The 144179-nt window shown below is 46.2% G+C and overlaps 1 long non-coding RNA gene across 1 annotated transcript; it reads right to left on the bottom strand.

Annotated features, from left to right (window-relative positions):
• Window positions 1–51895: 51895 nt before the first annotated feature.
• On the bottom strand, window positions 51896–139665 carry LOC140493383 (uncharacterized). The gene is made up of 3 exons (XR_011963660.1): window positions 139578–139665; window positions 127218–127306; window positions 51896–51972 (listed from the first exon to the last, which is right to left on the bottom strand). It is a non-coding gene; the product is annotated as an uncharacterized lncRNA (long non-coding RNA).
• Between the last annotated feature and the right edge of the window lie 4514 nt (window positions 139666–144179).

The following is a 144179-nucleotide window of genomic DNA, read 5'->3' as shown; positions in this document are numbered from 1 at the left end:
ATCTATAGAATTTTGGAAGATAATCACCAATGAATTGACTGTCCATGGAGCCACCTCCTTCAACACACTAGGCGATGCAGGATCTGGTCTGAGGGAATTGTATACTTTCAATTCTATTAATGTTCTCCGGTACAATCTTCTGACTAATGATAACTGCCTTCAGCTCTTCATTCTCCCTAATCACTTACATTTCCATTTTTGGGAGATATATCTAACTCGGTGAAAACAGACGCAAACTAGAGCAAACTTTGTTTTAACCTGTATCTTATGAATTGGCACTCTTGATAAACCAGCAAACGTTATATACCTCAAATAGACCACAAAGTTTACTGGATTATCAGTCCAATTATTATAGTTTTTAATTTATTTTACTCAATGTAAACATATGTTGTTCAATCACATGGACACATGAAATATCAACAGTTGATTCAATTTCAAATCAATTTCTTCTCAAATACTGTGACGTGCTGCGATGTCTGAGTAGTCAGTTGAGGGTGCGAGTGAGAACACTCTCTGCCAGTAAGTTTTATTTAAGGCAAGATTAGGAGATGCTGGTTTTGGACTGCGGTGTACAAAGTTAAAAATCACACAACACCAGGTTATTGTCCAACAGATTTATTTGGAAGTACTAGCTTTTGGAGCACCTCTCCTTCACCTGATGAAGGAGCAGCACTCCAAAACCTAGTGCTTCCAAATAAACCTGTTGGACTATAACCTGGTGTTGTGTGATTTTTAATTTTATTTAAGGCAAAGTTGTATTGTTATTCAAGTTACTTATCCTGTAGATAAATATTAAGTGATGTGTATACCAGCTGCATGAACAGCAGAGGTGGAATAAGTGGAGAATGTCAAGCTCCTGGGAGTGGTCATCCACAACAAGCTTTCTTGAACTCTTCATGTGGACACACTGGTTACAAAGGCCTAACAACGTCTCTTCTTCCTCAGGCAGCTGAGGACATTTGCCATGACAGCGAATACACTTGCCAACTTTTATAGATGCACCATCAAGAGCATTCTGTCTGGATGTATCACTACCTGGTATGGCAACTGTACCATTCAAGATCAGAGACGGTTACAGAGAGTGGTGAACTCAGCCTGGACAATCACAAAGGCCAACCTCCCATCTATAGAATCCATCTACCAGGCCTGCTCTCAAGGAAAGGCCGCCAGCATTCTCAAAGATCCATCCCACCCTGGCAATGTTTTTCTACAACCTCTACCATCGGGGAGAAGGTACAGAAACCTGAACACACACACCAGCCGGTTTCGAAATAGTTTCTACCCTACTGTTGTTAGAATATTGAATGGACTCACAAACTCTTAATATTCGTCTGTACCTGTGTTTTTGTTTTTGCCGCTGTTTACTTATTATTTACTGTCTATGCTACTTAACTCTGTGATCTGCCTGTATTGCTCGCCAGACAAAGCTTTTCACTGTGCCTCAGTACATGTGACAATAAATTCAATTCAGTTCATTACATTTCAAATACTTATTGTGTATTTTTACATTTTACAGATGACATAGGAGCAGAAATTAGGCCATTCAGCCCATTGAGTCTGCTCCTCCATTCAATCATGGCTGATAAGTTTCTCAGGAAAAAGTGAGGACTGCAGATGCTGGAGATCAGAGCTGAAAATGTGTTGCTGGAAAAGCGCAGCAGGTCAGGCAGCATCCAAGGACTCAGATTTCTCCAGTTTCCTCATTTCCCCTCCCCCCACCTTGTCTCAGTCAAATCCCTTGAACTCAGCACCACCTTCCTAACCTGCAATCTTCTTCCTGACCTCTACACCCCCACCCCTTTACTCTAAGGTTATGCCCTTGGGTCTTAGTCTCTCCTACCATTGGAAAAATCTTCCCAACATCTACTCAGTCCAGATCATTCAGTATTCTGTAAGTTTCATCCCTGCCATCCTTCTAAACTCCATTGAATACAGACCAAGGTCCTTAGCCATTTCACATATGTTAAACTTTTCATTCCTGGGACCATTCACATGAACCTCCTCTGAACATGCTCCAAGGCCTGTAATCCTTCCTGAGATATGGGGCCCAAAACTGCGCACAATACTCCAAATGTGTGCCCACCAGAGCTTTATGTAGTCTCAGAAGTACATCCCTTTTTTTTATTCTAGTCCTCTCAAAATAAATGCCATTGTTGCATTTGTCTTCCTAACTACTGACTCAACCTGAAAGTTTACCTTGAGAGAATCCTGAACTAGAACTCTCAAGTCTCTTTGCACTTCAGACTTCTGAATTTTCTCCCCATTTAGAAAATAGTCCATGTCTCTATTCTTCACACGAAAGTGCATGACCTCAAGCTTTCCCACGTTGTATTCCATCTGATACTTCTTTGCACACTCTCCTAACCTGTCCAAATCCTTCTGCAGCCTCCCCACCTCCTCAATAATAGTTTCAAATGCTTGTGATTATGTGGACCTTTAATCAACCAGTAAACTCTTGGTTCCAAAGGTGTCAGATCAGAATAACTTTACTGCAATCATTCAGCTTCTCTGCCTTTCCTTTATCCCTGGTCAGAGATTCTCCCAGCTCTGCCTGAAATGAACCCAAAAACAAACAAAAACAGAAATTGCTAGAGAAACTCAGTAGACTTGGCAGCATCTTTGGACAGAGAAACTAAGTTAACGCTTTGACTCCAGTGATTCTTTTGCACAGTCTTCATTCTGAAGAAGAGTCTCTGGACCGGAAATGTTAACTCTGCTTTCTCTCTTCGCAGATGCTGCCAGGCCTGCTAAGTTTCTCCAGCTATTTCTATTCTTTCTAGTTTCAGATCTCCAACATTATTTTAGAATAACGAACCCATGTAAAAATTTCATAAAGAATTATTTTTGAATGCGTTTCCCAAGTGGCTATGCTGGTAAAGAAAAATAATAAATTCCACTGATACGGTGAACCTTTCAATGACATAACATGCGCCAAGCTACAAGAGTGTAATCAAGAAAGATTCAGTGAAGCAAATAATCAAAAATGCAGAAAAAGAGGTGGAGCTTAAGAAGTGTTTCAAAAGAAGAGTCTCAAAAGAAGAAAGGGCTATAGAAAAGTAGAAAGATATAGACTGGATATTCCAGACTTCAAGAGCTAGGCCTTCATAACAAGAGGGATTGAGTATAGAAGCAAAGAGGTGCTTCTGCAGCTGTACAGGGCCCTGGTGAGACCACACCTGGAGTACTGTGTACAGTTCTGGTCTCCAAATTTGAGGAAAGACATTCTGGCTATTGAGGGAGTGCAGCGTAGGTTCACGAGGTCAATTCCTGGAATGGCAGGATTGCCTTACACGGAAAGACTGAAGCGACTGGGCTTGTATACCCTTGAGTTTAGAAGACTGAGAGGGGATCTGATTGAAACGTATAGGCTTATGAAAGGACTGGACACTCTGGCAGGAGGGAACATATTTCCGTTGATGGGGGAGTGCCGAACCAGAGGACACAACTTAAAAATACGGGGTAGACCATTTAGGACAGAGATGAGGAGAAACTACTTCACACAGAGAGTGGTGGCTGTGTGGAATGCTCTGCCCCAGAGGGCAGTGGAGGCCCAGTCTCTGGATTCTTTTAAGAAAGAATTGGATAGAGCTCTTAAAGATAGTGGAGTCAAGGGGTATGGAGATAAGGCTGGAACAGGATACTAATTAGGAATGATCAGCCATGATCATATTGAATGGCGGTGCAGGCTCGAAGGGCAGAATGGCCTACTCCTGCATCTATTGTCTATTGTCTATTGATGCTGAGTCATTGACCGTGGAGATATTAAAATCCAGAAATCTCAAGAGGTTGGAATTATTGCAGCATTGATATCTCAGAAGGGTGGTTGGAGGCTGTTGCAGACTACAAGGGAGAAGATGGAAGAAAATTTGAGGAATTTGAAAATGAGGGTGAGAATCTAAAAGTTTTGCAGTTGCTTAATTTCGAGCCAATGCTTGTCAATGAGCAGCGGAATGTTGAGTGAACGGCATTTTATGAAGTTAAGACACAAGTGAGGTATAGTTAGTAAGTTTGCAGATGACACCAAAATTGGAGGTATTGTGGACAGTGAAGAAAGTTACCTCAGATTACAACGGGATCTGGACCAGATGGGTCAATGGGCTGAGAAGTGGCAGATGGAGTTTAATTCAGATAAATGCGAGGTGCTGCATTTTGGGAAAGCAAATCTTAGCAGGACTTATACACTTAATGGTAAGGTCCTAGGGAGTGTTGCTGAACAAAGAGACCTTGGAGTTCATAGCTCCTTGAAAGTGAGGTCGCAGGTAGATAGGATAGTGAAGAAGGCATTTGGTATGCTTTCCTTTATTGGTCAGAGTATTGAGTACAGGAGTTGGGAGGTCATGTTGCAGCTGTACAGGACATTGGTTAGGCCACTGTTAGAATATTGCGTGCAATTCTGGTCTCCTTCCTATCGGAAAGATGTTGTGAAACTTGAAAGGTTTCAGATAAGACTTACCAAGATGTTGCCATGGTTGGAGAATTTGAGCTACAGGGAGAGGCTGAAGAGGCTGGGGCTGTTTTCCCTGGAGCATCGGAGGCTGAGGGGTGACCTTATAGAGGTTTACAAAATCATGAGGGGCATGGATAGGATAAATAGACAAAGTCTTTTTCCCAGGATGGGGGAGTCCAGAACCAGAGGGTCTAGGTTTAAGGTGAGAGGGGAAAGATTTATAAGGGACACCAGGGGTAACTTTTTCACATGGAGGAAGGTGCATGCATGGAATGAGCTGCCAGAGGAAGTGGTGGAGGCTGGTACAATTACAACATTTCAAAGGCATCTGGATGGGTATATGAATAGGAAGGGTTTGGAGGGATATGGGCCGGGTGCTGGTAGGTGGGACTAGGTTGGGTTGGGATATTTGGTCGGCATGGACGGGTTGGACCAAAGGTCTGTTTCCATGCTGTACATCACTGACTCTATGACTCTATGCCAGAGTTTTAGATAACCTCAATATCTATAGGAGGATGGACATCAACACAGACCAAATGTGGGAGGCCAGCCTGGAGAGTGTTGGAAAACAATCAGGAAGAAAGAAAACACAATGACTATGGTTGACAAAGGATACATTTTGTTGAAGTTCTTTCTCTTGCACTTATCAGGACATTTAACAAAAAGAAGCAAAGTTTAAGGAAAGTAACATTTATATCGTATTAAAAAGAGAATGCTGTTGTTTGCCAAGCATACCTTCATTAGAAGAGGTGCTGCCACTCATTCAAAGAGAATGCACCAGTTGGTTGATGATTGACAGTTAACTGCCAAGCTTTGCTTAAATCAGGCAAGTTGATCTGAGAAATAACCTGGAGAATAGCTGTCACTACCTGTGTATTAAGCTGAAGCAGGTGCATGGTTTCTTCATCTGCAAAGGACATGGCCTTGTGTATTACTACCCATTACTGCCAGCACACACAAGTGCATGTCTGACTGACAATCTTACATTGGTAATTCTCAACTCCATTCACTTACAAAACAAAGAAAGGCATCCATTTATATACCACCTTTCAGAACATCTCAAAGCACTTTGAAGCTAAGGAAGTAAACTTCAAATGTAGTCCCTGTTGTGATTAGGCAAGACAGCAGCCAGACTACCAACAGCAAACTCTCACCGAGAATATTGTGAAAATGACCAGATAACCTATTGCTGTGATGTGGGATGAGGGTTAAGTATGGCCTGGTCACTACAGCTGACTCTCCTGCTCTTCTCCAGTGCCGTGGGATCTGCAGCATCAGCCAGGAAGGACAGATTGGATCTCGGTCAAATATCTCAGCTGGAAGACAGACACATCGATGAGGGTTTCAGCAGCAGATCAGCTGAGATTGTGGAGCTGGTGGAAATGGGCAGCCTCCCCAATGTTGCAGATTGGCTGTTGAATGCTCCTCTGTGGGTCAACTATACATGGTTCAGCCTCCAACAGTTGCCTCAGGGAGGGAAGGCTACTAGTTACAGAGTAGAGTTGGTGGTGGGGACTGAATGCGATAGCATCATCTCCCCAATATTTAATAAATAAACAGATATTGCATGATGACCTTTCCTTCTCACTGCAGAAACCTGAATGAGGCTAGCTGGGAGGGCGAGTTGTTCAGCCTCATGCTCACCCAGCTCGGAAAGGGAATTATCTAACTGGAGGATACGGGAGCGGGGAGGGGATTACAGGTGAATATGGCAGCGGGGAGGGGATATGGGAAGATACGGGAGTGTGCAGGGTATTAAGGGAGCGGGGAGGGGATTACAGGCGAACCAGAGGACACAGTTTAAAAATAAGGGGTAGGCCACTTAGAACAGAGCTGAGGAGAAACTTCTTCACCCAGAGAGTGGTGGCTGTGTGGAATGCTCTGCCCCAGAAGGCAATGGAGGCCAAGTCTCTGGATACTTTCAAGAAAGAGATGGATAGAGCTCTTAGGGATAGTGGAATCAAGGGTTATGGGGATAAGGCAGGAACAGGATATTGTTTGAGGATGATCAGCCATGATGGTGCAGGTTCGAAGGGCAGAATGGCCTACTCCTGCATCTGTTGTCTATTGAGGAAGCACCTTGGGGTGTTGTGCTGCATTCAAGGCAATACTCAAGTACAAATTGTTGCTGCTTTGTTTCCAAATCACCTTTAATAAAGATTAATTATCAAGTATTTAAGAAGCACATCCTTTTCTTAATGTTTGAAAATACAAGGTTCAACATTTTTCTGATGCGGAGGATGCTGGTGTTGGACTTGAAGTGGACAAAGTCAGAAGTCACACAACACCAGGTTATAGTCCAACAGGCAAAAGTCAGGACTTGCAGATGCTGGAAACCAGAGTCTAGATTAGAGTGGTGCTGGAAAAGCACAGCAGGTCAGGCCGCATTTGAGGAGCAAGAAAATCGACGTTTCGGGGAAAAAGCCCTTCATCCAACAGGTTTATTTGAAATCACAATCTTTCACAGCACTTCCAAATAAACCTGTTGGACTGGTGTTTTGTAACTTCCAACATTTTTCTAGAATGGTAAAACTTCATGGAAATAAAGATGTAGATCAGTGGCAGCTGACGATAATATCGAACCTGAATATTTGTCATCATACTTTCTAATAGCTGGGAACACACTGTCAAAACTTTCTTTTAACAGTTAAGTTTAGGCGAACTCTGCATTAAAACCTGTGGAATTGCAATGTGCCCTTTTGAATGCTACTGTCGCATGGATCACAGAGACACAGTACTGAGTAAACACATCCAGCCTGGAGTCAGGGGTTAAAGGAAGCCAGAGACTGATTATATTGCTTTGTTTAAGGGCGGAGGGTTAAGTCACTGATAAGTCACTGATGCCTTCAAATCTTGCTGCAGGCATGTTTAAAATAAATATACCAGTCATTTCTATGATTAGTGGAAATAATTGTGGGCATTCACAATCAATTAGCTATAAGTCCTGATCAATTATTCTTCAAAAAGCCTCTCTAATTGTTTCCATACCCAGTTTGGGTATTTTTTTTAAGTCGCGAAAGGAATTGTACAAAATGTTGAGTACTTCTGGTGTAATTAATGCAATTTTGTTGTCTAAATCTTCATATGCTCTGGGATCATAAACAGCAGCTCAATTCTCATTCTAACAGACTTCTGGTGATGATATTGTTTTGTACCTTTGGTATCTTTCTCTCTCTTTCGGACTTAACCCTTTATATTGACTTGATCGTGCAGCATCAGGGCTGAAGGGTAACAAGGTGGAATATTTCACAAGCCAAGCAGTTTATTTTAATTCATTCACGGGATGAGGGTATCATTGGCTTGGCCAGCATTTATTACCCATCCCTAATTGTCCAGAGGGCAGTTAAGAGTCAACCACATTGCTGTGGGTCTGGAGTCACATATAGGCCAGAGCAGGTAAGAATGGAATTTTCTTTCCCTAAAGAGCATTAATGAATCAGATGGGTTTTTCTCAACATTCGGCAATGGATTCATGGTCATTTTTAGACCCTTTAATTCCAGATGTTTATTGAATTCAAAGTCCATCATCTGCCGTGGCAGGATTGGAACCCAGGTCCACAGAAGTGTTGCCCTGGGTCAACAGTCCAGCAACAATAACACCAGCCCATCGCCCTCCCCCCCCCCACCTAAAACCAAACAGAAATTCCGAACCCTGTTTCCAAGATTGTGCAGGCCTCTTAAGTTTGTGGATCTTAACCTGACGTGCTCCTACTCCCGGCCAGGATTTAGGCAGGTGACTGGTTAAGGAAGTTTAAACACTCACTTAGACCCCATCCACAACAAGCAATGGTTACCTAAAGCAGGTTATATCCTCCTGATTAGAGTGGTGCTGGAAAAGCACAGCAGGTCAGTCAGCATCCGAGGAACAGGAAAATCAACGTTTCAGGCAAAAGCCCTTCCTCAGCCCCTTATTCCTGATGAAGGGCTTTTGCCCGAAACGTCGATTTTCCTGTTCCTCGGATGCTGCCTGAACTGCTGTGCTTTTCCAGCACCACTCTAATCTTGACTCTAATCTCCAGCGTCTGGAGTACCCACTTCCACCTATATCCTCCTGATTTATACCTCCGTTTCACTTTGCAGTTTTAACCAGGACGTGGCTGTGGAAACCTTGACAGTTTCCCCTGACCGAGGCTAAAACACACCCAAAGCAAACTGAGACAATCTTTGGATCGCTGTGTTATGGTGGACAGTCCAGCTGCTCACTGCCCAGGACCAGGCAGCTGACTGTACTCCATGACCAACCATATTGACAGCGTGTGTGATGACATCACAAGCTCACAGAGCTGTCATTGTGCAGAAAGAGGCCATTCCGCCCATCGTGCCTGAACTCTCTTCAAATGAGTGTCATTATCTAGAGAAGCAAAGACAGGAATTGCTGGAGAAACACAGTAGAACTGGCAGCACTTGTGAGAGAGAAACAGAGTTAACGTTTCAAATCCATTGACTCTTCGTTAGAGCTGATTGCTCACTGGAATTGAAACTTTAACTCTATTTCTATCTCCCCACAGATGCCACCAGACCTGCTGAGTTTCTCCAAGAAATTCTGTTTATGTTTGAGCATCATTACCCCGTGTCAAACTCCTGTCTTTTCTCATATCCCTGTAGACTCTTTCTCTCCAAAACATCATCCCAATGCTGTCTTGAGAACCTCACTAGAATGCTGACTCCACCACATTTCCAGGCAGTACACTCTATTCCCCAACTACTCACTGACTGAAAAGGCTTTTTCTTCATTTCATTATTTCTCCTTTAGGCATCTGGATGGGTATAGGAATAGGGAGGGTTTGGAGGGATATGGACCGGGTGCTAGCAGGTGGGACTAGATTGGGTTGGGATATCTGGTCGGCACGGACGGGTTGGACGGAAGGGTCTGTTTCCGTGCTGTACATCTCTACAACTCAATGACATCATTTTAAATCAATGCCATCTAGTTTGTCACCCCCTCACAAGTGGGGACAACTTCTCCCTATCTCTTCTGTCCAACCTGTTCATGACTTTAAAAACTTCTATCAACTTTCCTCTCAGTTTTCATCCCTCCAATGAGAACAGACACAACTTCTTCAATCCATCCGCATCACTGAAGGGGACCATTCCTGTAACTTGATTCTGCATTCTCTCCAACGCATTCACATCTTTCCTATAACGGACTGGAACTGTACACGGGAGTCCAGCTGACTCTCTGGAGACCCTGCTGGTCAGCTCCTGGCTTTTCTTGGCTGCTGCAGGGACAAAGAAAGTCACTACATCTGGCCCTTCATGCTTCCCCATCCTCAACACAAACCCCTCCCTTCCCCAACACCCTCCTGAAAGCCCCACCCCACCATAAACCTGGGAGAGTATTGTACGTTCAAAGGGGGCATTGGATCTTCACTGGCTGGCAACTGCTGGTCTGCTTCTTTGCCTCGGTTTGAGGTAAGTATTAAACCCATGACCCCCATCTAACTGAGGTCAAGGTTAACAACTCCATGGTCTTTCCGTGCCTTTACCAGGAGGAGCAAGATTAATTTGGTGGAATGGTGTTTGCTCATAAGGGGCAGCACGGTGGCTCAGTAGTCAGTACTGCTGCCGCACGGTGCCAGGGACCCAGGTTCAATTCCACCCTCAAGTGACTATCTTCGTGGAGTTTGTGCATTCTCCCTGTGTCCCTGTGGGTTTCATCCCACAGTCCAAATATATGCAGGTTAGATGGATTGGCCATGATAAATTACCCATGGTGTGCAGGCTTAGCTAAATTTGCAAAGGGAAATTCAGGTTATAGGTGTGGGATGCTCTTTGGAGGGTGGATTGGACTCAATAGGCCAGATGGCTTGCTCCTACCCTGTAGGGAGCTGAAGAAGCCATGGAGTTAGAATTCCTTCTTGGTTCAGTTTTCTATATATTTCATATATATTCATAATTTAATGATAATAACTATTTTGGAACATCAGATTTATTGTGTTCAAACCGAAGCTGAACACGAGTAACATGAACATAAAAACCTGCAGATGCTCAGTTGTGAAGAAGGGTCACTGGACCTGAAACATCAACTCTGCTTTCACTCCCCACAAATGCTGCCTGAGCTGCTGAGATTCTGCAACGATTTCTGATTTTGTGAGGGCAGCTCCACAGGAGATGAGCAAACTGAGAAAATTGTTAAATTGTGATGTAAAAACACAGCTCATTGTCCACGCCTGTTCTAGCACACTCGATGAGCAAAGTTTGAAATGGCCTTTGACTGTTCTGATTTATTGAAGGGAGGCTGGTACTTTGTGGTCATCCCTAACCAGTGGAGGGGGTCACTTGTCTTTTGTAAAATCCTTCTTGATGCAACCAAACTCCAATGAGTGAGGGAGTCCCAGGATTTTGAGACAGTGACAAGAAAGTATCAGCGATATGTTTCCAGATTGTAGTGATATCCAGCTAAGTCATGGAGTGGTTACAGAACAAAAGGACATTGGCTCCATATTGGAACTTTATGGAGTGTTTGGGAGTGGCAACGCTTGCAAATGCCTGTTGCTGTGGGCCATCAGAGGGAGAGATTGCTGGGACAAATTCTTTTATCATTCATTCATTCATACATGAAACGTAGGTATCATTGGCTAGGCCAGCATTGATTACCCATCCTGAATTGCCCAGACAGCAGACAAGAGTCAACCACAGGAGACCAAACCAGGTAAGACAGCTAATTTCCTTCCCTTAATGGCATTAGTGAACCAGGTGGACTTTAGCAGGCAAGGAGCAATAGTTTCATCATCATCATTAAACGCTTAACTTCAGATTATTATTGAATTCCAATTCCACCATCTGCTATGGTCTCCAGAACATTACCTGGGTCTTTGGATTAATAGTCAATAATGCTACCAATCCATTGCCTGTCATATCTGGCTGAACACAAGGTAATAAATGACCCAAAAATGATTTATTGTAATTTAAGAAGTTATCGCTTAAAAATCCAAGTGGTTCTTGGTTATATAGTAGAATCTTTGACAGTTCAAATACTTAATTATTCTAAGGCAAAATGGATTGCAAGGAAGATTAATTGACATTTTATCAATTATCAGAATCAGTCGTAAACGTACAGTAGATTTGGTGTTCCAGATGAGGACCAATAGAACAAAAGCCACCTTCATGGATCTAACATATGCTGTCCAAATACTTGACACTTCAGTCAAATATGCCAGGTCCTAAATACTTCATTAAAGAAGAGGCCTACTTAATATCAGAGTGGTGGAATAACGTCAGAGTGTTGGAATAATGTCAGGGTGGTGGAATCTGATCTCAGGATTAAAGTAGCATTTTCCTATACTTTAATTCTTTAACTAGCAGACCACCACAACATCATAAAACATGATTTTGGAAGCATCAAACTTTTAAAATTTTTGGAACGCTGCATTACAAGATACTCAGAGATTTATCAGTGTCTACTTTAAATACACTCAAGAACTGAGTCTCCACAGTCCTTTGAGGTAGAGAATTCCAAAGATTCACAACCCCACACATAACTATCCTTCTCCTCATCTCTGTCCTCAATAGCACCCCACTTATTTTTAAATTGTGCTTCTGGTTTTAGACTGCCCCAATGGAAACATCTTACCTGCATCTACTCTGTCTATCCCTTTAAGTATTTTGTAGGTTTCAATGAAATCACCTCTCATTTTTCAAAATATTATAAATTGCACTTTGCCCAATCTCACTTCATAAGACAGTGCATTGACCATACAGCATAGGAGCAGAAATGGGGCCTTCACCCCATCAGGTCTACTCTACTATTCAATGAGATCTCATCCCTTGTCCCTTGTCCCCACAATGTCCCTTTACCCCATTACCCTTCATTTCCTAACTTATTCAAAACCTGTCTATCTCACCCTCGAATAACTGAATGACCCATCGAACAGCCCTGGGCAGTACGAAACTCCACAGGCTAAGTGCCCTTTGAGCGAAGAAATTCTTCCTCATCTCCATCTTAAATGGGTGACTCCTTACTCAGAGATGATGCCCTCTGGTCCCACACAAGGGGAGACAGCCCTTCCATACCTATCCTATCAAGCCCCGAGAATCTTGTATGTTTCAATAAAGTTGCCTCTTATCCTCCTATATTCCAACAAGGAGACAGTGAGGTCTGTAGATGCTGGAGATCAGAGTTGACAGCGTGTTGTTGGAAAAACACAGCAGGTCAGCCAGCATCCAAGGAGCAGGAAAATCGATGTTTCTGGCCAGACCCCTTCATCAGGACCTGCTGTGCTTTTAGGACATAGAACATAGAACAATACAGCACAGAACAGGCCCTTCGGCCCACGATGTTGTGCCGAACTTCTAACCTAGATTAAGCACCCATCCATGTACCTATCTAAATGCCGCTTAAAGGTCGCCAATGATTCTGACTCTACCACTCCCACGGGCAGCGCATTCCATGCCCCCACCACTCTCTGGGTAAAGAACCCACCCCTGACATCTCCCCTATACCTTCCACCCTTCACCTTAAATTTATGTCCCCTTGTAACACTCTGTTGTACCCGGGGAAAAAGTTTCTGTCTACTCTATCTATTCCCCTGATTATCTTATAAACCTCTATCAAGTCACCCCTCATCCTTCGCCGTTCCAACGAGAAAAGGCCGAGAACTCTCAACCTATCCTCGTACGACCTACTCTCCATTCCAGGCAACATCCTGGTAAATCTTCTCTGCACCCTCTCCAAAGCTTCCACATCTTTCCTAAAGTGAGGCGACCAGAACTGCACACAGTACTCCAACTGTGGCCTAACCAAAGTCCTGTACAGCTGCAACATCACTTCACGACTCTTGAATTCAATCCCTCTGCTAATGAACGATAATACTCCATAGGCCTTCTTACAAACTCTATCCACCTGAGTGGCAACCTTCAAAGATCTATGTACATAGACCCCAAGATCCCTCTGTTCCTCCACCTGACTAAGAACCCTACCATTAACCCTGTATTCCGCATTCTTATTTGTTCTTCCGAAATGGACAACCTCACACTTGGCAGGGTTGAACTCCATCTGCCACTCCTCAGCCCAGCTCTGCATCATATCTAAGTCCCTCTGCATCCGACAACAGCCCTCCTCACTGTCCACAACTCCACCTATCTTCGTATCATCTGCAAATTTACTGACCCACCCTTCGACTCCCTTATCTAAGTCATTAATAAAAATTACAAACAGCAGAGGATCCAGAACTGAACCCTGCGGAACTCCACTTGTAACTGGGCTCCAGGCTGAATATTTACCATCTACCACCACTCTCTGCCTTCGACCGGTTAGCCAGTTTTCTATCCAATTGGCCAAATTTCCCTCTATCCCATGCCTCCTGACTTTCCGCATAAGCCTACCATGGGGAACCTTATCAAATGCCTTACTAAAATCCATGTACACTACATCCACTGCTCTACCCTCATCCACATGCTTGGTCACCTCCTCGAAGAATTCAATAAGACTTTGTAAGGCAAGACCTACCCTTCACAAATCCGTGCTGGCTGTCCCTAATCAAGCAGTGTCTTTCCAGATACTCGTAAATCCTATCCCTCAGTACCCTTTCCATTACTTTGCCTACCACAGAAGTAAGACTAACTGGCCTGAAATTCCCGGGGTTATCCCTATTCCCTTTTTTGAACAGGGGCACAACATTCGCTACTCTCCAGTCCCCTGGTACCACCCCCGTTGCCAGTGAAGACGAGAAGATCAATGCCAACGGTTCTGCAATTTCCTCTCTTGCTTCCCACATAATCCTAGGATATATCCCATCAGGCCCGGGGGACTTGTCTATCCTCAAGTTGTTCAAAATGTCCAACACATCTTCCTTCCTAACAGGTATCTCTTCTAGCTTAACAGTCCGTTTCACACTCTCCTCTTCAACAATACGGTCCCTCTCGTTCGTAAATACTGAAGAGAAGTACTTGTTCAAGACCTCTCCTATCTCTTCCAACTCAATACACAGTCTCCCACTACTGTCCTTGATCGGACCTACCCTCGTTCTCGTCATTCTCAGGTTTCTCACATACACATAAAATGCCTTGGGGTTATCCTTGATCCTATCCACCAAGGATTTTTCATGCCCTCTCTTAGCTCTCCTAATCCCTTTCTTCAGGTCCATTCTGGCTATCCTGTATCCCTCCACTGCTCTGTCTGAACCCTGTTTCCTCAACCTTATGTAAGCCTCCTTCTTCCTCTTTACTAGACATTCAACCTCCCTCGTCAACCAAGGCTCCCTCACACGATCATTTCTTTCCTGCCTGATCGGTACATACATATCAAGGACATGTCGTACCTGCTCCTTGAAAAAGTTCCACATTTCCACCACATCCTTCCCTGACAGCCTATGCTCCCAACGTATGCTCCTCAAATCCTGTCTTACAGCATCGTAATTTCCCTTCCCCCAATTGTAAAATCTTCCTTGTTGTGCGCACCTATCTCTCTCCATAAGCAAGGTGAAAGTCACAGAATTGTGGTCACCATCACCAAAATGTTCACCCACTAACAAGCCCACCACTTGTCCCGGTTCATTACCGAGTACCAAATCCAATATGGCCTCCCCTCTGGTTGGACACTCTACATACTGCGTTAGAAAAGCTTCCTGGACACACTGCACAAACACCACCCCATCCAATCTACTTGATCTAAAGACCTTCCAATCAATATTTGGGAAGTTGAAGTCGCCCATGACTACGACCCTGTGGCTTCTGCACCTTTCCAAAATCTGTTTCCTAATCTGTTTCTCCACATCTCTGCTGCTATTGGGGGGCCTATAATAAACACCCAACAAGGTGACTGCACCTTTCCTATTTCTGACTTCAGCCCATACTACCTCCAGAGGCAGATCCCCCTCAAACTTCCTTTCTGCAGCTGTTATACCATTTCTAATTAGCAATGCCACCCCCCCTCCTTTTTTACCACCCTCCCTAATCTTACTGAAACATCTGTAACCAGGAACCTCCAACAGCCATTCCTGTCCCTCATCTATCCATGTTTCCGTGATGGCCACAACATCGTAGTCCCAGGTACCGATCCACGCCTTAAGTTCACCCACCTTATTTCTGATACTCCTTGCGTTGAAGTATACGCACTTGAGCCCATCTCTGTGTCCGCAAGTAGTCCCTGTCAGTGCTACCTTCTCCACAGCCTCCCTACAGTCTTGGGCATCCTGACACACAGCTAGCTTACTTGCTGGACTACAAGTCCGGATCCCATCCCCCTGCCAAATTAGTTTAAACCCCCCCGAAGAGTGCTAGCAAACCTACCCCCCAGGATATTGGTGCCCTTCTGGTTCAGGTGCAACCCGTCCTGTTTATACAGGTCCCACCTTCCCCAGAATGCAGTCCAATTGTCCAAATATCTGAAGCCCTCCCTCCTACACCATCCTTGCAGCCACGTGTTCAACTGCACTCTCTCCCTATTCTTTGCCTCACTATCACGTGGCACCGGCAACAACCCAGAGATGACGACTCTGTCTGTCCTAGCTTTTAGCTTCCAGCCTAACTCCTTGAGCTCTTGAATGACCTCTCCACCCCTCTTCCTACCTATGTCATTGGTGCCAATGTGTACCACGACTTCTGGCTGCACACCCTCCCCCTTAAGGATTCTGAAGACACGGTCCGAGACATCTTGGACCCTAGCACCCGGGAGGCAACAAACCATCCGAGAGTCTCGCCCATGTCCACAGAACCGCCTGTCCGTCCCTCTAACTAGAGAGTCCCCTATAACTAGTGCTCTCCTCCTCTCCCCCTTTTCCTTCTGAGTCTCAGAGCCACAGACCCCTTCACTGCAGCTTACACCTGCAAGGCTGTCCCCCCCAACAGTTTCCAAAGCTGTATACTTATTTTTTAGGGGAACGACCACAAGGGAACCCTGCACTGCCTGTTTCTTCCCCTTCCCACCCCTAACTGTTACCCAGCTACCTCTGTTCTCTGGCGTAACTATGTCCCTGTAGCTTCTATCGATCACCCTCTCAGCCTCTCGAATAATCCTCAGTTCATCCAACTCCAGTTCCAGTTCCCTAACTCGTTCGGTGAGGATCAGGATCTGACTGCATTTCCTGCAGACGAAGTCGGCAGGAGTATCGGTGGTCACCCCTACCTCAAACATCCTGCAGGAGGAACATTCCACCGCCTGCGCTGCCATAACTGTACACTTTGTCTCCAAAAACAAGAACACTGAGTCAATAACACTGAGTCACTTACCTGTGGACTTTTCCAGTAACATGCTCTCCACTATATTCCAACAAGCACAGAGCAAATTTATTCAGCCATTTCTCATAAGACATTTCCCCCCCATACCTGGGATCTGCTGAATGAACCTTCTCTGGACTACCTCCAATGCCAGTGTATCTTTCCTAAGATGAAGGGCATAGACTGTTCACTATATTCCAGCTGTGAGTCTGACTAGTGCCTTGTGTGGTTTTAATGAAACCTCCCACTCCTTTTGAGATAAAGGCTAACATTCCATTGGTCTTCTCTATTACCCATAGATCTCTGACGTTCATTCACCACCCCAGGGCTCTCTCTTTGGCAATCCTACCTTTTCAGAGATAAGGAGAACAAAACTGTGCAACATTCCCCAGGTATGTAGATTAGAGTGGTGCAGGAATGATGAAGGGCTTTTGCCCGAAATGTCGATTTTCCTGCTCCTCGGATGCTGCCTGACCTGCTGTGCTTTTCCAGCACCACTCTAATCTAGATTCTGATTTCCAATATCTGCAGTCCTCACTTTTGCCTAGTTGATTCCCCAGGTGTGGTCTAACCAAACTCCTATACCATAGAAACAAGACTTCACTGCTCCTGTACTCAAATCCTCTTACAGTAAAGGCTAACATTTCATTCATGTTATTAACAAATTATTGATCTAGATTAGACTACTTTACAGTGTGGAAACAGGCCCTTCGGCCCAACAAGTCCACACCGACCCGCCGAAGCGCAACCCACCCATACCACTACATTTGCCCCTTACCTAACACTACGGGCAATTTAGCATGGCCAATTCACCCTAACCTGCACATCTTTGGACTAGTCAACATTTCACTTTAAAACTGGTGAAGAAATGGTCTTTAAAATTATCAAACCTTTTGATGAAAATATCACCTATTGAAGCTAGATTATAATCATCTTATTAAAGAAGTCACAAGGTCCATTTAGAACTTTTTGTGAAACTTATCCACCGTCTTAAAGCAATAAGCAGTTTCCTCCAGACAACATGACAACCACAAGTGGAGACTTGTTCAAATAAATCTGGCAAATAGCATCCCATTTAATTAACATCTATTTAAGTGACTCTGTATCAATAAATCTGCTCCCGTAAACAGAAACAGCTGGAGCAGAGATTTGCAGGGGAAATGTAATCATTATTCCACACATGGGTCTCTTGCATGAAAATCAGAGTTCTCGGATAATTGGTGAAAGTGGTTTAAGTATAAAAATGTTTGTATACTGCACCTACAGAGCTTCTTTCTTTTTGTGGGGACCAAATGGACAGCACGGTGGCACAGTGGTTAGCACTGTTACCTCACAGCGCTTGAGACATGGGTTCAATTCCCACCTCAGGCAACTGTCTGTGTGGAGTTTGCACATTCTCTCTGTGTGGGTTTGCTTCAGTTTCCTCCCACAGTCCAAAAATGTGCAGGTTAGGTGAATTGGTTATGCTATAATTGCCTGTAGTGTTAGGTGTAGAGAAATTGGGTTGGTGTGGACTTGTTGGGCTGAAGGGCCTGTTTCCACATTGTAAGTAATCAAATATTGTTCCAACAAAACCTCCTTTTTGCTTTTATACAATCAAAGGACAGGAAAGTCACAGTGCAACTCATATTGCATCAAACACGCCTGCGATTTACCAAGATTTGGGCAGATTCTCAGATTTTCGTAGTGCGTAGGTTAATTGTCAGGACTGAAATACATCCTCAGCAACAAAATTGATAAGTACACTAAAGTATGCCTTGCTCCAGCTAGGGTTACATGGATGGATAGACTCTATAGCCCCAAGAGGGTTTGATGCAACCCGCTTCAAACTCAACTTCACCTCCCCAGCAGAATTGTGATCAATGCTGTCCATTTGATTCCCACAAAAAGAAAGAAACCTTGAATTTGGGTGGCTCTGGATATACCTTACAGCCAATGAAGTGCCTTCCAAGTGTGGTCCTGGTGTGATAGAACAGTACAGTACAAAAGGAGACTATTCAGCCCAGAGCCTCTGACAGCTCTTGGGAAGAATAATCCTTGCAACGCGTCTCCACTCAGCACTTTCCTGCATACTCTCGAAGGCGACTGTGAAGGGTGTATTTTCACCACCCTCTCAGGTGGGGGTGTTCCAGATCCACTGGCACATCAAAATATTTGCAAGTTTTAAGGTGCAGCATAACATTGCAATGCAGCCCCAATTCACTTCCACCCAAACCCTTTCGTTGTAAAGTAAGAGCTGTTTATGTCACAGGGTAAGAGTTCACAGGGAGAGAAGCTGATAGCTGATGGTGATGTCTTTGCTAACTCGGTCTCTTCACACATGTTTCAGTGAACTTTGTCACGTCTGTGAACTCATTTATGACTGCAGCACGTGTTAGCCTCTGGACTAATTCACCATGGGCAGCACGATGGCACAGTGGTTAGCACTGCTGCCTCACAGTGCCAGAGACCCGGGTTCAACTCCAGCCTCAGGCGACTGTCTGTGTGGAGTTTACACGTTCTTCCCGTGTCTGCGTGGGTTTCCTCCCACATTCCAAAAAATGTGCAGGTTAGGTGAATTGGCCATGCTAAACTGCCCATTGTGTTAGGTGAAGGGGTAAATGTAGAGGAATGGATCTGGGTGGATTGCAGTTCGGTGTGGACTTGTTGGGCCGAAGGGCCTGTTTCCACACTGTAAGTAATCTAAAAAACAAACTTTTAGTGGTGATTAGAGTACAGGACAGACATGTCCCTGTGAAAATGAGGGATAGAAATTGTAAGATACGGGAAACTTGGATGACAGGGGAAATTGTGAGACTAGCTAAGAAGGAAAAGGAAGCAGACAGAAGGTCTAGGCGACTGAAGACAGACAAAGCTTCGGAAGAATATTGGGAATTAAATGAGGAATTAAAAGGGCTAAAGGGGTTCATGAAATATCTTTAACAAACAGGGTTAAGGAAAATTCCATAGCCTTTTATTCATATATAAGGAGTGAGAGGGTAACTAGGGAAAGGGTTGGTCCATTCAAGGACAAAGGAGAAAAGTTATGCACGGAATTAGAGAAAATGGGTGAATTTTTTGACGAGTACTTTGCATCGGTATTCATGCAATTCTAAAAGGCATTAAGATGGACAAGTCCCCAAGTCGAGATGGGATCTATCCCAGGATACTGAAGGAAACGAGAGAGGCAATAGCTGGGGCCTTAACAGATATCTTTGCACCATCCTTGAACATCCCCTTGTTTAAGAAGGGTCGCAGGGATAATCCAGCAAATTATAGACTGGCGAGCCTGACAGCAGTGGTAGGGAAAGTCGAGTGTGGTGCTGGAAAAGCACAGCAGGTCAGGGAGCATCCAGGGAGCAGGAAAATCGATGTTTCGGGCAAAAGCCCTTCATCAGGAATGAGTCTGGGAGCCTCGGGGTGGAGAGATAAATGGGAGGGGGTGGGGCTGGGGGGTAGGTAGCTGAGAGTGCAATAGGTGGATGGAGGTGGGGGTAAAGGTGATAGGTCGGAGGGGAGGGTGGAGCAAATAGATGGGAAGGAAGATGGACAGGTCATGAGGGCGGTACTGAGCTGGAAGTTTGGAACTGGGATAAGGTGGAAGGAGGGGGGGTTGAGGGAACTGGTGAAGTCCACATTGATGCCATGGGGTTGGTGGGTCCCAAGGAGGAAGATGAGGCGTTCTTCCTCCAGGTGTCTGGTAGTACAGGCGTGGCGATGGAGGAGGCCCAGGACTTGCATGTCCTCGGCAGAGTGGAAGCGGGAGTTGAAATGTTTGGTCACTGAGGGGTGGGTTTGGTTGGTGCGGGTGTCCCGGAGATGTTCTCTGAAGCGCTCTGCAAGAAGGCGTCTGGTCTCCCAATGTAGAGGAGACTGCATCGGGAGCAAAGGATACAGTAAATGTCACATGTGGAAGTGCAGGTGAAACTTTGATGGATGTGGAAGGCTCCTTTGGGGTCTTGGACAGAGATGAGGGGGGGAGGTGTGGGTGCAGGTTTTGCAATTCCTGTGGTGACAGAGGAGGGTGCCATTGTAGAACTGGGCAATGTAGGGTTCCTGAACTATGAAGTTGGAAGCTGTGGGTGGGAGGGAAAATGCGCTTATCAGTGATAGGCCACATGGTTTTATGCAGGGAAGGTCATGTCTTACCAACTTAACAGAATTCTTTAAGGAAATTACAGCACTGATTGATGATGGAAGGTCTGTAGATGTCATGTACATGGACTTCAGTAAGACATTTGATAAGGTTCTGCTTGGTAGGCTGATGGAGAAAGTGAAGTCGTGTGGGGACCAGGGTGTACGAGCGAGATGAGTAAAGAATTGGCTGAGCAACAGGAGACAGAGAGAAGTAGTGGAAGGGAGTTTCTCAAAATGGAGACCTGTGACCAGTGGTGTTCCTCAGGGATTTGTGCTGAGAATGCTGTAGTATGTGATATACTTAAATGATCAAAGTTTGGGAGAAGATTTGTATCTCGGGTGCTCGTTGTTGTGGTTCTGTTCGCCGAGATGGGAATTTATGTTGCAAACGTTTTGTCCCCTGTCTAGGTGACATCCTCAGTGCTTGGGAGCATCTGTAACATCAAAGAAGCGCTTCACAGGAGGCTCCCAACCACTGAGGATGTCACCTAGACAGGGGACGAAACGTTTGCAACACAAATTCCCAGCTCGGCGAACAGAACCACAACAATTTAAATGATGTGGAGGAAGGTATAGGTGGTCTGATTAGCACGTTTGCAAATGACACTAAGATTGGTGGAGTGGCAGGTAGTGGAGGGGACTGTCAGAGAATGCAGCAGAATATCGATAGACTGGAGAGTTGGAGAGAAATGGCAGATGGAGTTCAATCTGGGTAAATGCGAGATTGGAATTTGCATTTTGGAAGATCCAATTCAAGAGTGAACTACACTGTAATTGGAAATGCTCTGGGGAAAACTGATGTACAGAGAGATCTGGACGTTTAGGTCCATTGTACCCTGAAGGTGGCAACCCAAGTCAATAGAGTGGTCAAGGAGGCATACGGCAAGCTTTCCTTCATCAGACAGGGTATAGAGTACAAGACTAGGCAGGTCATGTTATAGTTGTATGGGACTTTGGTTCGGCCACATTTAGAATACTGTGTACAGTTCCGGTCTCCACCTTACCAAAAGGATGTGGATGCTTTGGAGAGGGTGCAGAGGAGGTTCACCAGGATTTTGCCTGGTATGGAGGGTGCTAGCTATGAGAAGACATTGAGGAGATTAGGATTATTTTCATTAGAAATTCGGAGGTTAAGGGGGAACCTAATTAAGGTCAACAAAATCATGAGAGGTATAGACAGGGTGGATAGCAAGAAGCTTTTTCCCAAAATGAGGGACTCAACTACTAGGGGTCACGAGTTCAAAGTGAGAGGGGAAATGTTTAAGGGAGATATGTGTGGAAAATTCTTCATGCAGAGGGTGGTGGGTGCCTGGAACGTGTTGCCACTGGAGGTGGTAGCGTCATTTAAGATGCATCTAGACAGATACATGAATGGGCAGGGAGCAGAGGGATACAGGTCCTTAGAAAATAGGCGACAGGTTTAGATAGAGGATCTGGATCAGCGCAGACTTGGAGGGGCCGAAGGGCCTGTTCCTGTGCTGTAATTGTCTTTGTTCTTTGTTCTTTATTTAACCAACTCTGCAGGCTTGAGGCACTCATCCCGTTAGACGATTAAGTGAAACCCCACCTCACTCATGCCCCATTGAGTCCTATCATGTAGTGGCTTATTAATCTTGTTGTCTGATTATTCTTGAAATGAAATATTATGGTTTTTTTTCACTCGTTTCCTTTCTGTTTCGATGAAGCACTAAGTTGTCCACAAGTAGGTTGCCAGCGAAGCAGATCTACTGCCAAACCAGACACATCAAAATGACCACATGAGAAAACTCATGAAGGGTTTATGCCAGAAACGTCGATTCTCCTGCTCCTCAGACACTGCCTGATCTGTTGTGTTTTTCTAGCACTGCACTCTCACATGAAGAAACCTTCATCCTTTTGCTGTCTGAGTATGAGTATTATGTAGGTCAAATGCATGATGTGGGAAATGGCATATATCCCGTCCAATTCTGTTACACTGGAATCTGTGACTAGGAACCCTCCAACCACAAGGGATGAACTCAGATTTCTCCAGTTTCCTCATTTCCCCTCCCCCCACCTTGTCTCAGACCCAACCCTCGAACTCAGCACCACCTTCCTAACCTGCAATCTTCTTCCTGACCTCTCCGCCCCCACCCCCACTCCAGCCTATCACCCTCACCTTAACCTCCTTCCACCTATCACATTTCCAACGCCCCTCCCCCAAGTCCCTCCTCCCTACCTTTTATCTTAGCCTGCTTGGCACACCTTCTTCATTCCTGAAGAAGGGCTCATGCCCGAAACGTTGATTCTCCTGCTCCTTGGATGCTGCCTGACCTGCTGTGCTTTTTCAGCAACACATTTTCAATCTGTGACTGAACTCAGCAATCAATTTATAAGGAACACAGGACCATCCACACAGGCTGCATTTTTATCACACTTTCTCAGGACAGCCGAATGAGCTTGATAGCCAAAGAAGTATTGTTGAAGTTCGGTTATTGCTATCTAAACAAAGCAGAGTTTGCATGTATCCAGCTCCCAAACAACACAAGGTAATAATGGCCCTAATAATCTGTTTCAGAGATGCTGGAGCTCAAAGTTAGCCAGGTCACTGAGGAGAGTACTGCATACCAGATGCACTAACTACAATGTCTTGCTCACTTACAACCCGGGGTGGGAGCGTTGTGCCAAAACTGGGAGAACTGTCTCACAGACGTCGTCAGAAGAATCATCTAGACTCAAAACATTAACTTGGTCTCTCCCCATGGAGCTGCCTGACCTGCTGTGATCTCCAGTGTTTGTTGTTGCTTCACTATCACCATCCCCGACCATATCCTGCCCAACTGATCAGTGTGGATGAAGTGTGACAATAGAAAAAGCACTGCAGCTCAGATAGTATCTGAGATGCAAGAGAGTCGATATTCTGGGCTGAACCGTTCACCAGGTCCTCGCCTGTTGTGCTTTTTCCAGCACCTCACTTTATCAACTCTGATTTCTCCAGCATCTGCAGTCCTCACTATCTCCTCATTGCTGCCCCACAGTTCAGACAGGTTCAGCAGAGGTGTTGAGACCATGGTATCCAGTCAAGGGGGAATGACCCTGCAAGTCTTCCACACTGATTCCAGATACCATGAAACTGCAGAAATGATACAGCACAGAAGGAGTTATTCAGCCCATCTTATCCACACTGACCTGGAGATCCCACTGAGGTACAAACTCAGATTGCTGGATTCAGCATGCGCCGAAATGATATTACGCTACGCAAGCAAGGTCCTGCTGGTTACCACTCACTGTTCTCCCTCATTTTCCTCCTCTCTGAACACCACATGGAGGAACCAATGAGAATTGTAGCATTGCAGAAAATTGTAGAAAAGCAGAATTGTATTCAATCACAAATTATAACCATCAAATGGTGTGTACCTAACTCTATCGTACCGTACCATACGGGCGGCACAGTGGCACAGTGGTTAGCACTGTTGCCTCACAGCGCCAGAGACCCGGGTTCATTTCCCACCTCAGGCGACTCTCTGTGTGGAGTTTGCATGTTGTCCCCGTGTCTGCGTGGGTTTCCTCCGGGTGCTCCGGTTTCCTCCCACAGTCCAAAGATGTGCAGGTCAGGTGAATTGGCCATGCTAAATTGCCCGTAGTGTTAGGTAAGGGGTAGATGTAGGGGTATGGGTGGGTTACGCTTCGGCGGGGCGGTGTGGACTTGTTGGGCCGAAGGGCCTGTTTCCACACTGTAAGTAATCTAATCTAATCTAATCTATCATTTCTAACAAGCCAGGGGATCAACCCTGGTTCAATGGAGAGTGCAGAGGGTCATCCCAGAGCAGCACCTCTAAACGGGGTATCAATCTGAGTGGACTGGGAGTGGACTCTGCTGGTTAGAGTCTTACCTGGCACATAGGAAAATGGTTGTGGTTGCTGGTGGTCAGTCATCTCAGCTCCAGGACATCTCTGCAGGAGTTCCTCAGGGTAGTGTCCTAGGCCCAACTATCTTCAGCTGCTTCATCAAAAGGTCTTCCTTCCATCATAAGGTCAGGAGTGGGGATGTTCACTAATGGTTGCACAATGTTCATCAGCATTGACAATTTGTAAAGAGTCTGAAACATGCTGTACTGTATTCAGCAACAGCTGGACAATATGCAGGCTTGTGCTGACAAGTGCCAAGTAAGATTGGTGCAGTGTAAATGTGGGGTGATGACCATCTCCAGCAAGATGGAATCTAACCATCACTTCTTGATATTCAATGGTATCACCATCACGGAATCCCCCATTTAAATATCAACATTCAAGAAATTAGCAGGGACCAGAAACTGAACTGGGCTCACCATATAAAGACAGCGGCTCTAAGAGCTGGACATAGGCTAGGAACCTTGCAGCGAGGTATTCTCACTTCCTGATTTCCCAAAGACTGTCCAACATTTGCAAGACACAAGTCTGGAGCTGCAGACAGCCTGGCATTTCTGTACATAACAGGCCTAATGTCTGCTGCAGAACGGTGTAAACTTTGTTCCTTGGAATGTCCCAAAATTCCATTTACACCTGTTTTATATCAGTAACATCCAACTTCCAGCTGGGAGTGCTGAGGATAAATTTGAGTCCAAGGACTGACAAACAACTTACTGTTTGACTGCAACAACAAAAGAAGGAAAATCCCTTAGGGCCTCCCCAATAACATTGTGCTTGAACTCTCAGCTCCATATTACTTGGATTGTCCCCTGGGAACCATTGCAAATGATAGCATCTCAATCAGCTGTGACCAGCCATCTTTTGAAATGCTAGCACCTATTAAAAGCTCCTCCCACTGGCCTGATACAATCAAACTTTCACTCTGTTGACAGCTGCCCTGGGAACTAATACATTCAAACCTTATTCAAAATACCACGTTAATAATCTGCTTTCTCTGAGCCCTTTGTTTGTAGATATTCATCCCTTTGCACTTTCACATCCTTCCACTCAAGGGCCCGCCATTTCTAACCCTCTCCCCACAACCACAGCCTTCCTAAGGCCATCGGTCTGGCTGGGGAGATGGGCAAGTGACCTGAAGGTTCAATTGTACATTAACAGTGTGGTGCTATACCAACAGAACACCAGGGAGAAAGAGAAAGCTGTTTATTTTGTGTACCTTTGGTGTCGTCACTTCAAGATGTTCTGCCAGCTAGTGTTTCATAATCTTTGAGTGTTATTATATTCAATCCCCATGAAAATGCCACCACATAAGTGCAAAAGTAACACCACTGCTCTGTACCATACATACTAGTGCGACTTAGAAAGCTTCATGGGTCTAATTCACATCACATTCACATCTCCTTCTGCTTAGAGAAACCACTGGGACAAAGGATCATTAACAGGAGGAAATATTTTGGTTTCTAGATTCAGCTCCCTCATGCTGATGTGCTACAAAAGTCTAATAAGGTGTAAATCCAGCATCCAGCCTCTGGCTTCATAGTCTGTGTGGATCGATCGCCCAAGTTGGTACGGGCAGCAGTGTGAGATCCACTCCATTTAGGAAACCGAGAGGCGATCTCATTGAGATTCATGAGATTCTAACAGGGATTGGCAGAGGAGACACAGAGAGGATGTTTCTTCATGTGGAACAATCAGGAAGGTGAGATCATAGCTTTAGGATAAGGGCATGCAGGTTTAAAACAGAGATTGGGAGGAATTACTTCTCTCAAAGGCTCATGAAGCCATGGAATTCACTCCCCCAGAGTGTGGTGTATGCTGGGATAGTGAGTAAATGTAATGTGGAGATAGACAGATTTTTAAATAGTAACAGATTGAAGGGTTATAGTTACAGCAGAAAAATGGAGTTGAGGCCAAGATGACGTCAGCCATGATCATATCGAAAGGTGGGCCAGACTCAAGGGGCTGAATGGCCTATTCCTGCTTTAGTTCTTCTGTCCCTATGCAAGTGTTTAACTCATGGTCAGGAAGCATGGCGAGGGGACAGGTTGTGTTGCTGCTCTATATCTAATGCTGGCTCCTATCCATTCTGAGCTGAAAATGTGTTGCTGGAAAAGCGCAACAGGTCAGGCAGCATCCAAGGAGCAGGAGAATCGACGTTTCGGGCATAAGCCCTTCTGAAGCGTGGATTTTCAGCTCTGATCTCCAGCATCTGCGGTCCTCACTTTCTCCTCCTATCCATTCTGCCATGTTACCCTCTCAGGAACACTCCCACATGAACCTCTGCTTACAACATATGAGATCCACTCCACACTTTGATTGAGAAACATCAGCAAGGCATCATCAGGCCCGATCTGTTTGAATTACTTTTTCATTTGCAAAATGAATAGAAGTACTGCGTACTCCAATATTTGAGCACTCTGTAAATGTATTACCAACAGAGTTCCTCGACTTTCACACAATGTGGAGCGTTGATGTGGGTGCACTTGATGTTCCTCTTTGTTTTCTATTTTAATTTGTTCATGGGATGTGTCTTTTCATAATTTTTGTTTTGAGGACAGGAGCAAAGAAATCTGTTTGCAGTTGTATTGGACATCAGTACAGCTGCTGCTGTGCTGTTTCAGTGTCCTTGCCTAAGGAAGGACATACTGGCATCGAGGCAGTGATTATGACTCCTGGGATGGTGGGACTTTCTGATAATGAGAGATGGAGGAGACCGAGCCTGCATTCTCTGGAGATCAGAAGATTAGATTGGAGCTCATTGAAACTGACACAATTCATAAAGGGATAGATAGGGTAGACACAGGAAGGATGTTGCCCCTTGGTTATGGCACTAGGACCAGTGACCCAGTCTCAGTATAACAGGCAAGCCATTTAGAATTGGGGATTTGTCTACCTCAGTGGGCTGGAGAAGTTCATGTGTTGAGAATGCCCAATACAGAGCTGAATAAATTTCTGGTTACAAGGAGGGAGGTGGGCAGACCTAGGGAATTACAGTGCTGAGATAGATCAACAAGCAGGATCCAGAATGACACAGTAGGTTCAAAGGGCTCAACTATTCCTGATCCCATGTTCTTCCCATCTGACAAAGGGGTTAATGTTTATTTTACAGTAGCTCCACCTACTCTCCTGATGTCATAGGCAGCCTCAAGGTGGAGATACCCAGTTGTACTCCAGCTTTCAGTGGGAGAGATGGATCTGGAGCAGCTCCCTGAAGGCTCTAGGATATAGAATATTCTTTATTGTCATACATCCTCCAGTACAGAAGTACAGGAGTACAGTGAAAAGTTTTATAATGGCTGCCTTTTAATGGTACCATCTTAGGTACAAATACCTAGTTACAAATCTTACAGAGTAAAAAATATAGTGCTGTTACAGAGAATAAAAAATATAGATTAGCATGAAACAGTGAAAAAGTCCAGAATGATGCTCAGTGACGAGAAGTACTTAAGCTCCAGTCCGTCCCCACAGGCCTTAGAGCGTGAGGTCATGCTGCCTCAGTGCCGGCCTCCACCCAGAACTCACTCCACATTCACTCTGGGTTTAGTCATTATACCTGAACAAATGTCGTTGTACTCATTACTAGCATCCAATAATCTTTTTATAGTCGGAGAATGGAGTCTCTTCTTCAGATACTGTAATGTAGTTTATCCTGTACCACTAATCTCTAGATAAGACAGAGCAAGGGAGATTTGTATCAGCAAAATCCCGCAAGCAATCCTTTCCCAGTACCACAGACTGACAGAGGTGGCACATACCACAGGCTACTCGGAGCGAGCACCAAGGAAACCACCACCATGCCCATCATTGGTTGGCTTTGAGAAAGTGGCAATGAGCTGCCTTCCTGAACCATTCAGTTTTTGTGCTGTTCGGCCGCACAGAGTATGCCAGGAGCAATAGTTTGCCAAGTTGGTGCCTTGACCTATGACCTTCATCTCCTCCCCCACTCACCCATTGTACTCTGTGCTACTCTCTCCCCATCCCCACCCTCCTCTAGCTTATCTCTCCATGCTTCAGGCTCACTGCCTTTATTCCTGATGAAGGGCTTTTGCCCGAAACGTCGATTTCGCTGCTCGTTGGATGCTGCCTGAAATGCTGTGCTCTTCCAGCACCACTAATCCAGAATCTGGTTTCCAGCATCTGCAGTCATTGTTTTTACCTACTCAACTGTGTCAGCTCCTCCAACCAAACAATTAAGGCTACATTCCCACCAGTTTCCTGGGGGCAAACTATGGGCCTTCTAACAAGGTGGTTTTGCAGTGACGGTTGGGGTTTGGGGACAATAATGGGCGACTTATAATAGTCATCTATGGAGATAACACCTCCTTCTGATTGCTTGTATGCAGTATTCTTCTGTAAAGCATCTCAACTTCAGCCTCTCCCCTTAGAAATGCACTTGAAACAGGGATTAGGGCATGGGGGAATTTTAACTGTACAACAGGGGCACGGATAGGATAAATAGACAAAATCTTTTCCCTGGAGTGAGGGAGTCCAGAACTAGAGGGCATAGGTTTAAGGTGAGAGGGGAAAGATATAAAAGAGACCCATGAGCCAACTTTTTCATGCAGCAGGTGTTACATGTATGGAATGAGCTGCCAGAGGAAGTGGTGGAATCTGGTACAATTACAACATTTAAGAGGCATCTGGATGGGTATATGAATAGGAAGGATTTGGAGGGATATGGGCCGGGTGCTGGCAGGTGGGACTAGATTGGGTTGGGATATCTGGTCGGCATGGACGGGTTGGACCAAAGGGTCTGTTTCCATGCTGTACATCTCTATGACTCTATGACTTTATCTAGATGTGTCTCTGAACATAAAGTGGACCATAGTGTCTTCCACAACCTGACCTGCTCAAGGACATAGCCCTTACACACACCAGGCCCTCAGTGTGAACCATGGGAGGTGGAACAGGAGGAAGAGAAGGAGGAATAGGAGGAGGAAGTGAAGGAGGAAGAGAAGGAGGAACAAAAAAAAGGAAGAAAAAGGATGACAAAGAAGCAATGAGGCAACCTGAACAGCTCTACCTTCACTCTGAGTCTTCTCAATCTTCATCTACACATCAACGTCACTCTATAATTCTCCCCTAACCATCCATCTGCTCCAGAACATCACAGAGTCCTCTCTGACAAATCCTGGAAAACAAAGACATCTCAAAAAACAATCTATAATCATTTGATCCAACATCACTTTTGAAGAAGGGTCACTGGATCCGAGACATTCACTCTGTTTCTCTCTCTCCACTGATGCTGCCATACCTGCTGAGTTTCTCCAGCACTGTCTGCCTTTTGGTTCTATCTGCTTAATTCAGTTTGAGTGAAATAAATAATGGTCTGATCTGATTGAGATGTTAAGATGATTAAATATCTCAATAGAGCAGGGGGAGAGAAACATATAAAACAGAGGCCTGCTCCACTGTTCAATATGATCATGACTGCTCATCTAACTCAATATCCTGTTCCTGCTTTCTCCACATGAGCCCTTTAGCCTGAAAAATTATATTCAACTCTTCCTTGAAAACATTTGATGTTTTGGCCTGAACTACTTTCTGTGTCAGAGAGTTCCACAGGCTCAGCCCCCACTCTCTGGGTGCATCGAGGGAAACATTTTGCTCTGATGAGAGTGTGGGGGTTGATGACACGGGTGGGCAGGGGCTCAATCTTAGAAACAGAATGAGTCAGTGCAGGGGTGATAGCTCAAAACAAAGGCACTGAAATCTCATTTCCCAAAAAAGCTGTTGAGGCAGAAGGAGATCCATTGAAAATTTCGAAACTGATATCCTCGGGTAGCACGCTATGTGGCAAAGATTCTGAATAACCTGGTTATAGTTAAATGATAAAACAGACTCGAGGGCTGAACAGCCTGTTGCCAACCCTTTTTTTTTATTCATTATGCAGTAAGGACATCTCTGTCTCAGCCATTTTTTTACCCATCCCTAATTGCCCAAAAGGCAGTTAAGAGTCAACCACTGTGCTATTGATCTGAAGTCACATGTAGGCCAGACCAAGTAAGGATGGCAGATTTCCTTCCCTAAATGGCATTAGTGAACCAGGTGGGTTTTTCCAATAATCAACAGTGGAATCATAGTCATTATTAGACCTTTCATTCCAGATTCTTTCTTGAATTCAAATTCCACCATCTGCCACGGTGAACTCCAGTCACCAGGACATTAGCCAAGTCTCTGGATTAATAGTCTAGCGATAATACCACTAGGCCATTGCCTCCCCCTGCCTCCCTCTCAAGGTCTGTCCATAAACTGAAGTCCCTCACCCTGGATGCCCTTGTACAGTGCTTCTCACCAAGACACCATTGAATGTTGCAGTAAGCCTTCTGTGAGTGTGACAGGGATAGTGAAGATCTAGTGGCATGGAGAGAGTCAGGGGGCCTGTCTGCTAGAGAGGGAGTGTTGCTTTTTATAATTCATTCATGGGATGAGGGGTTTGCTAGTTTGGCCAGCCTTATTCCCAAGAGGGCAGATAAGGGTCAACGACATAGCTGTGGATCTGGAGACACATGTCGGCCAGAAAAGGTAAGGATGGCAGTTCCCTTCCCTAAAGGACATTAACGATCCAGATGGGGTTTTTCCCCAACAATCGATAATCATTAGACTCTTAATTCCAGATTTGTACTGAATTTAAATTCAACTATCTGCTGTGGTGGCATTGGAACCCTGGTTCCCCGGATGTTATCTGAGGTTATGGATTAATAGGAGAAAGTAAGGACTGCAGACGTTGGACAGTCAGAGTTGAAAAGTAGCGCTGGGAAAGCTCAGCAGGTCGGGCAGCATCTGAGGAACAGGAGAGTCGACATTTTGGGCATAAGTTCTTCATCAGGAATGATACCGGAAATCCTGACTCTCCTGCTCCTCAAAGCTGCCTGACGTGCTGTGCTTTTCCAGCACCACGCTTTTAGTTTCTGGATTAATAGTCTAGCGATAAAACCACGAGGTTATTGCCTTGCCTTTTGCAACACAGTCAGGCCTCCTCAGTGGCCATTACTGTGTTGGAGCTTGAGACTCCAAGACTTCAGGTTGCAAAGTCCGTCAGGGGGTCAAGCCCCACTTTCAGAAGACATGCCACAGGATATCAATGATAAACCATCAGTGACAGAACTTCCATCTGTGTGAATTAACCCCAGCGATAAATCACAATTACAATCCTTTCATTCACTTCTACATGTCTCTGTCAATCAAAAACACTTCACAACATAGCGATAAAAATATTTAACACCAGCGTTGGGGCCTCTCTAACCCCCATGGTAAAGTTTATTCCCTTGATTCACGCGGCTAAACTGATTTGAAGGTCAGTTTTTCAAAACGAAAGGGCTCTTTCAAACATCACCATCTGGCAGCTGTTGCTGAGCTCATAAATTTAACTATTTCTTTTAACTGGCAAAATTTGCTTTGAAACGTGTGTGATTGCTTCAAATTCCTTCTCCATAAATAACTCGGCTGTTAAAACCAGCGCATTCTCTTCAAAATAAAGCAGCTCAAGCAAAGAGTGTTTAACATTTCAAACAATAAATATGACACGTTGCGTTTAATGCGTTCCAGAAAAAAATCAAACAGGTTTGTTTTGAAGGAACTGCCATCTCAAAGAAAGAATCAAAATGCTCCCAATAATCTTTCCCCAGGAGGTTCCTGATATTTTTATTAGTCTTGCAAATTAAAATGATAAAACACATATTTTCACTTGTAACAGAGAGGGCACTTTAATAGCGGTTTAGAAAGCAGTGTGGTTCCCATTGATAAAGGTAACGTTCCATTCCAGAATGCATGCTTTAATAAACTAGATATGGAATGGTACTAGATTTAGCATCTGTGTGAGTTAGAATCTAAATGTTTCACACTTGGAAAAATTAGGACAAGATAATAACAAGACAATCATATGTACCTTAACGTATGTTATCTTAACATCGTCCAAAGATTGCGAGATTTTAAAAATATTCATTTTTTTCCTTCTCATCCTATTTATTATCTTTGAAACAAAATTACTTGTCCCAGCAAAACGGTGTCAAAATTTGCAAGGCATATTGTGACAGAAACAGCTTCTGGAACACAAAGGTAAGAAGTGAACACTGTCATTATTTCAGCAATGCCATGAGGTAGGGAGAGCTCTTTTCTTGGTGCTTGTAACTCTCTACCCATGTTGGTGAACACATTGAGTGAACATATCCTCTCAGAGGATCCCTACAGCACAGGGGTCTGCACTGACCCTCTGAGAGCATCCTCTGTACCTGAACCCAATACCCCCACTTTCAAATTCTAATGGTCACCAATCTACTGGTTCAATTCCCCTTAGAGTAGCATAAAAGGTCAACACACATGAAGAGCTGTCCTGTTCTATGTTCACCCTGTATGCTTAGAATCCCTACAGTGTGGAAATAGGCCATTCAGCCCATCAGGTCTGGACCAACTCGCCAAAGAGCATCCCACCAAGGCCCAGCACCCCCCTATCCTATCCCCATAACCTCACAATTAGCCCAACCAAGCCACACATTCCTGAAAACCACAGGGCAAGGTAGCATGGCCAATCCACCTAACCTGCACAGCTTTGGACTGTGGGAAGACACCAGAGCAAACCCACACAGACAAGAGGATAACATGCAAACTGTACATGGACAGTTGCCCGAGGGTAGGATCGAACCCGGGTCCCTGGAGCTGTGAGGCAGCATGCTGACCGCTGACCCACCATGTCCCTGTTCTACACAGGTTTTCACAATGGTTTCTGTTCCTATATGGTCAATTTAGGAGTGGGGACCCTGTGGAATTCACTATCACAGAACATGGTTGAAGCCCAAACTTTGAATGTTGTCAAGAAGAAGGTAAGTATAGTTCTTAGGGCTACAGAGATCAAAGGTCATGGGGAGAAAGCAGGAACAGGGGACTGGGTTGGATGAACAACCATGAACAGATTGAACGGGGTAACAGGTCCGTGGGGCTGAATGGTCTACTCGTGCTCTGACTTTCTGTTTCTGTTCCTCAAATTTGAATGAGGCCACTCAGGAATCACTTCACACAAGATTGCAAAAATCTGTAACTCTATCTCCAAACATGCATTTGAGACTGGGAGTCAGTACAAAACTTCAAAAGACAGGCTTTATTCAGCAAGATAATAAAGAGATGCAAAACCAAGAAAGCTGAAGGGAATTAAGGTGTAGGTTCATCACTCTCTTGCACAATGGCAGACCAGCCTCAAGGCTGAATGGTCTTAGTACCTCTCGAACAGTTCCTTCCTCACTCCATTTCCCTTATTAATTAACTCATTATGTTGTTGTTGGCCATAATCCAATTACAAAGGTGCTCTCAAAGTCAGAACATCACATGGACAGCAATGGTCACACAAAGTGCCTCCCTTGAGGGCACAGCCTCCCTACAACTGTCAGCAACTAATCCCTTCTCTTTTCAAGATTTGGAAACCTTTGAGCCAGTTTATAGTCAATGTATACACCGACACAGTACCACAGAAAGAAGCGAACTAACAGAATGATCACGATGAACAGCATCAGCACTTCCGACTCCATGTTATAAAGGAACAAAGCTGGGAAGAATGAGATCATTCAGAAAACACACTCAGAGCACTAATTGTAAAATATACTGAGTTTCTTATTCTGCGTTCACAGCCCGTGCCATGTAACATGGTAAATGCTTTCAGCATTCCAACTGAAATGATCTCACAGGGCATGTGATATTTATATAGTGTAGCTGACAGATTAAGGCCACGTACAAGTTCCATTTAAGTCCAGTGGGTTAATTCATAAAAGGAACTGTCGATCTCATGGGTGACAATAAAGACAGCATTGTGCGTGGGTATCGAGCAAACAGTTCAGATCCCAGCTCATAAAACTCAGCACTGTGTTTTGTAAGTGAAGTGTGTGTGAGTGTCAGTCTGTCAGTGAATGAGAGTGTGTCTGAGTAATGTACGAGTGTGAGTGTGAGTGAGTGTGAGTGAGTGCAAGTGTCCGTGATAGCAAGCGTGTATGTGAGTGAGAATGTGTGGGTGTGCGCGTGAGTGTGTGTGTGTATTTGAGTGTGTGAGAGTGTCTGTGTGTCAGTATGTATATATATGTGTGTTAGTGAATGAGAGTGTGTCTGAGTGTGAGTGCAAGTGTGTGTTAGCAAGTGTGTGTGTTAGTGAGTGTGAGTGTGTGTGAGTGAGCGCAAGTATGTGTGTTAGCGAGTATGAATGTGTGTGTGTAAGTTGGTGAGTGTGAATGTGTATGTGTAAGTGTGAATTTGTGTGAAGTACTGGTTTATTTCTCTTCTCTCCCTGCGCTGATATAGTCTCCACAAGTACGCAGCTCCTCAGTGAAAACCGCTAAATAGTTTCCTCTTCGATTCTCTTGATCTATCAGTGAGCCCTCCAGCAGCCAGGAGCTCTAATCTGATCTTGTTTTATAGTTCTGTGGAGAGAGAAAAACAGAGTGAACGCTTCAAATGAATATTCTTCCTTCAGACCTGAGAACAATAAGACACTGAACAGTTTATCAGCAGGTACCACCTACACCTCCTCTCAACTCTCTGGCCTGAGTTGTAAACGGCTTATATCTTATTGAGTAGCTTGCACAGATCAAACCTGTAACCCACTGAATGTGAATGATGTCAGTGGGATGTAATTGTGGTCTTTAAAAGGATTTAATGATTTGATAGAGAGGAAATGTTTCTCACTGGTTTGGGGAGGGAGGGAGTGAGGGAGAGGTGGAGAAGGAGTGTAGGATAAGGAACTGGAACCTTAATCTGTCCAGAGGTGATGTCAGGAAATTCCCCACATGATGGATAGTGGAAGTACAGAGTTATCTCCAAAAAACAGCTGCTGAAGCTAGGCATCAACTGGAAATTTCAAAATTGAATTTGATCCCAAAACTGGTTCCATCCCATTGGTCCAACTTCCTGCTTCTCTCAAGTGCTATTGTTATTCTTGAACACATTCTTATCAGGCCATGCATCGAGTCCTCTCACTCTTGCTCTTAATTCTTTGAAATCACATTTTCCATTCTGGTCTGATATTGGAACCATTCTGGATTGGCCATGCATCAAGAACAACGAACAAAAAAAAAATTTCTTAACACAGATCTCCCCACTGCTCAATAATTATAAAACATCTTTCAAGAACTGGGGAAGAACTGCTTATGTGAAAGAAACAGAGAGGCATCAGTTCCCTCTGCCATTTATTTTGACTAATTAAAAATCACACAACACCAGGTTAAAGTCCAACAGGTTTATTTGGTAGCACTAGCTTTTGGAGCACTGCTCCTTCATCAGGTGGTTGTCCATAACCTGGTGATGTGTGATTTTGAACTTTGTCCACCCCAGTCCAACACCAGCTCCTCCACAACATTTATTTTGACAGTAGTATCTGTTTCTGTTACTACTGACCCATGATCTCTTCCCTCTCCTGGTTATTATCAGTAACCAGCAGAAAGGAAGGAGGTCAGCATCAAGATGAAGAAAGTGACCCATTTCTCAGACTGGTCCATAGTCAAGATTCCTGCAACAAAACCTACAGAAATACTGGGATGCTGCAAACTACTGAGAGAGTCTCAAAATTAATGCCACGTGGATGAGTACAGCACAACTGTGTCTTCATTGTCCTCCGGATAAGATCAATGTCAACAGTACAACTGAGGCATTCATTCCACTGCTGTGTATCTCTGGCTTTGATCTGCTGTCATGTTTCGGAGAGGATCCCAGTGTAGGTAGCTGTCTGAAACAGTTACAATGAGTAATGCTTTGGAGCAACAGCCCTAAATCACAGCAAGTCCTAATCACTCTCAATCCTATACTCTCTAAGGTTCAATGCCTTGGACAGCACTAATTCCTCAAATTTCAAATTCTCATCCTTGTTTTCAAATCTTCCACTGCCACCATTCACCCTTCTAAATGGTTTTCATCATAAATGGTGTAAATGTGTAGCACCTTTACATTTATTATTCAGTCAAGAATGCATTGTAACTAGGACAATCTATGATCAGTCTACACAGTACCTTAAGATTTCTGCATTCTTACACATGAGTGCAGCTTCAAGGGAACACTAATTAACACTCCCGCCATTCCCTAGTTACAATCTCTGACAGACGATTAACACACCAGGAATTATGTACTGCTCTGAATCCCACATCTTACACATACCTGGCTTCCTTTGTCCCACCATCGGCTTTCACACGTCCAGCTAAAGTCTAAAATCCAGAAGTGGCCCAGAAACCCTTCCCCATCTACAGCTGGAGTGTTCCTGGAGTCAGTACATCCCCATGAATGAGCGAACAAACAGAGATAGTGCTGGAGAAGCTCAGCAGGTCTGACAGCATCTGTCAAGAAAGAAATAGAGAGGAAAAAGAGAGAAACATTTTGAGTTCATTATGACTGTTCTTCAGCACTGTTTTAGATTTACAGCATCCACTGGATTTTCCTTTTATCCCTAAACTAGGCTCCAGGTTTCTGTTTTCTGAGCCTGTTCAGAAGATATTGCTTTAACTACACCTGTCCTAACTTCTCCTTCTGTGAAATACCTGGATTCATTATACTGTGCTAAGCGCACTATATAAATGCACATCGTTATAGCTAGAGGAATGAAATGCTGAGGTATATGCAGTTCCATGTAAGGTCACCCTCCATCCACAAGTAAAGGATTTGCAAGTCAACCCATGAAGGTAAAAGCAAGGGCTGCAGATGCTGGAAAGCAGATTCTAGATTAGAGTGGTGCTGGAAAAGCACAACAGGTCAGGCAGCATCCGAGGAGCAGGAGAGGAGGAAAACTTCTTCAAGGCAGGCATCCTTGCAAGAGGATTCGCAGTAGGGTTAAAACCATGAAGGTGAGGCAACCAAATCCATTTGCTTAATTTCTTGCTTTCCTGCATTCTTAATTTTGTGAACCTAGAGGTTTGAAAAGGATACTTTTCAAGACGATAACTCATGGTTTGATATATCCTCAAACAGAACAACACAAGCTATTTGTGTCTGAAAATATTGGGTCTAGAAAGGGACAAGAGGCAGAGGGCTCATAATTTCCCACAAGCGGTCGGTAACTGATTCCATCCACAGGCAATTTCCACAGATACAGGATCAGGAGTGAACCACCCCCAGACCACTAATCCAGAACCTCAGGTTAACATTCTGGGAATATGGTATCAAATCCCTCCTTGGATTATGGTGAAATTTAAATCCAATAGAACAAAAAGAATAGCCAAATGGAAACCATGTGACAATTATGAATTGTCGTAAAAATTATCGCCATCCCCTAGTTCACTAACGTCCTTTAAGAAAGGAAATCGCTTCCCTCCTGTATCTGGCTTTTGATTGTCCACCTGATCTATCCAAAATACTTCATCGGTTGAAGGTGTCGCAGTCCCAAGGCTGCTAAAACACAAGTAGGTTGCCAACTTGGCCAAAGAGTAAGGCTTGCTGGGTATGGGACTTATTGGCCAAGTCGAGCTCTGCGAATTGTAAGCCCAGAAACTAGACACAGCGCAAACACAGCAGCCGGGCATTAGTGTAAAAGAACACGTCTCATCACTGTATCAACCAAACAAAGAAGGAAAGCATATTTTCAACCAAATATCAGATAGACAGGCTCCCAGGCCTTACCAAACTGTCCCTTAGGTCCCCTCTCACCCTAATCCCATGCCCACCTCTGGGAAGAGACCTTGTCTATTTATCCAATCCATGCTCCTCATAATTTTGTAAACCTCTATAAGGTCACCCCTCGGCCTTTGACGCTCCAGGGAAAACAGCCCCAGCCTGTTCAACCTCTCCCTATTGCACAAACCCTCCAAACCTGGCAACATCCTTGTAAATCTTTTCTGAACCCTTTCAAGTTTCACATCCTTGAGCATGTGGCACAGAATATCCCAATGGGCTCCAGACAACATTTCCTGCCAGTTTTATCTTGCTGCTATCTGGGCCTCCAAGCAAAAGCTTCTGCAAACAGCAACCATGCTTTGGCACATGATCAATGTACAGGTCATTCTGTTGTGATGCACATTTCATTAACGCAAATTCGCTGTAATATGATGGCAAATTGGGGACGCTGTTTGTAAAGTGCACATTTTTAAAATGTGTGTTGACTGTAACACGATTATGCAGCCAAGACTTCAAGCGCTGTTTCTAAAGCACGACTTTTCTATAATGCGGGGTTGCACAAGAACACAGCCGTCACATTATAAAAGAACCACCTGTAGCTTAGAATGACCATCAGCTCCAGAGTACAGGATCCACCTCCGTTTTACCCTGCCTCATCGTTAAGGGCTATGACTCTGTGAAGTACACAATTCGATAGACATTTTCACACTCTCTTGAACAAATGATCATTCGTGTCAAGGAGAGCCTCAGAATATTATTGAAACATTTCCTTTGTTTAGCTGACAAGCAGTCAATCACCAAAATATATAATATTTAAAGGCCAAGGAGAAAGGGGTAGGATAGTTGTAATTTTAATTGAAATGACCACCCAATAATAATAGACTAAAAACTCAGTTAATCATACATTGGAAATTCTAGCAGCACTTCTCCAGTGGAAGAAAAGCTCATATTAACAATTCTTCTGGTCTTTTTCTCTGCTACAGACCTTATTTATGAATTCCATGCTGAAACCAACTCCCTTATTAGTTTAATACCTTGCACATTAGTTTCATTTTGATGAATCATTTAAAAAGAAACATTAGCCTTTGTCTGAAGTGCTGTTGGTTGGTACTCACAGTCTCTTTGTTGCTGAACAATCTCCAACTGCATTCAACTGTGGAACTGATAGAAATACTGATCCTGGCCACCCACATCACAATAGGACTCCAGTATCTTATCTCAGATTGCTACCAAAGAAAAGGTGGTGGCTCTTTATCTCAATGTCTTTGGCATGACATTGGGTTACAAAGGGACAAGGAAAGTATTAACCGATTACAGTAAAAAGCATTTGAATTTCTTATCTTGAATAACTAAAATAGTTTCTTTTGATTTGAAAAAGCTAAAGATACAAGGTCAACTTTGCATTCTTTTAAAGAAATGGTTTAGCTGCTCCTTGTGTTTTATATTGTTGTTTGATTTTATCCATGGTTCCACGGATGGTGAATTTATCGAGTTTACAAGATCCTGTTTGTGTTACAAAGGCAATAAGCAGAAGTTCAAACTTCTCAGTGAATACCAAGCAGCTCAGATGGCAGCAACGTAGGTTTTTCTAGAAATGACTTTTGTTCAGAAAATACATTAATCTGTAATTATTCAGTCAAAGCCACATGGTCATTCAGAGGGCTAGCACCGACACAATGGGCTGAACAACTTCCTTCTGTATCGGAACAATTTGATTCTTTCATGAGTGATGGGTGCTGCTGGCTGGGCTCATAACCACTCACTTTCACACACAAACACACTCAAACACAACCCACACTCTCACACTTTCACACACACACACACTCAAACACAACCCACACTCTCACACATTCACACACACAAACACACATGCGCACGTGCATGCACGCACACACACACTCAAACACAACCCCACACACACACACAACCACACACACTGATACACATCCACACACACCCACATTCACACACACATACCCGCACCCACACACACATATTAAAACACATACATTCACACATACACAACTACATACACACAACCGCACATACTCACACACTCATACTCACATAGACATACACATACATACACACTCACTCACAGGCACATACACAGACACACTCCCACTCACTCCCGCATACACCTGCACACGCGCACACTCATACTCACACACAAACCCACACACATGATAAGCACACTCAAACACACACACTCACATGCACACACTTGCACTCATACACACACACTCACACTTCCGTTGGATCTGAAACATCACCCCCCACTGTTGGGCAATGCAACAGTGTAAACACAATTCACAATGAGTTCCAGTACTGTTTGTTTCTTCTAATGTGCAACAACTCCCTCCACAGTCCTTGGTTTAAAGCAGCCCCTTTCCCACTATGGTCCACAATCCAAAATATAGGAAACAAAAAAAAATGTGGTTTGTACAATATTGAAAAAGAGAGACCCAGTGAAACTGCGGAATGCTTTGGATTATCTGTGGTCATAGAGTCATAGAGATGTACAGCACAGAAACAGGCCATTCGGTCCAACTTGTGCATGCTGCCCAGATATCCTAACCTAACCTAGTCCCATTTGCCAGCACTTGGCCCATATCCCTCCAAACCCTTCCTTTTCATATACCCATCCAGGTGCCTTTTAAATGCTGCAATTGTACCTTTCTTTCCCAAAGTTCCAAAACAATGTAACAGCATATAAAACAGTAATTGCTGCTCCTGGAATTCGAGGAAATCACCTCCAACACCTAAAATACCTTGAAAAAGGAGCAGCTCTTACAGCCAGAACTTTATCCAGTCCTCCATCTTCCAATTATATATCCAAATGTTTTATGAACAATTTGCTGAATGTGGATTGTACTCTGTGCAAAAAGCCTGCCATGAACTGACAAAGTAATCAATGGAAACTTAAAATCATACATTGACTGAATTATAAATGTGTAGTTTGACTCCAATTGACTCTGGTCCTTTCAAGAGGTGTGATAGTATTGTGATTGGTTCAGCTGAATCTGCTGCATCCAACAGGGAAATGAAATAAAATTCAACTTGATGTAGCCATTTTAACTCAATATGTCATTGAAACTGAAAGGATGGATGAAATTGATCCACACCAGTGAAACAGATTCATGAATCGACACACAAAGCTCAAGAAGAAGTTGTTGAACTACTTTTGGAGAATGTTGATTTGGTTTGAAGTTAGAAGCCTTGGCAATTTCTTCCCCAAGTCAATAGAAAGTAGTGTAACTGGGCTTTCATAAAGTTTTTGATAAAGTCCCGTATAGGAGTAAAATTAGGGCGCATGGTATCTGGGGCAAAATACTAACTTGGATTGAAAGTTGGTTGGCTGATAAGAAACAAAGGGTAGTGATAAACGGCTCCATTTCGGAATGGCAGGCAGTGACCAGTGGGGTACCGCAGGGATCAGTGCTGGGACCGCAGCTTTTTACAATATATATTAATGATATAGAAGATGGTATCAGCAATAACATTAGCAAATTTGCTGATGATACAAAGCTGGGTGGCAGGGTGAAATGTGAGGAGGATGTTAGGAGATTACAGGGTGACCTGGACAAGTTAGGTGAGTGGGCAGATGCATGGCAGATGCAGTTTAATGTGGATAAATGTATGGTTAGCCACTTTGGTGGCAAGAACAGGAAGGAAGATTACTACCTAAATAGAATCAATTTAGGTAAAGGGGCAGTACAGAGAGATCTGGGTGTTCTTGTACACCAGTCAATGAAGGTAAGCATGCAGGTACAGCAGGTAGTGAAGAAGGTTAATAGCATGCTGGCCTTCATAACAAGAGGGATTGAGTATAGAAGCAAAGAGATGCTTTTGCAGCTGTACAGGGCCCCGGTGAGACCACACCTGGAGTACTGTGTGCAGTTCTGGTCTCCAAATTTGAGGAAAGACATCCTGGCTATTGAGGGAGTGCAGTGTAGGTTCACAAGGTCAATTCCTGGAATGGCAGGATTACCTTACACTGAAAGACTGAAGTGACTGGGCTTGTATGCCCTTGAGTTTATAAGACTGAGAGGGGATCTGATTGAGACATATAAGATTATGAAAGGAATGGACACTCTGGCAGCAGGAAACATGTTTCCGCTGATGGGTGAGTGCCAAACCAGAGGACACAGCTTAAAAATACGGGGTAGACCATTTAGGACAGAGATGAGGAGAAACGTCTTCACCCAGAGAGTGGTGGCTGTGTGGAATGCTCTGCCCCAGTCTCTGGATTCATTTAAGAAAGAGTTGGATAGGGCTCTCAAAGATAGTGGAATCAAGGGTTATGGAGATAAGGCAGGAAGAGGATACTGATTAGGAATGATCAGCCATGATCATATTGAATGGTGGTGCAGACGCGATAGGGCTGAATGGCCTACTCCTGCACCTATTGTCTATTGTCTATTGTCTAAAGACTACCTGCCAGTTTAGCACCAACCTGTTCCCAGTGCTCACACTGTAATCCAGCAACTTACACCCCAAGATGTTCTTTCTCTCAAGTCAATATTATAAATTGCACGTTTTCACACCTGGTGGGAAGATATTCACATTCACTGAATACAGAGCTCATCAAACATGTCCTTCAGGACAAAAGAACATGTAGGCTGAGGGGTGACCTTATAGAGGTTTACAAAATTATGAGGGGCGTGGATAGGATAAATAGACAAAGTCTTTTCCCTGGGATCAGGGAGTCCAGAACTAGAGGGCATAGGTTTAGGGTGAGAGGGGAAAGATATAAAAGAGACCTAAGGGGCAACTTTATCACACAGAGGGTGGTACATGTATGGAATGAGCTGCCAGAGGATGTGGTGGAGGCTGGTACAACTGCAACATTTAAGAGGCATCTGGATGGGTATATGAATAGGAAGGGTTTGGAAGGATATGGGCCGGGTGCTGGCAGGTGGGACCAGATTGGGTTGGGATATCTGGTCGGCATGGACGGGTTGGACCAAAGGGTCTGTTTCCATGCTGTACATCTCTATGACTCTATGACTCTATGTAGCAGTCACAGCCTTTGGAACCTCAATCCACACATGTCAGACTCCTACAACAATACCAATTCAATACTTCAGATTTAGACTTAAAGAAAAACAAGAGAGAGTTTATAAAGTATTCATCATATTGTCAGTGTCTCAAAGCACTTCACAATGAATGAATAACTATTGAAATGTATTCATTGATGTAAAACAGAAAACCTTCTGATGTGATAAGGATGTCCATATACCTTTAAAAGGCACATCCTAAGTTGGTGTCTGTCACTACCATCCAGGCAGGACGGTGATCCTACAGTCCCATGACACAAAGTCACTTTACAGCAGTAGCAGAAGACTCTCCATGTGGCTGAGGGATTAACCTGAACTGTGAGAGGTCTCTCAGCTTGTGTTCTGGTGGTACAATGGTAATGTCCCTACCTCTGGTTTGGGAGGCTTGGGTTCAAGTGCCATTTGCTCCCGAGATGTGTCCTTAATATATCTGACCATGTTGATTAAAGATACCAAGGTCAGGCATGTGTTTGCTATCTCAAAGATCACAATGTATGTTTATAACCTTATCTTCAAATAGGGAGCTCAAACTGTTGTCTTGTCAATCCTTTAGTATGACTGGCATGTTTACATTGAATAGAAGAACATAACGACATCAATAAACAGCGATAAGATGGGGTTGGATGGGGATTTGAGAGATGCCTGTTGGGCAGGATGTCAGAGAACTCTCGGAACTTGCTTTGTCGAGTGTTGAACAGGCAAATGGGTCCCCCGACTGACAGCCCAACTATTAATACTCCACAAACGTATCAACAGATTCTGGTGTGCGCAATAACTCCATAGAGGCTGGTATCCCATCACCAAGTCCCCTTTTATTTACCCATGAAGAGTCCTTGACTCTGATCCAGCTCCCTCAGAGTGAACAGAACCTCCGACACTCCTGTTTGTATCTGTCATCCAGGCCTCCCTGATTGGACCAGATTAACAGCCCCAATCAGGGAACTCAATTCTATCAAATCCACCTGGTTGACCTCATTATAGTCATGACCATATGCCAGGAGGGGGTATACTGGCTCCCATTCTTTATTCACCCCCTCGAGTCACAAGGTCAATGAGAAAACAGGGAAACATTCCAGACTAAATAATTTATGTTTTAAAAGGAGAAAATTATAGCAGGCTTTCTTGGGGTAATGAAAGAGTGAGTTTATTTGTGACTAATCGCTATAAGACATAATACCACGTGCACAAATTAGAGGGGAGTGCAGAAAATTATGAATGTTTAAAGACATATGGATACAGTCTTGAGGGTTGCTCATGACTGATATTGAAGTGTTACAACTGTTACATTGGGAGATTCTGGTAATATTGACATTGACCATTGAACAATGATTTCAAGAGTCTCGACGATGCAGATTGGCTGAAAATCTTTTCTTCTGTTTCCTTTTCGACAGTGACTACTGCCCAGCAGAGTGAGGGGAGTGTCTCTGATTACCACCTGCAGTGCAGAGAGATCTAATATCTGTCCTCAAGCTGCACAGGACACTAATCCATACTGGCACATTATCCCACTACCATACACAGACTCGGGTTCCAATTGGTATTTAGGTCCAACTCTCTATTTTCCCGCAAGGGTAAAATACAACCTACCTGTTGTTTCATCTCCACAGTTTGCAAAATAACCCAAGGGAGCTGGTTTCCTGCTGAGAGGAGATCCTTAGATTGCCTCGCACCTCTGCACTTTGAAGTCTCTCACTTTGAGTTTCTTTGGCACCTCTCAAGGTGTGACATTCCAGAGGCTCACACAGAAAATCACTCATCCAGGTGAGAATCCCATTTGTGGAAATTAAATTGTCCCCCCAGGTTTGGCTGGTCCTCTTCGTTTCAGGAAAGCACATACCTTGTCCAAAATATTCAACTTGTTCATCAGTAATTCAGCGTTCTGACCCACCATTCTGACATTTTTGACTAACATTGGTACAATATGATTTACATGTTTCCACAGTGAAAATGGATCCAAGGTAGCATAAGAGTAACAAAAGAGATGTGATTACAATCAATCATCTTATTCATTAAAAAGGAGGGAGGTGGTAACATAAAATCAGGAGTGGGGACATCTGTGGGAGCCACACAATACCTCATATTTGCTGGATGCCATTTTCAGGAGGGATCTAAAGCAGGTGATCATGTCACTGGCCTGAATCAGACAGAGAGCTATTTTAATCTATAAACTCCTGGATGGAAAAGGAGTGTGCAGATTAATTAGAATCCTCACAAAAAGGTTAATGCCACCATCCTCTCCCTGCTCTCTCACACCCCCCCCCCCTCGCTCACTCTCTTTGCTACTGCATCTACCTCCCACTAGGGGGCATGCTTCACCACTAAGAAACCAAAGAACTGCAGAGGATGGAGATCTGAAATAGAAAGAGAATTGGTTGGAGAAACTCTGGCAACATCTGTAAAGAGAGAAAGCAGCGTTAACATTTCAGGTCCACGAACAGTGGCTGAGGAGGAAAAGCACTGAAACACAAGGCACAGCGAAGATACTGTGAGCATCCAGGCTGTATCTATGTGAGTGAGCACCAGGAGAGTGAGCAAGCACCTCAGGGATACAACCTGGGGCAGCCTGTGAGCTGGGGGCTCTGTCCGTGTGTACACCGTGACCTCACTGCAGCTCTCCATTTGAAGGTACTGCTCTGCTCCAAAGGACAGCACAGTAGGGTAGATGTGGAATGTCAGTGGATCGGAGATGTGCCATTATGATGCAGAGAGGTTGGCACGTGTCAGGTGCCAGTGTCAGTGAACGTGGGGCAGGTGTAGCTGCTGCCCATGGAGTGTGCCTTGAGAGGTTGGTGTCAGACGTCCAAGATGGAGATCTGGCAGAGCACGGAGTGGGCTGGAGTCACCAGGTACCCACCTGGGACTTTCACACCGGGAACTCCCACCATCTGGTTTCTATCTGGCAGAAGGGAGAATGGGAGCTTGCTCTGTAATGAGGTGGGATTCAGTAACAATGAGGTGATAAGGAGCAATAATTTCCATGAACAGGTCTCTCGCCACTCATTAGTGAGAAATGTGACTGGTTCCTCCAAAGTCTTCACTCAATGCTTCCCATGATTCTCCAAAATTACTGACTGTAGCCCACATCATCCTGGGCCCAGGAAATTCCTATCCCTGATTCCCATGGGGAGGAATTTCTGCTCTCAGAGGATAGTGCATCTGTGGAATTCTTTAGCACAGAGGCTTGTTGAAATTGGGTCATTCGGTATATTTGAGGCAGAGACAGGCAGGTTTTTAGTCAGTGAGGGAATCATGGGTTATACAGAAAAGGCAAGAAAGTAGAGTTGAAATGATCGATCGGCCATTGAATGGCAAAGCAGACTCGATGGGCTGAATGGCCTCCAGCTACTCCCATGTCTTATGGTCTTATTCCTAATTGCTCCACCATCATGGATGTTTTAGATGTCAGGATCCTGGAAGATATTGGCGATGTGCAGAATCAGTCTATAGGGTGATTTGTGTCTCAGTGAGTTGCCACCCAGTTATGTTACAGTATTTCTGACAGAATGAGATGAGCTTACAACAAGATATCCTGGAGCCAGAGCTACAACAGCAGCACTGTAGGCCACAATCCACAGCATCACTGTCTGAGGCCTGAAAGTGTCTGTGTCATAAAAACAAAGTTACATCACATCTATTCACAATGGCCATCAACACTTGGAAAGTCCAATACTACCTGAAAGGTGTTTTGTGTTTAAATAAAAAGACCAGATCTTCCAATAAAAGTGAATTCACATTCTTCACGAATAAAGAATTCTAATGTGAGTGGACTGTGGAGTGTTAAGTCCCTAATCTTCCTGAAGCCACCGTTTCCTAACTGTCTACCAGCCAGTTCAGCGGTCACTCTGAGAGTAAAATTTAACATCATGTTCTTTTTGCCACACTTTAGGTAATTTTGTTCTGGAAACTCTCACTCCCTGAAAAAAGGTCGAAGCTGCCCAAATTAATTTCCTGTTGCTCCACGCAGCTAAGAAAAAGACAGGAAACTATTATCCCATCAACATGACCCTAAACTCCAAAGATGAAAGGGCAAAGTGCTAACCCACTACAGTACCCAGTAGCTCCAGGAGGCGTTCAGTAATACTTTGACCATCCAATTAAATTCCTGTTGAAGCAACGCAGCACCAAAGAGAGAATCCGCTGTTCTGCCTTTTGTTCTGATTAGATGCTCAAATATTGCCCTCTGTTTATTTGCAAGCCCTGTCAAGTTATTTTGAGTATGGAGAGAAATAACTCTTTCAAAATGTGCAGCCACCAACTGAACATACACTTTCAGTTATCAGAATAACATGGCGGTATCTTTCCGATCTTGCAAATGATGGTGGATATTGTAACATTTTACCTACTTTGTTTATCTCCTGAAAATGCAGAAGCAAGGTATTGGTATCCATCAAACCTACAGGTTTCATTCTGTTCTTGATGTCTCCATCTTCTCAGTGACCATAATTCCCACTCGTCTCTTTCACGATATTGTATTTATCTTCATTACATTCCGACTTCTGGTTATGTTCTTCTTATTTATTCATTTGTGAGGCTGGACCCAACATTTATTGCCCGTTTCTCGTTGTCCCTTGAGGAGGTAGAGGTGAGCCACTTTCTTGACCACTGCAGTGCATGTGCTGTAGGTAGACCCACAATGCCCTTAGGGAGGGAATTCCAGGATTTTGATGCAGCGACAGTGATTAGATGAGATTACATTATATTACAGTGTGAAAACAGGCCCTTCGGCCCAACAGGTACACACCGACCCGCCAAAGCATAACCCACCCATACCCTTACATTTACCCCTTACCTAACACTATGGGCAATTGAGCATGGCCAATTCACCTGACCTGCACATCTTTGGACTGTGGGAGGAAACCAGAGCACCCGGAGGAAACCCACGCAGACACGGGGAGAACGTGCAAACTCCACACAGTCAGTCGCCTGAGGCGGGAATTGAACCCGGGTCTCTGGTGCTGTGAGGCAGCAGTGCTAACCACTGTGCCACCGTGCCACCCACGGTGTTGCACCGTGAAGGAGCAACAATATATTTCCAAGTCAGGATGGTGAGTGGGGAACTTGGAGTTTGGAAGTGGATTTGGGGGTGGTATTCTCATCTTGTCCTTCAAGATGGAAGTCGTCATGGGTTTGGAAGGTGCTGTCTGAGAAGCCTTGGTGAATTTCTGCAGTGCATCTTGTAAATGGTACACGTTGCTGTTATTGAACATCCACAGGGATAGGAGTGATTGTTTGTGGATATGGTGCCAATCAAGTGAGTTCCTTTGTCCTTGTTGAAAGTAGTTCCTAAGGAGAATCTACTTGTTCTTAATTTTTAATTATTGTTTACCTTGGAGCATCTTTCAACTACAAAGCAAGTGGACAATGTCAACTAAAACATGATAGAGCCGCAATAATTTAAGGATCAAGAATATTGAGAATGCCCATGATACTATTGACCAATAGAGAAAATTTTCATTCGTAGAATTCAGAATACGAGAGGGGCTCACTGAACAGCTTGGCTGATGGTTATGTTTGGAGGGATGTAACTTCCAATTAAGCTTCACACATTTAGCACAACCCCACCTGAGTACCATATTTGGTCTGTGCCTTTAGTACTGTAAATTATCAACTATCTGATGATGTATCACATGATATGCAGTTTCCTAACAGTCAGCTCCCAACCCAAATCCTGGAGAATCACAGCCAGAGGCAACTTCATACTGCTTGTATGTCACAGCTAGCACCTCCAAGGCAGCATTCCTTCAGAAACATCATCCGGGATTTATTCTCAAGCTTCTGAAGTGGAACTTAAACTCACAGGCTGCTAAATCTGGAGCATTATAATGTCAAGCCAGTTTTAAAAATGCTCAAAGTAACTAACCATTGGATGCCGATAGATTGGGAAAGATTTAGTTAGAAACAAAAAAGAAATGCAGATGCTGTAATCCAAAGTAAACAGGCAGGAGGCTGGAAGGACACAGCAATCCAGGCAGCAGCAGGAGGTGGAGAAGTCAACATTTCAGGTATTAAACCTTCGTCAGGGTTATACCTGAAGAAGGGTTGCACCCAAAACATTGACTTCTCCATCACCTAATGCTGCCTGGCTTGCTGTGTCCTACCAGCCTCCTACCTATTACGCTACATTGCGAAAGGGCAAGATGGAATTCGATCTGGATATGAGGTGGTGCAATGAGACCTGGATATCCTTGAACACCAAAGTAAGATGCAGGGACAGCGGGTAGTGATGAAGGAAAATGGGGTTATGTTGGCTTTCAACATGACAGCATTCGAGCACAGGAGCAGGGAGGCCTTGTTGCAATTGTACAGGACCATGGTAAATATTGTATGCATTTTGGTCTCCTTACATGAGGAAGGATGTTCTGGAGATGGAGGGAGTGCAGCAAAGATTCACCCGACTTACTCCTGGGATGGTAGGGCTGACATATGAATGGAAGTGGGTCAATTAGGACAGCGCCTAAGAATGAGGGTGTAAGCCATTCAGGGTTGAGATGAGGAAGAATTTCTTCACTCATAGAGTTGTGAACCTGTGGAATTCTCTCCCATAGAAAGCTGTTGGGGCCAGTTCATTAGATATGGCCCTTGCAGCTAAAGGGATCAAGGGATATGGAGAGAAAGCAGGAGTGGGATACTGAGATCACATGATCAGCCATGATCATATTGAATAGTGGAGCAAGTTCGAAGGGTCCAAATGGCCTACTATGTGCTATGTTTCTGGGTTTCTATATTCACTGGAGTTCACTGAAACCATAAAATTCAAACAGGATAAATGAAGGAGGGATATTCCTCATGATCAAGGAGCCCAGAACCAGGGGTCACGGTGGGGAGTCTATGGAATTCTCTATCGCAGAAAGTGGTTAAGGCCAAAACACTGAATGTTTTCAAGAAAGAGTTAGATATAGTTCTTCGGGATCCAAAGCAATCAAAGGGTATGGGGTGACACAGGAACAGGGGATGAGTTGGATGATCCGCCGTGATCATATTAATTTGTGGGGTAGGCTCAAAGGGCCAAATGGTCTATTCCAGCTTCTATTTTCCCTGTTTCTATGTTTCTATGACCTCTTCAGCTCACTTTAAGAGCTGAGTTTAAGAACTCAGCAAATTTAGACAGTGTCCCCTTCAATTTGCAACAGTCTAAGACCAGTAGCTGCAGAAGAGACATGTATTTATAGAGTGCAACCACTACAGACAGATCTGGCTACAGGAGTCCCTAATTTACAAGCCTTCGACTTACAAATGTGATCCTATACAGGGGCGATATTTATAGACCTGATAATTGAACGTTTCCTGCACTTACAAGCGACTCCGTTATACTGTCCTACATCATGTTTCGACTTGTGAACAAACTCAAGAACGGAACCCATTTCAAGTGTCTGCATATAATTGCAGCTCACAGTTAAATATGAACTAGCAGCAGGAGGAGGCCATTCAGCCCCTCGAGCCTGCTCCACCATAGAATACAACCAACATCTTGGCCTCAACTCCACTTTCCTGCCCCTTCCCCATAACCCCTTAATCCTTTACTCATTAAAAATCTGTCTATCTCCTTGTTGAATTTACTTATTGTCCCAGCATCCACCACACTCTGGGGGAGTGAATTCCACAGATTCATGACCCTTTGAGAGAAGGAATCCCTCGCTATCTCTATTTTAAGCCTGACACTCCGTGAGCTATCTTTCAGAATGCTATCTTTCAGCAGCTCCCAGGTGTTCATCAGTCTGCTCCAAGTGACAAGAAAATGTATTTATAATCACACCTTTGATGTGGCAAAGTGTGCTCAAGCATTTCAAACAATATTTGACGCAAAGAAACATATTAGGACAGGTCAGAAACAGCTTGGTCAAAGAGGTCAATGTGACGACATATCTGAAAGGAGTAGAGGGAGATGGAGTGGTTTTGGGGAAATGGATTCCAAACTTTGATAATCAGAAGCAGGGCTCTTAATGATGGGTCAGGGAGGAGGGTGGAGCTGCAGAATGGTCTTGGGGTGGAGATGGTTACAGACTTGGCGGAAACGCAAGACTATGGGAGGATTTGCAAACAAGAATCAGAATTTTTAGATTAAGGCATTGTCATACCAGGCTGCAGTTCGTTTAGAAACAAAAACAGAAGTTGCTGGAAAAGCTCTCTGGACCCGAAATGTTAACTATGATCTCTCTCCACAGATGCTGCCAGACCTGCTGAGCTTTTCCAGCAGCTTCTGTTTTTGTTTCTGACTTCCAGCATCTGCAGTTCTTTTGGTTTTTATTTAGCAATTAGTTTAGTATTTCCTACTTTAATATTAGTATTAGTACTAGTATTAGTTTAGTATTTCCTGCATTATACTGACACACAGCAGACTGTAAAATATGAACCATTTGTTAAAGTAATTTTAAGACTCCAGGATGAGTGCCATGTTGAGCAGGTTTGTAGTCATACTGTGGGCAATCAAACTGCACTCTGGAAAGTTGACAGGAGTTTGAAACTAAGATTCATTAAAATAAATTCACACCTTAGCCGTCAATAGTGACGAGGATTAGGGCTTACATAGAGAGTAAGTTTATTCAGCTTCTTCAACTGGCATTCTTAATAAGTTATGTTAGCTTTTCTCATCAAACACTTGCAAGATCTTGCACCAAGCAATTATTGAATCAGGACACAGGTCAGAAAACAATTTTGTCTTTTCAGATCTGTTACTGTGTGGGTTATCTGTTTGAAGTTTTCTTTTTGCCAAAACGAGGCTGGAACTTCCAAAAAGATTCACCTCCACCTTGTCCAAACCTAGAGAGTGGAGAGAGAAACAGAGTTAATGCTCTGCAGCTAGTATGACTCTTCTTCAGAATTCAAAACATTAACTCTGTTTCTCTCTCCACAGTTGCTGCCAGACTTGCTGAGTTTCTCCAGCATTCTCTGTGTTTGTTTCAGATTTTCAGCATCTGCAATATTTTGTTTTTACATGAAGATGTCTTCCCTTGTAACATCTCCCCAACCCCAACCCTAACCCTAACCCTAACCTAACCCTAACCCTAACCCCAACCCCAACCCTAATCCTAACCCTAACCCCAACCCCAACCCCAACCCCAATCCCAACCACAACCCTAACCCCACCCTAGCCCCATGCCTAACCCTAACCCTAACCCTAACCCCCAACCCCAAACCCAACCCCAACCCCAACTCTAACCGTAACCCTAACCCTAACCCTAACCTATCCCCATTCCTGTCCTGCTTGGTCAAGACACTCGACTTTACTTGTATTACCTCCAGACTGGATCATTCCAATAGCATTCTAACCGGGTGCATCACGGCTTGGTACAGCAACTGTTCTGCCCAGGACCATAAGAAACTACAGTACAAAGAATTATGAATACAGCCCAGTCCATCGTACAAGCCAACCTTCCATCCAATGACTCCATCTACACTTCTTGTTGTTATGTAACTGCAACCAACATCATCCAAGATCCCTCCCATTCCAGTTATGCTCTCTTCCACCCTCTTCCATTGGGCAGAAGATGCAGAAACATAAACACACACATCAACAGGTTCAAGAACAGCTCCTTCCCTGCTGTTATTAGACACTGAATGGACCTCTCTGATTTCAAATCTAATGTTGATCTTACTTTGTGCCCCTCCTGTGCAGCTGTAACCCTGTATATCTCGCTCTGTCTAAGCACCCTATGGTTTGTATGTTCTTGTTTGTCATGATCTGCCTTGACTTTTCGCAAAACAAAACCTTTCACTGTGCTTAGATAATGTGACTACAATAGATCAAATCAAATCAAACAGTGACCTAATCTGTATCCCTTACAATCTCTATAAAATTCTATTCATCCAAAATCTCTGCAGTCTGTATTGTCCCACATAGGAGGCCTTTGTATCTACTTATCTAGATTGGCTCCAAATGCCTTTAAGTATTCATCTTTATTGTGTTTAGCTCTATCGATGACCTTGCCATTCACATTCACTTTAACATTCCTCAGTCTTGAGACTTATCAAGAACATTGGCTTTTGCTGTATGTAGCCTCTTCTGCGTTTGTCGTCATTCAGGGATAGGCTGGGCCCAGTATTTATTGCCCATCCCATGTTGCCCCTTGAGAAGGTGGTGATGAGCTGCTTTCTTGAACCGCTGTGGTCCACATACGTGCCATTAGAGAGAGAGTTCCTGGGTTTTGATCCAATGACACTGGAGGAACATGGATATATTTCCAGGCCCAGCAAACACAACATCTCGCTTTGTGCTAGGTATGACTCCAAGCAGCAGAGATTTCTGACTGCCAATAATTCTGTTTTTTTCCCAGAGCTCCTTACCTCCTTGACTCAGTCAAAGACACATTCACTGACCTTGCTGACTCAGCATTGGCAGCTATGGGGCTTTGGAGTTCCTTGTCTAAGCATTTTCCTTTCATTCTCTTAAACACAGCTTAAATCCAACTCTTTAACTCGGCTCTTAGTCACCCCATTGCCCCAACATCACCTTTTATTTTGATCTGGCATCAATTTTAATCTAAATATTCTAACGTGAAGTGCTTTGGGACATTTTCTGGTGAGAAAGACAATTTCAAAATATAAATGGTCATTGAGAGTTCTTGAAGGAAGCTTGTTATTCATCATGTTTCCCATTTTGTGTTCATCCTCTTCTGGGCCTTTCACCTCATCTCTGAGTGCCTTCTAAAAACATCAGAGCGTGGGAATAGTTCCAAAGAAGGATCATACCAGACTCAAACCTTAACTCCATTTCTCACTCCATAGATGCTGCCAGACCTGCTGAGTTTTACCAGCAATTTATTTTTATGTGGAAACAGACGATTTAGTCTAACGTGTCTTTGACCGCTATTTAAAACAGCCATCCAATTCATCCTGATTTCCTGTACTTCTGCTGAAGACTTTACATTATCCTTTTATTGCTATGGTGCTGTAATCTTTTTCAATTGTGGCATTTAGCATCTGTTTTTTTTCCCTTCTAGATGGCCTAACACTAACACCAGTACGGGTTCCATTTTGGATCTGAGATGATGATGCATTCCCCATTGACCATGGGATCAACTTTATTTTTATTTTATTCTTTCAGGGGTTGTGGGCAACGCTGGCCAGGCCACCATTTATTTGGAATCCCTAATTGTCCTAAGGGAAGATAAAGATTAACCACATTGCTGTGGGTCTGGAGTCACATGTAGGCCAGACCAGGTAAGGATGGCAGTTTCCTTCCCTAAAGGACACTAATGATCCAGATGGGCTTTTTTCTGACAATCAACAATAGATTCACAGTCATCATTAGATTCTTAATTCCAGATTTTTAAAATTGAATTCCAATTCCCCCATTTGCCATGGCAGGATTTGAACCTGCATCCCCAGAACATTACCTGAGTCTCTAGATTAACAGTCCAGTGGTAATACTACTAGACTGTCGACTCCCTATTCCTCCTATAGACCTCAGAAGGTAAAAATAGTTGCTGTCTTGTGGATGAGACATTAAACTGAAGATCCCTCCCCACCTCCACCAAGTCCTGTCAAAATGATATGAGTACGGTACTCTATAAAGGGGACCCAGACAATTCTTGACAATTCTCAATCCTTCCACCAGTAACACTCAATACATTATCTGTCAACAATCATACAACTGTGACCTCCTTGGACGTACATTCTCCGTCATGCTCCTACTCAGTCATTCCACTTCCAAAAGTGGCTGTGCGGTATTTTGGGATATTCTGAGGTGGAGATAGGTGCTGCAGAAATGCAAGATTACCTTTTTTGGAGGCCAGCATTATCTGCACACACTGAAAACAAAATCAAATAAATTAGCAATTGCAGAAGTTGATTGAAAAGCTCAGCAGGTCTAGCAGCATCTGTGGAGAGAAATCAGAGTTCACTTACAAAGCGCTAACTCTGATTTCTCTCTGCAGATGCTGCCAGACCTGCTGAACATTTCCAGTAACTTTTGTTTTGTTTCTGATTTTTAGCATCCGCAGTTCTTTCAGTTTAAGTTGGTGATTGGTCTGCTGTGAAAACAAGTTTAATAAGTCCTCATTGCATGATGGGTTAAATGTGTACCAACCCAGAATCTGATTAAACAGAATAAATGCACAAAGAATATAGACTTACAGTGCGGGGCACAAATGAGATAGATTGAGTGGCAAAGTCTACATCAGATGAGACAATCACAAAGCAAATCGCCTTGCTCCCAAGCTAATTTTCTTAAATTCTCAACTTCCTGTGTGTAAGTGATTAATCTTAAATGACTTGGACCTGGCCTTCAGTGCAAGATGCCGTCTTACAACTTAACACAGAATTCTTTGAAGAAATGTAATCCTTCTACTTAAAATGGTCTGGAGGAATACCACTATATCTAGGCAGGTTTCACCTTGCCGAAGCTGTAATAGCTATGGAGTCAGCTCGCTGTTTCATTGTTTTGTCTGGGTAACCTGAGCCCAGAAAATGTGGGGCATTCTCCAAGTGGGTTCTGAGGAAGGGCTGGGCTGTAATTCATGGAAGCTAAAATGTGTGGATCTGGGGCAAATAAACAGAACAAGAGCTCTTCTGAAAGAGCCAATGACCTGACAAAGTCAGTCAGCCAGATCAGAGGAAATGACTCTGGGATGGGGGGGAGGGGGTTGCTGCAGGGAAGCGTTCAGCAATTAACACAAACACAGTAAAAGGTCAAATGATTTACTTCCAACAATGAGGAGTAATACAGACATAAGACAAAGAGGACGTCACACCAACTTCTCATGTCTCATGTCTCCCTGATGTCATTTCTGTTTGGAATTCCTAGGCTTTAGGAACCGGAGGATATGCTTCTGCGAAATTGATAGTGAATGAGGATTCCCAAGCTGCCTGGACCTTATGATCACAGAGTGCAATTTTGCAAGATATCATGTTGTTAGTTCAGATCTGAGTTCAACTTCAATTAATGAAATAATGTTGCAGGTATAGTCTTTTCGATAAGATGTAAAACTATTCTGCCCTCTTAGGGGCACACATACTCTGTTCCAATGGTGACTACACCTGAAAACACTGCATTGACTGTAAGGTTGAGACATCCTGTGCCTGGGAAAGGCATTGGGTAAATGCAAGTCATTCCTAAACAGGATAACGGGTGACAGATTTAAAACAGTGATGAGGAAAAATACTTCTCACAAAAGGTCATGAATCTGTTGAATTCACTTCTCCCCCAGAGTGTGGTGGAAACTGATACATTAAGTAGATTTAAGAAGGAGACAGAAATTTTAAATGAGCAACAGGTTGAAGGATTATGGGGAGCAGGCAGGAAAGTGGAGTTGGGCCTGAGATAAGATCAGTCACCATTGTATTAAATGGTGGAGGAAGCTCGAAGGGCTGATTGGTCTATTCCATGTTCTGATGGTCTTATTTCTTATACTTGATCTGTTTTGGAGCAATTGATTTAAGTTTAATTAAATTTCTAAACTGTGGTGCAACTTAGCTGCTTCTGTTAGAGTCTAGATTAGAGTAGTGCTGGAAAAGCACAGCAGGTCAGGCGGCATCTGAGGAGCAGGAAAATCGACGCTTCAGGCAAATGCCCTTCAGCTTCTGTTAGATACCATCGATTGTCGTAGCATTGATCGGGAGAAGACTGTATGGAATCTAGACATACCCAACACGTAGCTCCGATAAAATAAGATAAATAACATCAGATGCTGCAGATGTGAACCAAAAGCAGAAACTGCACTTACAGAACCCTGATTTCTCATCTCTTACTCTCTGTGAGCTTTCCAGTGATCAAAATGCAATTGTAAACACTAAAAATGAAGTAGAATGTCCATCGCTTCTCCATCCTTTCCCTCTGTCCTCCAGAGAGTGTCTCGCTGTACAAATAATCAGGGTCATGACGCAGAAATGTTTCAGACAATTAATGGATTTGTTTGGCTAGGTAGAGAGAAAGTACTTCCATTAGCTTTCGAGCCGGGCTGTTGAGGAATTGTGAAACATAGAAAATAGGTGCGGGAGTTGGCCTTTCAGATTTTGCTTCTGATTTCCAGCATCAGTAATTCTTTGTTTTGTTTTGTTTCAATGGGATTTGGAACTCTTTTTCCCAAAAGAAGATACAGAGCAATTGATGGCTAATGTTAAAACTGGGCAACATCTGCAAGGCAAGAGCACCAAAGGACATGAAAGCAAACTGGGACACAGAGTTACAATATGGGTCAGCCTTCATCTCCTTGGGCCAATGGAACAGTCTCAGGGGACTGAATGGCCTCCTCCTGTTCCTCATGGTTTCACCAACTCAGCACTTAGATTAGATCAGATTAGTTATAGTGTGGAAACAGGCCCTTCGGTCCAACAAGTCCACACCGACCCTCCGAAGAGCAACCCCCAGACCCATTCCCCTACATTTATCCCTTCACCTAACACTATGGGCAATTTAGCTTGGCCAACTCACCTAACCTGCACATTTTTGGACTGTGGGAGGAAACCAGAGCACCCGGAGCAAACCCATGCAGACACGGGGAGAATGTGTAAATTCCTTCTAAGTAGGAGAGGAATTTCTTCCCGAAGGAACCTGGCGCCTGCTGGCAGCATTGGTCTATCAGGTGATTTTGTGTTTCACTGAGTTGCCACACAGATGTTTACAGTATTTGGCAGAAGATGGTATGAGCTCATAGCATAATATCCTGCAAAATAAAACAGCAGCAGTGCAGAAGGTGATAATACCACTACAGTCCGATGGCTGCAACGCGAAGGGTTGGGGGCCCAATGCAGGTGAATGGAGATGAGATGAAGGTCACGATTATCAAGACGGATGACAGAGCAGGCTTAAGGTGTGAGTGGCCTATTCCTGATCTTATTAAGGTAGCTAAGACCCCAAGTGCTGATGGGATCTATTCCAGAATATTGAGGGAGGCAAGAGGACAAATTGCTGGAGCATTAACAGACATCTTTATATAATCTTTGGCCACAAGTGAGCTCCCAGAGAACTGGAGGATAGCCAATGTTGTCCCGTTGATTAAGAAGGGTAGCAGGGATAATCCAGGAAATTGCAGGCATGAGGGTCTCACGTCAGTGGTAGGGAAATTATTGGAAAAGATTCTCAGGGACAAGATCTTTATGCATTTCAAAGCAAATAGATGAATTAGCAATAGACAGCATGGTTTTGTGTGGGGGAGGTGACTCACTGACGTGATTGAGGAGGTGACAAAGATGATTGATGAGGGAAAAGTGGTAAATATTGTCAACATGGACTTTAGTAAAGCCTTTGACAAGGTCCCTCATGGCAGACTGGTACAAAAGGTGAAGTCACATGGTATAGGGGTGAGCTGGCAAGATGGATACAGAACTGGTTTAGTCACAGGAGACAGAGGGTAGCGGGAGAAGGATGCTTTTGGAATGGAGAGCTGTGACTAATGGTGTTCCACAAGGGTCAGCGCTGAGACCTCTGATGTTCATGGTCTACGTAAATGATTTGGAGGAAAATATAGCTGGTCTAATTAGTACATTTGCAGATCATACAAAGATTGGTGGAGTTGCAGATAGTGAGGAGGATTGTCAGAGGATACAGCAGGATATAGATCATTTGGAGGCAAGGGCAGAAAAATAGCAGATGGAGTTTACTCCAGACAGGTGATGTATTTTGGAAGGTCAAGTGCAGATGGAAATTATACATGAATGACAGAACCCTTGGGAGTATTGACATGCAGAGGGATCTGGGTGTGCAGGTCCACAGCTCACTGAAGGTGGCAGCACAGGTAGATAAGGTAGTAAAAAAGACCTATGGCATATTTGCCTTCATTGGAATGGGCATTGAGTATAAGGATAAACAAGTTATGCTGCAGCTTTATAGAACTTTAGTAAGGCTACACTTGGAATATTGAGTAGAGTTCTGGTCACCACACTACCAGAAGGATGTGGATGCTTTGGAGAGAATGTTGCCTGGTTTGGGGGATTTTAGCTACGAAGAAAGGTTGGATAGACTAGGTTTATTTTCACTGGAATGCAGGAGATTGAGGGGTGACCTGATAGAAGTGAATAATATTGTGAATGGCATGAATAGGATGGAAAGTATGAGGCTTTTTCCCAGGGTGGAAGCGTCAGTTACTAGAGGATTCAGGTTTAAGGTGCGAGGGGGAGTTTTTAAAGAGATGGACGAGGAAGGTTTTTAACGTAAAGGGTGGCGAGTGCCTGGAACACGCTGCTGGAGGAGGTAGTGGAAGAGACATGATAGCAGCATTCAAGGAACACCCAGAGAAATATGTGAAGAGGAAGGGAATAGAGGGATACGGATCCTGTAAGTGAAGACAGTTTTAGTATGGAAAGGCAAACTGTGGCGGTGCAGGCTTGGAGGGCCGAAGGGCCTTTTCCTGTGCTGTATTGTGCTATGTTCTTTGTTTATATTGCTCTAACCCTTGTTAGGTAACAGCCCCTGACAGCCCTGCTCACTGCCCCTGAGTCTGCTGACAGAGATGGTGTAGGTCACCCAGTCCTTCGAGCCTGCTCCACCATTCAATATGATCACGTCTAATTGTCTAATTCAGTGCACTGTTTCCACTTTCTCCCCACTCTCTTTGCTCCCTTTAGCTCTCAGAATGCAGTTCACCTGTCCTGGCTTTCAATGTTCACCAGAGAGAAGGCAGTTGGAATGGTGTAATGCCTGGACCGGTAATTGAGAGATCCATCTAATCCCCTGAGGGTAAGGGGTTAAATCCCACCACAGCAGCTGTGGGATTTAAATTCAATTTATTGAATCTGGAATTGAAAGCTAGTTTCATTGATAGTGACCATGAAACAGGCATTAATTTTTACAAATCTCAATGCCCTGCCCTCTGAAATGGTTTAGCAAGCCATTAAGTTCAAAGACAATTTGGGCCCTCAAACCCTGGTGTTGTCAATAACAACGTCACCCTACAAAAGCACAAAAGAGATGTTTAAAAACCCATAAACATTGTACAGGAATTGATATATTGATATTTCTTGGATTTAAAGAATTGAAAAGCTACAAATGATATCTACAATTGACCATCAAAATGCTCTATTTTTAGATAAATTATGATATTTCAGTAGCTGCAGCATTAGGAAAAGAAAACAGTTGCAGTTATTTAGCCTCTTACTTCACCATGGGAGTTCCCAAAGTCACTTTGTCACTGCTTTGTCACTATCATAATATTGGTCACGTTTTGCCCCTTCTCCAGTAGGTATATTTACAAATTAATAAAGAAACTTTTCTTGAATACATTTAACACATTTCTTCCCTTGTAAGCCCTTAACACTGTGGAAGTCCCAGTCTATGGAAAGTTAAAATCTCCTTATATTACAATCCTATTATTATTTTATATATATATCTTCAATGTCTCAGTGCATTCGGTCCTCAAATTCCCTCTAACTATTGGGGGAGGAGCCCACAGTACAATCCCAAAGGGATCATGACCTTCTTATTTCTGAGTCTCTCTCATGTAACCTCACTGGAAGATCGCACAGAAATATCCTCTCTAAGTACAGCTACATGAGGTAGACAGACACTGGCAGCCTCCAGGTAAACACAGAGTGAGCCAAGAAAGCCAAGGGCCATAACATGCATGTGTCCATGTCAATGCAAAACAATCCTGTGTAGGTACATGAGATGTGTGTCTCTCCCGGAGCAGAGCGAGCTGGCAGAGCACGCACCTTATAGGTGCCCCCTGAACTCTGAAGTGAACTCCTGATTGGTGATGTGTGTATGGGTGGGCAAGGAGCAGGCAGGGGTGATGAGGTCAAACTAGAGGTTTCTTTGCTGCTCCAGTGTCACCAAAGTTTGAGGAGGATGGTATCCTCGGAGAGTAGGAGGCCATTGTTCTGAGGACACAGTTGGATGATGGTTAGGATAATTGGTGTCAGGTCGCTCACTCTGATTTACATGTCAGGAATCTGAACTAGGAGAAAGTGAGGACTGCAGATGCTGGAGCTCAGAGTCGAGAGTGTGGTGCTGGAAAAGCACAGCAGGTCGGGCAGCATCCGAGGAACAGGAGAATCGACGTTTCGGGCAAATGCCCTTCATCAGGAATCTGTACTGCCTCGCTTCTCAGGGAAGGAGAGGAGAGCTAGATGTGGCAGAGAAATGAGGCAGGTTTGGACTTTAATGAGAATCCAATACCTTTCCTTGCTTAAATACCACTGCCACTGCTCATCCACTCACCTTCCCTTTGTCTTCACTCTTGTTCACTCCACCTTCACTCCCAAAACACCCCCTCTCCCACAGCCCCACAGCACCTTCCCCTGCAACCACAGAACTGTTTACATTCCCCCCCCCACCCTCCCCGCCCCCCAAGTATCCAACAGTCCAAACACACCTTCCAGGTGAAACAACACTTTACCTGCACTTCACTCAATCTAGTCAACTGCATTCGCTGCTCACAATGTGGTCTCCTCTACATTAGGGAGACCAAATGTAGACTGAGCGACAGCTTGGCCAAACACCTGCACTCTGCCCTAAATCCTAAACAAGAGAGAAGCCTGAGGCCAGTGCAGAAATTGAAGAGAGCAAGTTAACTAGACAAGGCAGGCAAGAACACGGCAGGCAACGAGAGAAGACTGATGAATGAAATGGCTTTTACTTCAATGTAAGAGGTCTGACAGGTAAGGCAGATGAACTCAGGGCAGGGATGGCAACATGGGATTGGGACATCACAGGTATTCCAGAAACGTGGCCCAGAAGTGAACAGGACTGGAGCTTAATGTTCTGACTATAAATGCTATAGGAAGGATAGAAGGGGAGATAAGAGAGGAGGGGGAGCGGCATTTTGATTGGGAAAACATCATGGCAGTACTTCGAGGGGATATTCACGGGGGATTGTCGAGTGAAGCTATATGGGTGGAACTGAGAAATAAGAAGGGGATGATCACTTTGATGGAATTGTTTTATATGCCCCCCCCCCCCCCCCAGTAGTCAGTGGAACATTGAGAAGCAAATATATAGGGAGATTACAGATACTGGTAAGAATAATAGGGTTATATCAGTGGGGGATTTTAACTTTGCAAACATAGACTGGGGCATCCATACTGTTAAGGCTTGGATGGGGAGGAATTTGTTAAGTGTGTTCAGGAAATCAGTATGTTGAAAGTCCTATTAGAGAATCATAGAATCCTTACAATGTGTACACAGTCTGACAAGTCCACACCAACCCTCTGACGAGTAACCCACCCAGACCCATTCCTCTACTCTATTACTCTAGATTGACCCCTGACTAATGCAGGAGCAAAACACAATCTCCTCTTGGGAAGTAAGGCAGGGCAAATGACTGAGGTATTAGTGGGGGAACACTTTGGGACCAGTGGCTATAATTCTATTAAAATAGTTATGGAAAAAGGTAGACCTGGTCCACAAGTTAAAGTTCTAAACTGGAGCAAGGCCAATATTGATGCTATTAGACAGAAACTTTCAAAAATTGATTGGGGAGGCTGTTTGCAGGTAAAGGGATGTCTGGCAAGTGGGAGGCTTTCAAAAAGGAGATAGCAGGAGTTCAGGGATAGTATGTTCATGTTAGTGTGAAGGGCAAAGCTGATAGATGCAGGAACACTGGATGACTTGAGATATTGAGGCTCCAGTCAAGAAAAAGAAGGAGGCACGTGTCAGGTATAGACAGCTGGGATCAGTGAATCCTTTGGAATATAGAAGATGTAGGAGGGAAATCAGGAAGGCAAGAAGGGGACATGAGTTAGCTTTGGCAGATAAGGGTAAGGAAACTCCAAAGAGATTAAGGGCAAAAGAGTAACCAGGGAGAGAATAGGGTCCCTTCACGCTCAAGTGAGGCTGTCTACTGTGGAACCACAGACTCGGTACAATCCTGAACAAATATTTTGGGTCAGTATTTACTGTGGATAAAGACATGGACGTTAAGGAACTCAGGGAAATAAATAGTGATGACTTGACAAGAATTCACATTACAAAAGAAGAGATGCTGGTGGTCTTAAAATGCATAAAGGTAGGTAAATCCTCGGGACTTGATCAAGTGCAACGCAGGACGTTGTGGGAAGCCGGGGAAGAAATTACAGGGCCCCTAGCAGAGATATTTGTATCATCAACAGTCATAGATGAGGTGATACAAAGACTGCAAGGTGAAAAGAAAGGCAGCAAGGAAAAGCCAAGGATCTACAGCCTGGTGAACCTGTCGAGTTGGGCTGAAGGGTCTGTTTTTGTGGCTGTGTGACTTATTATGATTTAAATGAAACAATATTCTGAGGGATCTTGGAATGGATGGATGTGGAAAGGACATCTCTTTAGGTGGGAGAATCTAGAACCAAGAGTCATTATTTTAAAATAAGGAGTCACCCATTTATAAGTGGCAGGGTGGCTCAGAGGTTAACACTGCTGCCTTACAGCATGAGAGACCTGGGTTTGATTCCAGCCTTGAGCAACTGTCTGGGTAGAGTTTACACATACTCCCTGTGCTTGCATGGGTTTCCTCCAGGTGCTCCAGCTTCCTCCCACATTCCAAAGATGTGCAGGTTAGGTGGATTGGCCATGGGAAATGTAGGGTTACATGGATGGATCTGGATGGGATGCTCTTTGGAGAAGTGGTGTAGATCTGATGGGCTGAATGGCCTGCTTCCATACTGTAGAGATTCCATGATGAAAGGGAAAGAGAGTTTTATCTTCTCTTTCACAAAAAAGCCTTGAGCCTCTCTACCTCAAATGGCACTGGGATCAAAGTCCCTGAATATTCTGAACCTGAAGTGGATTATTACTTGATGAGCAAGTGAAAAGTTAATGTGGATAAATGGTAACATGGAGAAATTAGATCAGCCATTATTAAATGGTAGGGCAGCTTGAGGGGCCGAATGGCTGCAACTTGAAAGGGGTCAGAAATGATTTACAAGGATGTTGCCAAGGTTGGAGGGTTTGAGCTGGGGCTGTTTTCCCAGGGGTGTCAAAGGTTGAGGGGTGACCTTATAGAGGTTTATAAAATGATGAGGGGCATGGATAGGGTAAATAGACAAGGTCTTTTCCCTGGGGCCGGGGAGTCCAGAACTAGTGGGTATAGGTTTAGGGTGAGAGGGGAAAGATATAAAAAGACCTAAGGGGCAACTGTTTCACGCAGAGGGTGGTATGTCTATGGAATGAGCTGCCAGAGGATGTGGTGGAGGCTGGTACAATTACAACATTTAAAAGGCATCTGGATGGATGCATATGAATAGGAAGGGTTTGGAGGGATATGGGCCAAGTGCTGGCAGGTGGGACTAGATTAGTTTGGGATATCTGGTCGGCATGGACGAGTTGGATGGAAGGGTTTGTTTTCATGCTGTACAGCTCTATAACTCTACATAACTCGTATATTCATTTGCAAATGGGGTTGGTGATCAAACCTCTGTAAAAAAAAGACCAAAAATGATTGGGGAAGGAGAACTCAGTCCCATTAAAGTCGTCCTGTTATAACATGCATTTCATCAACCCGAATTCGCTGTAACACCACTGATGAATTGGGGATGCTGGTTCTGCAGTGTGAACGTTTAAAACGTGTGTTGTCTGTAACGCGATTACCACACCAACATTTTAAGCACTGTTTCCAAAGCGTGATTTTTCTAAAACACGGGGTTGCACAAGAACACAACCATCACGTTATGGGAGAACTATCTGAATGACCATTCTTGAGTAAGCAGCATTAAGGTCAATCGTGCCAATAAACAGCATAATAAGTCACAGTAACGATTACACATCAAAAACAATACTGCATGTCCTGTCCTGAAAATGTGTGAACAGATTCCGTGTAAAGTTGGGTGTTGACTATAAGCATGTATCGGGTCAGCTTTGATTCGAAATGTTTTCCATTGAGTCCCGTTTCTGATTACAGTTGTGTGTTTAACCTATCAGGAAGAAAAATCCCAGAGATTATTACTCATTGAAGTCACAAAGGATCCAGGCGTCACTGCCACCATAACTCCAGAATGCTGTTTTAATTTCGAAACAGAACTTTCGGTTTTGTGTTTCTTACCCCTCGACTGTATGGAATGAAGTAATTGAGGAAAACGTTAGAAAAGGCCAGCAGTGGAATTCCACACGTTGCAAGCAATCGGCAAGGACAGATGTGAAACTCAAAATCAAGCTGTATCTATACAAGGGAGCAGTTATATCCCAGTTCCTCTTTGAAGCAAGAGAGGCTGAGAGGCTGTACTTAGAATAAGTTAAGGACATTTGTGCCAGTGAAAGGAGAAGATAAATAAAGGAAGCAATCTCCCAGAGCAAAAAATAAATTCAACAGTCGACTAAAAGCTTGAGTCAATTCATAATGAGAATTAAAAATACGAGACAATGCAAAACTGAATAAGGAATTTTTCAGTGGAGCAACAGAACATGAAGTCAGTATTAAGACAGGAGGTGGTGCCTGTGGTGGTCCTGATCTACGAATAGAACCGTATAGAAGGTGAAGAATCCAAGAGTGAGCTGAAGTGATAGAATTGAGGGCAATGCACCACCTAATGGTGCAAAGCAGATAATTCCAACATTGCTCCATTTTAGAATTGCAGGCCAGAATATCAGATTTTAAAAGAGAGACCACATCACTACTTTATACTTTATAGGCTGGAGGTATACAACTATTTAAACCATCTGAATAAAAAAACTGGCTATCAACATGGATAGTTCTCCAAAAACTACACATTTGATTAAAATAACATTCCCCGTCCAATGCTTCAACACACCAAACATTAGGTTATTTAGTCAGAGTAAGTTTTTTCTACTTGTTTCCTCACATCTTATGGGATATTGCTTCCACATAAACTGAGCCACAGGAGAAGTGAGATTGCACCTGAGAAATGAAATGTTTCACAAATAAAGGATCCTTCAAAATTATTTTTTTTAAAGATTCAAATGAAATGATTGGCCGGTCAGTATTGACAATGCAGAACAAGGTGTTGCTTTGCGATGAAGTGCCTTGGAAGTAGTGGGTTGGGGAAGGTAACGGAGTTTGCTCTTGGGTGGAGGGGATTACTTGATTGGAAGGAAAGATGGATGATTGCAAAGAAGTGAACAGAGACACGAGGCAGCTTGTCAGGGAGATAGAGGGAGCCTGTCAGGGAGATAGAGGGAGCCTGACAGGGAGATAGAGGGAGCCTGTCAGGGAAATAGAGGGAGTCTGTCAGGGAGATAGAGGGAGCCTGTCAGGGAGATAGAGGGAGCTTGTCAGGGAAATAGAGGGAGCTTGTCAGGGAAATAGAGGGAGCTTGTCAGGGAAATAGAGGGAGTCTGTCAGGGAGATAGAGGGAGCCTGTCAGGGAGATAGAGGGAGTCTGTCAGGGAGATAGAGGGAGCTTGTCAGGGAAATAGAGGGAGTCTGTCAGGGAGATAGAGGGAGCCTGTCGTTTTGCTTTCCTGACATCGCCCCCGAGATACTCCACATTGTGACTGAAGCCTCGCTCTTTTGTGCATTTTAAATATTGGCAGGTACACTCTGACTCGATTTGTGCCAGGCATGTGTCATTTAGTCACTCTGCGACTGTGGGGCATGTGTCTTATCTGACATAATATTAAAGGCCAGCTGTATGTGTTGTAGTGAGTGATTAATTGCATTCTGGCTGTAATTTTCCAAATTAGCACCATCACCCACCCCTATCCTACCACCACCACCCCCATCTCTCTCTCTCTCTCTCTCTCTCTCTCAAAAAAAGAGTTAATGAACCCCTTTCTACACTAAACCCTTAACAAAACCAGCTTTTATAATGTAGAACATGTATGAGTATGGGAAATGAAGCAAGGATTCAATGTGACCCAAAGAGTTGGAGCCACTGGTTGATGAGTAGACCACAGCTGATAAAGATTTACTGCAAGAGAGGAGGATATAGCTGTGAATACAAAGTTCTTCGGTGTGAATTTTCCAACTGAGTGATCACAGGCTGTTAGTGCAGTGGTTATTCTTCAGTCTCACGACAGCTGCAAGGCTTGCTGGGTGGGAAAACAAAGGCCACATAACACAGTGCAGAAAAAATGGTTGACAGGTTGTTGTTAGCAATGGAAACTGTGTGAGGTTTTGAATGTGGGGGGGTGGGGGGGGGGGTTGGTGGTGGTGGGGGTGAGAGGGAATGGGGCCGTTTAGCATGGAGATAGGTTATGAATGAAGCTTTTCTCACACAGGAACAACTGAAAATAGGATATCTACACATAAAGGAATATCGGTGTGGACAGACACCACTATTTTCTTTCTGAACCACGATATCCCTCAATGGCCTTCTTTGAAGTGATTGTTTATAAATTTGCCTAACTCACTCTCTGCAAAGTCCATTTTGAAAAGCGGTTTTCTTTAAATATAGAAAAATCAATAATTAATAACCACTGGAAGCTTGTAACAGTAATACTGTTTATTCTATGTGTTACTCAAAATATTATAGAATGAAATTACAGAATATTGCTCATTCCAGTCTCTAATATACAAAAGTCATGGAAGTATTCTCCCTTACTCTGCAAAGGACAATGTGAATAGTTTCAAGAAGGTGTGAGAATGCTGTATCCATTTAAAGGGGCTTTTTTTAAAAAAAGTGATCTGCAGAACCTCGTATCAAATAGGGAATCATTTGATTTTCTTTTCTTATTAGAAGTTTCCAAAGCAGAAACAAGGAGATTAAATAGTAATTAATATATGTTATATATTAATACAAGTCATAGAGGTGGAAACAATTTTATTTGTTAGGAAGAGCATTCTTTATAGGAATTTCCACATGATAAACAAACACTGGCTCCATTCAGCCAGAGACAAGGTTATGGTAGATAATAGCTGCTTGAGGTGGTCAAAGGTCTTGTTTTACCCTGAGAAACTGTTCCTTTTTTCACAATCAATGTCATTCTGTCAACATAGAGGGTAGCTGTCAGGAGTACATCTATAATGCAATATGACAGCAATGCATGTAAAATATTACAAACTAATGGCTGGTCAGGGCAAATCATCATTGGCACAGCACTGAGAGAAACACAAAGGGGTTTGCTCAGAGAGAAAAACATATGACACACAGCTACTTGACCTGTTGGGTTCAATTATATCATTACTTATTTGCGTTAAAAGAGGTGATAGAATAGAGAAAGCTTTGAGGGACTGCAGTGCTCAGGGTAGGATAAGTGTGGATGAGGAGCAGCAAGTGGTTCTGATATGCAGGAGGCATTGATACTCAGCAGGACAGTCCAGCTGCAAGCTATCAGTCTGCTTGCTTGCCTTCAGGGGCTGTATGCAGTGAACAATGGCTCAGACCCAGTCCAGTGCCAAAAGAACTTGTCTATCATTCTCTGCGAATACAGATGCTAACCTCCTGCTGTGCTGGCAAGGATCATGCCAAAAGCAGGACCAGGGTCGGTAGGACTGATGGTCACTCACAAAAGGGGGAGCCCAAGCAACCACTATCCCATCCCGACCGCCAACACCCCTCCTTCTGCCACCTACACCTCCTCCCCCTACACGCACACATACAAACTCACACACACACTTTTCCTCTCTACCCCTCCCCCCCGCCATTTTAACTTCCTTGGCATCAAACTTAATGGCTTCCCCCAATTCATCTGTGAGAGATAATGATAGACCTGCCCCCTGCAATGGCAAGCAGAATAACAAAAGTAAACACAGGGCAATAAAAGGGGCATTGACCGGGTAGGAACATATGGTACATTAATATTTGACATGAAACCAAGAAATAATGCTACCCAGCCAGAACACTGAAGACCTTACATTTATGAGATGGTTTCAGAGAGCAGCTGAGTTGGCTAGTCCTGACTAATTTTAATGAAATGTTGGCCTGTGCAAAGGGAATCTGCAGGAAACCTTCCCTGCAGATGACAGTGGTAAGAAAATCCATTAAGCTGACAGTCTGATTGCCACTTTTGACTCACAACTATTTTTGTTCTGTACAATTAGCAAAACAGGAACTTTGGGCCCATATGTTATAGTCACTTGGCTTGATGGCATTGGTTTAGTACCGACCCCTGGCACAATCGTGCCACCTCCAGTCAGAGGAACGATGTAACAAACAAAATAGAAACTGTGTTGACCAATTGCTACTTCAAGGTCTCTGTTTACCCCACCCCTTTTTCTTAGACCATCTTGTTCCATTGAAAATGAAAATTGGAATTAGCCAAGGAGCGAGTGATAGTTGGAATATTTCCAGTCTGATAAAAGAACATTATCCAATAGACACGTAGATACAAGTTTCCTGTCAAAGACGATGGTGAGGAGGATGAGTCAATTGTTTTTTAGAGACAGGTGTGTTGCTTTCTGTCCTGAATAAAACCTTTTGTTTCACAATAGCACCCAAACATACAAGGAAATTCTTATATAAAATGCAATGTGAGCATGAAATCAGAGATCTATAACAGGCAATGTGAGATGGATGAATTTTTAATCAGAAAGGGAATCAAGAGTTATGGAGAAAAGGCAGGAACATGGGGTTGAAGATGATCAGATCAGCCATGATCCCACTGAATGGTGGAACAGACTTGAGGGGCTTAATGACTTATTGCTGTTCCTATATCTTATAAACTTAAGAACATAAGAACATCAGAACTAGGAGCAGGAGTAGGCTGTCCGCCCCTTTGAGCCTGCTCCACCATTCAATAAGATCATGGCTAATCTTTTCGTGGACTCAGATCCACTTACCCGGGTTTTCACCATATCCCTTAATATCTTTATTTTTCAAAAAATTATCTACCTTTGCTTTAAAAGCGATCACTAAAGTAGAGTCAACTACTTCCCTGGGCAAGGAATTCCACAGATTAATAACCCTCTGGGTGAAGAAGTTTCTTCTCAGTTCAGTTTGAAACCTGCTTCCTCTAATCCTGAGGCCATGCCCTCTAGTCCTGGTCTCAGCCACCTGTGGAATCATCCTCTGTATTTCTAATTTATCAATTCCCTCCTTAATTTTATATGTTTCTATAAGATCCCCCTTCATTCTTCTGAATTCCAATGAATATAATCCCAATCTACTCAGCCTCTCCTCATAAACCAACCCCCTCAACTCCGGAATCAACCTGGTACCCTCTGTCCCCCATCCAGGGCCAGTACATCCTTTCTCAGGTAAGGAGACCAAAACTGCACGCAGTACTCCAGGTATGGCCTCACCAGCACCTTGTACAGCTTTAACATAACCTCCCTGCTTTTAAATTTGATGACAAAATTCCATTTGCCTTCCTAATTACTTGTTGTACCTGCAGACCAACCTTCTGTAATTCATGCACAAGAATACCCAGGTCCCTCTGCATGGCAGCAAGCTGCAACTTTTTATCATTCAAGTAATAATCTATTTTGCTGTTACTCCTACCAAAATGTATAACTTCGCATTTACTAACATTATATTCCATCTACCAGACCTTTGCCCACTCACTCAGTCTTCCTCTGCAAAGTTTCACAGTCCTCTGCACACTTTGCTCTGCCACTCATCTTAGTGTCATCAGCAAATTTTGACACTGTATACATGGTCCCCAACTCCAAATTAGCAATATAAATTGTAAATAATTGTGGTCCCAACACCGGTCCCTGAGGCACACCACTAGTCACTGATTGTCAGCCAGAATAGCACTCTTTGCTTCCTGTCAGTCAACCAATCCTCTATCTACACTAACACTCTACCCCTAACACCATGCATCTTTATCTTACACAGCAGCCTCATGTGTGGTACCTTGCCAAAGACCTTTTGGAAATCTAGGTATATCACATCCACTGGGTCCCCGTTGTCCACTTTGCATGAAATGTCTTCATAGAATTTCAAAAGATTTGTGAAGCATGACCTGCCCTTCATGAACCCATGCTGCACCTGTACAATGGGACAATTTCTTTCAAGGTGCCTTGCTATTTCTTCCTTGATAATAGACTCAAGCATCCTCCCCACCACAGAGGTTCAGCTAACTGGTCTATAATTCCCCATCTTTTGTCTACTTCCCTTTTTATTCAGTGATGTCATATTTGCTACTTTCCAATCTGCTTGGACTGCCCCAGAGTCCAGCAAATTTTGAAAAATTACTGCCAATCCATCTGCTATTTCTCCCACCACCTCTTTTAGTACCTGGGATGCATTCCATCCAGGCCAGGAGACTTGTCTATCCTTAGCTCCATTAGCTTACCCAACACTACCTCTTTCATGAAAATGATGGTTTCCAGGTCCTCACCTATGTTCGTCTCTCTGTCACTTACTGGCGTGTTATTAGTATCCCCCACTGTAAAGACCGATGAAAAGTACCTGTTCAATGCCTCAGCCATTTCATCATATCCCATAACTAACTGTCCCTGCTCATCCTCTAAAGGACCAACATTTACTTTAGCCACTCTTCTTCATTGTATATATTTATAGAATCTTTTGCTATCTGTCTTTATATTCTGTGCTAGTTTTTTCTCATACTCTATCTTACTTTTTGTTACAGCTCTTTTTGAGGCTTTGTGTTGATGTTTAAAGTTTTCCCAATCTTCTAGATTCCTGCTGTCTTTGGTCACTTTGATAGCCTGCCTCATTTCCCTAGACACCCACGGCAGATTACCCCTCCTCTTACAGTCCTTCCTTCTCACTGGAATATACTTGTGCTGAGCACTTTGAAAAACTTCCTTGAAGGTCCTCCACTGCTCATCAACTGTCACACCCTAAAGTCTCTGTGTCCAGGCTACTTTAGCCAGGTCCTCCCTCATTCTATCATAGTCCCCTTTACTCAAGCACAGCACCCTGGGGTTGGATTTTGTCTTCACACTATCCATCTGTATTCTAAATTCAACCATTCTGTGCTCACTCCTTCCAAGAGGATCCCAGACTATGAGGTCATTAATTATTCCTGTCTCATTACACAGGACCAGAGCTGGGAAAGCTTGCTCCCTCGTCGGTTCCGTTACATACTGCTCAAGAAAACTATCACGGATACACTCAACAAACTCCTCCTCAATGCTACCCCTACAGGGCTGGTTCAACCAATCTCCACGCAGATTAAAACTCCCCATGATAATACCGTTTCATTTTTGTCGGCATTAGTTATTTACTTGTTTATTGCCTGCCCCAATGTAATGTTATTATTTGGTGGCCTATAGACTCGGCCTATCAGTGACTTTTTCTACTCGGAATTCCTAATTTTCACCCAAATGGATTCGAACTCATTGCTCCATAGAACATATATTATCTCTCAGCACCACCCTGATGTCACCTTTGAATATCAAAGCTACACCACCTCCCTTGCTTTCTTGTCTGTCCTTCCAAATAGTCAGGTACCCCTGGATATTTCATTCCCAGTCAGGACCATTCTGTCCCAGGATGGCTATCAAATCATATTCGTTCGTGATGATTTGTGCCGTTAACTCAACACCTTGTTCCAAATGCTGCAAGCATTTGGGTAAAGTGCCCAATATCTCCTGAGTTATCCTTCCGTTTTGCTTCTTTCATCGTCTGCCTTGAACTAAACCCTCCTGCATTCACCTGCTGCTTACCATTTCATTTGTCACCATACTTCCTGTTGCTTTCCTTTTCCTTTCCCCCCGACTCACAAGTTTAAAATCCTAGTGACCACCTTATTTATCCTTTTCGCTAGAACGCTGGTTCCAGATCAGTTCAGGTGGAGACCGTCCCAACGGTACAGATCCCCCCGGTTCCAAAACTGATGCCAATGCCCCATGAAATGGAATCCCTCTTTCCCACACCATTCCCTTAGCCACATGTTTACTTCCCTAATTTTCTTATCCCTAAGCCAAATTACATGTAGCTCGGACAGTAATCCACAGATTATGACCCTTTAGGATCTGTTCCTTAATTTTGTTCCTAGTGCTTGATAATCCCCAAACAGGTCCACCTTCCTAGCCTTGCCTATGTTGTTAGTCCCAGTGTGGACCACAACAACTGGATCCTTTCCCTCCCGCTCCAATATCTTTTCAAGCCGGTCGGAGATGTCCTGCATCCTGGCACTGGGAAGGCAACACACCATGAGGAACTCCCGATCCGGCTCGGATAGATTACTATCTGTCCCCCAATTATAGAATCCCCGATAACAACTACTTGTCTTTTTGCTCCCCCCTCTTCAATAACCTTCTGCACCATGGTCAGCTGGCTCATCCTGTCCAGAGCCCTTTTCCTCATCCATACAGGGATTAAGAATCTCGTACCTGTTGGACAAGGTCAAGGGCTGAGGGTCCTCCACTCCTGAACTCAGGTTCCCCCTACCTGCCTCACTTACACTCACACCCTGTTGTCCCTGATCACTAACTGAGTTTGAGTTACTTAATCTCCCAGGTGTGACTGCCTCCTGAAACAAAGTGTCCAGGTAACTCTCCCCCTCCCGGATGTGCCACAGTGTTTGAAGCTCAGATTCCAGATCATCAATTCTGATCCGGAGTTCTTCCAGCAACCAACACTTGCTGCAGATGTGGTCACTGCCATTCACAATGGGATCAGCCAGATCCCACATCATACATCTATGGTCTTACAGTCAATGTTAACGAAACCTGGCCTTACTCTAGAATTTCTGACAAAGACTAATCCCCGAACTCCTGAACTGTCAAAAATAATTGCTAGAAATAAAAGCAAAATACTGCAGATGCTGGAAATCTGAGCTAAAAGTACAAAATGCTGGAGAATGCCAGCAACATGTATGAAGAGAAAACTCTTTAACATTTCGAGTCCCTTTCGGCTCTTCTTCTGAACTCGCTGATTTCAGTGGAGCAGGAACACACTGAAACAACGGTCGGCCAGAGGAGCCCTGTTCTCGGGTCTTTGGGGAGAAGATAGGATTGATCTGTGCAGGCCTGGAAGAGAATGGGGTGGGAAGTTGTGGAGGCAGGATCTCCAGAGGAGGTCAGGTCAATGACAGTCCTGGAAACTGCTGCCTGGTGTTCATCGGTGGGGCGATGGTCCTGGAAGGGATAGTTGGAAGTGTCTGACAGTTGGCTCTGATAGAGACCAGCACACCAGATAACAATAGCTTCACCCTCATCAGCAGGTTTAATATCAAAGTTAGGGTTAGATCAGGCAGTTCAGAGGGAGACAGGTTAGAGTGGGTGAGGGAGCAGAGAAATGAAAGAAGCCAACATCACGTTGACAGTTCTCAATGTAGATACCAACTGCAAGTGAAAGGCCAGTGGAAGGGGTCTGAGCGGTGGATGAGTACTGGAGCACAGAGAGGAATTGCCCATGGAGCTGGGAGAGGAGCCCTGTCAAAAAGGTGGCTGCCCCTGATGAAGACGATGGAGGAAGAGTTCAGCATCATTTCCTGCCTGAAATTCATGGAGGTGGAGGCATGGAGTGATAAAACAAAGTCCTTTGCTGAGCACAGACAGCGGAGGGTTAGAGGGTTTAACGAATGTATGACAAGAGATGGAATTAGATATAGAGTGGAGTTAGAGGGAGATACATCAAAGACATCTCAGAAATGACTGCCAGACTACTCAGACCCCTTGGCATCATGGAAGCCCACAAACCCACCATCACACTAAAACAGCAGCTAATGAACTTGAAAGACACGATACAGACAACAAGCAAAACTAACGTCATTTACAAAATACCGTGCAAGAACTATAACAAACACTACATTGGACATACAGGCAGAAAACTAGCCACCAGAATAATGAACATCAACTAGCCACAAAAAGACATGACCCTCTCTCACTAGTTTCCTCACATATGGATGAGGAAGGACACCACTTCAACTGGGACAACACATTCATCCAAGGAGAAAGTGAGGACTGCATATGCTGGAGACCAGAGTTGAAAAATGTGGTGCTGGAAAAACACAGCAGGCCAGGCAGCATCCAAGGAGCAGGAGAATCGACGTTTCGGGCATTCCTGAAGAAGGTCTTATGCCCAAAATATCCATCCTAGAACAAGCCAAAGAGATACATGCTCTAAAATTCCTGGAAGCATGGCATTCCAACCAAAACTCTATCAACAAACACATTGATTTGGATCTCATTTACCACCCCGTGAGAAAAATAACAGGAAATGACATCACCACAGGAAATGACATCACCAACCCAAGAAAACCCAACCACATAAATAGAAAGTGGGCTACATCGTCAGTGCTTCATCTGGAGGCTCACTAAAGATGTTACCTAGTATGGTGATGAAATGTCTGAAAACAAACCTTCCAGCTCAATGAGCAAACCTACATCCAGAGTGATAATTATTTACAATATATACTAATGACCTCTATGCTGGAAGTGAATATGCTGTGGCCAAGTTTCAGATGACACAAAAACAAACAAAACTGGAAATGGGAAGATGAGACAAAGAGTTTGCAGAGGGATATGGACAGGTTATGAGACTAGGCAAAAACTTAGTGAATAGAATATTTTTCCATGCTTTGGGCACTTTGATGCATTTATGTAATAAAAGCACTTTACCCAAGCACTGTTATTGGTGAGGTGGACAAAGGGACAATGAAATCTGTTTTTGGTTCAACTCAATTTTATAACAAAGTATAATGTGAACATTTCCCAAATTCCCACAATATTTACTCTGGATCTAGTTTTACCCATCTGAAAAAGGATATTAACCACAAGATCCTTTGTTGGAGCTGGTCCGTTGGAACCTCCTTCCTCTCCAATTTAGGATTGGCTGTCTTCCAGGAAGATGGGTCTCACAGATCAGGGCCGATCTTCTCCTGGGTCTTCTGCCACTAGTCTTGCTATGAGTCTTCCCTGCGATTCTACACTCCTAGATGTGTGTGTGTATTCCCCCAACAGTGTAGACCTTGTACGCAGTGGCCTTTGGCCAACAGGGTCAAGAGCTGACTTCAAAACATCCAATGGGATCATGCCAACACCCTTCACTGTTGCCATGCCAGAAGTGTAAAATGCACATACTCAGGCAGTCAAGGTGCCAGAAAGTCTGATTGATACCTGTCTAATTCACAACCATCAGGTTGGGGGTAATTTGTTCCCCTTGAACCTTTGTAACCTCTTTGACCCTAGTTCTGTCTGTCTGATAGCTGATGGCTGCTGTTTAATTTAGTTTGGCCAATTTTTCTGTCAGGCCCAATTTCTCCAACTGCGGGTCAATTTAGAATGTTCAGTATTGAGCCCGTGGTGCGTGATCACAAATATAATGTGGGAAATTGTGAGGTTGTGCACTTTGGCAAGATGAATACTGTAGTGTGCTGAGCATTATTTGAATGGAAGAAGTCTGTGGAAAGCTACAGAGCATAGAGGTATGGGAATCCTCATGAAGCAATCACAGAATGTTAGCATCCATGTTCCATTGCCAATAGGGAAGGCAAATGGAATATTGTCCTTTATTTCAACGGAATGGAGGATAAAACAGGAAGCTCTTGCTAAAACTATACAAAGCACTAAAGAAAGATACACTGGCACTGGGGGCAGCCCAGAGAAGGTTCACTTGGTTAGTCCTGGATTTGTAGAGACTTTGTTCTGAGGAATTGAGTAGGTTGGTCATGTACTTATTGAATTTTAGGCAAATGAGAGGTGATCTTATTGAAGCAAGCAAGATTCTTCAGGGAGCTAACAAGGTAGATACAGAGAGGTTACTTCCACTTGTGGGAGAGTCCAAACCAAAGAATCTCAGAATAAGTGGTCACTGATATAATACAGAGATAAGGAGGAATTTCATCTCAGAGGGTACGGAATTTGTGGAACTGTGTACTGCAGAGGCCAAGTCATTAAGTATATTCAAGGCTGAGATAGACAATATTTTATCAGTAAGGGAAGTCAGAGTTATGGGGTAAGGGCAGGAGAATGGAGTTGAGGATTGTCATGATCTCATTGTGGATCAGACTCAGTGGGCTGAATGAGCTACTTCTGCTTCAATGTCTTACACTGTATTATTCATACGGTTAGAAGCTAAAAGACTTTCTGCTTCGGCATAATGCAAATTCATAAATTGCCTATGGAAGATTTTGAATTTGCAACTGCTAGATTAATAGCCAAGCAACATAACCACTATATAAACAGGTCATTGGCTTGGAAACAGCTCTACTTTAGTCTTTAAAACCTTTACAAGAGCTATCATTGAGCACAATGTAATGTTGATCACTGCTGAGATATTTAGAATATTGTCCATTCAGATTTTCAGTCAATTTTACTCCAGCATTAAATAGCTTCCCCTCTCTGAGACCTGTCACAAATGCATATCGATCCCGTTTTCCTTGGAGTAATTGTAGACCCTCATTTAAAGTCAGCAGTGAAATTTCCATCCATGGTTGTGTGCATGACTCTTGACTGGAGCAGATTGTGCAGAGTGGGTTGATGAGACAGGGACTGTAACAAGAGACCCTCACCGTAGGCATCTGTCGCTATGCAAGGCCATTGCTGTTTCTGCACTCCCTCTGAAACAGAGCCGAAAAAAATGTACGAGCGGCTGTTAAACCCCAGCTAATGTCATAAAGTGAAATAACTACAAAATCTGGGTCCAAAAGTCTTGTTTCAATAATTAGATAAAAGCAGCAAAATGTGCAGCTCTAACAGTCTCTTAACGAAGCTGCACAGAATTTTGGTTTGGCCACAACTGGAGTACTCTATAGGAAGGATGTGATTGTACTGGAGAGGAGGTTCACCAGGATGCTCCCTGGATTGGAGCATTTCAGTGATGGATGAGCTCAGGTTGTTTTCTTTAGGGCAGAGAAGATTGAGGGGGAGCCTGAGAGCCTGGGAGAGGTGTATAAAATTACGAGGGGCATGGATAGGGTGGATAGGGTCGAGAACAAGGGGACATAATTTTAGATTGAAAGGCGAGGAGTTTAGAGAGGATTTGAGGAACATAAATTTCACTTCAAGGGTGGTGGGGAGTCTGGAATGCTCTGCCTGGGAGGGAATTAAGACGAGAAACCTCTCAATTTTTAAAAAGTGTTGGATGAGCAACTGAAATGTCAGAATATTCCAGGCTGGTTCCAAGTGTGGGTGTCTAGTACTGATGTCAATGTAGTATGGTTTCCATGGTTCAGATTCAGCCAAAAGAGCCTGTTCAGTACTGTATGACTCTGCAACTAAGATCCAATTGAGATCCTATTCTATTTTCCTGATGTACTTAAATAAGATCTGATTAGCAGAGAAAACAATACTTTTCTCTGGGCAAACTCCACACAGACAGGTGCCTGAGGCTGGAATCGAACCCAGATCCCTGGTGCTGTGAACCACCGTGCCACTGCACATCACCAGTGGCACAAAGACCCTGGTCTTTGTTGAAGTGGCACTTGCTGATGCCATGAAAGCACAAGGGCTTGAAACCTTTGAAGATGACAGTAGCTTCATCCCTAAAACCCTGCCCTGTCATCATCTCACAATCTCACTCAGTTGACAGTTACATGAACTAACAGTGCAGATTATGCTAATGTTTCTAAGACATCTAAACTTTATAGCAGTCCTCACAACCTATTTCCATCCACCTGATGAAGGAGCAGTGCTCTGAAAGCTAGTGCTTCCAATTAAACCTGTTGGTCTATAGCCTGGTGTTGTGTGATTTTTTACTTTGTACACCTCAGTCCAACACCAGAACCTCCACATCTATTCTTAATATGGCCTCTTTGTAACTCAGACACCTCAATGTTCTCAGTATTTGTCTTCCTCCTGACCAGCAGCAGAAAAGTTCAAAGATTTCTCCAGAAGGGTCCAAAGCCACTCTGTGTCTCTGGGCAGATTTCTTCAGCCACAAGACATTGAGCAATGTTCAAAGCGAGGAGAACGAAAGCACTCAGAAGTTCTCATGGAAGTGCTGTAGCATTGATAAGAATGATTGCCCATCAATCATCGCACTCTTTCTGAAATAAAAGCAAATTCCTGTAATTCTATTATTTGGAAGCCATATGTGTTTAGGTTGCCCCTGGAACTGAGTGGCTGATTGGGCCATTTCAGGGTGAGGAGTCACCCCATGGCTATGGGCCTGAAGTCACATGTAGGCCAGACCAGGTGAGGACAGCAGATTTCCTTCTCTAAAGGACATTAATGATAACCAAATGGACTTTTTACAACACTGGATGATATTTGAATGGCTGGCTGTGCTGAAAACAGCCCAATCATGACAGGGACTGAGGTGTGGCAGTAGGTGAAGGACATGAAAGGATAGAATCAGGTTCTCTAAAGCTATCAAACTCAATACTGAGTCCTAGAGGCTGCAGATAAGCAGATAATGAGATGTTGTTCTTTGAGTTTGTGCTGAGCTTCACTGGAGCACTGCAGCAAGCCTGAGACAGAGATGTTGGTCAGGGAACAGGGTGATGTATTGAAGTGGCAGGCAACTGGAGTCTCAGGGTCTTAATTGCAGACATAATGTAGATGTTCTGGGAAGCAGTAGCCCAGTCTATGCCTTGTTTCCCCAGTGTAGAGGAGACCAATTGTGAGCAGCAAATACAATAATGTAGATTGAGTGTTTGCAGGTAAAGTGCTGCTTCACCTGGAAGGTGTGTTTGGACCATTGGATAGTGAGGAGGGAGGAGGTAAATGGACAGGAGTTACACCTTCTGTGGTTGCAGGGGCAGGTGCCATAAGGGAAGCATGGGGATGTGTTGAGTGAAGGAGGAGTGGACCAGGGTGTCCTGGAGGAAAGACTTCCTGTGGAAGGCTGACAGGGAAGGGGAGGGGGAATATCTATCTGGTGATGGTGTCCCGCTGGAGGTGTGGAAATGGCAGCTGATGATCCTTGGATGTGGATACTGGTGGGGACATTGAACGGTGAAAGATGGTTGGTGACTTGGAGACTCTCCCACTCCTCACCTCCTTGATGTTGCAGCCGGGTTCTCTTGTCCTCCTCAGAGAAGCACAGCTGGAGAGACTGAGCAGTTCATCACTGCTGGGGACCTACTGACAATCATGGCCCTGACACTACATCAAAACACAATAAGTGGGAATTACCCCGCACGCCCCGTGGCCCCCACCTTTATGAATGGCAGAGTCTAGCTGGAGACCTGGAGAAGCTGGGGGTTGGGATGGTGGAGAAGATGGGCCGGTACTTCCTTCTGTTAATGCTATGGTTAATGACCACAAGCCTAAAACTGGACATTCTAAATTGACCACAGCCAGAGAAATCAGAAAATTGGCCCAAACTACATCAAAGAGCAGCCAGCAGCTACCAGCTGTAGAGATCAATGGGAACCAAGATCAACAAGGTTACAAAGGTTCATGGGGATTGGTTACAACCAGCCTGATGGTTATATATTGGAGAATATTTTCAATCAGACTTTCTGACACCTTGACTGCCTGTGTGTGTGTACTTTACACCTCCTGTTGTGGCAAAAGTGAAGGGTACTAATGCAATCCCATTGGATGCAAGTTTGCTCGCTGAGCTGGAAGGTTTATTTTCAGATGTTTTGTCACCAAACTAGGTAACATTATCAGTGAGCTGCTAGTGAAGCGCTGGTGATATGTCCCGCTTTCTATGTGTTTAGGCTTCTTTGGGTGGGCAATGACATTTCCAGTTCTTTTTCTCAGAGGGTGGTAGATGGGGTCTAAATCAATGCATTTCTTGATGGAGTTCCAGTTGGAATATCACGTTTCTAGGAATTCCCATGCATGTCTCTGCTTGACTTGTCCTCAGGTGGATGTGTTGTCCCAGTCAAAGTGATGTCCTTCTTCATCTGTATGTAAGGATACTAGTGAGAGAGGGTCATGTCTTTTTGTAGCTGGTTGATGTTCATGTATCCTGGTGACTAGTTTTCTGCCTGTTTGTCCAATGTAGTGTTTGTTACAGTTCTTGCAAGGTATTTTGTAAATGACATTCATTTTGCTTGTTATTTGTATTAGGTTCTTTAAGTTCAGTCGCCGCTGTTTAAGTGTGTTGGTAGGTCCGTGGGCTATCATGATGCGAAGTGGTCTGAGTAGTAGGTTAGTCATTTCAGAGATGTCTTTGATGTATGCTAATGTGGCTAGAGTTTCTTGGTGCGTTGTGTCTGCTTGTTGCGGAGGAATCGGCAGACTGTGTTCATTGGGTAACCGCTGTTTTTGAAAATTCTATACAGGTATTCTTTTCTCTGCTGTTCGTAGTTCCTCGCTGCTGCAGTGGGTTATGGCTCTTTGAAATAACGTCCTAATGCAGCTTCATTTGTGAGTGTTGCGATGATTGCTTCTGTAGTTAAGTATTTGATCCATGTGATGCAGGTTTGATGTTCCCCATTGAGTGTTCACTGTGGGTTTGGAAGATGGCTGTCGGAGGATCTTTGGTGAATTTCTGCTGCGTATTTGTAGATGGTACACACTGCTACTACTGAGCATTGGTGGTGGAGGAATGGATGTGGTGCCAATCAGGTGGGCTGCTTTGTCCTGGATGGTGTTAAACTTCTTGAGAGTTGTTGGAGCTGCACCCATCCAGGCAAGCACCAACATTTCATTAATCTTTCAGTGAGGAATAGTTGTTTTTTTTAAAAAAGAATGACCAGGGTAAAAGTAAAACAATTCAATATCTACTCCAAACTGAGAGCAAAGTTAGCACAGGCACATTTATAAAGAAGTCACAAACTGCCACAAACAATGCATTCACCTCCTTCACAGATGCCTGTCCTGACAAAGCTTCTACCGTATACTTTGGCTCTACTGCCCATCAAAACAAGCAAGGCCATTTCCCGTACATCAACCTGGTTTTGAAACCTCATTGAATTGTGACAAGGCAAAACATAAAAGCCTGACACATCCTCCAGAGAAATGGGTGTGTTCTGTCATGTGGGAGGTACTCTCTATTCTTATGTCAAAAAATACAGAAACCCTGCCCTTCCAGGAATCAGAGTGGATTGGTTAGGAGAATTTTAATCATGGTGGTGCACACTGTGTTTGATCAACAATACTTTTTTAAAGCTTGACAAACTGTTAATTTAATCCCTGACTTTGTTTTCTGCTCCATGCAAACCCCGTCCTCCAATCCCTTTACGCTGAAATCATCTCTGATCCAATAGCCAAACTCTCAAATTTGTTTTTCTGTTACTACCTGCAAAAGCCTCCTCATGCCCTGTCTGTTTGTAAAATTCCCCTCTGTCTTGCCCAATTGATCATTGATGCTCATTGCCTTTTGAAACAGCTCAAGAAACCTTCTGCAATGTAAGGCTGTATATGAATGCAGGTTCGATTTATTGCATTAGATGTAGTTAATAACTAAGGGGCATAATTTTTAAAGGGAAGGGCAGGAGGTTTCGAGGGGATATGATGACAAATGTTTTCACCCAGTGGGTGGTCTGGAATCACTGACTGGGAGGGAAGCTGAGGAAGGAAACCTCACAACTTTTAAAAAGTACTTGGATGAATTATCATTGCATTCATGGCTGTGGGCAGCATGCTGGGTTGTGGGACGAGTGTAGATAGCAGCATATTTGGGGCAGTCCAAACTTTATTGGCTAAAGAGTCTCTTCTATAATGTATGATTGTATGGTCTATGATTTTGAACCTGTCTACTTTATCAATGGTAGAGGTCAGTCAATGTGTCGAAATATGTTCTAGTTTCAGTGTTGCTACTGTTGGTAATTGGTGAGATCTTTATCTCCCTCACTCCTGTTTACTGTGTACAAATCTGTTCATCTGAGATCGGAGGCCTTTTGTCTTCCAAATGTTGACCCTGTTACCTCACTGTGATAAGTTGCGTAGGAGCCAATCTGTGTACATCCTACTCAGCTAAGAACCAAGTTTACATCGCAATTACATCACTGATGTAAATCATTGTTTTGATATTGCATTTTGAAGAGAACCTGTTTAGAAATCACAACAAACAGCCATTTCTAAGTTGCTATTTCATTCAAGGTTAGTGCATTCATGAACAGTCAAGCACAAAAACCTTGCTTTTAAAAACTAAAGATTTCTCTTCAAGATTAGACCTGACAAACTTGGCACACACATAATTGGGTTTCTCACAAGGCAAATCACAGCAACATGCTTGCACAATATTTAAATATTTTGTAGCTTTAATTCATGTGCACATGCAAATTGGCGAGAGCAGAACCTGTACTATCACTCAGCAGAATGCCCCTCCTTAAATAATGGGATTCAATCTGATAGTTGACTACAGACCAACAGGGCTCTTGTGGTAGTGTCCGTACCTCTGAGATGTACAAGATTACTTCTGAGGGGAAAGGACAGGGGGAATAGAGAACAGTTGTTCCCCTTTCTCATGGGTCAAGAAGACATGAAAGGCAGGAGGTTTCAAGGGAATTTGAGGGGAAATGTTTTCATCTGGAGGGTGGTGGGGGTCTGGAATCACAGACTGGGAGGGGAGTTGAGGAGGGAAACATCACAACCTTTAAAAATACTTGGATGAGCACTTACAATGTAATTTAAGAAAATGGGCTTAGAGCAGGGAAGTGGAACTGGTATAGGTCGTTGTGTGTTATTTGATAGGACAGACTCGATCAGCCAAAGAGCCTCTCCTGTGCTGTGTGATTCCAGGAGCTCTTTGATTGGTGGAATGGATTCAATGAGCTGACTGACTTACTTCTGTTCCTACATCTTGTGGCTAAGGAAGAGAAGAAAATCTCCTCATATTTGGTATTTTTATTCTTTATTCAGTCACAGGATGAGGCTATGCCAGATTTATTGCCCATCTCCAATTGCCCAGTGGGCAGGTAAGAGTCAATCACTTCACTGTGGGCCTGGAGTCACATGTAGACCTGACCAGGTAAGGATGGCAGTTTTCTTTCCTAAAGGACATTAGTGAATCAGATGGGTTTTTCCAGACAATTCAGATTTTTAAAATTGATTTCAAATCTGTAGTGGCAAAATTCAAGCCCAGGTCCTCAAGACATTACCTGGATCTCTGGATTCTCAGTCCAGCGATACTTCCACAAGGCAATTACCTCCTCTCTGAATGATTGAATGACTTCATTGTTAATCTGAGTGCTTACAATTGCAGGATTTGTACTTGACCTTAGGCCGTGAATATTCCAAGAAGCTGGTAGCAATTTGCATTAGCTTTTTGCTGATGTATTAATCCATCGGGATCAGTGTCTTCACAATTATGGGAGAAGACAAAAGAAAATTGGCTCAAATAAAAATCAATACGTGATCCAACTGAGTTCTTCTTAAAGTTCTGTCAGTGGAGTCACCAGGTCAGCATTTTCATAGGACCTTCCACAAACTTAGGAAGTCCAAAAAGACCCAGCAAATAATTTGATACATCCTTATTAAGCGTAGCTATTTTGTAATGTAGGAAATGCAGTGAACAGATCTGTGTGCAGTAATGTCCCACACACAGCAATGTGATAATAAAACCAACACGTGACACAAATGGAGATGTACATCAGGACTCCATGGAGGACCCGATGGGCTGACAATTCCCCGAGGAAATATAGGTCAGCAAATCAGTGATAGAGGTTTCAGGCAGGTCCTATCTACCTCCCAGAATAGTTACCCAGGAAATGCGAGAGAGGGAAAATTTCTCATCTACACGTGCTATCGTAAGGACAGACTAACGGGCAGAGGGGGTGGGGTTGCCATGTTGGTAAGGGATGATATTCAGTCCCTTGCGCAGGGGACCTAGAATCAGGGGATGTAGAGTCAGTATGGATAGAGCTGAGAAATACTAAGGGTAAAAAGACCCTCTTGGGAGTTATCTACAGGCCCCCAAACAGTAGTCTGGATATCGGATGTAAGTTGAATCAGGAGCTGAAATTGGCCTGTCGCAAAGATGTTACTACAGTTGTTATGGGGGATTTCAACATGCAGGTAGACTGGGAGAATCAGGATGGTATTGGACCTCAAGAAAGAGACTTTGTGGAGTGCCTCAGAGATGGATTCTTAGAACAGCTGGTGCTGGAGCCTACCAGGGAGAAGGCAATTCTGGATCTGGTATTGTGCAACGGACCAAAATTGATCAGGGACCTCGAAGTGAAGGAGCCATTGGGAAGTAGTGACCATAATACAATAAGCTTCAATCTCCAATTTGAGAGGGAGAGGGTACAATCGGAAGTGACAATATTTTAGTTGAATAAAGGGAACTATGGAGCTATGAGGGAGGAGCTGGCCAAAGCTCAAGGGTGCAATACCTTAGCAGGGATGACAGTGGAGGAACAATGTCAGATATTTCTGTGTATAATGCAGAAGATGCAGGATCAGTTCATTCCAAAAAGGAAGCAAGATCCTTGGAGGAGGCATGGGATGCCGTGGCTGATGAGGGAAGTTAAGAAACATATAAAGTTAAAAGAGAAAAAGTATAACGTAGCAAAGATAAGTGGGAAAACGGAGGACTGGGAAGCTTTTAAAGAACAACAGAGGATTACTAAGAAGGAAATACGTAGAGAAAAAATGAGGTACGAAGGTAAACTGGCCAAAAATATAAAGGAGGATAGTAAAAGCTTTTTTAGGTATGTGAAAGGCAAAAAAATGGTTAAGACGAAAATTGGGCCCTTGAAGACAGAAACAGGGGAATATATTACGGTGAACAAAGAAATGGCAGAAGAATTGAATTGGTACTTCAGATCTGTGTTCACTGAGGAAGACACAAGCAATCTCCCTGAGGTTACAGTGGCTGAAGAACCTGAACAGAAGGGAATTTATATTTGCCAGGAATTGGTGTTGGAGAGACTGTTAGGTCTAAAGGTCGATAAACCCCCGGGGCCTGATGGTCTACATCCCAGGGTACTGAAGGAGTGGCTCGAGAAATCGTGGATGCATTGGTGATTATTTTCCAGAGTTCGATAGATTCTGGATCAGTTCCTGCAGATTGGAGGGTGGCTAATGTTGTAACATTTTTTAAGGAAGGTGGGAGAGAGAAAGCAGGAAATTATAGACCAGTTAGTTTGACCTCAGTGGTGGGAAAGATGCTGGAGTCTATTATAAATGATGAAATTACGACACATCTGGATAGTAGTAATAGGATAGGTCAGAGTCAGCATGGATTTATGAAGGGGAAATCATGCTTGACTAATCTTCTGGAATTTTTTGAGGATGTAACTCTGAAGATGGACGAGGGAGATCCAGTCGATGTAGTGTACCTGGACTTTCAGAAAGCTTTTGATAAAGTCCCACATAGGAGGTTAGTGAGCAAAATTAGGGCGCATGGCATTGGGGGCAAAGTACTAACTTGGATTGAAAGTTGATTGGCTGACAGGAAACAAAGAGTAGTGATAAACGGCTCCATTTCGGACTGTCAGGCAGTGAACAGTAGGGTACCGCAGGGATCAGTGCTGGGACTGCAGCTTTTTACAATATATATTAATGATATAGAAGATGGTATTAATAATAACATTAGCAAATTTGCTGAAGATACTAAGCTGGGTGGCAGGGTGAAATGTGAGGAGGATGTTAGGAGATTACAGGGTGACCTGGACAGGTTAGGTGAGTGGTCAGATGCATGGCAAATGCAGTTTAATGTGGATAAATGTTATCCACTTTGGTGGCAAGAACAGGAAGGCAGATTACTACCTCAATGGAATCAATTTAGGTAAAGGGGCAGTACAGAGAGATCTGGGTGTTCTTGTACACCAGTCAATGAAGGTAAGCATGCAGGTACAGCAGGTAGTGAAGAAGGCTAATAGCATGCTGGCCTTCATAATAAGAGGGATTGAGTATAGAAGCAAAGAGGTTCTTCTGCAGCTGTACAGGGCCCTGGTGAGACCACACCTGGAGTACTGTGTGCAGTTCTGGTCTCCAAATTTGAGGAAAGACATTCTGGCTATTGAGGGAGTGCAGCGTAGGTTCACGAGGTCAATTCCTGGAATGACAGGATTACCTTACACTGAAAGACTAGAGCGACTGGCCTTTTATACCCTGGAGTTTAGAAGACTGAGAGGGGATCTGATTGAGACGTATAAGATTATTAAAGGGATTGGACACTCTGGAGGCAGTGTGTGGAAAACTGAGCACACTGCAGTCTCTCAATGCCCTACAGTGGGTGAGTCCAGCTTTATATTTGTCCATCTTGATTTCATTGGATTGAAACAGCCTAAAACCTGGATGAGGAAATGAATCTTGGCATTATCTCTATTTCTGAAACATCCGTTCAGTAACATGGAGAGAGGACAATTCAATCGGGGATTTGTCACTGCAACATGACAACATCAGTACAGCAGCGATAGAGAGCTCTTTTACATGATTGGTGTGGTCATGTGAGTGATGGCCTGAAGGTACACCCCCAAGACATTTGGCACTCTCCATGTTTCAGGTCTCCAGCTGGTCTCCAGTTTTAACCTGAATTCTATGTTTCAGTTGTCAGCCATCTGAGCTTCTGTGAATCCTGAACTATACTCTCCAGCACACTCAGTAATTCATGACAGATAGCAACCTGAAAGGATGGCAGATATGGAAACTGTCTGTACACTGGCACTTTGCAAACACAGCTTGCTCATCAATGTTTCCAGGTAAACAAACCAGCGTGGGTTTTCTTAATTTACTGGTGGGACGTGGGCATCGCTGGCTGGGCCCAGCGTTTATTGCTCGTCCCTAGTTGCCTTCTTGAGAGGTGGGGATGGGCTGCCTTCTTGAACCACTGCAGTCCATGTGCTGTGGGTTGATCCACAATGTTCCTTAGCAAAAGAATTCCAGGATTTTGACCCAATGACACTGAAGAAACGGTGATATATTTCCAAGTCAGAATGGTAAATGGCTTGGAGGGGAACTTGCAGGCGGTGGTGTTCCCATGTATCTACTGTCCTTGTCCTTCTCGTTGGAAAGGGTTGTGGGTTTGGAAGGTGCTGTCTAAGGATCTTTGGTAAATTTCTGCAGTGCACCTTGTAGATGGTACACACTGCTGTTACTGAGAGTCAGTGATGGTGCTTTCGAATGATTTCTTTAACTAACTTTTGGAAAGTTATTACTTCTAATTTTTGGGAGAAAATAAAATTCATTTCAGACCTGATTTGGAGGTGCCAGTGTTGGACTGGGGTGGACAAAGTTAAAAATCACACAACACCAGGTTATAGTCCAACAGGTTTACTTGGAAACACCAGCACTGGTTGTGATGGAGGAACCACCCAATGAAGGAGTGGTGCTCCGAAAGCTCGTGCTTCCAAATAAACCTGTTGGACTATAAGCTGGTGTTGTGTGATTTTTAACTCATTTCAGATAGATGAAGATATAGAAACAGCTTAGTGCCTGGTTAACCCCAAGAAGTATTGATGTGATTGATCAGGGTTGATAATTATCCATGACAACGAACAACCAAGATGTGCTGTATCCCTGCAGGAGACAGGTAAAAGGAGCAAAGGTGTTCTCACGTGAAACACAATTGCAGCAGAGGTCCTGCAGATAGTAGTGACAATGTCTTTGATGCCATTAGCTGTGGAAAATTATTTGAAACAAGATTATGAATATATCACAATATTGCACAGCCCTGTCCTCCTACTGGTCATTCCTGTTGAAGGGCTCTGACCCGAAACATCGATTCTCCTGCTCCTCAGATGCTGCCTGACCTGTTGTGCTTTTCCAGCACCACACTCTCGACTCTGATCTCCAGCAGCTGCAGATTTCACTTTCTCCTTCCTTCTACTGGTGTTGCAGTATAAATACCTGAACTCCCATCACTCATTCCACACCACTGGCAGGCGTGTTTACACTTTTGTAAGGTACCTGTTGAGGTTTAGCGTTTGAGACAAAAATACACAACTATTATTTTGAAATGAAAGCATTAAAATCACTCTGTACTCGAGGACAGTGGCTGGAAAAGTAACTTCTCATCCACAAAATCAAACTCGAAAATAAAAGCACACCTGTCAGAACAATGGATCACTAGGATTTTGTATGAATGGGCACTGCTGAGAGCGTTCACTATTATCAGGGATTAATTTCTAAGCTCCTAGATACAAAAGAAAGGAAGCATTACAGGTAAATTGTTGGAAATGTGATGGGTTTAACCAGAGGTACACATTGAGGTTCAAAGCCAAGACAGCTGGAAGGCTTCATTGTATTATTCATCAGATCAAATCAACCTGAAACTGACTGCTTTACATAAAAATGTACGGTTTTCCCACTCCGCCCCACCACAACTCTGTAGGTCTACATTACTTTGCAAATTGCTCAAAGGACTTGTGACTGGAGTGAAATTAAGGACCCATGTCAGAACATGTATTTCTTAAAATTGATGTCTGTATGTTCATTGAGATTAATCAATTCCCTCCATCAGTCTCTGTAAGGAGTTTATTTTTGAGTTACTGCAGATACATTTGATGATTTATTGTCTTGCTGTTTGGAATAATAAGAGGAAGAACTAGCAAAATGCATCTGATTAGAATTTCAGGTTGCTGAGAATTGTGGACAAGAGCATTGTTCCAAACAGACAAGAGTGAACTTTTCCACAAACCCTCCAGACATGCTGAACCTTTCCAGTATTCTCGGTTTCTTGTTAAGGTTTCCCGCATTCCGCAGGATTTTGTTTTCATATGAGATTGAACGGGGAAAGGTTAAAGTCAGAGCACAAAGGCCAGGGTCACCAGGAAGATCACTTCCTGTAGCCTTGCCCATTCTCTTCCCATCCCAGCATTCCCGCCAATACACGCCCTGCCTCTGCCACCCCGCCTCAACACACACACACACACACACTCTCACATGCACACATACTCCCTCACACACATACACACACACATACACACACTATCTCTCTCACACAAGTGCACCTCACTCTCTTAAACACATACACATATACACAGCTACCCACCCCCCCCCAACCCCCATATGAGTTCCCAGTTATCCAGAAATAAGAAAAATTCCAGAGCCAATAAATGAAAACATCAACTATTCCTCTACCAGGCCCACTGTCAAGGAAAGGCTGCCAGCATTCCCAAAGATCCATCCCATCCTGGCAATGTTTTTCTCCAACCTCTACCATCGGGGGGAAGGTACAGAAGCCTGAACACACGCACCAGCCGGTTTTGAAACAGTTTCTACCCTACTGTTGTTATAGTACTGAATGGACTCACAGACTCTTAACATTCGCCTGTGTTTTTGTTTTCTCTGCTGTTTACCAATTATTTATTTATCTATGCTAGTTAACTCTGTGATCTTTGCACGACAAAGCTTTTCACTGTGCCTCGGTATACATGACAATAAATTCAATTCAATTCAATTCTTTGACAACAGCTTTGAGCACCTCATAGAACAAGGAACAAAGAATATTACAAAACAGGAACAGGCCCTTAGGCCCTCCAAGCCTGTGCCGATCCAGATTCTCTATCTAAACCTATCACCTATTTTCAAAGGATCTGTATCCTTCTGCTCCCTGCTCATTTGTATATCTGTCTAGATACAAATTCAATGATGCTTTCATGCCTGCCTCTACCACCTCTCCTGGCAACACATTCCAGGCACTCTCTGTGTAAAGAACTTTCCACGCGTATCTCCCTTCAACTTTTCCCTTCTCACCTTGAACTCGTAACCCCTAGTAAGTGAGCCCCCCACTCTGGGAAAAAGCTCCTTGCTATCCACCCTGTCTTTCCTGCTCATGATTGTATAGACCTCAATCAGGACCCCCCTCTCCCTCCATCTTTCTAATAAAAATAATCCTAATCTACTCAACCTCTCTTCATAGGTGGCACCCTCCATACCAGGCAACATCCTGGTGAACCTCCTCTGTACCCTCTCCAAACTGTACGCAGTATTCCAAATGTGGCCGAACCAAAGTCCTATATAACTGTAACATGACCTGCCAACTCTTGTATTCAATACCCTGTCTGATGAAAAAAAGCATGCCTTATGCCTTCTTGACCACTCTATCGACCTGCGTTGCCACCTTCAGGGACAATGGATTTGAACTGGCTGTACCTCAATTTTCCCTGGGGCTTTTCCATTTACCATACAGTTCACTCTTGAATTGGATCTTCTAAAATGCATCACTCGCATTTGCCCAGATTGAACTCTATCTGCCATTTCTCTCTCTAACTCTCCAATCTATCTATATTCTGCTGTATTCTCTGACAGTCCCCTTCACTATCTGCTATTTCACCAATCTTAATGTCATCTGCAAACTTGTTAATCAGACCACCTATACCTTCCTCCAGATCATATATCACAAATAACAGTGGCCCCAACATGGATCCCTTTGGATCACTACTGGTCGCAGTATTTTGAGAAACTCCCTTCCACGACTACTCTCTGTGTCCTATCACCCAGCCAGTTCTCTATCCACGTAGCTTGCACACCCTGGACCCCATGTGACTTCACTTTCTCTATCAGCCTACCATTGGGGAACCTTATCAAACACTTTACTGAAGTCCATCTGCAGCCATCCCCTCATCAATCAACTTTGTCACTTCCTCAAAGAATTCTATTAAATTAGTAAGACTTCCCTGCACAAAACCATGTGGTCTGTTACTGATAAGTCCATTTTCTTCCAAATGGGAATAGATCCTATCCCTCAGTATCTTCTCCAGCAGCATCCCTATCACTGACGTCAGGCTCACCAGTCTATAATTCCCTGGATTATTCCTGCTACCCTTCTTAAACAAGAGGACAACATCATCAATTCTCCAGTCCTCCAGGACCTCACCATGTTCAAGGATGCCCCAGCTATTTCCTCTCTCACTTCCCTCAGTATCTTGGGAAAGATTCCATCCAGACCTGGGGACTTGTCCACCTCAATGCTTTTTAGAATATCCAACACTACCTCCCTCCTTATACTGACTTGACCTAGAGTAATCAAACATCTATTGCTAATCTCAACATCCGTCATGTCCCTTTCTTTTTGTCAATTCCTATCTGTTGAGGAGAAGTTTTGCTGCAGTAACAAAGATCAATAGACCCCCTATAACTCCACAGTAGGCTAAGAACCAAGTGCAGGTAAATGAGATTTGTATAATTTGGTGTTCATTGGCCCACATCGACATGAGCAACAACATGATTTTGTAATTGGTTACTGCCTGGTGTTGGCACTGGGCTAAATATTTGCCAGGTACTCAAGGAAGACACACCTGCCTCCCTTTGAAACCGCACTATGGGATCACCCAACCGAAAGGCTGTAGCTCAAACCCTCCACCATGGGTCTTGAACCCATAGCCTTGTAACACAGAGACCACAGAACCCCGGTCTGTACCACAATGTGGGCTGGCTACACTGGGCCTAGATTAGAGTGGTGCTGGAAAAGCACAGTGGGTCAGGCAGCATCTGAGGAGCAGAAGAGTGGATGCTTTGTGCATAAACCATCATATTCCTGATAAAGGGCTTGCTCCTCGGATGCTGCCTGACCTGCTGTGCTTTTCCAGCACCACGCTAATCTAGACTCTGATTTCCAGCATCTGCAGTCCTCACTTTTGTCTGGGTACACTGGGCTTTCACCTTGGATAAGAAAAGTGTTGCAACTGCCAGCAACAATATCATTTCAACACCCAGTGATCTTTTTTTTAAAACATGCCTTTGCTTGTTCAAGTGATGATCACCCAAAAAGCTGACATTATTTTTCTTTTAAAATTTAGCGTCTCAAGAGGTAGAGGCTGAACATGTGGATGCTCTGGAATGCAGCAGAGTGGTAGCCCTCCCCTCAGTTGTCTCATAGTTTGAAACACTCATTGAGATCATTTGATAGATCATCCCAAAATATAAAGAGGGATTTCTTGCAGGAATAAAGTGGTGTAATTAAAAATATTACATCAAATCGAAAAGCAAATGAGAAACAGAAAATAAATCATGGTTTGGGTTACTTCCTCAGGTAAGAATTCAAAAGTGGTGGATGATTAAGAATAATCTATTATCGATGCTAAATGGAATGTCATAGATCAGGAATTTCCAAACATTACACCGAGGTGGTATAGTTCTGGACTAGACACACCAAAGCAGAAAATTTCTCCTAATATCTCCTTGGCCACGTGACTCATTTCAACAGGAACTAATGATTGCAATTTTCATGTGAAAGATTGGGAAAGAAAGACATTCAAAGTTACCCCTGATTCTACACTTCAATCGAAACAATCACACTCCATTGACAAGATTGCAGTGGGAACTGGGAATTAGAGTCATAAAGTCGTAGGGATGTACAACATGGAAACAGATCCTTCGGTCCAACCCGTCCATGCCAACCAGATATCCCAACCCAATCTAGTCCCACCTGCCAGCACCCAGCCCATATCCCTCCAAACCCTTCCTATTCATATACCCATCCAAATGCCTCTTAACTGTTGCAATTGTACCAGCCTCCACCACTTCCTCTGGCAGCTCATTCCATACACTTACCACCCTCTGCGTGAAAAAGTTGCCCCTTAGGTCTCTTTTATATCTTTCCCCTCTCACTCTAAACCTATGCACTCTAGTTCTGGACTCCCCGACCCCAGGGAAAAGACTTTGCCTATTTATCCTATCCATGCCCCTCATAATTTTGTAAACCTCTATAAGGTCACCTTAGTGGGTGGCACGGTGGCACAGTGGTTAGCACTGCTGCCTCATAGCGCCGGAGACCCGGGTTCAATTCCCGCCTCAGGCGACTGACTGTGTGGAGTTTGCACGTTCTCCCCGTGTCTGCGTGGGTTTCCTCCGGGTGCTCCGGTTTCCTCCCACAGTCCAAAGATGTGCAGGTCAGGTGAATTGGCCATGCTAAATTGCCCGTAGTGTTAGGTAAGGGGTCGATGTAGATGTAGGGGTATGGGTGGGTACGCTTCGGCGGGGCGGTGTGGACTTGTTGGGCCGAAGGGCCTGTTTCCACACTGTAAGTAATCTAATCTAATCGTTAAAAAAAAACCTCTCAGCCTCCGACACTCCAGGAAAAACAGCATTAGCCTGTTCAGCCTCTCCCTGTAGCTCAGATCCTCCAACCCTGGCAACATCCTTGTAAATCTTTTCTGAACCTTTTCAAGTTTTAGAAATTTTTTAAGGCAGACACTGTAGGTACAGTGTTCAGCTCTGTATTATTGAATGTGTCTCCTACTCTTCATCAGCTCCCTGTCACTTTGTTCCACACAGCCGACAGTTTTCTGCCCCATGCCAACATCCTCCCTCTCAAAATCTCTGACGCGACATTCTAAGAATATATTTCAAAACAGGTAGAAGAGGATGTATTGGATAACTCTTCTCAGAAGGCTCCACACCAAATCAACTCCAAAGTATATCAGTAGCTACAACTCTTGACAGCCATAGACTCAGACATGTGACTTCCAGTAAGTATTCTTTATTTTACAAAAAAGTGCCCAAAGAATCCCTTTAGTGACATTTTTTTTAAAAACACACAAATTCATGCCTCCTCGGTCTATCATATGAAGCAATTGTCACAATCATCTTCTCTGGAATTCAATCATTTTAACATGTGAGGTTTGGAGTGAAGAAGCCTGCCAAAGCCCAGTCTAAGCACGACTGAGAAAATGGTTACTTTGTAGGTACTTACGATAATCAAGAGGAACCTGTCAAACAGTAATTGGCTGAGGTGGGTTTGTTGACAGAACATAGAGACATAGAGATGTACAGAAGGAAACACATCCTTCAATCTAACTTGTCCATGCCATCCAGATATCCTAAATTAATCTAGACCCATTGGCCCATATCCCTTGAAACCTTTTCTTTTCATGTATCCATCCAGAATGCCTTTTTGATGTTACAATTATACCAACCTCTACGACTTCCTCTGGCAGCTCATTCCAGACACGTACCACCCTCTGCAGGAAAAGGTTGCCACTTAGGTCTCTTTTAAACTTTTCCCCTCTCACCTTAAACCTATGCCCTCCAATTTTGGACTCTCCTACCCTGGGGAAAAGACCTTGGCTATTCACCCTGTCAATTCACCACACGATTTTACAAACCTCTATGAGGTCACCCCTCATCCTCCAATGCTCCAGGGAAAACAGCCCCAGCCTTTTCAGCCTCTCTCTATAGCTCAAACCCTCCAACTCTGGTAACATCTTTGTAAATCTTTTCTGAACCCATTCTCCCTGGACAATTTCTAGCATTGCAATGTGGATGTCAGTGTTAGAGCTGATGGTGTGAGTTTGGAATTCACTGTCTGTAAGGATGGTAGAGGCAGAAACCTTCACAACATTGAAGAAGTATTTAGATGTGCACTTGCAATGCCAAGGCAGACAAGGTTATAGCCAAGTGCTGGAGAGTGGAATTAAAATAGTTAGGTGTAGTCTTCTGTGACTCTGTGAACAATGTGACCGGGGACATGACTAGTTGTGGAGCAGAAGTAACTGCAGTGTTACTATTACTTTAATATGTCCAACGTTGGACTTTCTCCAGATGCTGAAGTCTCTGCTTGAAAAGCATATTTCAAACTGTTGTTACGTAAAACAGAAAGGTTTTGAGAAAAAGTTTGGGGAAGTTCTTCAATGAAGTCACATGTCTGAGACGATGAATTTTTTGTGCCATTTTTCTTGCGTTAATTTCTTATTGTTGCTGGTTCAAATGAGCAGATTGTTTGTGATTTCTCTTTCTAATAGCGATGTGTTGTCGCTTGTAACACACTGACTGAAAAGCTCAAATTGCCATTTCAGAAAATATGCTGGATGACATCAATGGAACAGAAGAATGGGAATATAGTTTGTAACAAGGAACATTACCCAGCAGGATGTAGCATACAAGTTGTCATAAATCATTCTTCCTATGGCTAACCTTTATTTTTCTGGACAAGAAGAAACTATTAAACCTTTCTTTGTAGACATACCCAGAAAAATGTCCCAATTGCCAAAATCTAGCAGCCAGGTTATTGGCTACGCCTGCAGTGGGGAGGTGAACATTTCAATTATTAACCAGATTAGAAAGCTACTCCAAAAAGTTGAGAAAACTTAGAACCTTCAAGATTTGTTGATTCAGCAACATTTTGAGAGTGTGTGCTCTCCGTTTTTGCCTGCGATTTAGACAGGTTGAGCTTCCTTGCGATAGGGTTAGAGATGGAGAGAATGACAGAGAAATCATTAAGAAGTAGCTCAGAAAACAAGCAAATAATCAGACATTTCTCACTTTGTAGCTCAGTCATGAATGTAAATATAGAAAGTGAAACTAAAGCAGTAAATATACTGGGGTCAGAGCAACACAGGCAGCAACAAATACTACGACCCAAATGATAATCGTGTAATTAGCAAAGTGTCCCACTCCTCTCAAACAATAAGCTGTCTGTACTAAGCAGGGATGGAATTGAGCCAAAGGTGGTCAGACACAACATCATATAGCACAAAATAATTCACACTGTCGAAAGCAGAACTTGGCCACTAATTAGAATGCGCACAGTCTGTGTTTAACCTCTTCAAAACAATGAGTATGTCTTATCGCTGAGTAAAGTACTGCTCAAAAGCTCTCACGTCCTAGATTCCCAATCATTGTCATTGTTTACAATGACTCGGAGCACCACATTAAAACAAAACCCCCACTGTATTGGCCAACAATTCAATTGTCACCAGCAATGAATTAATTTGCTTTAACAAAGTAGTCTTATTCTGGGTGCTTTTTTAGGATAGGAGAGACTATTTTCACTGGCAGGATGTCGGTAACCAGAGAGCAAAGATTTCAGAATAATTGAAGGGCTCTGGAGGAGAAATATGGAGGAATATTTCTAAAGTGTTAAGTGGAGTGCATTGTTTGATGGCATCAGTTGTGGGGGAACATAAAAATAATGGGTCAGGGAGAAAAATTGGGATGACCCATTTAAGATAAAGATTGGGAGAAATTTCCTCTCTCAAAAGGTGATTGGTCTTTGGAGATCACTTCCCCAGAGAACAGAGGAGAGTGCTCTATCGGATACCGTCAAGACCAAGTTAGACTGACTCGTAGGTGGATGTACCTACTAGAGATGGTGCAATGCTTGACCTACTGTTGGGAAATAAGGCAGGGCAGGTGACTGGGATGTCAGTGGGGGAACACTTTGGGGCCAGTGACCATAATTCTATTAGATTTTAAATAGTGATTGAAGCTCTAAATTGGAGAAAGGCCAAATTTGACGGTGTTAGGCAAGAACTTTCAAAAGCTGACTGGGGTCAAATGTTCGCAGGTAAAGGGACAGCTGGAAAATGGGAAGCCTTCAGAAATGAGATGACGAGAATCCAGAGAAAGTATATTCCTGTCAGGGTGAAAGGGAAGGCTGGTAGGTATAGGGAATGCTGGATGACTAAAGAAATTGAGAGTTTGGTTAAGAAAAAGAAGGAAGCATATGTCAGGTATAGACAGGATAGATTGAGTGAATCCTTAGAGTACAAAGGCAGTAGGAGTATACTTAAGAGAGAAATCAGGAGGGCAAAAAGGGGACATGAGATAGCTTTGGCAAACAGAATTAAGGAGAATCCAAAGGGTTTTTACAAATATATTAAGGACAAAAGTGTAACTAGGGAGAGAACAGGGCCCCTCAAAGATCAGCAAGGCTTTATGTGGAGCCGCAGGAGATGGGGGAGATACTAAATGAGTATTTTGCATCAGTATTTACTGTAGAAAAGGATATGGAAGATATAGAATGTAGAGAAGTACATGGTGACATCTTGAAAAATGTCTATGTTACAGAGGAGGAAGTGCTGAATGTCTTGAAACCTCAGAACCTGTTCAGGGTACTGTAGAACTCTGTGGAAAGCTAGAGAAGTGACTGCTGGGCCTCTTCCTAAGAGATTTGTGTCATCGATAGTCACAGGTGAGGTTGGCTAACGTGGTGCCACTATTGAAGAAGGGTAGTAAGGACAAGCCAGGAAACCAGTGAGCCTGATGTCGGTCGTGGGCAAGTTGTTGGAGGGAATCCTGAGGGACAGGATGTACATGTATTTGGAAAGGCAAGGACTGATTAGGGATAGTCAGCATGGCTTTGTGCGTGAGAAATCATGTCTCACAAACTTGATTGAGTTTTTTGAAGAAGTAACAAAGAGGATTGATGAGGGCAGAGCAGTAGATGTGATGTATATAAACTTCAATTAGGCGTTCGACAAGGTTCCCTATGGGAGACTGGTTAGCAAGGTTAAATCTCACGGAATACAGGGAGAACTGGCCATTTGGATACAGAACTGGATCAAAGGTAGAAGACAGAGGGTGGTGATGGAGTGTTGTTTTTTAGACTGGAGGCCTGTGACCAGTGGAGTGCCACAAGAATTGGTGCTGGGTCCTCTACTTTTCATCATTTATATAAATGATTTGGATGTGTGCAAAAGAAGTGTAGTTAGTAAGTTTGCAGGTGACACCAAAATTGAAGGTATAGTGGACAGCGAAGAAGGTTACCTCAGATTACAACAGGATCTTGATCAGGTGGATAAATGTGAGGTGCTGCATTTTGGGAAAGCAAATCTTCGCAGGACTTATACACTTAATGGAAAGGTCCTAGGGAGTGTTGCTGAACAAAGACCTTGGAGTGCAGGTTCATAGCTCCTTGAAAGTGGAGTCATAGGTAGTTAGGATAGTGAAGAAGGCGTTTGGAATGCTTTCCTTTATTGGTCAGAGCGTTGAGTACAGGAGTTAGGAGGTCATGTTGCGGCTGTACAGGACATTGGTTAGGCCACATTTGGAATATTGCGTGCAATTCTGGTCTCCTTCCTATCGGAAAGATGTTGTGAAACTTGAAAGAGTTCAGAAAAGATTTACAAGGATGTTGCCAGGGTTGGAGGATCTGAACTATAGGAAGAGGTTGAATCAACTAGGGCTGTTTTCCCTGGAGCGTCGGAGGCTGAGGGGTGACCTTATAGAGGTTTACAAAATCATGAGGAGCATGGATAGGATAAATAGACAAAGTCTTTTCCCTGGGGCTGGGGAGTCCAGAACTAGAGGGCATAGGTTTAGGGTGAGAGGGGAAAGATATAAGAGAGACTTGAGGGGCAACCTTTTCACACAGAGGGTGGTACATGTATGGAATGAGCTGCCAGAGGAAGTGGTGGAGGCTGGTACAATTGCAACATTTAAAAGGCATCTGGATGGGTATATGAATAGGAAGGGTTTGGAGGGATATGGGCCGGGTGCCGGCAGGTGGGACTAGATTGGGTTGGGATATCTGGTCGGCACGGACAGGCTGACTGAAGGGTCTGTTTCCGTGCTGTCCACCTCTATGACTCTATGACTCTATGACTCGTAATCGACAAAGGGACCAATGCTGATGGGGACAGGCAGAAAGGTTAAGCCACTAACAGATTACATTATCTTACTGAATGGGATTCAACAAGCTGAAAAGGCTCATGCCACTCCTACTTATTAGGTTCTTATGAATTGTCAAAGGTGGATTTGAAAAGGAGATGTTTGCACCAAAACTGGGTACAGGAGCATTCGACGAATTGGATACTACAGTCAAAAAACCATCACAGCTATGATGGTGTGAATGGCCTCATTTGGTGGTGGATGGTTTTGCGATGCAGGACGTTACTAACAAATCCATGAGTTACCAAGACAAAGAACATGTCTCACACACTCACAGCACACAGACAGGCTAACGTACTGAGGTGAAGCATCTTACTGCAGGGACTCACAACACAGACAGCCTCCTGAAGCCACATGGTTAGGGGCATGAAATAGCTACACCTCCTTTCCTGTGATCAAAAGCAACATCAAATGAGGAAGAAACAGAAAGGCAATCTCTGCCTATCTGTTCCCAGCAACAACAGGATAGAAACGTAAAGAATACTCATATTTCATGCCCCTAACCCCATCTCCCATCACCAAACCATCATCTCCCAGACCATACAGAACCTCATCACCTCAGGAGATCTCCCACCCACAGCTTCCAACCTCATAGTCCAGGAACCCCGCACTGCCCAGTTCTACCTCCTTCCCAAGATCCACAAGCCTGACCACCCTGGCCGACCCATTGTCTCAGCATGCTCCTGCCCCACTGAATTCATCTCTACCTACCTCGACACTGTCCTATCGCCCCTAGTCCAGGAACTCCCCACATACATTCGAGACACCACCCATGCCCTCCACCTCCCTGGCCCCCAATGCCTCATCTTCACCATGGATATCCAGTCCCTCTACATCTCCATCCACCATGACCAGGGCCTCCAAGCCCTCCATTTCTTCCTCTCCCGACGTCCCCAATAGTACCCTTCCACCGACACTCTCATTCGTTTGGCTGAACTGCTCCTCACCCTTAACAATTTCTCCTTCGAATCCTCCCACTTCCTCCAGACCAAAGGGGTAGCCTTGGGCACCTGTATGGGCCCCAGCTATGCCTGTCTCTTTGTTGGCTATGTGGAACAGTCCATCTTCCAAAGTTACACCAACACCACTCCCCACCTCTTCCTCCGCTACATTGATGATTGCACCAGCACCACCTCGTAATCTCGCGAGGAGGTTGAGCAATTCATCAACTTCACCAACACATTCCACTCCAATTTTAAATTCACCTGAACCACCTCTGACACCTCGCTCCCCTTCCTGGACTTCTCCAGCTCCATTAATGATGACTGACTTGACACCAACATTTTTTACAAACCCACCGACTCCCACAGCTACCTGGATTACACCTCCTCCCACCCTACCTTCTACAAAGATGCCATCCCATATTCCCAATTCCTCCGCCTCCGCCGTATCTACTCCCAGAAGGACCAGTTCCACCACAGGACACACTAGATGGCCTCCTTCTTTAGAGACCGCAATTTCCCTTCCCACGTGGTTAAAGATGCCCTCCAACGCATCTCGTCCACATCCCGCACCTCCGCCCTCAGACCCCACCCCTCCAACCGTAACGAGGACAGAACGCCCCTGGTCCTCACCTTCCACCCTACCAACCTTCACATAAACCAAATCATCCGCCGACATTTCCGCCACCTCCAAATGGACCCCACCAACAGGGATATATTTCCCTCCCCACCCCTTTCCGCCTTCCACAAAGACTGTTCCCTCCCTGACTACCTGGTCAGGTCCACGCCCCCCTACAACCCACCCTCCAATCCTGGCACCTTCCCCTGCCACCGCAGGAATTGCAAAACCTGTGCCCACACCTCCTCCCTCACCTCCATCCAAGGCCCCAAAGGAGCCTTCCACATCCATCAAAGTTTTACCTGCACATCCACCAATATCATTTATTGTATCCGTTGCTCCTAATGCAGTTTCCTCTACACTGGGGAGACTGGACACCTCTTCGCAGAGCGCTTTAGGAAATATCTCTTGGACACCCGCACCAATCAACCACACCGCCCCGTGGCCCAACATTTCAACTTCCCCTCCCACTCTGCCGATGATATGCAGGTCCTGGGCCTCCTTCACCGCTGCTCCCTCACCATCTGATGCCTGGAGGAAGAACGCCTCATCTTCCGCCTTGGAAAACTTCAACCCCAGGGCATCAATATGAACATCACCAGTTTCCTCATGTCCCCTTCCCCCACCTTACCCCAGTTCCAACCTTCAAGCTAAGCACCGCCCTCATGGCCTGTCCTACCTGCCTATCTCCCTTCCCACCTATCCACTCCACCCTACCCACAGAATGTGGGGTGGGGGGATATACACAATGTGGTGGGGAGGACAATGTTCAGAATGTGGGGGGGACAATGTTCAGAATGTGGGGTTACGATTTTCAAAATGTGGGGGGGTCAATGTTCAGAATGTGGGGGGGGACAATGTTCAGAATGTGAGGGGCTGATGTTCAGAATGTGGGGGGGACAATGTTCAGAATGTTGGGGGGGGGGGGACAATGTTCAGAAGGTGGGGGGGACCATGTTCAGAATGTGGGGGGTCAATGTTCAGAATGTGCGGGGCGCGATGTTCAGAATGTGGGGGGCGCGATGTTCAGAATGTGGGGTGGGCAATGTTCAGAATGTTGGGTGGAACAATGTTCAGAATGTGGGGGGGGGGGCAATGTTCAGAATGTGGGGGGCAATATTCTGAATGTTGGGGGGGGTGATGTTCAGAATGTGGGGGGGGGGAGACAAAGTTCAGAAGGTGGGGGGACCATGTTCGGAATGTGGGGGCTGATGTTCAGAATATGGAGGGGACAATATTCAGAACGTGTGGGGGGGGGGGGAACAATGCTCCGATGTAGGGGGGAACAATGTTCAGAATGTGGGGAGGGACAATGTTCAGTATGTGGGGGGTGGTGTTCAGAATGTGGGAGGGGGACAATGCTTAGAATGTGGGGAGGGACAATGTTCAGAATGTGGGGAGGGACAATGTTTAGAATGTGGGGAGGGACAATGTTTAGAATGTGGGGAGGGACAATGTTCAGAATGTGAGGGAAAAATGTTCAGAATGTGGGGGGGGTTGATGTTCAGAATGTGGGGGGGGTTGATGTTCAGAATGTGGGGGGGGGGGCACTGTTCAGAATGTGGGGGGACAATGTTCAGAATGTGGGGAGCGAATGTTCAGAATGTGGGGGGGACAATGTTTGGAATGTGGGGGGGACAATGTTCAGAATGTGAGGGAGCAATGTTCAGAATGTGGGGGGGGGCGATGTTCAGAACGTGGGGGGTTGATGTTCGGAATGTGGAGGGAAATGTTCAAAATGTGGGGGGGAGGCAATGTTCAGAATGTGGGGGGGGTAGTGTTCAGAATGTGGGGGGTGAATGTTCAGAATGTGGGGGGTGAATGTTCAGAATGTGGGGGGTGAATGTTCAGAATGTGGGGGCGACAATGTTCAGAATGTGGGGGGAACAATGTTCAGAATGTAGGGGGAAAATGTTCAGAATGTGGGGGGGGTAGTGTTCAGAATGTGGGGGGGGTAGTGTTCAGAATGTGGGGGGTGAATGTTCAGAATGTGGGGGGTGAATGTTCAGAATGTGGGGGCGACAATGTTCAGAATGTGGGGGGAACAATGTTCAGAATGTGGGGGGGGGTGATGTTCTGAATGTAGGGGGTTGATGATCAGAATGTGGGGGGAAATGTTCAAAATGTGGGAGGGGACAATGTTCAGAATATGGGGGGGTAAAGTTCAGAATGGGGGGTGGGAAATGTTCAGAATGTCGGGTGGGACAATGCTTGGAATGTGGGGGGGAAATGTTCAGAATGTGGGGGGGGTTTAATGTTCAGAATGTGGGGGGACAATGTTCAGAATATGGGTGGGGTGAAGTTCAGAATGTGGGGGGACAATGTTCAGAATGTAGGGGGGTGATGTTCAGAATGTGGGGGGGACAATGTTCAGAATGTGGGTGGGGAATTTTCAGAATGTGGGGGGGTGACAATGTTCAGAATGTGGGGGGTTATGTTCAGAATGTGGGGGTGACAATATTCAGAATGTGGGGGGAAAATGTTCAGAATGTGAGGGGCTTGATGTTCAGAATGTGGGGGGCTTGATGTTCAGAATTTGGGGGAGCAATGTTCAGAATGTTGGGGGGACAATGTTCAGGATGTGGGGGGTTATGTTCAGAATGTGGGGGGTAAATTTCAGAATGTGGGGGGCGCGAATGTTCAGAATGTGGGGTGGGAAATATTCAGAACGTCGGGTGGGACAATGTTTGGAATGTAGGGGGGGACAATGTTCAGAATGTGGGAGGCGTGTTCAGAATTTAGAGGGGACAATGTTCAGAATGTGGGGGAAAATGTTCTGAATGTGGGGGGAAAGTGTTCAGAATGTGGGGGGGACAATGTTCAGAATGTGGGGGAAAAATGTTCAGAATGTGGGGGGACAATGTTCAGAATGTGGGGTGGTGTTGTTCAGAATATGGAGGGGACAATGTTCAGAATGTGGGGGGCAATAGTCTGAATGTGGGGGGGGGGGAACAATGTTCAGAAGGTGGGGGGGGACCATGCTTGGAATGTGGGGGCTGATGTTCAGAATATGGAGGGGACAATATTCAGAACGTGTGGGGGTGGGGGGTGGGGGAGACAATGCTCCGATGTTGGGGAGACAATGTTCAGATGTGGGGAGGGACAATGTTCAGAATGTCGGGGGGGTTAATGCTCAGAATGTGGGGGGGAGACAATGTTCAGAATGTGGGAGGGAACAATGTTCAGAATGTGGGGGGACAATGTTCAGAATGTGGGGGAGCAATGTACAGAATGTGGGGGGGGGGGGGGCGAGGTTCAGAATGTGGGGGGACAATCTTCAGAATGTGGGGTGGCAATGTGCACAATGTGGGGGGGGGGGACAACGTTCAGAATGTGGGGGGGACAGTGTTTGGAATGTGGGCGGGGCAATGTGCAGAATGGTGGGGGGGACTACGTTCAGAATGTGGGGGGGGCAATGTTCAAAATGTGGGGGGGGACAATGTTCAGAATGTGGGGAGTGATGTTCAGAATGTGGGGGGATGATGTTCAGAAGGCCGGGGGGGGGGATGTTCCAAATGTGGGAGAGACAATATTCAGAATGTGGGGGGGGGGAATGTTCAGAATGTGGGGGGTGATGTTCAGAATATGGAGGGGACAATGTTCAGAATATGGGGCTGTGATGTTCAGAATGTGGGGGGACAATGTTCAGAATGTCGGGGGGGTTGATTTTCAGAATGTGGTGGGGTGATGTTTAGAATGTGGGGGGGGCACAGTTCAGAATGTGGGGGGGACAATGTTCAGAATGTGGGGGGTTATGTTCAGAATGTGGGGGGGGACAATATTCAGAATGTGGGGGGAAAATGTTCAGAATTTGAGGGAGCAATGTTCAGAATGTGGGGGGCGGAATGTTTGGAATGTGGGGGAGCAAGGTTCAGAATGTGGGGGGAAAATGTTCAGAATGTGAGGGAGCAATGTTCAGAATGTGGGGGGCGGGATGTTTGGAATGTGGGGGAGCAAGGTTCAGAATGTGGGGGGGTGACAATGTTCAGAATGTGAGGGGGGCGTGATGTTCAGAAAGTGGGGGGTTGATGTTCAGAATGTGGGGGGAAATGTTCAAAATGTGGGGGGGGGGACAATGTTCAGAATGTGGGGGGTAAAGTTCAGAATGTTGGGGGGGTGCGAATATTCAGAATGTGGGGTGGGAAATGTTCAGAATGTCGGGTGGGACAATGTTTGGAATGTTGGCGGGAACAATGTTCAGAATATGGAGGGGACAAAATTCAGAATGTTGGGGGGGTCAATGCTCAGAATGTGGGGGGGACATTGTTCAGAATGTGGGGGAGCAATGTTCAGAATGTGGGGGGGGACAATGTTTGGAATGTTGGGGGGACAATGTTCAGAACGTGGGGCGATGATGTTCAGAATGTGGGGGGCGCGATGTTCTGAATGTGGGGGGGCACTGTTCAGAATGTGGGGGGGTCAATTTTCAGAATGTGGGGGGCAATATTCTGAATGTGGGTGGGGTTGATGTTCAGAATATGCCGGGGACAATATTCAGAACGTGTGGGGGGCGGGGGGGAACAATGCTCCGATGTTGGGGGGACAATGTTCAGAATGTGGGGAGGGACAATGTTCAGTATGTGGGGGGTGGTGTTCAGAATGTGGGAGGGGGACAATGCTTAGAATGTGGGGAGGGACAATGTTCAGAATGTAGGGGGGACAATGTTCAGAATGTGGAGGGGACAATATTCAGAATGTGGGGGGTCAATGCTCAGAATGTGGGGGGGAGACAATGCTCAGAATGTGGGGGGGAGACAATGTTCAGAATGTGGGAGGGAACAATGTTCAGAATGTGGGGGGGAAATGTTCAGAATGTGGGGGGTGATGTTCAGAATATGGAGGGGACAATGTTCAGAATGTGGGGCGATGATGTTCAGAATGTGGGGGGACAATGTTCAGACTGTCGGGGGGGTTGATTTTCAGAATGTGGTGGGGTGATGTTTAGAATGTGGGGGGGACAATGTTTGGAATGTGGGTGGGGAATGTTCAGAATGTGGGGGGGTACAATGTTCAGAATGTGGGGGGGTTGATGTTCAGAATGTGGGGGGGGCACAGTTCAGAATGTCGGGGGGACAATGTTCAGAATGTGGTGGGGTGATGTTCAGAATGTGGGGTGGTGATTTTCAGAATGTGGTGGGGTGATGTTTAGAATGTGGGGGTGACAATGTTCAGAATGTGGGGGGTTATGTTCAGAATGTGGGGGGGGACAATATTCAGAATGTGGGGGGAAAATGTTCAGAATTTGAGGGAGCAATGTTCAGAATGTGGGGGGCGGGATGTTTGGAATGTGGGGGAGCAAGGTTCAGAATGTGGGGGGGGACAATATTCAGAATGTGGGGGGAAAATGTTCAGAATGTGGGGGGTCAATGCTCAGAATGTGGGGGGGAGACAATGCTCAGAATGTGGGGGTGAGACAATGTTCAGAATGTGGGAGGGAATAATGTTCAGAATGTGGGGGGGAAATGTTCAGAATGTGGGGGGGCTCTGTTCACAATGTGGGGGGGACAATGTTCAGAATGTGGAGGGGGGGAATGTTCAGAATATGGAGGGGACAATGTTCAGAATGTTGGGGGGGGGTCAATGCTCAGAATGTGGGGGGGTGTTCAGAATTTGGGGGGGGACAATGTTCAGAATGTGGGGGGACAGTGTTCAGAATGTGGGGGGGTCAATGCTCAGAATGTGGGGGGAACAATGTTCAGAATGTGGGGGGGAAATGTTCTGAATGTGGGGGGACAATGTACAGAACGTGGGGGGACAATGTTCAGAATGTGGGGGGGACAATGTTCAGAAAATGGGGGGGCGATGTTCAGAATGTGGGGGGACAATGTTCAGAATGTGGCGGGTTGATTGTCAGAATGTGGTGGGGTGATGTTTAGAATGTGGGGGGACAATGTTTGGAATGTGGGTGGGGAATGTTCAGAATGTGGAAGGTGACAATGTTCAGAATATGGGGGGGAACAATGTTCAGAATGTGGGGGGTACAATGTTCAGAATGTGGGGGCGAAATGTTCAGAATGTGAGGGAGCAATGTTCAGAATGTTGGGGGGCGTGATGTTCAGAATGTGGGGGAGCAATGTTCAGAATGTGGGGGAAATTGTTCTGAATGTGGGGGGACAGTGTTCAGAATGTGGGGGGGTCGATGTTCAGAATGTGGGGGGGGTTGATGTTCAGAATGTGGGGGTTGACAATGTTCAGAATGTGGTGGGTTATTTTCAGAATGGTGGGGGGGGACAATATTCAGAATGTGGGGGGAAAATGTTCAGAATGTGAGGGAGCAATGTTCAGAATGTTGGGGGGCGTGATGTTCAGAATGTGGGGGAGCAATGTTCAGAATGTGGGGGAAATTGTTCTGAATGTGGGGGGACAGTGTTCAGAATGTGGGGGGGTCGATGTTCAGAATGTGGGGGGGGTTGATGTTCAGAATGTGGGGGGGGACATTGTTCAGAATGTGGGGGAGCAATGTTCAGAATGTGGGGTGCAATGTTCAGAATGTGGGGGGTTGATGTTCAGAATGTAGAGGGAAATTTCCAAAATGTGGGGGGGGGGGGAACAATGTTCAGAATGTGGGGGGATAGTGTTCAGAATGTGGGGGGCAAATGTTCAGAATGTGGGGGGGGGGGGACAATGTTCAGAATGTGGGGGGAAGATGTTCAGAATGTGGGGGAGCAATGGTCAGAATGTGGGGGGGCAATGTTCAGAATGTGGGGGGAGTAATGTTCAGAATGTGGGGGGTTGATGTTCAGAATGTAGAGGGAAATTTCCAAAATGTGGGGGGGGGGGGGAACAATGTTCAGAATGTGGGGGGATAGTGTTCAGAATTTGGGGGGCAAATGTTCAGAATGTGGGGGGGGGGACAATGTTCAGAATGTGGGGAGAATGTGGGGGGTGATGTTCAGAATGTGGGGGAGCAATGCTCAGAATGTGGGGGGGGGGCGATGTTCAGAATGTGGGGGGTTGATGTTCAGAATGTGGGGGGAAATGTTCAAAATGTGGGAGGGGACAATGTTCAGAATGTGGGGGAGTAAAGTTCAGAATGTGGGGGGTTGATGTTCAGAATGTGGGGGGAAATGTTCAAAATGTGGGGGGGGGGGCGAATGTTCAGAATGTGGGGTGGGAAATGTTCAGAATGTCGGGTGGGACAATGTTTGGAATGTGGGGGGGATCAATGTTCAGAATGTGGGGGGCGGGGGACAATGTTCAGAATATGGAGGGGACAAAATTCAGAATGTTGGGGGGTCAATGCTCAGAAGGTGAGGGCGAAAATGTTCTGAAAGTGGGGGGACAATGTTCAGAATGTGCGGGGAAAATGTTCCGAATGTGGGGGGGGTTGATATTCAGAATGTGGGGGGACAATGTTCAGAATGTGGGGGGGCTGATGTTCAGAAAGTGGGGGGACAATGTTCAGAATGTATGGGGACAATGTTTAGAATGTGGGGGGGGGCGATGTTCAGAATTTTGGGAGGATGAATTTCAGAATGTGGTGTGGTGCTTTTAGAATGTGGGGGGACAATGTTTGGAATGTGGGTGGGGAATGTTCAGAATGTGGAAGGGGACAATGTTTGGAATGTGGGGGAGGGGGACAATGTTCAGAATGTGGGGGGGACAATGTTCAGAATGTGGGGGGAACAATGTTCAGAATGTGGAGGGGTGATGTTCAGAATGTGGGGGGGGACAATGTTCAGAATGTGATGGGGACAATGTTCAGAATGTGGGGGGGACAATGTTCAGAATGTGGGGGGAACAATGTTCAGAATGTGGAGGGGTGATGTTCAGAATGTGGGGGGGACAATGTTCAGAATGTGGTGGGAAAATGTTCAGAATGTGATGGAGCAATGTTCAGACTGTGGGGGGGGGATGTTCAGAATGTGGGGTTTGATGTTCAGAATGTGGGGGGGGGATGTTCAGAATGTGGGGTTTGATGTTCAGAATGTGGGGGGAAATGTTCAAAATGTGGGGGGTGGACAATGTTCAGAATGTGGGGGGAGTGAAGTTCAGAATGTGGGGGACATATTGTTCAGAATGTGGGGGAGCAGTGTTCAGAATGTGGTATACGATGTTCAGAATGTGGAGGGAAATGTTCAAAATGTGGGGGTGGGGACAATGTTCAGAATGTGGGGGGGGGCAATGTTCAGAATGTGGGGGGGACAGAGTTTGGAATGTGGGGGGGGCAATGTGCAGAATGTGGAGGGGACAATGTTCAGAATGTGGGGGGCACAATGTTCAGAATGTGGGGGGGCGAATGTTCAGAATGTGGGTAGGCCAATGTTTGGAATGTGGTGGGGTGATGTTCAGAATGTGGGGGGAAAATGTTCAGAATGTGGGGAAGCAATGTACAGAATGTGGGGGGGGGGCAATGTTCAGAATGTGGGTGGGGGTGATGTTCGGAATGTGGAGGTAACAATGTTCAGAATGTAGGGGGGAAATATTAAAATTGTGGGAGAGCAATGTTCAGAATGTGGGGGGTGATGTTCAGAATGTGGGGGGGCGATGCGCACAATGTGGGGGGGACAACGTTCAGAATGTGGGGGGGACAGTGTTTGGAATGGAGGGGGGGCAATGTGCAGAATGTGTGGGGGCAAAGTTCAGAATGTGGGGGGCAGAATGTTCAGAATGTGGGGGGTGCGATGTTCAGAATGTAGAGAGGGCAATGTTCAGAATGTGGGGGGGGCAATATTCAGAATGTGAGGGGGTAGATGTTCAGAATGTGGGGGGGACAATGTTCAGAATGTGGGGGGGTGATGTTCAGAAGGTCGGGGGGGGGATGTTCCAAATGTGGGGGGAAAATGTTCAGAATGTGGGGAAGCAATGTACAGAATGTGGGGGGGGTCAATGTTCAGAATATGGGTGGGGGTAGTGTTCAGAATGTGGAGGTGACAATGTTCAGAATGTAGGGGGGAAATCTTAAAAATGTGGGAGAGCAATGTTTAGAATGTGGGGGGGTGATGTTCAGAATGTGGGGGGGACAATGTTCAGAATGTGGGGGGGACAGAGTTTGGAATGTGGGGGGGGGCAATGTGCAGAATGTGGAGGGGACAATGTTCAGAATGTGGGGGGCACAATGTTCAGAATGTGGGGGGGCGATGTGCACAATGTGGCGGGGGGGACAACGTTCAGAATGTGGGGGGGACAGTGTTTGGAATGTAGGGGGGAAATCTTAAAAATGTGGGAGAGCAATGTTTAGAATGTGGGGGGAACAATGTTCAGAATGTGGGGGGGACAATGTTCAGAATGTGGGGATGCGATGTTCAGAATGTAGTGGGGGCAATGTTCAGAATGTGGGGATGCGATGTTCAGAATGTGGGGGGGACAATGTTCAGAATGTGGGGGGGACAATGTTCAGAATGTGGGGATGCGATGTTCAGAATGTAGTGGGGGGTGATGTTCAGAATGTGGGGGGGGGTGATGTTCAGAAGGTCGGGGGGGGATGTTCCAAATATGGGGGAGACAATGTTCAGAATGTGGGGGGACAATATTCAGAATGTGGGAGGGGAAAATGTTCAGAATGTTGGGGGAACAATGTTCAGAATATGGGGGGGGGCAATGTTCGGAATGTGGGGGGAACAATGTTCAGAATGTGCGGGGTGATGTTCAGAATATGGAGGGGACAATGTTCAGAATGTGGGGGGGGCAATGTTCAGAGTGTGGGGGGGACAATGTTCAAGATGTGGGGTGTGATGTTCAGAATGTTGGGGGTCGATGTTCAGAATGTGGTGGGGGGGATGTGCAGAATGTGGGGGTGATGATGTTCAGAAGGTGGGGGGCGATGTTCAGATGGTGGGGGGACAATGTTCAGAATGTGCGAGGGACAGTGTTTGGAAAGTCGGGGGGACAATGTGCAGAATGTGGAGGGGACAACGTTCAGAATGTGGGGGGCACAATGTTCAGAATGTAGGGGGGCAATGTGCAGAATGTGGGGGGGGCAAAGTTCAGAATGTGGGGGGCACAATGTTCAGAATGTGGGGGGAGCGATGTGCACAATGTGGGGGGGGACAACGTTCAGAATGTGGGGGGCACAGTGTTTGGAATGTAGGGGGGCAATGTGCAGAATGTGGGGGGGCAATGTGCAGAATGTGGGGGGGCAAAGTTCAGAATGTGGGGGGCACAGTGTTTGGAATGTAGGGGGGCAATGTTCAGAATGTAGGGGGGCAATGTGCAGAATGTGGGGGGGCAAAGTTCAGAATGTGGGGGGCACAATGTTCAGAATGTGGGGGGTGCGATGTTCGGAATGTAGAGGGGGCAATGTTCAAAACGTGGGGGGTGATGTTCAGAAGGTTGGGGGGAATGTTCCAAATGTGGGGGGGACAATATTCAGAATGTGGGAGGGGACAATGTTCAGAATGTTGGGGGGACAATGTTCAGAATATGGGAGAGGGGCAATGTACGGAATGTGGGGGGAGCAATGTTCAGAATGTGGGGGGTGATGTTCAGAATATGAAGGGGACAATGTTCAGAATGAGTTGAGGTGATGTTTAGAATGTGGGGCGGGGAAATGTTCAGAAAGTGGGGGGGACAATGTTCAGAATGTGGGGGGGGGGTGATGTTCAGAATGTTGGGGGGGGCAATGTTCAGAATGTGGGGTGGCGAACGTTCAGATTGTGGGGGGGACAATGTTCAGAATGTTGGGGGGAACAATGTTCAAGATGTGGGGTGTGATGTTCAGAATGTTGGGGATCGATGTTCAGAATATGGGGGGGGTCGATGTTCACAATATGGGGGGGGCGATGTTCAGAATGTGGGGGAAGCAATGTTCAGAGTGTGGGGGGGACAATGTTCAGAATGTTGGGGGGGAACAATGTTCAAGATGTGGGGCGTGATGTTCAGAATGTTGGGGGTCGATGTTCAGAATGTGGGGGGGGGTTGATGTTCAGATGGTGGGGGGGGCGATGTTCAGATTGTGGGGGGGACAATGTTCAGAATGTTGGGGGGAACAATGTTCAAGATGTGGGGTGTGATGTTCAGAATGTTGGGGGTCGATGTTCAGAATGTCGGGGTAGACAATGTTCAGAATGTGGGGGGGGGCAATGCTCAGAATGTGGGGGGGTGATGTTCAGAATATGGAGGGGACAATGTTCAGAATGAGTTGAGGTGATGTTTAGAATGTGGGGCGGGGGAAATGTTCAGAATGTGGGGTGGACAATGTTCAGAATGTGGGGGGGGTGATGTTCAGAATGTAGGGGGGTGATGTTCAGAATGTTGGGGGGTGATGTTCAGAATGTTGGGGGGGCAATGTTCAGAATGTGATGGGGACAATGTTCAGAATGTGGGGTGGCGAACGTTCAGATTGTGGGGGGGACAATGTTCAGAATGTTGGGGGGAACAATGTTCAAGATGTGGGGTGTGATGTTCAGAATGTTGGGGGTCGATGTTCAGAATGTGGGGGGGGTTGATGTTCAGAATGTGGGGGGGGCGATGTTCAGATTGTGGGGGGGACAATGTTCAGAATGTTGGGGGGAACAATGTTCAAGATGTGGGGTGTGATGTTCAGAATGTTGGGGGTCGATGTTCAGAATGTGGGGGGGGGGTCGATGTTCACAATATGGGGGGGCGATGTTCAGAATGTGGGGGAAGCAATGTTCAGAGTGTGGGGTGTGATGTTCAGAATGTTGGGGGTCGATGTTCAGAATGTGGGGGGGGGTCGATGTTCAGAATGTGGGGGGGGGCGACGTTCAGAATGTGGGGGAAGCAATGTTCAGAGTGTGGGGGGGACAATGTTCAGAATGTTGGGGGGGTGATGTTCAGAATGTGAGGGGGGCAATGTTCAGAATGTGGGGGGAACAATGTTCAGAGTGTGGGAGGGACAATGTTCAGAATGTGGGGGGGGGGCGATGTTCAGAATGTGGGGGGAACAATGTTCAGAATGTGGGGGGTGATGTTCAGAATATGGAGGGGACAATGTTCAGAATGAGTTGAGGTGATGTTTAGAATGTGGGGCGGGGGAAATGTTCAGAATGTGGGGGGGGATGTGCAGAATGTGGGGGTGATGTTGTTCAGAAGGTGGGGGGTGATGTTCAGATGGTGGGGGGGAAATGTTCAGAATGTGGGGAAGCAATGTACAGAATGTGGGGGGGGCAATATTCAGAAAGTGGGGGGGACAATGTTCAGAATGTGGGGGGGTGATGTTCAGAATGTTGGGGGGGGCAATGTTCAGAATGTGATGGGGACAATGTTCAGAATGTGGGGTGGCGAACGTCCAGATTGTGGGGGGGACAATGTTCAGAATGTGGGGGGGGGGAACAATGTTCAGAATGTGGGGGGGGGAACAATGTTCAAAATGTGGGGTGTGATGTTCAGAATGTTGGGGGACAATTTTCAGAATGTGTGGGGGTCGATGTTCAGAATGTGGGGGGGGGGCGATGTTCAGAATGTGGGGGGAGCAATGTTCAGAGTGTGGGGGGGACAATGTTCAGAATGTTGGGGGGGCGATGTTCAGAATGTTGGGGGGGGCGATGTTCAGAATGTGGGGGTGGCAATTTTCAGAATGTGGGGGGAACAATGTTCAGAATGTTGGGGGGGACAATGTTCAGAATGTGGGTAGACCAATGTTCAGAATGTGGGGGGGACAATGTTCAGAATGTAGGGGGGTAATGTTCAGAGTTTGGGGGGCAATGTTCAGAATGCAGGGGGGGACAATGTTCAGATTGTGGGGTGGGCAATGTTCAGAATGTGGAGGGATGATGTTCAGAATGTGTGGGGGTCGATGTTCAGAATGTGGGGGGGGACAATGTTCAGAATGTGGGGGTGAAATATTCAGAACATGCGGGGGCAATGTTCAGAATGTGGGGGGGAGATGTTCAGAATGTGGTGGGGGGTAATGTTCAGAATGCGGGTGGGGGCGCGATGTTCAGAATGTGTGGGGGACAATGTTCAGAATGTGGAGGGGTGCGATGTTCAGAATGTGGGGGGGACAATGTTCAGAATGTGGGGGGGGGATGTTCAGAGTGTGGGGGCAATGTTCAGAATACGGGGGGGGAACAATGTTCAAAATGTGGGGAGGGGCAATGTTCAGAATGTGGGGGGGTGATGTTCAGAGTGTGGGGGGCAATGTTCTGAATGCGGGGGGGTAATGTTCAGAGTGTGGGGGGCAATGTTCAGAATGTGGGGGGGGGAACAATGTTCAGAATATGGAGGGGACAATGTTCAGAATGTGGTGGAGGGAATGTGTAGAATGTGGGTGGGTGACGATGTTCAGAATGTGGGGGATGGGGACAATGTTCAGAATGTGGTGGGGGGTAATGTTCAGAATGTGGGGGGACAAATGTTCAGAATGTGGGTGTGGGGGACAATGTTCAGAATGTGGGGGGACAATGTTCAGAATGTGGGGGTGATGTTCAGAATGTGGGGGGGACCATGTTCAGAATGTGGGGGGGGAAATGTTCAGAATGTGGGTGGGGGGGACAATGTTCAGAATGTGGGGGGACAATGTTCAGAATGTGGGGAGGGGGTGTTCAGAATGTGGGGAGACAATGTTCAGAATGTGGGGGGGATGTTCAGAATGTGGGGGGGACCATGTTCAGAATATGTGGGGGGTGATGTTCAGAATGTTGGGGAGGGGGGTTGTCCAGAATGTGGGGGGACAATGTTCAGAATGTGGGGGGATGATGTTCAGAATGTGGTGGGGGGTGATGTTCAGAATGTGGTGGGAGGGGATGTTCAGAATGTGGGGGGACAATGTTCAGAATGTGGGGGGGCAATGTTCAGAATGTGGGGGAAGCAATGTTCAGAATGTGGGGGGACAATGTTCAGAATGTGGGGGGACAATGTTCAGAGTGTGGGGGGGACAATGTTCAGAATGTTGGGGGGAACAATGTTCAAGATGTGGGGTGTGATGTTCAGAATGTTGGGGGTCGATGTTCAGAATGTGGGGGGGGGGGTTGATGTTCAGATGGTGGGGGGGGGGCGATGTTCAGATTGTGGGGGGACAATGTTCAGAATGTTGGGGGGAACAATGTTCAAGATGTGGGGTGTGATGTTCAGAATGTTGGGGGTCGATGTTCAGAATGTCGGGGTAGACAATGTTCAGAATGTGGGGGGGGGCAATGTTCAGAATGTGGGGGGGTGATGTTCAGAATATGGAGGGGACAATGTTCAGAATGAGTTGAGGTGATGTTTAGAATGTGGGGCGGGGGAAATGTTCAGAATGTGGTGGGGGGGGATGTGCAGAATGTGGGGGTGATGATGTTCAGAAGGTGGGGGGCGATGTTCAGATGGTGGGGGGACAATGTTCAGAATGTGCGAGGGACAATGTTTGGAATGTGGGGGGGACAATGTGCAGAATGTGGAGGGGACAACGTTCAGAATGTGGGGGCACAATGTTCAGAATGTAGGGGGGCAATGTGCAGAATGTGGGGGGGCAAAGTTCAGAATGTGGGGGGCACAATGTTCAGAATGTGGGGGGAGCGATGTGCACAATGTGGGGGGGGACAACATTCAGAATGTGGGGGGCACAGTGTTTGGAATGTAGGGGGGCAATGTGCAGAATGTGGGGGGGCAAAGTTCAGAATGTGGGGGGCACAATGTTCAGAATGTGGGCGGTGCGATGTTCGGAATGTAGAGGGGGCAATGTTCAGAACGTGGGGGGTGATGTTCAGAAGGTTGGGGGGAATGTTCCAAATGTGGGGGGGACAATATTCAGAATGTGGGAGGGGACAATGTTCAGAATGTTGGGGGGACAATGTTCAGAATATGGGAGAGGGGCAATGTACGGAATGTGGGGGGAGCAATGTTCAGAATGTGGGGGGTGATGTTCAGAATATGGAGGGGACAATGTTCAGAATGAGTTGAGGTGATGTTTAGAATGTGGGGCGGGGGAAATGTTCAGAAAGTGGGGTGGACAATGTTCAGAATGTGGGGGGGGTGATGTTCAGAATGTTGGGGGGGGCAATGTTCAGAATGTGATGGGGACAATGTTCAGAATGTGGGGTGGCGAACGTTCAGATTGTGGGGGGGACAATGTTCAGAATGTTGGGGGGAACAATGTTCAAGATGTGGGGTGTGATGTTCAGAATGTTGGGGGTCGATGTTCAGAATGTGGGGGGGTGTCGATGTTCACAATATGGGGGGGCGATGTTCAGAATGTAGGGGAAGCAATGTTCAGAGTGTGGGGGGGACAATGTTCAGAATGTTGGGGGGGAACAATGTTCAAGATGTGGGGTGTGATGTTCAGAATGTTGGGGGTCGATGTTCAGAATGTGGGGGGGGTTGATGTTCAGAATGTGGGGGGGGGCGATGTTCAGATTGTGGGGGGGACAATGTTCAGAATGTTGGGGGGAACAATGTTCAAGATGTGGGGTGTGATGTTCAGAATGTTGGGGGTCAATGTTCAGAATGTGGGGGGGGGTCGATGTTCACAATATGGGGGGGCGATGTTCAGAATGTGGGGGAAGCAATGTTCAGATTGTGGGGGGGACAATGTTCAGAATGTTGGGGGGGAACAATGTTCAAGATGTGGGGTGTGATGTTCAGAATGTTGGGGGTCGATGTTCAGAATGTGGGGGGGGGTCGATGTTCACAATATGGGGGGGGCGATGTTCAGAATGTGGGGGAAGCAATGTTCAGAGTGTGGGGTGTGATGTTCAGAATGTTGGGGGTCGATGTTCAGAATGTGGGGGGGATCGATGTTCAGAATGTGGGGGGGGGGGCGATGTTCAGAATGTGGGGGAAGCAATGTTCAGAATGTGGGGGGTGATGTTCAGAATATGGAGGGGACAATGTTCAGAATGAGTTGAGGTGATGTTTAGAATGTGGGGCGGGGGAAATGTTCAGAATGTGGGGGGGGATGTGCAGAATGTGGGGGTGATGTTGTTCAGAAGGTGGGGGGTGATGTTCAGATGGTGGGGGGACAATGTTCAGAATGTGGGGAAGCAATGTACAGAATGTGGGGGGGGCAATATTCAGAAAGTGGGGGGGACAATGTTCAGAATGTGGGGGGGTGATGTTCAGAATGTTGGGGGGGGCAATGTTCAGAATGTGATGGGGACAATGTTCAGAATGTGGGGTGGCGAACGTCCAGATTGTGGGGGGGACAATGTTCAGAATGTGGGGGGGAACAATGTTCAGAATGTGGGGGGGGGAACAATGTTCAAAATGTGGGGTGTGATGTTCAGAATGTTGGGGGACAATTTTCAGAATGTATGGGGGTCGATGTTCAGAATGTGGGGGGGGGCGATGTTCAGAATGTGGGGGGAGCAATGTTCAGAGTGTGGGGGGGACAATGTTCAGAATGTTGGGGGGGCGATGTTCAGAATGTGGGGGTGGCAATTTTCAGAATGTGGGGGGAACAATGTTCAGAGTGTGGGGCGGACAATGTTCAGAATGTTGGGGGGGACAATGTTCAGAATGTGGGTAGACCAATGTTCAGAATGTGGGGGGGACAATGTTCAGAATGTAGGGGGGTAATGTTCAGAGTGTGGGGGGCAATGTTCAGAATGCAGGGGGGGACAATGTTCAGATTGTGGGGTGGGCAATGTTCAGAATGTGGAGGGATGCTGTTCAGAAAGTGGTGGGGGGTGATGTTCAAAATGTGGGCGGACCAATGTTCAGAATGTGGGTGGACCAATGTTCAGAGTGTGGGGGGGGACAATGTTCAGAATGTGAGGAGGAAAATGTTCACAATGTGGGGGAGGTGATGTTCAGAATGTGGGGGTGGACAATGTTCAAAATGGGGGGGGGGGCTGATGTTCAGAATGTAGGGGGGACAATGTTCAGAATGTAGGAGGAGTGATGTTCAGAATGTGGGGGTGGGGGACAATGTTCAGAATGTTGGGGGGGGCTGATGTTCAGAATGTGGGGGGGCAATGTTCAGAATGTGGGGGTGAAATATTCAGAACATGCGGGGGCAATGTTCAGAATGTGGGGGGGAGATGTTCAGAATGTGGTGGGGGGTAATGTTCAGAATGCGGGTGGGGGTCGATGTTCATAATGTGGGGGGCAATGTTCAGAATGTGGAGGGGTGTGATGTTCAGAATGTGTGGGGGACAATGTTCAGAATGTGGGTGGGGGCGCGATGTTCAGAATGTGGGGGGGACAATGTTCAGAATGTGGGGGGGGGATGTTCAGAGTGTGGGGGGGACAATGTTCAGAATGTGAGGGGGACAATGTTCAGAATGTAGGGGGTTGATGTTCAGAGTGTGGGGGCAATGTTCAGAATACGGGGGGGGAACAATGTTCAAAATGTGGGGAGGGGCAATGTTCAGAATGTGGGGGGGTGATGTTCAGAGTGTGGGGGGCAATGTTCTGAATGCGGGGGGGTAATGTTCAGAGTGTGGGGGGCAATGTTCAGAATGTGGGGGGGGGAACAATGTTCAGAATATGGAGGGGACAATGTTCAGAATGTGGTGGAGGGAATGTGTAGAATGTGGGTGGGTGACGATGTTCAGAATGTGGGGGATGGGGACAATGTTCAGAATGTGGTGGGGGGTAATGTTCAGAATGTGGGGGGACAAATGTTCAGAATGTGGGTGTGGGGGACAATGTTCAGAATGTGGGGGGACAATGTTCAGAATGTGGGGGTGATGTTCAGAATGTGGGGGGGACCATGTTCAGAATGTGGTGGAGGGAATGTGTAGAATGTGGGTGGGTGACGATGTTCAGAATGTGGGGGATGGGGACAATGTTCAGAATGTGGTGGGGGGTAATGTTCAGAATGTGGGGGGACAAATGTTCAGAATGTGGGTGTGGGGGACAATGTTCAGAATGTGGGGGGACAATGTTCAGAATGTGGGGAGGGGGTGTTCAGAATGTGGGGGGGATGTTCAGAATGTGGGGGGGACCATGTTCAGAATGTGGGGGGGAAAATGTTCAGAATGTGGGTGGGGGGGACAATGTTCAGAATGTGGGGGGACAATGTTCAGAATGTGGGGAGGGGGTGTTCAGAATGTGGGGAGACAATGTTCAGAATGTGGGGGGGATGTTCAGAATGTGGGGGGGACCATGTTCAGAATATGTGGGGGGTGATGTTCAGAATGTTGGGGAGGGGGGTTGTCCAGAATGTGGGGGGACAATGTTCAGAATGTGGGGGGGATGTTCAGAATGTGGGGGGGACCATGTTCAGAATATGTGGGGGGTGATGTTCAGAATGTTGGGGAGGGGGGTTGTCCAGAATGTGGGGGGACAATGTTCAGAATGTGGGGGGATGATGTTCAGAATGTGGTGGGGGGTGATGTTCAGAATGTGGTGGGAGGGGATGTTCAGAATGTGGGGGGGCGCGATGTTCAGAATGTGGGGGGACAATGTTCAGAATGTGGGGGTGCGATGTTCAGAATGTGGGGGGGTGCGATGTTCAGAATGTGGGGGGACAATGTTCAGAATGTGGGGGGGCAATGTTCAGAATGTGGGGGGGGGAATGTGCAGAATGTGGGGGTGATGGTGTTCAGAAGGTGGGGGGAAAATGTTCAGAATGTGGGGAAGCAATGTACAGAATGTGGGGGGGGGCAATATTCAGAAAGTAGGGGGGTGATGTTCAGAATGTTGGGGGGGCAATGTTCAGAATGTGATGGGGACAATGTTCAGAATGTGTGGTGGCAAACATTCAGATTGTGGGGGGGACAATGTTCAGAATGTGGGGGGGGGGAACAATGATCAAAATGTGGGGTGTGATGTTCAGAATGTTGGGGGACAATTTTCAGAATGTGGGGGGGGCCGATGTTCAGAATGTGGGGGGCACAATGTTCAGAGTGTTGGGGGGACAATGTTCAGAATGTGGGTGGACCAATGTTCAGAATGTGATGGGGACAATGTTCAGAATGTGGGGTGGTGAACGTTCAGATTGTGGGGGGGGACAATGTTCAGAATGTGGGGGGGGGGGAACAATGTTCAAAATGTGGGGTGTGATGTTCAGAATGTTGGGGGACAATTTTCAGAATGTGGGGGGGTCGATGTTCAGAATGTGGGGGGGGCGATGTTCAGAATGTGGGGGGAGCAATGTTCAGAGTGTGGGGGGGACAATGTTCAGAATGTTGGGGGGGCAATGTTCAGAATGTGGGGGGAACATTGTTCAGACTGTGGGGGGACAATGTTCAGAATGTTGGGGGGGCCGATGTTCAGAATGTGGGTGGACCAATGTTCAGAATGGGGGGGGGGGACAATGTTCAGAATGTAGGGGGGTAATGTTCAGAGTGTGGGGGGCAATATTCAGAATGCAGGGGGGACAATGTTCAGAATGTGGGGTGGGCAATGTTCAGAATGTGGTGGGGGGTGATGTTCAGAATGTGGTGGGGGGTGATGTTCAGAATGTGGGGGGACAATGTTCAGAATATGGGGGGGACAATATTCAGAAAGTGGGGGGGGACAATGTTCAGAATGTGTGGGGGGGTGATGTTCAGAATGTTGGGAGGGGCAATGTTCAGAATGTGATGGGGACAATGTTCAGAATGTGGGGTGGCGAATGTTCAGATTGTGGGGGGGAACAATGTTCAGAATGTGGGGGGGAACAATGTTCAGAATGTGGGGTGTGATGTTCAGAATGTTGGGGGACAATTTTCAGAATGTGGGGAAGTCGATGTTCAGAATGTGGGGGGGCGATTTTCAGAATGTGGGGGGAGCAATGTTCAGAGTGTGGGGGGGCAATGTTCAGAATGTTGGGGGGCGATGTTCAGAGCGTGGGGGGGTGATTTTCAGAATGTGGGGGGAGCAATGTTCAGAGTGTGGGGGGGACAATGTTCAGAGTGTGGGGGGGACAATGTTCAGAATGTGAGGGGGAAAATGTTCACAATGAGGGGGGGGGTGATGTTCAGAATGTGGGGGTGGACAATGTTCAAAATGGGGGCGGCTGATGTTCAGAATGTGGGGGGGACAATGTTCAGAATGTGGGGAGGAGAATGTTCCGAATGTGGGGGGTAGGGGGGGGTGCGATGTTCCGAATGTTTGGGGGCAATGTTTGAATGTGGTGGGGGCAATGTTCAGAATGTGGGGGGGGGGGGCGATGTTCAGAATGTGGGTGGACCAATGTTCAGAATGTGGGGGGGACAATGTTCAGAATGTAGGGGGGTAATGTTCAGAGTGTGGGGGGCAATATTCAGAATGCAGGGGGGGGACAATGTTCAGAATGTGGGGTGGGCAATGTTCAGAATGTGGGGGGATGATGTTCAGAATGTGGTGGGGGGTGATGTTCAGAATGTGGTGGGGGGTGATGTTCAGAATGTGGGGGGAGCAATGTTCAGAATGTGGGGGGTGATGTTCAGAATATAGAGGGGACAATGTTCAGAATGTGGGGGGGGGAATGTGTAGAATGTGGGGGGGGGTGACGATGTTCAGAATGTGGGGGGACACTGTTCGGAATGTGGGGGAGGGGGACAATGTTCAGAATGTGGGGGGAGCAATGTTCAGAATGTGGGGGGGGTGATGTTCAGAATGTGGGAGGGACAATGTTCAGAATGTCGGGGGGGATGTTCAGAATGTGGTGGGGGGGGACCATGTTCAGAATGTGGGGGGGGTGCGATGTTCTGAATTTGTGGGGGCGTGTTCAGAATGTGGGGGGGAAATGTTCAGAATGTGGGGGGAACAATGTTCAGAATGTGGGAGGGGATGTTCAGAATATGGGGGGGGACAATGTTCAGAATGTGGGTGGGGGGGACAATGTTCAGACTATGGGGGAACAATGTTCAGAATGTGGGGGGACAATGTTCAGAACGTGGTTGCGGGGACAATGTTAAGAATGTGAGGGAGTGACTTTCGGAATGTTGGTGGGGGGGGGGGGGTTGTCCAGAATGTGGGGGGGACAATGTTCAGAATGTGGGAGGGGATGTTCAGAATATGGGGGGGACAATGTTCAGAATGTGGGGGGGGCGCGATGTTCAGAATGTGGGTGGGGGTCGATGTTCAGAGTGTCGGGGGGGCAATGTTCAGAATGTGGAGGGGTGCGATGTTCAGAATGTGAGGGGGACAATGTTCAGAATGTAAGGAGGAAAATGTTCACAATGTGGGGGAGGTGATGTTCAGAATGTGGGGGTGGACAATGTTCAAAATGGGGGGGCTGATGTTCAGAATGTAGGGGGGACAATGTTCAGAATGTAGGGGGAGTGATGTTCAGAATATGGGGGTGGTGGACAATGTTCAGACTATGGGGGGACAATGTTCAGAATGTGGGGGGGATGTTCAGAATGTGGGGAGGACAATGTTCAGAATGTGAGGGAGTGACGCTCGGAATGTTGGTGGGGGGGACAATGTTCAGAATGTGGGAGGGGATGTTCAGAATATGGGGGGGACAATGTTCAGAATATGGGTTGGGGCGCGATGTTCAGAATGTGGGGGGGACAATGTTCAAAATGGGGGGGGGGGCTGATGTTCAGAATGTGGGGAGGACCATGTTCAGAATGTGGGGGGAGTGATGTTCAGAATGTGGGGGGGTCAATGTTCAGAATGTGGGGGGGACAATGTTCAGAATGTGGGGGGGTCAATGTTCAGAATGTGGGGGGAGTGATGTTCAGAATGTGGGGGTGGGGGACAATGTTCAGAATGTTGGGGGGGGATGTTCAGAATGTGGGAGGGACAATGTTCAGAATATCGGGGGGACTGATGTTCAGAATGTGGGGGGGGAATGTTCAGAATGTGGGAGGGGGCAATGTTCAGAATGTGGGGGTGAAATATTCAGAACGTGCGGGGGCAATGTTCAGAATGTGGTGGGGAGATGTTCAGAATGTGGTGGGGGGTAATGTTCATAATGTGGTGGGGGGTAATGTTCAGAATGTGGGAGGGACAATGTTCAGAATATCGGGGGGGGCTGATGTTCAGAATGTGGGGAGGGAATGTTCAGAATGTGTGGGGGCAATGTTCAGAATGTGGTGGGGAGATGTTCAGAATGTGGTGGGGGGTAATGTTCAGAATGTGGGTGGGGGTCATTGTTCAGAATGTGGGGGGGGCAATGTTCAGAATGTGGAGGGGTGCGATGTTCAGAATGTGGGGGGGACAATGTTCAGAATGTGACGAGGAAAATGTTCACAATGTGGGGGAGGTGATGTTCAGAATGTGGGGGAGGGCGATGTTCAGAATGTGGGGCACAATGATCAGAGTATGGGGGGGACAATGTTCAAACTGTTGGGGTGGCGATGTTCAGAATGCGGGGGGGGTAATGTTCAGAATGTGGGGGGGGGGCGATGTTCACAATGTGGGTGGACCAATGTTCAGAATGTGGGGGAAAAATGTTCAGAGTGTGGGGGGGGACAATGTTCAGAATGTGGGGGGGACAATGTTCAGAATATCGGGGGGGATGTTCAGAATGTGGGGGGGGACAATGTTCAGAATGTGGGGGGGACAATGTTCAGAATATCGGGGGGGATGTTCAGAATGTGGGGGGGGACAATGTTCAGAATGTGGGGGGGACAATGTTCAGAATATCGGGGGGGATGTTCAGAATGTGGGGGGGGACAATGTTCAGAATGTGGGTGGGGGGCGATGTTCAGAATGTGGGGGGGGCGATGTTCAGAATGTGGGGGGGGCAATGTTCAGAATGTGGGGAGGAGAATGTTCAGAATGTGGGGGGGACAATGTTCCAAATGTGGGGGGACAATGTTCAGAATGTGGGGGGGTCAATGTTCAGAATGTGGGGGGGGCAATGTTCAGAATGTGGGTGGACCAATGTTCAGAATGTGGGGGGAACAATGTTCAGAGTGTGGGGGGGACAATGTTCAGAATGTGGGGGGGTCAATGTTCAGAATGTGGGGGGGACAATGTTCAGAATGTGGGGGGGTCAATGTTCAGAATGTGGGGGGAACAATGTTCAGAATGTGGGGGGGTCAATGTTCAGAATGTGGGGGGGGCAATGTTCAGAATGTGGGTGGACCAATGTTCAGAATGTGGGGGGAACAATGTTCAGAGTGTGGGGGGGACAATGTTCAAAATGTTGGTGTGGCGATGTTCAGAATGTGGGGGGGGCAATGTTCAGAATGTGGGGAGGACAATGTTCAGAATGTGGGGGGGGCAATGTTCAGAATGTGGGGGGGGCAATGTTCAGAATGTGGGTGGACCAATGTTCAGAATGTGGGGGGGACGATGTTCAGAATGTAGGGGGGTGATGTTCAGAGTGTGGGGTGTAATGTTCAGAATGCGGGGGGGGGGGGACAATGTTCAAAATATGGGGAGGGGCAATGTTCAGAATGTGGGGGGGGTGATGTTCAGAATGTGGGGGGGTGATGTTCAGAGTGTGCGGGGCAATGTTCTGAATGCGGGGGGGGGTAATGTTCAGAGTGTGGGGGGCAATGTTCAGAATGTGGGGGGGGGGCACGATGTTCAGAATGTGAGGAGGAAAATGTTCACAATGTGGGGGAGGTGATGTTCAGAATGTGGGGGTGGACAATGTTTAAAATGGGGGGGGGGGGCTGATGTTCAGAATGTAGGGGGAGTGATGTTCAGAATGTGGGGTGGGGGATGTTCAGAATGTTGGGGGGACAATGTTCAGAATATCGGGGGGGATGTTCAGAATGTGGGGGGGGACAATGTTCAGAATGTGGGGGGGGGGCGATGTTCAGAATGTGGGTGGTGGGGGTGATGCGATGTTCCGAATGTGTGGGGGTAATGTTCAGAATGTGGGTGGGGGGACAATGTTCAGAATGTGGGGGGTGATGTTCAGAAGGTCGGGGGGGTGGATGTTCCAAATGTGGGGGGGGGCGATGTTCAGAATGTGGGGGGGGCGATGTTCAGAATGTGGGGGGGGCAATGTTCAGAATGTGGGGAGGAGAATGTTCAGAATGTGGGGGGGACAATGTTCCAAATGTGGGGGGACAATGTTCAGAATGTGGGGGGGTCAATGTTCAGAATGTGGGGGGGGCAATGTTCAGAATGTGGGTGGACCAATGTTCAGAATGTGGGGGGAACAATGTTCAGAATGTGGGGGGGTCAATGTTCAGAATGTGGGGGGGACAATGTTCAGAATGTGGGGGGGTCAATGTTCAGAATGTGGGGGGAACAATGTTCAGAATGTGGGGGGGTCAATGTTCAGAATGTGGGGGGGGCAATGTTCAGAATGTGGGTGGACCAATGTTCAGAATGTGGGGGGAACAATGTTCAGAGTGTGGGGGGGACAATGTTCAGAGTGTGGGTGGACCAATGTTCAGAATGTGGGGGGGGTGATGTTCAGAATGTTGGGGGGGCAATGTTCAGAATGTGGGGCGATGTTCAGAATGTGGCGGGGGCAATGTTCAGAATGTGGGGAGGACAATGTTCAGAATGTGGGGGGTACAATGTTCAGAATGTGGGGGGTACAATGTTCAGAATGTGGGTGGACCAATGTTCAGAATGTGGGGGGAACAATGTTCAGAGTGTGGGGGGGACAATGTTCAGAATGTGGGGGGGGCAATGTTCAGAATGTGGGGAGGACAATGTTCAGAATGTGGGGGGGACAATGTTCAGAATGTGGGGGGTACAATGTTCAGAATGTGGGTGGACCAATGTTCAGAATGTGGGGGGAACAATGTTCAGAGTGTGGGGGGGACAATGTTCAAAATGTTGGTGTGGCGATGTTCAGAATGTGGGGGGGGCAATGTTCAGAATGTGGGGAGGACAATGTTCAGAATGTGGGGGGGGCAATGTTCAGAATGTGGGGGGGGCAATGTTCAGAATGTGGGTGGACCAATGTTCAGAATGTGGGGGGGACGATGTTCAGAATGTAGGGGGGTGATGTTCAGAGTGTGGGGTGTAATGTTCAGAATGCGGGGGGGGGGGACAATGTTCAAAATATGGGGAGGGGCAATGTTCAGAATGTGGGGGGGGTGATGTTCAGAATGTGGGGGGGTGATGTTCAGAGTGTGCGGGGCAATGTTCTGAATGCGGGGGGGGGTAATGTTCAGAGTGTGGGGGGCAATGTTCAGAATGTGGGGGGGGGGCACGATGTTCAGAATGTGAGGAGGAAAATGTTCACAATGTGGGGGAGGTGATGTTCAGAATGTGGGGGTGGACAATGTTTAAAATGGGGGGGGGGGCTGATGTTCAGAATGTAGGGGGAGTGATGTTCAGAATGTGGGGTGGGGGATGTTCAGAATGTTGGGGGGACAATGTTCAGAATATCGGGGGGGATGTTCAGAATGTGGGGGGGGACAATGTTCAGAATGTGGGGGGGGGGGCGATGTTCAGAATGTGGGTGGTGGGGGTGATGCGATGTTCCGAATGTGTGGGGGTAATGTTCAGAATGTGGGTGGGGGGGCGATGTTCAGAATGTGGGGGGAACAAATTTCAGAATGTGGGGGGCGATGTTCAGAATGTGGGGGGAACAAATTTCAGAATGTGGGGGGTGATGTTCAGAAGGTCGGGGGGGTGGATGTTCCAAATGTGGGGGGGGGCGATGTTCAGAATGTGGGGGGAACAATGTTCAGAATGTGGGGGGAACAATGTTCAGAATGTAGGGGGGTGATGTTCAGAGTGTGGGGGGCAATGTTCAGAATGCGGGGGGGGGAGACAATGTTCAAAATGTGGGGGGGGGCAATGTCCAGAATGTGGGTGGGGGCGCGATGTTCAGAATGTGGGGGGGACAATGTTCAGAATGTGAGGAGGAAAATGTTCACAATGTGGGGGAGGTGATGTTCAGAATGTGGGGGTGGACAATGTTCAAAATGGGGGGGGGGCTGATGTTCAGAATGTAGACAATAGACAATAGACAATAGATGCAGGAGTAGGCCATTCTGCCCTTCGAGCCTGCACCGCCATTCAATATGATCATGGCTGATCATTCCTAATCAGTATCCTGTTCCAGCCTTATCTTCATACCCCTTGATTCCACTATCCTTGAGAGCTCTATCCAATTCTTTCTTAAATGAATCCAGAGACTGGGCCTCCACTGCCCTCTGGGGCAGAGCATTCCACACAGCCACCACTCTCTGGGTGAAGTAGTTTCTCCTCATCTCTGTCCTAAATGGTGTACCCCGTATTTTTAAGTTGTGTCCTCTGGTTCGGCACTCCCCCATCAACGGAAATATGTTCCCTCCTGCCAGAGTGTCCAGTCCTTTCATAATCCTATACGTTTCAATCAGATCCCCTCTCAGTCTTCTAAACTCAAGGGTATACAAGCCCATTCGCTTCAGTCTTTCCGTGTAAGGCAATCCTGCCATTCCAGGAATTGACCTCGTGAACCTACGCTGCACTCCCTCAATAGCCAGAATGTCTTTCCTCAAATTTGGAGACCAGAACTGTCCACAGTACTCCAGGTGTGGTCTCACCAGGGCCCTGTACAGCTGCAGAAGCACCTCTTTGCTTCTATACTCAATCCCTCTTGTTATGAAGACCAGCATGCTATTAGCCTTCTTCACGACCTGCTGTACCTGCATGCTTCCCTTCATTGACTGGTGGACAAGAACACCCAGATCTCTCTGAACAGCCCCTTTACCTAATTTGATACCATTGAGGTAGTAATCTGCCTTCCTGTTCTTGCCACCAAATTGGATAACCAGACATTTATCCACATTAAACTGCATCTGCCATGCATCTGACCACTCACCTAACTTGTCCAGGTCACCCTGTAATCCCCTAACATCCTCATCACATTTCACCCTACCACCCAGCTTTGTGTCATCAGCAAATTTGCTAATGTTATTGCTGATACCATCTTCTATATCATTTACATATATTGTAAAAAGCTGCGGTCCCAGCACGGATCCCTGCGGTACCCCACTGGTCACTGCCTGCCATTCCGAAATGGAGCCGTTAATCACTACCCTTTGTTTCCTATTAGCCAACCAATTCTCTATCCAATCTAGGACTTTGCCCCCAATCCCGTGCGCCCTAATTTTACTCACTAACCTCTTGTGTGGGACTTTATCAAAAGCTTTCTGAAAGTCCAGGTACACTACATCCACTGGACCTCCCTCGTCCATCTTCCGAGTTACATCCTCAAAAAATTCAAGAAGATTAGTCAAGCATGATTTCCCCTTCATAAATCCATGCTGACTCTGTCCTATCCTGTTACTATTATCCAGATGTGCCATAATTTCATCCTTTATAATAGACTCCAGCATCTTTCCCACCACTGAGGTCAGACTAACTGGTCTACAATTTCCTGCTTTCTCCCGCCCACCCTTCTTAAAAAGTGGCACAACATTAGCCGCCCTCCAATCCTCAGGAACCGACCCCGATTCTATTAAACTCTGGAAAATAATCACCAGTAGGGGGAGTGATGTTCAGAGTGTGGGGGTGGGGGACAATGTTCAGAATGTGGGGTGGGGGGATGTTCAGAATGTTGGGGGGACAATGTTCAGAATATCGGGGGGGATGTTCAGAATGTGGGGGGAACAATTTTCAGAATGTGGGGGTGATGTTCAGAAGGTCGGGGGGGGGGGTGGATGTTCCAAATGTGGGGGGGACAATGTTCAGAATGTGGGGGGGGTGGGTGTTCAGAATGTGGGGGGGACAATGTTCAGAATATCGGGGGACAATGTTCAGAATGTGGAGGGGGGCGATGTTCAGAATGTGGGGGGGGGGTGTTCAGAATGTTGGGGGGACAATGTTCAGAATATCGGGGGGGCGATGTTCAGAATGTGGGGCACAATGATCAGAGTATGGGGGGGACAATGTTCAAAATGTTGGGGTGGCGATGTTCAGAATGTGGGGGGGGGGGCAATGTTCAGAATGTGGGGGGGACAATGTTCAGAATGTGGGGGGGACAATGTTCAGAATATAGGGGGGTAATGTTCAGAGTGTGGGGGGCAATGTTCAGAATGCGGGGGGGGAGACAATGTTCAAAATGTGGGGGGGGGGCAATGTTCAGAATGTGGAGGGGTGCGATGTTCAGAATGTGGGGGGGGGCAAAGTTCAGAATGTGGGGAGATCAATGTTCAGAGTGTGGGGGAGGACAATGTTCAGAATGTGGGGGGGGGGCGATGTTCAGAATGTGGGGGGGACAATGTTCAGAATGTGAGGAGGAAAATGTTCAGAATGTGAGGGAGGTGATGTTCAGAATGTGGGGGTGGGGGACAATGTTCAGAATTTCGGGGGGGGATGTTCAGAATGTGGGTGGACCAATGTTCAGAATGTGGGGGGGACAATGTTCAGAATGTGGGGGGGACAATGTTCAGAATGTAGGGGGGTGATGTTCAGAGTGTGGGGTGTAATGTTCAGATTGCGGGGGGGGGGGACAATGTTCAAAATGTGGGGAGGGGCAATGTTCAGAATGTGGGGGGGTGATGTTCAGAATGTGGGGGGGTGATGTTCAGAGTGTGCGGGGCAATGTTCTGAATGCGGGGGGGGTAATGTTCAGAGTGTGGGGGGCAATGTTCAGAATGTGAGGAGGAAAATGTTCACAATGTGGGGGAGGTGATGTTCAGAATGTGGGGGTGGACAATGTTCAAAATGGGGGGGGGGGCTGATGTTCAGAATGTAGGGGGGACAATGTTCAGAATATCGGGGGGGATGTTCAGAATGTGGGGGGCGACAATGTTCAAAATGAGGGGGGGCTGATGTTCAGAATGTAGGGGGAGTGATGTTCAGAATGTGGGGGTGGGGGACAATGTTCAGAATGTGGGGTGGGGGGATGTTCAGAATGTGGGGGGGGACAATGTTCAGAATGTGGGTGGGGGGCGATGTTCAGAATGTGGGGGGAACAATTTTCAGAATGTGGGGGGTGATGTTCAGAAGGTCGGGGGGGTGGATGTTCCAAATGTGGGGGGGGACAATGTTCAGAATGTGAGGGGGGTGTTCAGAATGAGGGGGGGACAATGTTCAGAATGTGGGGGGGACAATGTTCAGAATATCGGGGGGGATGTTCAGAATGTGGGGGCGGGCGATGTTCAGAATGTGGAGGGAACAATGATCAGAGTATGGGGGGGACAATGTTCAAAATGTTGGGGTGGCGATGTTCAGAATGTGGGGGGGTTGATGTTCAGAATGTGGGGGGGGGCAATGTTCAGAATGTGGGTGGACCAATGTTCAGAATGTGGGTGGACCAATGTTCAGAATGTAGGGGGGTGATGTTCAGAATGTGGGGGGGACAATGTTCAGAATGTGGGTGGGGGCGCGATGTTCAGAATGTGGGGGGGACAATGTTCAGAATGTAGGGGGTCGATGTTCAGAATGTGTGGGGGACAATGTTCAGAATGTGGGTGGGGGCGCGATGTTCAGAATGTGGGGGGGACAATGTTCAGAATGTGAGGAGGAAAATGTTCACAATGTGGGGGAGGTGATGTTCAGAATGTGGGGGTGGACAATGTTCAAAATGAGGGGGGGCTGATGTTCAGAATGTAGGGGGAGTGATGTTCAGAATGTGGGGGTGGGGGACAATGTTCAGAATGTGGGGTGGGGGGATGTTCAGAATGTCGGGGGGACAATGTTCAGAATATCGGGGGGGATGTTCAGAATGTGGGGGGCGACAATGTTCGGAATGTGGGTGGGGGGCGATGTTCAGAATGTGGGTGGTGGGAGTGGTGCGATGTTCCGAATGTGTGGGGGTAATGTTCAGAATGTGGTGGGGGCGATGTTCAGAATGTGGGGGGAACAATTTTCAGAATGTGGGGGGTGATGTTCAGAATATCGGGGGGGATGTTCAGAATGTGGGGGGGGACAATGTTCAGAATGTGGGTGGAGGGCGATGTTCAGAATGTGGGGGGAACAATTTTCAGAATGTGGGGGGTGATGTTCAGAAGGTCGGGGGGGTGGATGTTTCAAATGTGGGGGGGACAATGTTCAGAATGTGGGGGGGGTGCGATGTTCCGAATGTGTGGGGGATGATATTCAGAATGTGGGGGTGCGATGTTCAGAATGTGGGGGGAAATTGTTCAGAGTGTGGGGGGGATAATGTTCAAAATGTTGGGGTGGCGATGTTCAGAATGTGGGGGGGCAATGTTCAGAATGTGGGGGGTGATGTTCAGAAGGTCGGGGGGGGTGGATGTTTCAAATGTGGGGGGGGGGACAATGTTCAGAATGTGGGGGGGGGGATGTTCAGAATGTGGGGGGGACAATGTTCAGAATATCGGGGGGGATGTTCAGAATGTGGGGGGGGTCGATGTTCAGAATGTGGGGAGAACAATGATCAGAGTATGGGGGGGACAATGTTCAAAATGTTGGGGTGGCGATGTTCAGAATGTGGGGGGGACAATGTTCAGAATGTGGGGGGGGTGCGATGTTCCGAATGTGGGGGGGACAATGTTCAGAGTGTGGGGGGGATAATGTTCAAAATGTTGGGGTGGCGATGTTCAGAATGTGGGGGGGGGTGCGATGTTCCGAATGTGGGGGGGGACAATGTTCAGAGTGTGGGGGGGACAATGTTCAGAATGTGGGGGGGTACGATGTTCAGAATGTAGGGGGGTGATGTTCAGAGTGTGGGGGGCAATGTTCAGAATGCGGGGGGGGGGACAATGTTCAAGATGTGGGGGGGGCAATGTTTAGAATGTGGGGGGGTTGATGTTCAGAGTGTGGGGGGCAATGTTCAGAATGCGGGGGGGTGAAATGTTCAAAATGTGGGGAGGGGCAATGTTCAGAATGTGGGAGGTGATGTTCAGAGTGTGCGGGGCATGTTCTGAATGCGGGGGGGGTAATGTTCAGAGTGTGGGGGGCAATGTTCAGAATGTGGGGGAGGGGGACAATGTTCAGAATGTGTTGGGGGGTAATGTTCAGAATGTGGGGGGGAAAATGTTCAGAATGTGGGTGGGGCGGACAATGTTCAGAATGTGGGGGGACAATGTTCAGAATGTGATGGGGGCGATGTTCAGAATGTGGTAGGGTGATGTTCAGAATGTGTGGGGGACCATGTTCAGAATATGTGGGGGGTGATGTTCAGAATGTGGGGGAGGGGGTGTTCAGAATCTGGGGGGGGACAATGTCCAGAATGTGGGGGGGGCGCGATGTTCAGATTGTGGGGGGACAATGTTCAGAATGTATTTGGAGTGATGTTCAGAATGTGGGGGGGACAATGTTCAGAATGTGGGGGGGCGCGATGTTCAGAATGTGGGGGGGACGATGTTCAGAATGTAGGGGGACAGTTTTCAGAATGTGGGGGGGGGGGGCAATGTTCAGAATGTGGGGGGGACAATGTTCAGAATGTATTTGGAGTGATGTTCAGAATGTGGGGGGGACAATGTTCAGAATGTGGGGGGGACAATGTTCAGAATGTGGGGGGAACATGTTCAGAATGTGGGGGGGGGGGCAATGTTCAGAATGTGGGGGGGACAATGTTCAGAATGTATTTGGAGTGATGTTCAGAATGTGGGGGGGACAATGTTCAGAATGTGGGAGGGGATGTTCAGAATGTGGGGGGGACAATGTTCAGAATGTGGGCGGGACAATGTTCAGAATGTGGGGGGGACAATGTTCAGAATGTGGGGGGGACGATGTTCAGAACGTGGTTGTGGGGGCGATGTTCAGAATGTGGGGGGGCGATGTTTAGAATGTGGGTGGGCGATGTTTAGAATGTGGGGGGGCGATGTTTAGAATGTGGGTGGGCGATGTTTAGAATGTGGGGGGGCGATGTTTAGTATGTGGCGGGGGACAATATTCAGAATGTGGGGGAGACAATTGTCAGAATGTGGGGGGTCGATGTTCAGAATTTGGAGGGAACAATGTTCAGAATTATATGGGGCAACATTCAGAATGTGGGGGGGTACGAATTTCAGAATATGGGGGGTGGCAATGTTCACAATGTGGTGGGGGACAATGTTCAGTATGTGGGGGAGGACAATTTTCAGAATGTGGGGGGTCGATGTTCAAAATTTGGAGGGAACAATGTTCAGAATGTGGGGGGGAATGTTCAGAATGTGGGGGGGGGGGCAATGTTCAGAACGCGGGGGGAAGATGTTCAGAATGTGGTGGGAGGCAATGTTCAGAATGTGGGTGGGGCGCAATGTTCAGAATGTGGGAGGGGACAATGTTCAGAATGTTGGGGTGCCAATGTTCAGAATGTGGGCGGGCGATATTCAAAATGTGGGGGGGGGACAATGTTCAGAATGTGGGGGGGGTGATGTTCAGAATGTGGGGGGATAATGTTCAGAATGAGGTGGGGAACTGTTCAGAATGTGGGGGGGACAATGTTCAGAATGTGGGGGGGGACAATGTTCAGAATGTGGAGGGGTGCGATGTTCAGAATGTGTGGGGGACAATGTTCAGAATGTGGGTGGGCAATGTTCAGAATGTGGGTGGGCAATGTTCAGAATGTGAGGGGGAAAATGTTCAAAATGGGTGGGGAGTGATGTTCAGAATGTGGGGGTGGGGGACAATGTTCAGAATGTGGGGGGGGACAATGTTCAGAATGTGGGGGGATGTTCAGAATGTGGGGGAGACAATGTTCAGACTGTGTGGGGGGCGCGATGTTCAGAATGTGGGGGGGCAATGTTCAGAACATGGGGGGGATGATGTTCAGAATGTGTGGGGCGATGTTCGGAATGTTGTGGGTGGGGGTGATGTTCAGAATGTGGGGGGGGCGCGATGTTCAGAATGTGGGGGGGTGACAATGTTCAGAATGTGGGGGGGCGATGTTCAGAATGTGGGGGGGCGGAGTGTAGTATGTGGGTGGGTGACAATGTTCAGAATGTGGGGGAGGGGGACAATGTCCAGAATGTGGTGGGGGGTAATGTTCAGAATGTATGGGGGAACGATGTTCAGAATTTGGGGGGGACAATGTTCAGAATGTGGGGGGGCGATGTTCAGAATGTTGGGGGTACAATGTTCAGAATATCGGGGGGGATGTTCAGAATGTGGGGGGGGGCAATGTTCAGAATGTGGGTGGTGGGAGTGGTGCGATGTTCCGAATGTGTGGGGGTAATGTTCAGAATGTGGTGGGGGCGATGTTCAGAATGTGGGGGGAACAATTTTCAGAATGTGGGGGGTGATGTTCAGAAGGTCGGGGGGGTGGATGTTTCAAATGTGGGGGGGGACAATGTTCAGAACATGGGGGGGGGGATGATGTTCAGAATGTGTGGGGCGATGTTCGGAATGTGGGTGGGGGTGATGTTCAGAATGTGGGGGGGGGGGATGATGTTCAGACTGTGTGGGGGGCGCGATGTTCAGACTGTGAGGGGGGGGCGATGTTCAGAATGTGGCAGAGGACAATGTTCAGAATGTGGGTGGGGGACAATGTTCAGAATGTGGGGGGGCGATGTTCAGAATATCGGGGGGGATGTTCAGAATGTGGGGGGGGGACAATGTTCAGAATGTGGGTGGGGGGCGATGTTCAGAATGTGGGGGGAACAATTTTCAGAATGTGGGGGGTGATGTTCAGAAGGTCGGGGGGGTGGATGTTTCAAATGTGGGGGGGACAATGTTCAGAATATCGGGGGGGGATGTTCAGAATGAGGGGGGGGACAATGTTCAGAATGTGGGTGGGGGGCGATGTTCAGAATGTGGGTGGTGGGGGTGATGCGATGTTCCGAATGTGTGGGGGTAATGTTCAGAATGTGGGGGTTAGGGACAATGTTCAGAATGTGGGTGGGGGGATGTTCAGAATGAGGGGGGGACAATGCTCAGAATGTGGGGGGAGGGGCAATGTTCAGAATGTTGGGGGGACAATGTTCAGAATATCGGGGGGGATGTTCAGAATGTGGGTGGTGGGGGTGGTGCGATGTTCCGAATGTGTGGGGGATGATGTTCAGAATGTGGTGGGAGCGATGTTCAGAATGTGGGGGGGGGGCGATGTTCAGAATGTGGGGGGGGTGATGTTCAGAGTGTGGGGGCAATGTTCAGAATGCGGGGGGGGCGAATAATGTTCAAAATGTGGGGGGGGCAATGTTCAGAATGTAGTGGGCTGATGTTCAGAGTGTGGGGGCAATGTTCAGAATGCGGGGGGGGCGAATAATGTTCAAAATGTGGGGGGGGCAATGTTCAGAATGTGGGGGGGCGTGATGTTCAGAGTGTGGGGGGCAATGTTCAGAATGCGGGGGGGGGGGAAATGTTCAAAATGTGGGAATGGGCAATGTTCTGAATGCGGGGGGGGCGAATAATGTTCAAAATGTGTGGGGGGCAATGTTCTGAATGCGGGGGGGGTGATGTTCAGAGTGTGGGGGGCAATGTTCAGAATGTGGGAGGGGAGGACAATGTTCAGAATATGGAGGGGACAATGTTCAGAATGTGGTGGGGGGATTGTGTAGAATGTGGGGGGGTGACGATGTTCAGAATGTGGGGGAGGGGGACAATGTTCAGAATGTGGGGGGAACAATGTTCAGAATGTTGGAGGGACAATGTTCAGAATGTGGGGGGGGACAATGTTCAGAATGTGGGCAGGCGATATTCAAAATGTGGGGGGGGGACAATGTTCAGAATGTGGGGGGGGTGATGTTCAGAATGTGGGGGGATAATGTTCAGAATGAGGTGGGGAACTGTTCAGAATGTGGGGGGGACAATGTTCAGAATGTGGGGGGGACAATGTTCAGAATGTGGGGGGGACAATGTTCAGAGTGTGAGGGGGAAAATGTTCAAAATGGGTGGGGAGTGATGTTCAGAATGTGGGGGTGGGGGACAATGTTCAGAATGTGGGGGGGGACAATGTTCAGAATGTGGGGGGATGTTCAGAATGTGGGGGAGACAATGTTCAGAACATGGGGGGGATGATGTTCAGAATGTGTGGGGCGATGTTCGGAATGTTGTGGGTGGGGGTGATGTTCAGAATGTGGGGGGGGCGCGATGTTCAGAATGTGGGGGGGTGACAATGTTCAGAATGTGGGGGGGCGATGTTCAGAATGTGGGGGGGCGGAGTGTAGTATGTGGGTGGGTGACAATGTTCAGAATGTGGGGGAGGGGGACAATGTCCAGAATGTGGTGGGGGGTAATGTTCAGAATGTATGGGGGAACGATGTTCAGAATTTGGGGGGGACAATGTTCAGAATGTGGGGGGGCGATGTTCAGAATGTTGGGGGTACAATGTTCAGAATATCGGGGGGGATGTTCAGAATGTGGGGGGGGGCAATGTTCAGAATGTGGGTGGTGGGAGTGGTGCGATGTTCAGAATGTGGTGGGGGTAATGTTCAGAATGTGGGGGGAACAATTTTCAGAATGTGGGGGGTGATGTTCAGAAGGTCGGGGGGGTGGATGTTTCAAATGTGGGGGGGGACAATGTTCAGAACATGGGGGGGGGGATGATGTTCAGAATGTGTGGGGCGATGTTCGGAATGTGGGTGGGGGTGATGTTCAGAATGTGGGGGGGGGGGGATGATGTTCAGACTGTGTGGGGGGCGCGATGTGCAGACTGTGTGGGGGGCGCGATGTGCAGACTGTGAGGGGGGGGCGATGTTCAGAATGTGGCAGAGGACAATGTTCAGAATGTGGGGGGGGTGATGTTCAGAATGTGGGGGGGGTGATGTTCAGAATGTGGGGGGAGCGATGTTCAGAATGTGGGGGGGGTGATGTTCAGAATGTGGGGGGAACAATTTTCAGAATGTGGGGGGTGATGTTCAGAATATCGGGGGGGATGTTCAGAATGTGGGGGGGGGACAATGTTCAGAATGTGGGGGGGACAATGTTCAGAATGTGGGGGTGATGGACAATGTTCAGAATGTGGGGGGGGGGCGATGTTCAGAATGTGGGGGGGGGGATGTTCAGAATGTGGGTGGACAATGTTCAGCGTGTGGGGGGGGGGCGATGTTCAGAATGTAGGGGGCTGATGTTCAGAGTGTGGGGGCAATGTTCAGAATGCGGGGGGGGCGAATAATGTTCAAAATGTGGGGGGGGCAATGTTCAGAATGTGGGGGGGCGTGATGTTCAGAGTGTGGGGGGCAATGTTCAGAATGCGGGGGGGGGGGGAAATGTTCAAAATGTGGGAATGGGCAATGTTCTGAATGCGGGGGGGGCGAATAATGTTCAAAATGTGGGGGGGGCAATGTTCAGAATGTGGGGGGGCGTGATGTTCAGAGTGTGGGGGGCAATGTTCTGAATGCGGGGGGGTAATGTTCAGAGTGTGGGTGGCAATGTTCAGAATGTGGGAGGGGAGGACAATGTTCAGAATATGGAGGGGACAATGTTCAGAATGTGGTGGGGGGATTGTGTAGAATGTGGGTGGGTGACGATGTTCAGAATGTGGGGGGGACAATGTTCAGAATATGGGGGGACAATGTTCAGAATGTGGGGGGACAATGTTCAGAATGTGGGAGGGGATGTTCAGAATATGGGGGGACAATGTTCAGAATATGGGGGGACAATGTTCAGAATGTGGGGGGGCGCGATGTTCAGAATGTGGGGGGACAATGTTCAGAATGTGGGGGGACAATGTTCAGAATGTGGGGGGGGCAATGTTCTGAATGTGGGGGGGCGATGTTCAGAATGTGGGGGGGGAAGTGTAGAATGTGGGTGGGTGACGATGTTCAGAATGAGGTGGGGAAATGGTCAGAATGTTGGAGGGACAATGTTCAGAATGTGGGGGGGAGCAATGTTCAGAATGTGGGGGGGCGATGTTTAGAATGTGGGGGGGCGATGTTTAGTATGTGGCGGGGGACAATATTCAGAATGTGGGGGAGACAATTGTCAGAATGTGGGGGGTCGATGTTCAGAATTTGGAGGGAACAACGTTCAGAATTATATGGGGCAACATTCAGAATGTGGGGGGGTACGAAGTTCAGAATGTGGGGGGTGGCAATGTTCACAATGTGGCGGGGGACAATGTTCAGTATGTCGGGGAGGACAGTTTTCAGAATGTGGGGGGTCGATGTTCAGAATGTGGGGGGTGGCAATGTTCACAATGTGGCGGGGGACAATGTTCAGTATGTCGGGGAGGACAGTTTTCAGAATGTGGGGGGTCGATGTTCAGAATTTGGAGGGAACAATGTTCAGAATTATATGGGGCAACATTCAGAATGTGGGGGGGTACGAAGTTCAGAATGTGGGGGGTGGCAATGTTCACAATGTGGCGGGGGACAATGTTCAGTATGTCGGGGAGGACAGTTTTCAGAATGTGGGGGGTCGATGTTCAGAATTTGGAGGGAACAATGTTCAGAATTATATGGGGCAACATTCAGAATGTGGGGGGGTACGAAGTTCAGAATGTCGGGGGTGGCAATGTTCACAATGTGGCGGGGGACAATGTTCAGTATGTCGGGGAGGACAGTTTTCAGAATGTGGGGGGTCGATGTTCAAAATTTGGAGGGAACAATGTTCAGAATGTGGGGGGGAATGTTCAGAATGTGGGGGGGGGCAATGTTCAGAATGTGGGGAGATAATGTTCAGAATGAGGTGGGGAACTGTTCAGAATGTGGGGGGGACAATGTTCAGAATGTGGAGGGGTGCGATGTTCAGAATGTGTGGGGGACAATGTTCAGAATGTGAGGGGGAAAATGTTCAAAATTGGGGGGGAGTGATGTTCAGAATGTGGGGGTGGGGGACAATGTTCAGAATGTGGGGTTGGGGGACAATGTTCAGAATGTGGGGGGATGTTCAGAATGTGGGGGAGACAATGTTCAGAATGTGGGTGGGGGGCGATGTTCAGAATGTGGGGGGGACAATGTTCAGAATCTGGGTGGGGGGCGATGTTCGGAATGTGGGGGGGACAATGTTCAGAACATGGGGGGTGGATGATGTTCAGAATGTGCGGGGCGATGTTCGGAATGTGGGTGGGGGTGATGTTCAGTATGTGGGGGGGGGATGATGTTCAGACTGTGTGGGGGGCGCGATGTTCAGACTGTGAGGGGGGGGCGATGTTCAGACTGTGAGGGGGGGGCGATGTTCAGACTGTGAGGGGGGGGACGATGTTCAGAAAGTGGGGGGGGGGGCGATGTTCAGAATGTGGGGGGAGCGATGTTCAGAATGTGGGGGGGACAATGTTCAGAATGTGGGGGGGCGATGTTCAGAATGTGGGGGGGTGGGAGTGTAGAATGTGGGGGGACAATGTTCAGAATGTGGGGGAGGGGGACAATGTTCAGAATGTGGTGGGGAGTAATGTTCAGAATGTGGGGGGGGACAATGTTCAGAATGTGGGGGGGCGATGTTCAGAATGTGGGGGGGTGGGAGTGTAGAATGTGGGGGGACAATGTTCAGAATGTGGGGGAGGGGGACAATGTTCAGAATGTGGTGGGGAGTAATGTTCAGAATGTGGGGGGGGACAATGTTCAGAATTTGGGGGGGGACAATGTTCAGAATGTGGGGGGGGGGAATGATGTTCAGACTGTTTGGGGGGCGCGATGTTCAGAATGTGGGGGGGGACAATGTTCAGAATTTGGGGGGGAATGATGTTCAGACTGTTTGGGGGGCGCGATGTTCAGAATGTGGGGGGGGACAATGTTCAGAATGTGGGGGGGCGATGTTCAGAATGTGGGGGGCGGAGTGTAGTATGTGGGTGGGTGACAATGTTCAGAATGTGGTGGGGGGTAATGTTCAGAATGTGTGGGGGAACGATGTTCATAATTTGGGGGGGACAATGTTCAGAATGTGGGGGGGGCGATGTTCAGAATATCGGGGGGGATGTTCAGAATGTGGGGGGGGACAATGTTCAGAATGTGGGGGGGGGCGATGTTCAGAATGTGGGGGGGGGCGATGTTCAGAATGTGGGGGGGTGATGTTCAGAATATGGGGAGTGACAATGTTCAGAATGGGGGGGAAAATGGAATGTGGGGGGGGCGATGTTCAGAATGTGGGGGGGGCGATGTTCAGAATGTGGGGGGGGCAATGTTCAGAAAGTGGGGGGGGACAATGTTCAGAATGTAGGGGGGCGATGTTCAGAATGTGGGGGGGGCGATGTTCAGAATGTGGGGGGGGCATTGTTCAGAATGTGGGGGGGGCGATGTTCAGAATGTGGGGGGGGCATTGTTCAGAATGTAGGGGGGCGATGTTCAGAATGTGGGGGGGGCGATGTTCAGAATGTGGGGGGGGCATTGTTCAGAATGTGGGGGGGAAATGTTTGGAATGTGGGTGGGTGACAATGTTCAGAATGTGGTGGGGGAGGTGATGTTCAGAATGTGGGGGGGGGACATTGTTCAGAATGAGGATGTGTGTGACAGGGGTGAGGTGGCCGGTTACAGCTCAAGGTAAACTCTAATGTAATCTCGCTGAGTAACCGAGTGCTGTTTTACGCACTGCTCCTCAGAAATGGCCTCAGCTTGCCCATGCCCATTGAGAAACATGAGCTCTCCCTCAGATTAGTGCAATAAAACTTTGACAGGACCCACATACCTCTCATACATTTCAATTGAGATTCGCATAAAGCTCAAGATAAGGAATACAGCAGCTCATTGCCATTCACACTCTGTCGAGTTTGGTACTTACTTTCATTTGCAAAATTGCTGGATTGTGTTGTTATACAATGAATGAAAATGTTAGATACGATCCCAGGGCTGTCTTCTCCAACATCTTGTGGCATGTTTCTGCTGCCACCCAGTGGCAGATGGAAGTGCTGCACACTTCTCTTTAACTCCCCCCTCCCACTCCACCAGGACATGCAAGATCTGGGTCTCCTCCATCACCAAACTCTAGCCACCCGATGCCTGGAGGAAGAATGCCTCCTCTTCCGCCTTGGGACCCTCCAACCACACGGGATCAATGTGGACTTCACCAGTTTCCTCATCTCCCCACCCACCACCTTATCCCAGATCGAACCCTCCATCTCGGCACTGCCCTCTGGAACTGTCCTAGCTGTCCATCTTCCTTCCCACCTATCTGCTCCACCCTCCTCTCTGGCCTATCACCTTTTCCCCTACCTTCAAGTACCTATCGCATATCCCCCATCCCCAACCTCAACCCCCTCCTCCCATTTATCTCTCAGCCCCCTTGGGCCACCCCTTCATTCCTGATGAAGAGCTTATGCCCAAAACATCGACTCTCCTGCTCCTTGCATACTACCTGACTGGCTGTGCTTTTCCAGCACCACACTCTTCAACTCTAATCTCCAGCATCTGCAGTCCTCACTTTCCACTAAAACAATTGCAGCACCTTATCATCCCTCCAGCAGCAAGATATTTAATGGACTTGCTCTGGGTTCATTTTCACTTGAAGTCTTTGAGCTGGGTTTTACTATGGGAATCTTTTCCTGCAGCAGAAAGTTTACTCTGTGGTAGACTGTGCTGCGGCACAAAAAGCACCCACTAGGACACATATTCCGAACCATCTGGAGCTATACCTCCCTGGGCAATCTGAATCCTCAGTATCATTGCCAAGGAGAGAGTGGACTGAACAACTAACTCAAACTGAAGTACCAATTGAGAACAGAAAGTGGCAAAGCCTGAGCAGCAGAGTGCATTTCACTTCAAATACTCAGATACAATGCAACCGATAAACCACAGAAGGACTGGCAGACAAGATAATGAAGGAGCAAATGTTTTAGAAAAAAGGATTGAAAGGAATTATGACTTAAATTTAGATGAAAATCACATGACACCAGGTTGTAGTCCAACAGGTTTATGTGAAAACACAAGCTTTCAGGGCTCCTTTGTCAGATAGCTATAGCAATGCTCCAAAAGCTTGTGATTTCAAATATACCTGTTGGACCATAACCTGGTGTAGCGTGATTTTCATCTTGACCACCCCAGTCCAGCGCCAGCACCTCTATATCATTAAATAAACAGAGGACAGAGCCTCCCAGCCAAACCTCTGCAGCTTTGTTGATGTAACTCGGAAGATGGACGAGGGAGATCCAGTGGATGTAGTGCACCTGGACTTTCAGAAAGCTTTTGATAAAGTCCCACACAAGAGGTTAGTGAGTAAAATTAGGGCGCACAGGATTGGGGGCAAAGTACTAGATTGGATAGAGAATTGGTTGGCTAATAGGAAACAAAGGGTAGTGATTAACGGCTCCATTTCGGAATGGCAGGCAGTGACCAGTGGGGTACCGCAGGGATCCGTGCTGGGACCGCAGCTTTTTACAATATATGTAAATGATATAGAAGATGGTATCAGCAATAACATTAGCAAATTTGCTGATGACACAAAGCTAGGTGGTAGGGTGAAATGTGATGAGGATGTTAGGGGATTACAGGGTGACCTGGACAAGTTAGGTGAGTGGGCAGATGCATGGCAGATGCAGTTTAATTTGGATAAATGTCTGGTTATCCACTTTGGTGGCAAGAACAGGAAGGCAGATTACTACCTCAATGGTATCAAATTAGGTAAAGGGGCTGTTCAGAGAGATCTGGGTGTTCTTGTCCACCAGTCAATGAAGGCAAGCATGCAGGTACAGCAGGTCGTGAAGAAGGCTAATAGCATGCTGGCCTTCATAACAAGAGGGATTGAGTATAGAAGCAAAGAGGTGCTTCTGCAGCTGTACAGGGCCCTGGTGAGACCACACCTGGAGTACTGTGTACAGTTCTGGTCTCCAAATTTGAGGAAAGACATTCTGGCTATTGAGGGAGTGCAGCGTAGGTTCACGAGGTCAATTCCTGGAATGGCAGGATTGCCTTACACGGAAAGACTGAAGCGACTGGGCTTGTATACCCTTGAGTTTAGAAGACTGAGAGGGGATCTGATTGAAACGTATAGGATTATGAAAGGACTGGACACTCTGGCAGGAGGGAACATATTTCCGTTGATGGGGGAGTGCCGAACCAGAGGACACAACTTAAAAATACGGGGTAGACCATTTAGGACAGAGATGAGGAGAAACTACTTCACCCAGAGAGTGGTGGCTGTGTGGAATGCTCTGCCCCAGAGGGCAGTGGAGGCCCAGTCTCTGGATTCATTTAAGAAAGAATTGGATAGAGCTCTTAAAGATAGTGGAGTCAAGGGGTATGGAGATAAGGCTGGAACAGGATACTGATTAGGAATGATCAGCCATGATCATATTGAATGGCGGTGCAGGCTCGAAGGGCAGAATGGCCTACTCCTGCATCTATTGTCTATTGTCTATTGTCTATTTGTGCTTCATGGCAGCTAAAACTGGCAAAGACATGGAATTCACCACCACAGGGTGTGGGTGAGGGCAATAGTCTGGATGAATTGTGGTGAAGCTCAGTAAACACATGAGGGTGATAGGAGCCAGGGGGATCATGGAATCCCTACAGTTGGCCCATCGGAACTACAGTTAGACTTACATTACAGTGTCAAGATCAGAGTGGTGCTGGAAAAGCACAGCAGGTCAGGCAGCATTGGAGGAGCAGGAAAATCGATGTTTTGGGCAAAATTGTTTGAATGTGGCCATTTAGTACTTCTGACCTGGACGTGTGCTTATGTGTCACATGACCCTCCACCCACTTACTTCATCCCATGAGGGTTGCTCACTGGTTCGCACTACTGACTCACAGCAACAGGGATCCAGGTTCAATTCCAGTCTCGGGTGACTGTCTGTGTGGAGTTTGCTCATTCCCCCCGTGTCTGTGTGGGTTTCCTCTGGCTGCTCCAGTTTCGTCCCACAGCCCAAAGCTGTGCAGGTTAAGTGGATTGGCCATGCTAAATTGCCCGTAGTGTTCTGGGATGTGGATTAGCGGTGGGAAATACAGGGATGCACGGTTCAACTGGGTGCACACTTCAGAGGGAGAGTGTGGGCCGACTGTAGGGATTCCATGATCCCCCTGGCTCCTATCACCCTCATGTGTTTACTGAGCTTCACCACAATTCATCTAGACTATTGCCCTCACCCCACACCCTGTGGTGGTGAATTCCATGTCTTTGCCAGTATTAGCTGCCATGAAGCACAAATACATCAACAAAGCTGCAGAGGTTTGGCTGGGAGGCTCTGTCTTCTATTTATTTAAAGAGTGGAGGCAGTTCTGAGAAACTTGATGATATTATTCACGCTCCACGCCCTGTGAAGGAACATCCTTCCTCGCTGCCTGAATGCTTTCTTTAATGACAGGACTGCCTTGAAAAAACACTCTCACAACGTCTATCAAACTTAACTCTGGTCCATCCAAAGGTCACAATCTAAAACCTGTGTGGCTAGGGTTTGGGGATTTGTGGTGTTTATTGATTGCTTGGATCCAGTGCCCAGGAATCCATCTGTCATTCCCAGCACATCAATATGCTTTCTTCAGATCCATCCACATATTAGACCCTGGAGTTGGAAACAGATTTCAAATATTAGCAATGATATTTCAAAGCTGTTCCCTTGTCTTACATAATTCATTTTGTCTTTAATTTTTTTTACCTCTTAGGTGACACATTGCATTGAATTTGATGCATTTTAAATACTCGACACAATCTCATACAGCACAGAAGAGGCTCCTCAGCCCATCGAGTTTGGGTTGATGTATCTCGACCAGTCCCACTTTCTCACACAGCCTTGAATGTTATGGCATCTCAGGTGCTCATCCACATCCTTTTTAAAGGTCGTGAGGGTTCCTGCCTCAACGCCCCTGCCAGTCAGCGCATTCCACACCCCAATCGCCCTCCAGATGAAAATATTTTCCTCAAATCCCCTCTGAACTTCCTGCTGTTTGCCTTAAAATTAAGCCACAGTGTGGAGATACCGGTGTTGGACTGGAGTGGATGAAGTCAAAAATCACACAACACCAGGTTATAGTCCAACAGGTTTATTTGAAACCACAAGCTTTTGGAGCTGCCTGAGGAAGGAGCAGTGCTCTGAAAGCTTGTGGTTTCAAATAAACCTGTTGGACTATAACCTGGTGTCGTGTGATTTTTGACTTTAAAATTATGCCCCATTGTTCTTAACCATTTGACTAAGGGAAACAGTTGCTTCCGATCCCCCCACCCTGTGTCCATTCTCCTCATCGTCCCATACCCCTCTATAATGACCGCCCTCAGCCTCCTCTGCTTCTCGTATGAAGGTGTTTGCTGGAAAGGCTGGACATTTATTCCAGGCCTTGAGTTACCTTTGACCTTCTTGAGCTGCTGCAATCATGTGGCAACAGTGCCCATCATAGTGCTGTCAGGTAGACAATTCCTGAATGGAAGACCATGAGACCATAAAGGCAGGAAAGT

The sequence above is a fragment of the Chiloscyllium punctatum genome, chromosome 22, assembly GCF_047496795.1.
Source record: "Chiloscyllium punctatum isolate Juve2018m chromosome 22, sChiPun1.3, whole genome shotgun sequence".
Taxonomy (NCBI): Eukaryota; Metazoa; Chordata; class Chondrichthyes; order Orectolobiformes; family Hemiscylliidae; genus Chiloscyllium; species Chiloscyllium punctatum.
This window is presented reverse-complemented; position numbering and strand designations above follow the sequence as displayed.